General features: G+C 45.2%; 2 protein-coding genes across 2 annotated transcripts; both read left to right on the top strand.

Annotated features, from left to right (window-relative positions):
• The first annotated feature begins 41,644 nt into the window (after positions 1–41,644).
• Positions 41,645–56,539, top strand: LOC141191666 (uncharacterized). Its single transcript, XM_073661612.1, has 6 exons — positions 41,645–41,790; positions 41,920–42,099; positions 42,184–42,307; positions 42,391–42,488; positions 42,686–42,776; positions 54,024–56,539. The coding sequence occupies exons 1-6, from the start codon at positions 41,698–41,700 to the stop codon at positions 55,211–55,213; spliced, it is 1,776 nt and encodes a 591-aa protein (XP_073517713.1). The 5' UTR covers positions 41,645–41,697; the 3' UTR covers positions 55,214–56,539.
• A 17,236-nt stretch (positions 56,540–73,775) lies between these two features.
• Positions 73,776–122,277, top strand: LOC141191681 (gastrula zinc finger protein XlCGF53.1-like). The gene is made up of 7 exons (XM_073661624.1): positions 73,776–73,857; positions 108,655–108,800; positions 108,930–109,109; positions 109,191–109,314; positions 109,398–109,495; positions 109,694–109,784; positions 121,976–122,277. Exons 2-7 carry the CDS (start codon positions 108,723–108,725, stop codon positions 122,275–122,277), a joined length of 873 nt encoding a protein of 290 aa, XP_073517725.1. The 5' UTR covers positions 73,776–73,857; positions 108,655–108,722.
• Positions 122,278–144,179: the final 21,902 nt, after the last annotated feature.

Raw genomic sequence — 144,179 nt, 5'->3', positions numbered from 1 at the left:
AATTGCTTGTCTTTCTGGAACCATCATATTATCTTTCTTTTTTACGTGGGGAAAAACATGGATATCTTTCAATATAATCTGTTGAAAAGTTTCTAGATGTGTCCCTTTATGGTGGGTTGGATAAAAATTAGACTTCTCTTTGACCTTGACATGTTGATAGCTATAGGGGCTTCATTTAAGGTCTCATTTATGAGGCTGCTCCCAATTGCCTTCTTGCGATTCCCATCTCCCTGGATACTGAAGATGGGGAATGTTTTGGTCTGGGCTTGGAGGGCGAGACGGGGCCTAGGACTCGAAGACGCCACAAGTAAGATGGCTGCCGCTTACCTCATGCAGTCTGGATGTTCCTTGCGGTTACTACGGAGGGAATTGTGGAGGCAAGTGCTGCAGGTGTCAACTCATTGATGGTGAAGCCCACAATTGGGAACATACTAACTGCTGTAAAAGGCAGGTAACTCCACTCTGACCATGTTAAGCACACAAATGGGGACTTGAAAACGGGCATATCCTGTATTAAGCAAGATCTGCATGAAGTTAATGAGAGAGTGGGGGAACTGGAGGAAAGAGTAAGCCATACAGAGGATAAACTGCCATTGACTCGAGATCTTGGAAAGGCGGTGCATAATATTTCTCTGCTGATAAATAAAGTTGATGACCTAGAAAATAGGTCATATGGAAACAACCTTCGCTTGGTGGGGATCCATGAGAAGTCAGAGGGAAAAAATCCTGTGACTTATTTTGAAACATGGCTGCCAAAGATCCTGGGAAAAGATGTGCTCTCCTGGTTCTTGACAATTGAAAGGGCACATAGGGTCCCTACTCGACCCCCCCAACTGGAGCACCCCCATTCCCTATGATTATCCGTTTGCTGCATTTTAAAGATAGAGACTTTATCCTGCAAGGGCTAGAGACCTTAAGGACATCACTATAGATGGTAATAGGATCTCCATCTTTCCAGACTTCTCTATAAAAGTACAGAAAAAAGAGCACAATTTCAAGATATTTAAAAACGCCTGAGGAATCTACAAATACCATGCTATATGATGCTTTCCGCTAAATTACGAGTGGTTGCTAACGGAAATGTACATCTATTTGACTCTCCTACCTCTGCATTATCCTGGTTGGATGTCCCAAAAGTGGACATGAAGCGGAATATATTTCTAAGCACCTTTGTTATACAAAATATGAGACAGGTTGGTCTCTGCCTCATGTGGGTTGTGGCCATTAGCTAGCTATTAGCATAGCTAGACTGCTATGTTGGTTGTTAAATGTTCTTTCGATTGTTCCTTCTCTTCTTTTTTCCTGACTACTCCACTGCCTAAACTCACAGTCAGAGATGGAAATATATTTGCACATATCTGTGTACTGAGGATACGACCTTATACCGTATATGCAAGTATACTAATACGGCACAAATGCTAGATGTGGTGGCATGGAATGCTCGAGGGATGGGATACGCCACTACGAGATGTGCGGTTTTTATATATTTAAAAAGGTTTCCCCCAGCTATACTTTGTATTTCTGAAACTCACATGGTAAGGGACAGAATTCATTTAATGCACATAAATGCACATTGCTTATGAATATAATTTGGTGTACTGGTGTACTCAACCCATTCTAGAGGAGTGTTCTGGTCCACAGAATGGTCCCTTTTTCATGCATTAAGTCCATTATAGATCCAGATGGTAAATATGTTTGCATACTTTGAAATATTTATATCATATGGTTGCAATATATATTCCACCATCCTACTCAGGTGCATCGCTTAAGAAAATATTTTCTTTTATTAGCTCTGTCCCTGAAGTCCCAACTTTCATAATAGGAGATTTTAATAATTGCTTACACCCCTATTGGGATAAATTTCACTCCGGCGCAAGTCCCGAGAATGCCCTACCCACATCCCTTGCTTGACTGATGGAAGAGATGAGTTATGTAGTGGTGTGGAGTATAAAAACCCCGGAGTAAGTCAATTTTCATGTTACTCTAGCTTTCATCAGTCCTTATCTAGGATTGATTTAGCTATTGGGAATTCATTAATGTTACAATATATACATTCGACTAGCTATTTATGACGCAATGTGTCGGACCATTCACCTCTCCTTTCGTTGGGCAGTTTGGATCATCTTGCTAGAACTTCCTGGCGTCTGAACCCCTTCTGGATCCAGCTGATATGAGGCTCCCTGCATGCGAATATTCTTGAATATTTTAATATAAATGATGATACATCTCCTAACCATGTAGTCTGGGATGCCATGAAGGCGTTTGTTTGCGGATTATATATTAGAGAAATCTGTACTAGGAAAATGAAAACCAGGGAGCTTACTGACACTTTGGTGCAGAGTCTTGCGGACACAGAGAGTAAATTGTTGATATCTTACTGAAGAAGCAAAGGTCGACCTCGAGGGGGCACAAACAGTACTAAAAGAGTATCTGATGTCCATAGCCTCTAATAAACGGTTCTTTATTAAACAGAGATTCGTTGTGGAGGGGGAAAGTGCGGGGCACATTTTAGCTACAATCATTACGGCTCAGGGGGGCACCTCACAAATCGCCAGTCTGATTTTGGACAGTGGGGAGATGGTTAAGCAAAATAATGGGGCTCAATGTAATTACTATACTAAACTATACACTCCGAAATCTAACCACAGGATAGAGGAGATAGCAGAGTTTCTTGTGAGTATACCTCTCTCTAGACTGAATGATGAAGATTGAAAGATCTTAGATGGTGATATATTATTAGAGGAACTGGAGGAGGCGTTAAGTCAAATGCAAAATGAAAATGCCCCTGGAGTGGATGGATTGCCAGGAGAGTTTTTTAAGATGTATGCCTCACTTCTGATACCCCATTTGTTAAGTGCAATTGAAGATGCAGAGAGACAAGGATTACTGCCTATGTCCATGAGAGAAGCCATAATTGTATTAATTCTAAAACCGGGGAAAGACCCTTCTCTCCTGGAGTCCTATGGCCCTGTTTCTCTCCTCCCATTTGATGTCAAATTGTTTGCAAAAGTATTGGCAAATAGGCTCTCTCGGGTGATAACATCTGTAGTGCATGAAGATCAAACGGGATTTATCCCGCATAAATCAACTTCCATAAATATTAGACGTCTGTTTTTGGGTCTTCAGTGTAGCTTGAAGGATTTGGGGGGGAGCAATCCTGTCACTGGATGCCACTAAAGCCTTTGACGTGGAATGACACTTTCTGTGGGCTGTTCTGACCAAAATGGGACTTGGAGCTAGATTTATAGGTTGGGTTAAGCTGCTGTACGCTCTCCCAAGGGCAAGAATTAGAGTTAACAGCTGCATTTCTGAACCTTTCAATCTGAGAAGACGCACTCAGCAGGGGTGTCCTCTCTCCCTGTTACTATTTGCAATAGCCATAGAGCCACTGGCGGCCTTACTTAGATCTTCCGGGGAAATCTCTGGCTTTTAATGTGGTCACATAGAGCAGAGAGTATCCCTATATGCAGACAACCTACGGTACTTCTATATATAGGAAAACTTCAGGTCTCTATAACACTGGCCATAAATATAATGGAGGAGTACGGGAAATGGTCTTGGCTTTTAATAAATTGGTCAAAGTCCGCTCTGATGCCAGTTGACCCTCTTCCACTGGAGTTCATAACCCTACAATTGCAGATTCCCGTGGCTCCGGGGGAGACCAATGGAATACCAATCTCTTAACCTAGGCCCTTTATTAACCCAGTTTAGAACTAAGGTTAATACTTGGTGCCGCCTTCTACTGTCCATCATTGGTAGTGCCAATCTGATTAACCCCTTTCTGACGTGGTTAGTAATAGTACGTCGCACTGGCCCAGGCCTATTGGACCAGGTACGTAATGTTATGCGTGCTGCGATCGCGCCTGCACACAAGCGCCAACTTTCAACTGATAGCACTGGGTGTCAGCTGTGACAATGTGCCGACAGCGGTGCTTGACAGCTTCTGGCACATAGCACTGGGTGTCAGCTGTGACAATGTGCCAGGAGCGGTCAAGCACTGCTGTCAGCACATTATCCTCCGAAATGCTGTGATCGAAGTCCATCGGAGCATTCTGGGAGCAAGGGGAGATAAGCCTGGCTTACTTACCTCCTCTCCGGCGTCCTGCACTGTCTGTTTCGGGTCCCAGTAGTTGCCATGGTGACCCGATGTCGTCATGACGACATCTGGGTCACCAGGCAGCAGGAAGTTACTTTGATCAAAGTAACTTTTGCCTGTGCAGCGCTGACACCCTGCATCTCTATGCTATGCAAGTGATTAGCCTGCAAAAAGTGAAAGTCACATAGTGGGACAAAGTGTAAAAGTAAAAAAAAAAGTACCAGAAAGTGAAAAAAAAAACGAAACAAAAATTGAAAAAATATAAAAAAAAATAATCCCAAAAAATAAAAATATACTGTACCCATAAATAAATATCATTATGAAAAAAAACAATAAAAGTACACATATTTGGTATCGCCGCGTCCGGAACGACCTGACCTATAAAACTGTCCCACTAGTTAACCCCTTTAGTGAACACGGTAAAAAAAATAAAATAAAAAACTAAGCAAAAAACGGTGCTTTATCATCATACTGCCAAACAAAAAATGGGATAAAGCGTGATCAAAAAGACAAATGTAAATAAAAATGGTACCGCTGAAAACGTCATCTTGTCCCACAAAAAACAAGCCGCCATACAGTTCCATCAGCTGAAAAATAAAAAAGTTATAGCTCTCAGAATAAAGCGATGCAAAACAATTTTTTTTCTGTAAAATACCTATTGTTTAAGCGCCAAAACATAAAAAAAAAGATATAAATGTGGTACCGCTGTAAACATACTGACCCGAAGAATAAAGCTACCTTATCAATTTTACCACAGGCAGAACGGCATAACAAAAAACAATTCCTGATTTGTTGGTTATTGTTTATTCTGCCTCCCAAAAATCGGAATAGAAAGCGATTAAAAAATATCAGGTGCCTGAAAATGGTACCAATAAAAACGTCAACTTGTCCCGCAAAGAACAAGCCATCACATGACTGTTGGCCGAAATCTGGAAAAATTATAGCTCTCAAAATATGGTGATGCAAAAACTAGTCTTTGCAAAAAAAGGGTTTTTTAGTGTGTGACAGCTGTCAATCATAAAAACCTGATATGAATCTGGTATCCCGGTAATCGCACCGACCCGAAGAATAAGGTAGTCTAATCACTTATACTGCATGAGGAAATGCGGAAAAAATAAACTCTGTGCAAGGGTTAGGGTTGTGCTAGGGTTACGGTTGCACTAGGGTTAGGGTTGTGCTAGGGTTGGGTTTGTGCTTGGAGTTAGGGTTGTGTTGGGGTTGTCATTTTTTCAAAAGTAAAGAAAAAAAATGACGATATGGCGACTAGTGTTGAGCGCAAGTGCTCGCTACTTGAGTTTGAATTGGGTGCTCGGGTATGCACTGAGTATCATGGGTGCTCGAGTGACATGCTCGAGTCTCTGCCACATATGTTTTGAGGCTGTTATACAGCCAAAAAAACCTTGCGGGGATTGCCTGCCATGCACGAGCGATCCCCGCATTTCTTTTTTTGGGTGTCTAATAATTGTGAAACATGCGGGGCGGGGACTCGAGTGTGAGGACCTGGCCACTTTCTAAATACTTTTCCAGCACTGAGCACCCCTTTTCGTCAATCTTAATTTTGTGTTTTGTTAGAAATTTGCTTGCTGTGTTTTGTTAGTGATTTGTTTGCTCTACAGTTCAACCTCAGGTATCTATTCCATTCACTGACCATATCTCCGAGACCTTGGGCCATTGTTCTCTCCGTCACCACAGGTAGTCTCACATGCAAACCCAGGGTATGGGTTCCACCTGAGAAAATATCTCCACTAAGGCACAATTAGCTGGGGGAGGGAGGGGTGAGCTCTTCTGCCGATTCAGGGGGCTGAACCCTGTGGAGGAGAAAGAGAAGATTCATTGCTAGTCGGACTGAGAGCTGGGTGGAATCACGGGCTGCGGTCGTGATATCCGTCATCCAAAGGAGCATATGCTATGACTGCCAATATACCGGCGGGAGATACAAAAAGCTGTGGGCCAACCAAAAGTTGGGGGACAGTGGGCATCACCTGGTACGGGGCAGTGGAACTACTGATCCCAGGTTGGAAAATCGAGGACTAAGAGAATTGCCTGTTGGACATTTACCTGGAATTGCTGTTCACCGATGTCGGAAGGAATAAAACTAATTGCATCGATAACCTGCCTAGGTGATTATTAAAATCCACAACCACACATCTTTACATCGAGCATCCACAATACATGGTGCATACCCGAGTACCTGATGCAAGCTCAAGTAGAGAACACTGGCGCTCAAGACTAATGACAATTTATTCAATATGATGACTTAAAGTTATTAAATTCTGTGTCGTACCTCTGGATTCAAAATGTTCACTATACCCCTTGATAACAGCCTTGAGGAGTCTAGTTTCCAAAATTGGGTCACTTGTGGGGGTTTCCACTGTTTAGGCGCATCAGGGGCTCTTCAAACACGACATGGCGTCCGCTCTCGATTCCAGCGTTCAAAAAGGTCAGATAGTGCTCCTTTCCTTCTGAACCTTCTGTGCATTTTCCCCACATATGGATTATCGGCGTACTCAGGAGAAACTTCACAACAGTTTCTGGGGTCCATTTTCTCCTCTTACCCTTGAGAAAATAAAAAATTTGGGGCTAAAAGATCATTTTTGTAGAAAAAGTTTGATTTTTTTATTTTCACGGCTCTACGTTATAAACTTCTGGGAAGCATCTGGGGGTTCAAGGTGTTCACCACACATCTAAATAAGGTCCCTGAGGGGTCTAGTTTCCAAAATGGAGTCACTTGTGGGGGGTTTCCACTGCTTAGGCACATCAGGGGCTCCCCAAACGCAACATGGCGTCCGCTAATTATTCAAACAAATTTTCCATTCAAAAAGTCAAATGGCGCTCCTTCTCTTCCGAACCCTTCCGTGTGCCCAAACAGTGTTTTTTCCCCCTCATATAGGGTATCGGCATGCTCAGGAGAAATTGCACAACAAATTTTTCCATTTTTTCCTGTTGCCGTTATGAAAATAAAAACATTAGGGTCTAAAGTAACATTTTTGTGAAAAAAAATAAATGTTAATTTTTTTCTTCCACATTCCAAAAATTCCTGTGAAAAGTTAATAAACTTCTTGCATGTGGTTTTGAGCACCTTGAGGGGTGCAGTTTTTAGAATGGTGTCACTTTTGGGTATTTTCTGTTATAAAGACCCCTCAAAGTCACTTCAAATGTGATTCCTAAAAAAATGGTTTTGTGAATTTTGTTGAAAAAAATGAGAAATCGCTGGTCAACTTTTAAAACTTAAAAAAATTGTGCTGATGTAAAGTAGACATGTGAGAAATGTTATTTATTAACTATTTTGTGTGACATATCTCTCTGATTTAAGGGCATGAAAATTCAAGTTTTGAAAATTGCTAAATTTTCACCAAATTTCAGATTTTTTCACAAATAAACGCAAGTGATATCGAAGAAATTTTGCCACTATCATGAAGTACAATATGTCACAAAAAAATAATCTTAGAATCAGGGGGATCCGTTGAAGCATTCCAGAGTCATTGCCTCATAAAGTGACAGTGGTCAGAATTGTAAAAATTGGCCCGGTCATTAACGTGCAAACCACCTTCGGGGGTAAAGGAGTTAAAATGGTGTTGATGCCACAACTTCTGTACCTTTTTAAATAATGCTCCGGTCTGGATACATAAACCATTTTTTAATAAACCATTTTTTCCAGCACAAGCTGGAAAAACCCTGTAGGATTTCTGGAGATAGGAGATCTGCAAATCAATAAAGTAAGACACACTATGCTTGCTTCAATATTCAAGGTATGGGACCGGGGTAAAAAACTACTGGGTATATCAGGATATACGGAATATTACCCTTTTTGGCATAATCCAGGATTGGCGGAGATTCAGAATCTTAAGGGCTTCAAATCATGGGTTGTATAAGGGAATAACTCTACTGAAACGTTGCTCAGAAAATTCAAGAAAAGATAGCACTCACCACAAGGTCATGAAGTTCTTTAATCTGGATTACAAATTCATGTGAGCGGTTGGCACGAGGGATGCGGAGGTGAGTGAAGGTGGACGACGGACGTTTTGCGCTGAGGATTGTGCTTCTCCGTGTCCAACTAAGTAAACTTACACACAGACATATTCAAATGAATGGGTCTGCGCACATGTCAGTGTGTTTCCACGGACCGTGTGCCGGTGGCCAAAACACGCAGACATGTTTTTTTTGCACGCAACACAGGCCACAAAACTTACCACACATGCACACTGATGACATGGATGTCACTGCTGTGACACGCACCGGCACCTGGAAGACAGCAGTACAGTTTGCACTGTTCCCTGACTTTGAGTGCTGGAGGCAAGTCTCATCATTGTCCCCTACAGGCGCTGAGATCAGCACAAGCAAGGGACAATGTTGAGAGTAGTATTCTGCCCCCACTGTGTCCAACAACTGTAAAAATAAGAATAAAATAAAAAATACTTATACTCACCTTCACACCTAATTCCCTGAAGCCATTGCCCCTATAAACAAACCAAAAATTAAAAAACACAATATTCCTCACCTGTCCGGAGTTAAAAGTATCCAGTGTCCCTCACCGTAATCCATCTGGGCGACATTTCTGCATCAGCCTGAACGGTGGCTTGAGGCAACCGCATATGCTGAGGAGCAGAGGAGAATGACTCGATGCTGCGAGCCTGTCCCTGACATGTGCTGAACTCACTGAGCGCCGTCTTGTCACTCGGTGAGCTCAGCACAGTTCACCGTGAGAAATTTCAGGAGCCCGTACACACACGACTCCGCTCCATACACGTCGTACTAGCAAAAGGTTCTGCTACGTACACCTCACCTCGTACACGCATGGCTCCGCTCCGTACACATCGTACTTTAAAAAATGTTCCGCTACGTACACCTTGTACACACACGGCTCCGCTCCATACACATTGTACACACATGGCTCCGCTCCGTAAACATTGTACACACACTGCTACGCTCCGTGCACATCGTACACACCCGGCTCCGCTCCGTACACCTCGTACATACACGGCTCCGCTCCGTACACGTTGTACTAACATAAGGTTCCGCTAAGTACACCTCGTACACACAAGGCTCTGCTCCGAACACGTTGTACACATGCGGCTCTGCTCCGTACACCTCGTACACACGCGGCTCTGCTCTGTACACCTCGTACACGCGCGACTCTGCTCCATATACTTCGTACATGCGCGGCTCCGCTCCGTACACCTCGTACACACGCGGCTCCGCTCCGTACACCTAGTAATCGTGCAGCTCCGCTCCGTACACCTCGTACACACGCAGCTCCGCTCCGTACACCTCGTACACACGCGGCTCTGCTCTGTACACCTCGTACACACGCGGCTCTGCTCCGTACACCTCGTACACACGCGGCTCCGCTCCGTACACTTCGTACACACGCGGCTCCGCTCCGTACACCTCGTACACACACGGCTCTGCTCCGTACACCTCGTACACACGGCTCTGCTCCGTACACCTCGTACACACGCGGCTCTGCTACATCCACACTGTAAACCCCTCCTGACCCCACACATAAACTTCAGCTCATCCAGCACCATGACAACCAGCACAGCAGAGTCCTGCATCCACTGAGGCCCCTGATCATGTGACCCCTGACTCCTCCCCTCCTGTGACCTCATCACAGCTCCTGTGCGCACAGAGCAGCCATATATGTGGTGGCGGCTCTGCAGGTGGAGGTATGTGGAGACCCCCCATTACCGGGCGCAGGGGGCATTAACCCTTCAGTACCGAGACTCTTTTGGGGTCTTGTGTTGCCCCTTTATAAGAATCATAAGGTTTTGTTCTGTTTCATGTAAAAGATAAATACGATTAGTGATGGGGAGTCCGGCTCTTTTTGGTGATTCGGCTCCGCTCCGTACACCTCGTACACGCGCGGTTCCGTTCCGTACGCCTCGTACACACGTGGCTCCGCTCCGTACGCCTCGTACACACGCGGCTCCGCTCCGTACGCCTCGTACACACGCGGCTCCGCTCCGTACGCCTCGTACACACGCGGCTCCGCTCCGTACGCCTCGTACACGCGCGGCTCCGCTCCGTACGCCTCGTACACACGCGGCTCCGCTCCGTACGCCTCGTACACACGCGGCTCCGCTCCGTACGCCTCGTACACGTGCAGCTCCGCTCCGTACACCTCGTACACACGCGGCTCTGCTCCGTACACCTCGTACACACGCGGCTCTGCTCCGTACACCTCGTACACACGCGGCTCCGCTCCGTACTCCTCGTACACACACGGCTCTGCTCCGTACACCTCGTACACACACGGCTCTGCTACATCCACACTGTAAACCCCTCCTGACCCCACACATAAACTTCAGCTCATCCAGCACCATGACAACCAGCACAGCAGAGTCCTGCAACCACCGAGGCCCCTGATCATGTGACCCCTGACTCCTCCCCTCCTGTGACCTCATCACAGCTCCTGTGCGCACAGAGCAGCCATATATGTGGTGACGGCTCTGCAGGTGGAGGTATGTGGAGATTCCCCATTACGTATTGTTCTCATTAGTGATGAGCGAGCGTGTATTGTTAACCCTTCGGTGAGCACGCTTGGGTGCTCGGCATTTATGTGTGTGCCGCTGAGGCTGCATATGTCAGGGTTGTTAGACAGCTGTGACACATGCTGGGATTGCCTAACAAACAGGCATTCATGGTTCCATTAATAAACACCTTGGCCGAGGGTATTGAATAAAGGGCCCTAATGGAGTGAATAATTGGACCCACAAACCCAAACCTATTTAATAGCAAGAAGACGAACGAACAATTGATTTGGTCAAACACCTTCTCAGCGTCAATTAAATGACATTTTATTGCATGAAATAAGTAATTGATCACCTACCAACCCGCAAGAATTCTGCCTCTCACAGACCTGTTAGTTTTTCTTTAAGAAGCCCTGCTACTCTGCACTCATTACCTGTATTAATTGCATCTTGTTACATATATAAAAGACATCTGTCCACACACTCAATCAATCACACACCAACCTCTCCATCATGGCTAAGTCCAAAGAGCTGTGTAAGAACACCAGGGACAAAATTGTAGACCTGCACAAGGTTGGGATGGTGTAACGGGTGTGTCAGATGTGACCCTGCACCCTGTAATTGGTTACAGGACATCTCTTCATTTAGCATTACAGACACCTTCTTAGATCTGTCTCACTCTAGGACCCAGCGGCTACCTCCCTCTTGCTAATTAACACCCGGGCCTGGGTGTTTAAATACTTTCAGTCTGCAATAGGGAGGCGCCGGTGATATTCACATGTTTCCTTGTGAAAGCTTGGAGCAGGTGCAGTCTGCTTACTTCCTCTCTCAGTCCTTGGAGGCTGCCATATCGTTGGCCATACGTCTTGATAGACATGTGAGACCACCTTCTCCGGGGCCTTCTTGTCGGGGTTATGTACCTCTGCCGGGGAATCGGTCTGGGGGTGAACCAGTACTGGGGGAGGTAGCGGAAACCATGCAGTTAGTGGGCGCCTTTACATCATACATTTCCCCAGAGATTCGCAAGAAAAAAGGCGTATGTTTTTTTTTCTGGGATGAAGGGACGTTTTTTGGGACCTGTCCTTCAATTCCTAAACAAAAGGACAACTCACAGCAGAGAGGAATCTCTTATAGCATAACCTTTACTTATACTTATAAAACTTTATATCCTATATATCCATTACTGACTCAACATAACCCCTATTAACCTCAGGACACAAAAAGACTCGTTACAGATATTTACAGGATACGGTCTCCTGATGAATATATCCAGTCCTAACTGTTAAATAACATTAATCATATTCTAAAGTGCTATTGTGCAATATAGAAAGAAAATGTGTGGATCTCACCCATTTTGCATGTAGACACCATCCGGGATTTACTGTCTGTTTCAGTTGATCTTTTTCTGAGGACTGATGCTACCCTGTCGTGCCCGTGGTGTTAGCTCCCGCCCTAACAAGGGCAGTACCCAAGTGTACCTTCTAACATATCCCACAAAAACCCTCCTGACGCGTTTCTTTCTCCTTACGGCGAATTCATCAGGGGAGTATGTTTAGCATTTTGGGGAAGGCACAAATAATGCAAAGAGAGAAAGTGACTCCGTGCCAATAAAGTGTCAAAGTGAGTAAAACAAAACATTAAATAAGGCTCACAATGGTGAGTGTTCATTACAGTCATGCAGAGTGCTGCCACCACTAATGTTCCAAAAACATATGGGGAGATAATCCCACACACTATCTTCCTGTATGTAAATAGGTTTAATTTAGGTTTATTTTCCCTCTTTTCCAGGGAGTCCTATGTCACTTCCCGGGCGGGCTTATATCTCTTTTATATTTTGGTTGCTATAATTCCAGGGTTTCTCTATATAAAACCCATTGCTTTTTCAAATACATTATCCCATAATAGTGCTGTCATCAGACTCATTCCATTTTGTCCACCTTATATGTATTCCCACTCTTTCAAAACATGTCATTTCCTGCAGTGTGGAGTCTCACAATTACATGACATAGCTGGGTCTCACCCGATCGCATCATTTCCGCCGCCCAGCAAGCCGCGACCACTTGACACCACCGACCGCATCCATTTCCAGTCGCCTTGCAGGTCACAGTCACGTACCATACCCGATCGCATCATTTACGGCCGCCGGGACGCCACGGCCACGTGACATCACTGGCCGCATCACTTCCGGCCGCCCGGCAGATCACAGTCACCTGACATAGCTTATTACATAATTTCCGGCCGCCCGGCAGGTCACAGTCACCTGACATAGCCGATCACATAATTTCCGGCTGCCCGACATGCCGTGATCACGCAATGCAGCCCCATTTTTACAGCCGCCTACACTCAGCCATATGTTACAACATGTCTCTGTGGACTCCGCATCGCTTCCGGTCACGTGGCACCCGAAACGCCTCCGTCACATGGCCGACCACATATGGTCACATGTCTCCATATATACCGTATTATTTCTAAATGATTACCACTGCCATAGTGACAATCAAGCCAAATCACACATGATGCTCCTTCCTATTTGGGGTAGGCTGGCAGTTTTAAATACACACTTCATCAGGCGACATAATTTAAATATACATATTTCATTCTGAAGGCACTCTTTAAGCAACCTGTTGCCCACAATGTAATATATTATATAGCTATACATAAATTTCCCTTCTTCCTAAGGGTGTATAATCCTTAAGGATATAAATATCACCTTCTTTTGAAGGCACTCAAGGTTTTAAATGCTCAAAAATCGGATTTTGACAGGCTCATGTAATGGGACCCTCCACGTAAGCATGATCAAATGGGGGGGAAGGGAGGGGGAGGATTTTGTTCGGCGGAGGTGGGGATAATGAGATACTCCTTTCAGATAAAACAACTATAGCTAAGTTGCTCATTGAGCCACAGTGTTTAACCGGAAAATCCATCTTGCCTCTTTTTGCTGTAGGATTCTGTCCATGTCCCCCTCCATACTATTCATTTTCATGCAATCAATTCCCGTAAATGATATTAGTTTTGGATCCCCCCGTGCATTAAATTTACATGTTTAGCAATGGGTGTGTCATTATTGTTTGCAATATCATTTAGATGCTCTCCTATTCTTCTTCTCATTTCTTGTATGGTCTTCCTTATATACTCCTTTTTGCAAATACATGTTGCTTTATATATCACAAATTTTATTCTGCAATTAATAAAACTTCTAATATCAAAGGACAATCCAGTAACGTTACTCATAAAGGTTTTTGTAGTCTTAACATTCGGACAGGCCACACATCTGCTGCAATTGTAGCAGCCATTCGGTCTCACTGGTAACCAAGACTTGTCCGTTTTAGATTGCACAAAATGACTTTTCACAACCCTCTCTCCAATCGTTTTGTTTCTGCGAAACGTGATTTGTGGTTTTGTACCCACAACTTTTTTCAAATCCTCGTCCATGGCTAGAATTTCCCAATATTTTTCTATAATGGCCCTTGCTTGTGGGGCACCATTATCGTATGTCGCAATCAACCTAATAAGTTCTTTTCCTTTTTCATTATTGTCTTTTGTTCTTGGATAGAGCAGATTTTCTCTATTTTGTTTTAAAGCTCTTCTCAAAACCCAATCAGGGTATCCCCTTCGTTTAAACCTCTTTCTCATTTCCTTAGCCTGCTGTATAAATTCACCATCAGTCGAACAATTCCTTCTCAGCCTGATGTATTGATCTTTTGATGTATTGGCCGTAACGAAACCTTTTAGCGGCAGACAAAGAGGGTGAGGTAGAGGTAGATATAGAGGTGACAGAAATAGTAGACCATCACCGAACTCAGTTTTTTTAGAAAGAAATTACCCCCTCAGGAGTCAGAACACCTATATGGATAAATCATTAATTTATCTGATAGGTCCCTCAGTCGAATGGAAATTAATGTATTGAGTAAAGGATTATCATATGTGCCACCAAACGTCTTCAGTCTCTTTGACTGGGTTAAAGATTTTAATTTATTTGCCCGTAGGTTAAGGTCGCGCAAGCATTTTTTGCAGCAGAAAAAACGATTGTGCTGTAATCTGAACATCCCGCTTGATCTATTGTCTGATGTGCAAGAACTGGCTGGGTTGAATGAATACCCCTGTGGGACAGATGGAATGGAACCCCACTCATCATTGAGAAGTAAAAGCACAAAAATGCCTCCACCCTCAGGGGATCTATCTGCAATAGATGTCTTTATAACTATGGTCACTAAAGACTTAAGAGATCTTGACACCAAAATGTATAAACCAAATCTTTCAAGAGAAGAAATTATGGCCTTTAAGGCTTTGGAAAATGATGATGTGATAGTAATTAAAAAATCAGACAAGGACTAAACATAGTGATTATGGGGTCAGAGGCCTATAAAGAGATGTGTATGAAAATGTTAGCGGATAAAGAGAACTAGGCAGTATTGTCAAATAATCCCACTACAGATATGACAACGAAACTAGGGGTAGTCCTCAAAAAAGCAAGAGAGGACAATCTAATAAGTAAAAATGAATTGGAATTTCTTTTACCCCAGCATCCCAAATTGGCAACATTTTATTCATTGCGTAAGATACATAAGGAACTAGAGCGATTAACAGGGAGGCATATAGTATCTGGTATTGGAAGTCTGGGACAAAATGTGGGTATGTACTTGGATTGTGTATTGAGATCGTTTGTTCAGGCACTTCCCTCTTACACAAGGGATACTATGGATCTCTTGCTTAAACTTGAACTACATCTGGAGAAAGACACATGGATAGCAAGTATTGATGTAGAGACCTTGTATTCCTCAATACCGCATGAAAAAGGTATTAACACAGTCAGTTTCTTCCTTGGGTTCAGAGGCAACCAATTTCAGGCACACAATAACTTCATACTTACCCTCCTAGAATTTGTTTTCAGGGCTGTGGAGTCGGTAAGCCAAACTTCCGACTCCGACTCCTCAGTTTCCATGACACCGACTCCACGACTCTGACTCCCTCGTACATGGCTCATGTTTAAGTGATAAATTTACTGTAGCACAGATTCATCTCAGCTAAAAGTCTAGACCCTTAGATCAGGAATAGGACAGACATTTATAGGACATTTCATAACTTTCCCAAATTCTTAAGAAAAAATATTCCCCACAAACTGCATTGAACTACTGTACCCAATTTATTATATATTTTAGGAGTCGGAGTCATTCCATTTTATACCGACTCTGACTCCACCAAAATGGGCTCCGACTCCACAGCCCTTTTTGTTTTGACGAATAACATCTTTCTATTCAACTTTAAAACCTTCCACCAGTTCAGGGGTACTGCTATGGGAAATTTCTGTGCATAAACTTATGCCAACTTGTTACTGGGCTGGTGGGAGGAAACCGACGTCTTTATGGAGAAAAGACAGCATTATACGAGAAACATCAAATTATGGACAAGGTATATCGATGATGTACTGATATTCTGGAGGTGACCCAATGAAGAATTTGTAAGATTTGTGGAGGATCTGAATATAAATTCATTGGGCCTTAGATTTACATATGAGATTCATCAAACAAGTCTACCTTTTTGGACATAATGATTGCAATACAGACATAGAAGATCTGTAAAATTTAAGAATTGGTAGGAAAGAATGTACATATACATTCATGTCCATATTTGAACTGTTGTACAAAGCTCTCATCAAAAATGGAAAATTACAACACATGAGAACCACTTTTGTACAAAAATTCAAATTCTTAAATCCAGTATCTCGAGTTATTGCATCACAAAATATTCTCTAGTTAAATGTGCACAGTTGCTTGATTTTGTTAGAAAACATGAAAATCGTGAAAAGAAAATAAATCAAGTTAAATTTGTAAAACCAGAAAAGGAAAAATATCAAAAGCCAATGAGTCATCCTCGAAATGAAATCTATGAAATACGTAGAAGATTTCATATATGTTATAAGCCATATCAGATGATTCAAAAGTCAATTTCTTCTCAGAAAGAGTTAAAACTCAGTCAGAACTGTGACTCTCTAAAAAGGTAAATGGCCGAAATTGACGGACAGAGACAGGTGAGACGACCAGCTCACAGTGACATCATGGAATGTAGACTGAAGAACAGGCAATTATCTGAGCTTTTGAAGGATAGAAAGATGTCTTTTCTAAACAGAGCTTTTCTGGAGACTTTTGACAGAGACATAAGATTTGGTTTAGGGAGTGGCTAGGAAAAAACTGCAATTATACGTTGTAGTGTTATACAATGTATCATTAGTTATTATTTTATGCAGTAAAATTGTTAAATTATATAGTTTCTGCTAGTTCATATACATAATCTTCTAGTTTATATATACATATATATATATATATATACAATATATATATATACACACTTGTATACAGTAGAGATTGTGTATAATTGCAATTATACGTTGTAGTGTTATACAATGTATCATTAGTTATTATTTTATGCAGTAAAATTGTTAAATTATATAGTTTCTGCTAGTTCATATACATAATCTTCTAGTTTATATATACATATATATATATATATATACAATATATATATATACACACTTGTATACAGTAGAGATTGTGTATAATTGTATTTATATTTTATAGTAATAATTAAAATATGAATTAATAAATTAGAATCTCATATATAAATTAAAGTAGTAATATTTTGAATCACATTAGAACCAATATATGTATAAGATATTGAAATAATTCTGTTTCTTTATTAATTTGATACTTAATTTTATTTTTTATGTTTCCTTAGAGTTTTCATTCCAAAGCAGGATTTGATCAAACAACTCTAAAATGTATTTATTTCTTTATTCACACAGGAAGTTGAAAAAAATGCATGATTTTATGTGTATAACATTTTAAAATAATAACAATATAACTAGTTGAACTATATTATGTGTAACACTTATTAATTATTTCTGTTGTGCTTTATAACTAAAGTAACTTTACAGCATGACGTGTGACAGCTGCGGCCTTTGAACTTTGAGCACATAATATAGAATCCCATTCATTCTATTTTCAGCTGATGTAACTTAAAACCTGGTAAAAAAAGAATCTATGACATTTCTATTTGTGCAAGTCAAGAGTACTTTTTTTCAAGCGTCCTAAATTTTAGTGAAGAAAAATCCTATATTATTTTATATGTACTTGGGGAAATATTCAAAGAAATATTAATTATATTTATTTAATAGTTTACAATACATTGATAATTAGGATACAAAAATTTTGGGTTAAATATATATATCTATAACTTCATATGTGGAATGTTTGAGTCGAACGAATCTGTGACAGTCAGAGTGAAATGTGCTGAATATATCAGCAGCTGCTAAGTGTGATTTGTGGGACAGAGGCCTCATCTCATGTATGTTAGGAAAAAAAAGGTTTCTTTATGTGAAGGTACAAAAATATATTTAATTCTGAGAAAATTCTGATACATAATTAGGTATTATCTACATAATATATATGTTTCTATAGTTCTTTAGTAATTATTATTTCTTGATTTAGCTAATAGTGGATAAGGGCAACCACACATCAAAATGGTTTATAAAGCAAATTTACATTTAGAATAATTTTTCTAAATTATAATTTTATAGTATTCAAGGTTACTATTTTTTTAATGGTTACGTAAATAGGTACACACCTCTTCAGACAAATATATGCTACACATTGATATGAAATTTATGCAAAATATTTATAGAAGAATAATTATTTTTAATTTGGTTCTGATATATATATAAATAATTTTATAAAATAATATTTTTTGGTATTAAGGGGGAAAATGTGTTTTTTGATCCTGATTACATAATCACTTTTGATCAATACTTATTTTTCACATTTTAATAAAGGTAAAATATTAATAAGGTACAATGGTATAAGAAGGGTATTACATGCAGAGTTGCATAATTTAATCATTTTTGGTAATACAAGGTCATGACAAATATGAAATCACCAGATAATGGAAATATAAGGGTATTTTTATAGAGAATTTAATTACTCTGCATTTGTCATTAATATATAAAGGCCTTATTTCTATTTTTTTATTCTTATTTTTAGTCTTAATTTTATTTTTCATTTTTAAATTTTATTCTTCTTATTTTTCCATTTTTTAATTCTCATTTTTTTTAATTTTATTTCAGTTCAATATGTCAATTGAGAAAACACATTAATATTTAATAAAGTAATGTCTAGTACAAGAATATTGCTTCATTAAATACAATGATATGGTCCCAATATAAGAAGAAAAATGTTTCAATTTTCTGAGTAAACACAACAAGTCATTCTTGCATTCATTCATTTATTCATTCATTCATTCATTCATTCATATATGTATTCATTTTGGTTCATGACTCAGTATACATTCTTTGGTATTATTGGTTTAATAAAGAAATAAACACTTGTTGTTTCAAAACACACTGACACCTATGGATTGGAAAAGGTAATTACATCTATGACATAAAAATGTTTTATCACATGAAGAACCTGATTAATAATGAATTATCATCTACACTGCTCAAAAAAATAAAGGGAACACTCAAATAACACATCCTAGATCTGAATTAATGAAATATTCTCATTGAATACTTTGTTCTGTACAAAGTTGAATGTGCTGACAACAAAATCACATAAAAATCATCAATGGAAATCAAATTTATTAACCAATGGAGGCCTGGATTTGGAGTCACCCCCAAAATGAAAGTGGAAAAACACACTACAGGCTGATCCAACTTTGATGTAATGTCCTTAAAACAAGTCAAAATGAGTCTCAGTATTGTGTGTGGCCTCCACGTGCCTGTATGACCTCCCTGCAATGCCTGGGCATGCCCCTGATGAGCTTGCGGATGGTCCCCTGTGGAATCTCCTCCCAGACCTGGACTAAAGCATTCGCCAACTCCTGGACAGTCTGTGGTGCAATGTGACGTTGGTGGATGGAGTGAGACATGATGTCCCAGATGTGCTCAATCGGATTCAGGTCTGGGGAACGAGCGAGCCAGTCCATAGCTTCAATGCCTTCATCTTGCAGGAAATGCTGACACACTCCAGCCACATGAGGTCTGGCATTGTCCTGCATTAGGAGGAACCCAGGGCCAACTGCACCAGCATATGGTGTCACAAGGGGTCTGAGGAACGCATCTCGGTATCTAATGGCTGTCAGGCTACCTCTGGCAAGCACATGGAGAGCTGTGCTGCCCTCCAAAGAAATGCCACCCCACACCATTACTGACCCACTGCCAAACCGGTCATGCTGAAGAAGGTTGCAGGCAGCAGATCGCTCTCCACGGCGTCTCCAGACTCTGTCATGTCTGTCACATGTGCTCAGTGTGAACCTGCTTTCATCTGTGAAGAGCACAGGGCGCCAGTGGCGACTTTGCCAATCCTGGTGTTCTGTGGCAAATGCCAAGCTTCCTGCATGGTGTTGGGCTGTGAGCACAACCTCCATCTGTAGACGTCGGACCCTCATACCACCCTCATGGAGTCGGTTTCTAACCGTTTGTGCAGACACATGCACATTTGTGGTCTGCTGGAGGTCATTTTGCAGGGCTCTGGCAGTGCTCCTCCTGTTCCTCCTTGCACAAAGGCGGAGGTAGCGGACCTGCTGCTGGGTTGTTGCCCTCCTATGGCCCCCTCCACATCTCCTGGTGTACTGGCCTGTCTCCTGGTAGCGCCTCCAGCCTCTGGACACTACGCTGACAGACACAGCAAACCTTCTTGCCACAGCTCGCATTGATGTGCCATCCTGGATGAGCTGCACTACCTGAGCAACTTCTGTGCGTTGTAGAATCCGTCTCATGCTACCACAAGTGTGAAAGCACAACCAACATTCAAAAGTGACCAAAACATCAGCCAGAAAGCATTGGTACTGAGATGTGGTCTGTGGTCCCCACCTGCAGAACCACTTCTTTATTGAGGGTGTCTTGATAATTGCCAATAATTTCCATCTATTGTCTATTCCATTTGCACAACAGCATGTGAAATTGATTGTCAATCAGTGTTGCTTCCTAAGTGGACAGTTTGATTTCACAGAAGTTTGATTCACTTGGAGTTATATTCTGTTGCTTAAGTGTTCCCTTTATTTTTTTGAGCAGTGTATTATTGTTTTATTATTCCAAACATAATTTATATTAATATTTTGATAATAATTAGATGGATATTATTATTTCCTATGGTACTCTGTGATATTATAGGTTAGGAAAATTGCCAGATTTGGTATCAGATTAGGGAATGAAGACTTCAATCAAGACATCGCAATTCTGAATTCTATCTTAATAAAGACGTTTCATATTTATAAATCAAAGAGACTCTAAAAAGTTAGAAGAAGCAACCGATATCCGGAAATCTCAGAAGGTAAAGATGTTGTGAATGCTGAGTGTTATAATAGACTGTGTCAAATACATTCACACCACTGATAACCACGACTACAGAGGACGATGATCCTATATGTACTGTGTTGTGTTCAAGTTTCATCACGTTCCAGTGGTTTCCTATCACCTGAAAGCTGGTGAATAATAAAGGAGTATCAGAAAGCTGTCAGCCTGGCATATGTGTCCTGTACACTAAGAACTGAGTACTGGTTATGGTGCTATATAAAGCAGGGAAGTGTCAAGTTAACCCTTGCTTTGCTGACCAAAGACATCACATCTGTTCCAAAAGTGACACGAGACCAGTGCGGATGACACGGAGGATTCCAGAATTATCCAAAGACAATCCAACGTAAGTCCAGGTGACACAGCACAGATATTAAAGCTACATTTCATCCATGGACTTTGTTTTCTTATCAATTGACACACATGATCTTTCTAATAAAGAGTACAGTTTATGGATTGAACAATAATGAATACAATTATGGACTGCACATTATCTACACGCTATCATTTATTTCAAAGGAATTTTCATCTAAAGACTGTGTTTCAAAAGAACCAAGAAGAAGACGAGACGAAGATCCGATGACATCAGATGATGACGATTGGACCCATGATTGCTTCGATTTAAATTTAGGGAAGGATAATTATACATGTTAAATGAATATTAGTCATGGCTTACCATAACATGAATTCACATCATTATGCTATTGAATACATATAACAATAAACTGATATTGATATTAATATTATTATTATGGACATTAAATGATATTGCCAAGGTAGAAGAAAAGAAAAATGATCCTGTTATCCTAATGATGAACCTATCTACTTTGAGGATTTCAGTTGATGTCTGTCATCCTCAAAAAGAGGGAATTGTTAAATATTAATTACGGATATTCATTTTATTCTGAATTCTGTACCATATACTGCATAAGAATGCATCAGCCATCGTGCTAGGGTTTCTAAATGATGTGCTATTTGTGTATTTTTAGTTCAGTGCCATATGCAGAAGAACAGGTGTTACATGACCAGCTATAAAAGCCTATGTTAGAGACAAGGGGGGCTCTTGCCATTTCACAGGACGAGAATCTATGTGTGAAGAAAACAGCTGCTGATGTAGGCCCAAGGAGACACGTTCTTTACCCGGACACATGATGTCATCCGGACACACATGCTGGACACAGGCAGACGCAATCTACCATCCAGGATCCCAGGGAAAGATGGGTGACTCTCAACAAGCTAATTATGGACAAATGGACAATCACTTTGTAACAAACTATTTTATGTAACTATTTCAATCATTCTTTTTAATGGACAATCGGAGAATAAATCAATACATTTTTTTCATAAGAATATCATGATATAGTTTTTGATCAATTGCATCTAATAAGAAGTCCTCGATAGAAAATTATACGGAAATAAGTATTTTTTTTTACAGATTACCATCAGAACTGTGGTGATTATATAATTTAAATGATTAAAGAATGTGAAGAATGTGTCTGTTGTATTTCAAAAAAAGTGTTTACTCTGTGTGTGTTTATTTATCTCTTTACTTTAATTAGGTTTGGTCATGAAAGGGTCTGTTTGACACCTTGTCATCACCAAACAAGAGCTAGGTGCCAGCTAATTCCATTCCAATCTTCATTAGCATTTCTATTCATGTAGTTTCTGGGGCAGCTTCGAGCTGCTATTTTTAGCCTGGGAAGGTGCTATTTGCAAACATGGTCCCTGGCTATTATTAACAGCTCACAGCTGTTACGTTAGCCGCTACGTCACCACGAACAGCAAGAAGCAGCGCTGTGGATGCAGCATATTCTTGCTGCGTCCAAAACGAGGTGTTCTAATGCCGCATTTTTGTTGTCGGTACATGTGAATCCACCACATACAATAACACTTCAATCGGTCAAAATCTGCAGCGTAGACCAGTGTCAAATCAAAAATGGCATCAGTGTAAACAAAGCAAAAAAGTGGGCACCCACCTGAACTATTACAGATGATTGTCCACATGCATGCTGAGAATAGCATAAACAAAGGAGGAGAAAGAACTCAGCAAATATTGCAAGAAATATTTATTTAGTTATACACAATAAAAGGGTACAAATAGAAATTAAGACAATGAGGTAGTGTCAGATGATAAAGTGCTTTCAAGTAGGGTAGATGTAATATATTTAAAATAAATCCATGAGACTGCAAAATTGCACATTGCCCAAAGAAATAATTTAATTATAGGTAATAGTAAATTGAAATAAATAAACTGGGACAAAAATCACAGGATTTTCATGATTCACATAATCTCACTGAGATATAAATGGAACAAGATGAAGATGTTAAATGTTCTTAGTATATAGCTATATGCCCATCTCCATAACCAAAAATAAATCAAACCAGCGAGATAATTACCTGACAGGAAAGCACAGCAGAGGGGGAGGTAGGAAGATGATGAGGGTGATGGCCCAACGTACGTTTCGCGGCGTTCCAAGCCGCTTTCTCAAGGGCAAAAAGTCATCATAGTGACCCAGAAAGTATATATACGTCTATCCCCATGGAGCCTGGAATGCAGACAGCTGGTCGGCGGGGCACGCACCCGGAAGTGGCCAGCTAAGCCGGGGGCGTGCTCCACGGACCACGTGACATGGGGTCAAAGACACCAGGTACGGTGCATGCATGTGGCTGAGGGAGCACGCCGTGCGCGCACCCTGGCTATCACACCGCCAATCTGCGCATGCACCGGAATTAATTCTGACACAGGCGCAGGGCGGCCCTCAGATGACCAGGCGCGTGCGCGCCACGATCCCCACCGCGGGCACGCGCTCAGCCATGTCAGAAAGCAGTGTAACAGAGCTCATTCTGGAGAAGTTGGGATCACATAACGGAGCAACAGTGAGACAAAACGGGGGAGGGGGAACTTAATAGTCAAAAATGGGGAGAAGGCCATAGAAAGTCACACATGTATAATAGCAGCAATCATAGATCTTGATAATCATATCTCCCGTCTGGACATGAGGTCAAATGTATATATCCGAATCTCGCTGGTCTCCAAACGTGAGCAGGGTCACAAGGACTTCATAAATATGGACTGGGAAGAGGAAGGAAAGAAAAATAAATAAAATGAAAACATTGGACTTAAAACCACATAAAAAAATAATTCCTCTTATAATCACCCAACCCACATGTGTTAATACAAACATGTGGGGATAAAGGTATACAAGTTAAGCTTACTGTTACAAAAATGAGGAAAAGATTAGCGACTCATTCAGGCCATTAGGTGTTACTGTGTTCAGGCGCATGATCCATTGTGACTCTTTCTGGGAAAGTCTCTTCCTGACATTGCACCCCCGAATCCCCATATGTATTACGTCAATACCCCGCACCATGAAGGAACAGGGATTGCAATTGTGGCACCCCTGAGGGTTCGGTTGCCACAGACGTACTGCACCTCACCCAGAGGTGTGGTGTCTCCTTCTCTCAGGTAAGGAGGGAGTGCTGCCCGGAACCCCAACACCCGCATTCAACACTACACTACTCCAGGCCGGCTGGAAGGGCAAGATGCAATATGTTTCCTGCTGAGCCCTGTCCCTGGCTGGGGTGGTGGGAACCAAAAGGTAGGGGGAACCAGTAGTGGGTGTGGGTGGAGGATGTAGAGTAGGGGAGCATCATTGTAGGAGGTCTATATATAGGGAAGCCATCTTAGGGTGGCAGGTCAGTAAGAGGAGGGAGTGAGAACAGTCAGGGAGCCGAGTCTCTTCAGGAGCTCTGCTCCACAAGTGGGGCCTAGTGATAGAGGCCCAGGAGGGGAGCAGAGGAGTAAGGCTCCATTCTATAGAAGGGATCCCAGGGGGTACGGCGAGTGCAGGACGGCACCCGTTTGCCCCGAATCTGCCCAGAGTCAGAGGGATCAGGCCGCAAGAAGGGGACCGGCGCCTGGACCAGCCGTGTTGCTCCAGGTCTCGGCTGGAAAAACCGGAGGCTTCTGACTTTTATAGTGCAGTTGCCACAGCCCCATCCTAGTCACCGTGAGGGTCAAGTAGGTCCGGGAACTCCAGTTGCCCAGAGGGACTTCAGAGCACCCGAGCGGGACTGTGAGTGGGGAAGCGCAGGGCAGGAGGGAGAGGACCCAGTGTGAAGTTGGTCAAGTAAAGGAACATAGGAAAGCGGGGTTTTGTTAAGCACTCCTGACGCATCTGAGGAAGAGCTGAATCCCCGGTCTGGTGAGCGCAGCGTGACGTGGGAGGCTGACACCCGTACAGTGTACCAGTGGAACTAACATAAGAACTGTGAGTAAAGACTCGGATGACTGCACTGCACTGCCTCCGTCAATTATTTCAGCTGCGCCATCTCTTCCTCTGCACTACAAGCCCCAGCATCACCACCCACCATCAAACTCCACACTGCCCCGGGGGCCCGCTCCACCTGTGGGGAGCAGAAACACCTCATCTGCCATTCCAACACCCCCGGAGGTCTGAAGCAGCGCTGGTAATCATTACCAGGTACCACAGGTGGCGTCACAAACTATTTACTTTGTTTATTTATTTTATCCAAGTTCCAATCCCCTTTTTCAAGAGTGACCCCAGGGTAAGGGGCCGGGAGCCAACCACCGCGACACCCCCCCAAACCAGGCGTCCCCATCCCCTGGGCGCTACACAATCATGTTTAGCCTTAAAATGGCGTGGTATCATCTTGAGTTGAGTTGGATCATTTGCTGACCTGGCAGCCATAATGTCCCTCACATGCTCCCGTATGCGTACCCGCAGCTCTCTCGAAGTCAAACCGACATAAATCAATGAGCAGCTGCAGGTAGCATAATAAATGACATTAGATGTACCACAGGTGATATGATGTCTTATATCAAATATCTTTGTGCCATCTGTCGAGCAAAAGCTGGTACAGCGTAGGACATTGGGGCATGCCACACAGTGTCCACATTTGAAATTACCTACCATCGGACCACTTGAGCCAAATAGACGTGGACCAGTGTGTCCGGTACAGAAATTGACATGCTGCGGGTGAGTTTGGGTACATGGCTACAATCAGGAGCCGCTTGTTTATACAGCGTCAAACCCGCAGCATCCAGATGTTACACATAGTGGATGGGATCTCTAGAAATCCCATGTTCACTATGCGTGCATCAGAGGCTGCGGATCATCCGTGGACACTGACATGCGGCGCGTCTTTCAGGAGTGCAGCATGTCAAATTCTCTTGCGGAGTCGCTAGTCTCCGCAATATAAATTGACCACTAGAAAGTATTGAATGCGGTAAATCCGCATGGTTCAGTGAACACATGTGGATTTACCTAAAAAAAACAACAAAACAATATATGCCTCAGAAAAAAATTGGGGTCCCCCTATAAAAATCTAGCCAGAAAAGGCTAAACAGATAGCTGCGGGCTGACAGTAATAGCCAGGGAAGGGGCCATGAATGCTAGCCCCCTAAGCGGCTTTTAATATCACCCCTCAGCAGTCCCAGAAATGGCGCATCCATAAGATGCGCCAAATCTGATGCTTAGCCTCCGCTCTTCCCACTGCCCTGTAGCAGTGGCGAGTGGGGTAATGGGGTTGGGGTTCATGTCAGCCTTGTATTGCGGCTGACGTGAAGCCCAGGTTAGTAATGGAGGGTGTCTATAAGACGCCCCCATTACTAACCGCGTAGTAGAGTGTTCACCGCTTTTTCAATAAATACACGGCCAGAATAAAGTATTTTAATGAAATAGAAAACACACGGTTCTAAAAGAATTTTTATTACACTCTCAGTCCCCGAATCCCTCGTCTCCTGAAAAAAATAAAATAACAAACAACCATATCCCTCACCTGTCCGCCGCCATTACATAGTCCACGATTACCGTCAATGATTGTCACTCGGTGATCCATGTTACTTCTATAGCAGCGACATCAGTAATCACTGAAGTCACTACTGTAGAAGACAGCAATGTATACTGACAGGGGTGTAAAATCACTTCTGTCAGTGTACATTGCTGCTGCAGGAGGTCACTGAGGTTCATCAGCTGAAGATCAGCTGATCAGCCCTGGTGAGCTCACCACCATGGGAACATTCTTGAGAATGTACCTACGGTGAAGTCACGTGAGCGATCAGCTGATCGCTCACGAGACCGCAGGTCCAGACAGCGCAGTACACTGCTGGGAGCGAGCATGCTCCCTGCAGTGTACCGCCAGCCAGTGGGAGGAGAACATCGCTGGGGGACATCGGGGGCGTCGGACAGGTGAGTATAGTGTTTTTTTTTTCTTTTTTTAACTGCTGGTGGTTCCCTGCTTGGCTGAGGAGAACTACTGCTCTCCTCAGCTGCACCGCTGACACTGTTATGAGCGGGAACGGCGGTCGGATGAGAGTAGTAGTCCTCCCCAGCCGACCTGGGTACCACTCGCAGCGGGTTTCCGGAGCGTTTCCCGTCCATTAGTTTTAATTGAAACGCAGCAAATCCGCAAGTATAAATATTATACCTGTGGATTTTCTGCGTTTCAATTAAAGTCAATGGGCGGGAAACACTCCGGAAACTCTGGGCATAATGGTCATGCTGCGTTTGTTTCCGCAATGGTTATTTCCGCATCATGTGCACAGCATATCAGGATTACCATTGCAATAGCTGGCAGAGTGTTTATGATGCGTTTTCGCACTGAAAAACCGCCGCAAAAACGCATTAAACATACTACGTGTGCACTTAACCTTGGTGTGTCAGCATCACATGGCACTTCCGTCCCTCATATAGGGATTGATGTACAACTAGTCCCTTTTGTTAAGAGAGTGGCAGTAGCCCTGGATGTCCTTTTATCCAGTGAATGTGCTCAGCTTTGCAACATTATTAAACTCCTTCATTTTGAAACATGTTGCCTTTCATTTCAATGCAATTTTTTCCAGCACTAATGAAATAACTGTGGTATGCTCTGTGAGTATAGTCGTATTTACTGGCAAATGTGATGCTGGGGACATTGTACCCCATATATATGAATTTATGACCCCCAGCTCTTTCAGCTGCTCGTAAAACCTGGCCCTTTAATCCGGGCCCATTAACTCCCTCTCAGCACTATGTGTGCTGGAGCCTGCTTCTACGGGTCCTACATCACTGAAGCTTGGTACTTCGGGGACACATACCTCCCATCCATGACCTGTCCGGAAGCCACCTTACAGAGCAGATACATACACCTCGTACACGCTCAGTACACCTCGTACACGCACGGCTCCACTCCATATACCTCGTTCACACGCTGTTCCTCTCCGCACACCTCGTACATAGGCGGTTCCAGTCCGTACGCCTCGCAAACACGCGGATCCGCTCCGTACGCCTCGCACAGGCGCGGCTCCGCTCCGTACGCCTCATACACGCGCGGCTCCGCACCGTACGCCTCGTACACGCGGCTCCGCTCCGTACGCCTCGTACACACGCGCGGCTCCGCTCCGTACGCCTCGTACACGTGCGGCTCCGCTCCGTACACCTCGTACACGTGCGGCTCCGCTCCGTACACGTGCGGCTCCGCTCCGTACACCTCGTACACACGCGGCTCCGCTCCGTACACCTCGTACACACGGCTCAGCTCTGCACACCTCGTACACACGCGGCTCCGCTCCGCACACCTCGTACACACGCGGCTCCGCTCCGTACACCTCGTACACAGGCGGCTCCGCTCCGTACACCTCGTTCACACGCGGCTCCGCTCCGTACACCTCGTACACACGCGGCTCCGCTCTGTACACCTCGTAGACACGCGGCTCCGCTCCGCACACCTCGTACACACACGCGGCTCCGCTCCGTACACATCGTACACTCGCGGCTCCGCTCCGTACACCTCCTTCACACGCGGCTCCGCTCCGTACACATCGTACATACGCGGCTCCGCTCCGTACACCTCGTACACACGCGGCTCCGCTCCGTACACACGCGGCTCCGCACCGTACACCTCGTACACGCGCGGCTCCGCTTCGTACACCTCGTACACACGCGAGGCTCCGCACACCTCGTACACACACGCGGCTCCGCTCCGTACACCTCGTACACTCGCGGCTCCGCTCCGTACAGCTCCTTCACACGCGGCTCCGCTCCGTACACATCGTACATACGCGGCTCCGCTCCGTACACCTCGTACACACGCGGCTCCGCTCCGTACACACGCGGCTCCGCACCGTACACCTCGTACACGCGCGGCTCCGCTCCGTACGCCTCGTACACGCGCGGCTCCGCTCCGTACGCCTCGTACACGCGCGGCTCCGCTCCGTACGCCTCGTACACGCGCGGCTCCGCTCCGTACGCCTCGCACACGCGCGGCTCCGCTCCGTACGCCTCGCACACGCGCGGCTCCGCTCCGTACGCCTCGTACACGCGCGGCTCCGCTCCGTACGCCTCGTACACGCGCGGCTCCGCTCCGTACGCCTCGCACACGCGCGGCTCCGCTCCGTACGCCTCGCACACGCCCGGCTCCGCTCCGTACGCCTCGCACACGCCCGGCTCCGCTCCGTACGCCTCGTACACGCCCGGCTCCGCTCCGTACGCCTCGTACACGCCCGGCTCCGCTCCGTACGCCTCGTACACGCCCGGCTCCGCTCCGTACGCCTCATACACGCGCGGCTCCGCTCCGTACGCCTCGTGCACGCGCGGCTCCGCTCCGTACGCCTCGTGCACGCGCGGCTCCGCTCCGTACGCCTCGTACACGCGCGGCTCCGCTCCGTACGCCTCGTACACGCGCGGCTCCGCTCCGTACGCCTCGTACACGCGCGGCTCCGCTCCGTACGCCTCGTACACGCCCGGCTCCGCTCCGTACGCCTCGTACACGCCCGGCTCCGCTCCGTACGCCTCGTACACGCCCGGCTCCGCTCCGTACGCCTCGTACACATGGCTCCGCTCCGTCCGCCTCGTACACGCGCGGCTCCGCTCCGTCCGCCTCGTACACGCGCGGCTCCGCTCCGTACGCCTCGTACACGCGCGGCTCCGCTCCGTACGCCTCGTACACGCGCGGCTCCGCTCCGTACGCCTCGTACACGCGCGGCTCCGCTCCGTACGCCTCGTACACGCGCGGCTCCGCTCCGTACGCCTCGTACACGCGCGGCTCCGCTCCGTACCCCTCGTACACGCGCGGCTCCGCTCCGTACACCTCGTACACGCGCGGCTCCGCTCCGTACACCTCGTACACGCGCGGCTCCGCTCCGTACACCTCGTACACGCGCGGCTCCGCTCCGTACACCTCGTACACGCGCGGCTCCGCTCAGTACACCTCGTACACACGCGGCTCCGCTCCGTTCACCTCGTACACACGCGGCTCCGCTTCGTACACCTCGTACACGCGCGGCTCCGCTCCGTACACCTCGTACACACGCGGCTCCGCTCCGTACACCTCGTACACACGCGGCTCCGCTCCGTACGCCTCGTACACGCGCGGCTCCGCTCCGTACACCTCGTACACACACGGCTCTGCTCCGTACACCTCGTACACACGCGGCTCTGCTCCGTACACCTCGTACACACACGGCTCTGCTCCGTACACCTCGTACACACGCGGCTCTGCTCCGTACACCTCGTACACACACGGCTCTGCTCCGTACACCTCGTACACACGCGGCTCTGCTCCGTACACCTCGTACACACGCGGCTCTGCTACATCCACACTGTAAACCCCTCCTGACTCCACACATAAACTTCAGCTCATCCAGCACCATGACAACCAGCACAGCAGAGTCCTGCATCCACTGAGGCCCCTGATCATGTGACCCCTGACTCCTCCCCTCCTGTGACCTCATCACAGCTCCTGTGCGCACAGAGCAGCCATATATGTGGTGGCGGCTCTGCAGGTGGAGGTATGTGGAGACCCCATTACTGGGCGCGGGGGGTATTAACCCCTTCAGCACGGAGACTCTTTTGGGGTCTTGTGTTGCCCCTTTATAAGAATCATAAGGTTTTTGTTCTGTTTCCTGTAATAGATACATACGACCCAACTATGGAGACAGGAAGGGAGGAAACGTATTGTTCTCATAGTACAGGACCCCTTTACTGGCCCCACAGTGTAATGCCCCCATTATACCCCTTATGCAGGATGTATGATGCCCCCATTATGCCCCTTATGCAGGATGTATGATGCCCCCACACAGTGTAATGCCCCCATTATGCCCCTTATGCAGTATGTATGATGCCCCCACACAGTGTAATGCCCCCATTATGCCCCTTATGCAGGATGTATGATGCCCCCACACAGTGTAATGCCCCCATTATGCCCCTTATACAGTATGTATGATGCCCCCACACAGTGTAATGCCCCTTATGCAGTATGTATGATGCCCCCACACAGTGTAATGCCCCCATTATGCCCCTTATGCAGTATGTATGATGCCCCCACACAGTGTAATGCCCCCATTATGCCCCTTATGCAGGATGTATGATGCCCCCACACAGTGTAATGCCCCCATTATGCCCCTTATACAGTATGTATGATGCCCCCACACAGTGTAATGCCCCTTATGCAGTATGTATGATGCCCCCACACAGTATAATGCCCCCATTATGCCCCTTATGCAGTATGTATGATGCCCCCATTATGCACCTTATGCAGGATGTATGATGCCCCCCACAGTGTAATGCCCCCATTATGCCCCTTATGCAGTATGTATGATGCCCCCCACAGTGTAATGCCCCCATTATGCCCCTTATGCTGGATTTATGATGCCCCCACACAGTGTAATGCCCCCATTATGCCCCTTATGCCGTATGTATGATGCCCCCACACAGTGTAATGCCCTCATTATGCCCCTTATGCAGGATGCATGATGCCCCCACACAGTGTAATGCCCTCATTATGCCCCTTATGCAGGATTCATGATGCCCCCACACAGTGTAATGCCCCCATTATGCCCCTTATGCAAGATGTATGATGCCCCCACACAGTGTAATGCCCTCATTATGCCCCTTATGCAGGATGCATGATGCCCCCACACAGTGTAATGCCCCCATTATGCCCCTTGTGCAGTATGTATGGTGCCCCCACACAGTGTAATGCCCCTATTATGCTCCTTATGCAGGATGTATGATGCCCCCACACAGTGTAATGCCCCCATTATGCCCCTTATGCAGGATGTATGATGCCCCCACACAGTGTAATGCCTCCATTATGCCCCTTATGTAGTATGTATGATGCCCCCACAGTGTAATGCCCCCATTATGCCCATTATGCAGTATGTGTAATGCCCCCATTATGCCCCTTATGTAGTATGTTTGATGCCCCCACAGTGTAATGCCCCTATTATGCTCCTTATGCAGTATGTGTGATGCCCCCACACAGTGTAATGCCCCCATTATGCCCCTTATGTAGTATGTGTAATGCCCCCACACAGTGTAATGCCCCCATTATGCCCCTTATGTAGTATGTGTAATGCCCCCCCCCACAGTACCGCCTGAGGTCCTGCAGTTGGAATAAGTCCTGAGGTTTTACAGTTGGAATAATCCCTCCGGACAGTGGTTTTCCCTTAGCCTGCTCCCCTACATGTAGACCCTCGAGCATGTATACAGGCATGTAGGGGAGCAGGCCTTCCTAGATATTGAGGCTTTGTACAGTAATATACCGCATGATGATGGTATCAGAGTAAGACGTTTATTGAAATCGAGATCTATAGCGTGTAGCAGAAATAATGACTTCATGGTGGATCTTCTAAAATTCACTCTTACTTATAACATCTTTCTTTTTGACAGGAAGTACTTCCACCAGCTCAGGGGTACTGCGATGGGGAGCCTCTGTACCCCCTCATCTGCTAACCTATTCTTGGACTGGTGGAAGGAAACCACAATATTCAGGGATGATAATAAGTGGTGGCGTCCATATATTGGGGCATGGGATAGATATATTGACAACATTTTTATCATCTGGTCAAGGACGAGTGAACAATTTCTTGAATTTGTCAGGGAACTCAATATCCATAGAGTCGATCTTAGATTTACATCAGAGTTTAATTATTACCAGTTGCCTTTCCTGGATATACTAATCAAGAAAGTATGGGATGGGAGCCAGCGTTGTGGAGTCGGTAAGCCAAACCTTCGACTCCTACACCTCAATTTCCATGACACCGACTCCCTCATACATGGCTCATTTTAAGTGATAAATTTACGGAGGACACATTTTTCTTAGCTAAAAGTCTAGACCCTTAGATCAGGAATAGGAAAGTCATTTATAGGACATTTCATAACTTTCCCAAATTCTTATGAAAAAATATTCCTCACAAACTACATTGAACTACTGTACCCAATTTATTTTAGGAGTCGGAGTCGGTCCATTTTATACCGACTCCATCAAAATGGGCACCGACTCCGAATCCACAGCCCTGGATGGGACCCTAGGGACACTCATCTACCATAAACTATTAAAGTGGGATAGCAACCACCCCATCCTCCTAAAAAAAAAAACAAAGCAATATCCAAGGGCCAATTTTTACAGTTGAGAAGAAACTGCTCTAATGTCACAGATCTTAATAAAGAGGCGATAGACATAAACACCAGATTCAAGAAAAAAGGTACCCACAGTACATTTTGAATTCCGCACGACTGTTTGCAGAAAAAAAGGAGAGACCGACACCCCTCCATACCTAACCAAGACACCAAGAAAAATATGGGATGACATAAGTAATAGGAACTTGTGACAATAAGTGTGACCTTAGCTTTAATATCTTCAGAAAACACTAGGATGTACTTGTGGCTGAGCCGGACCTGAGGGTGCTGTGGGATTTACTCCCACAATAACTTTCAGAAAGGGTTGGTCAATTAGGGACCGTATGGTGCATAGTTTCTATAAAAACCTGCACTCAAGGGGACTTGGCTAGATAGAAGAATCTGTGGTTTATTTAGATGTGGAGAAAGTTCTACATGTAATTGGATGAGACCATGTAAATCTTTCTCGAGTTCCTCTACAGGTGAAACCTTTTTCCAGAGAGATTAATCCAACTGTAAAACCTCAGGACTTGTATATGTGGCCACATGCACCTGCCTCCTAGATTATGTATGCATGACCAAGAGGCAGTCTAGGAGGAGTGTGGGGTGGCATTTGGGCGAAATACGCCATGGTCGGGACACCCCATTAGTGAGACACATGAACAGTGCACATTGAGGTGAAACAAGCGACATCTCCTTTTGCATCATTGAGGTGGTTAAACCCAATGTGAGAGGAGGTGATCTCAATAGATGTATCCTCAAAAAGGAAAGCAAGTGTATTTCCAGACTGGATTCACGAGCCCCTACGGGACTGAATAAGCAAATTTCCTATGCTTGTTTTGTATGAATACTGCCGCATTCTGGATTACATTTTTGGATTTTATACTCTACCCATTGCTACTCAGTTCCCTGCGAATGAGGTTCACATATTGTGTTACTTCATCAAGAGATCTGAGCTTCTATATCAGAATTATTTCTTATCAGTTATATCCCACTTATACTATTTATTAACTAACAAGTGTGGTGTTCCTTGTGTATCTCTAATTATGCAATAGGGCTCAAATATGACCATTTAGGAATATACTTTGGGCCACCATCCCAGTGACAAAGTAGATCTACATGCCTATTGCATGATGGGAGGATGTGCAATACTTGTGTCATCACTGCATTCTTGGTCTTCTATCCTTTGGATTACGATATTGGAGAGAATGAAGACACTGGACAGGATGTTTGTGTCTAAACATACTCTAAACTTTATTACAAAACACAGGGCTAATATACACCCTGAAGGCAGGAAACGGATTTTCCATATATGGTTCGATTTTACAGTTTAGCTGAACAAGCTAAAAAAGCTAGTTTCTGTATGCTTTAAAATATTTAATTAGACGTATCTGGTTAGCAAGGCCATTTTATCTTCTTGCAAGAACACATTATTGCTACAAGAAGAAACATCTGGCCAAGGAGGACACTTTATCTTCTTAGCAAGGACACGCTATTGATACAAGAAGGAACATTTCAGCTTGCTGTTGTTTTGACCTAAAATAACTGTCAGACTTATATAGCATAGATGGGGCCTTTAAACTTGAGGGACTCCATCTTCTGCTATAACACTTGTTTTTAGTCTTCCATGATACTGATCTCAGAAAGAGGATTTTTCTGTTGGTGGAATGCACTCCAATATCATATGCGCTCCGGTGTGGAACGCAGACATCTGGGCATGCGCATTTGTGGACAATGATCCTGGATGTGCTCCGTCGTGGAATGATAACTACGGGCACGCGCAGTCACAGGTACGAGTGGCGCGGAGGCAATCAGTTTATCTGGCGTTTCAGCGTAAAGCACGTCACTTCCCAACATGCACACTAGGGGATGGACATTATCGAACCTCTTGCTCATGAGAAGTAGCGTAGGCGTGGTACAGTATATCCTGTGACAATTCACCTCTAGGAATTGGAATGGGCCTACTATTCTGGGGTTTTGGATGAAGTGGGATATTTAAACATGGACACCTGGCTATTAGGCACACTATGCTAAACATCATGAATTATCATCCCTGTATCAAGCCTCCTAATGAACCTGTTGGGAAAACGCTTTGTGGCGGATTATTGAAACATTCTTTGAGTACCATACCCTTTCTTTATACATATTGTAGGGGTTTTACTCACTTGGGCACAACGGGAGGAAAACAGGAGGCATGTTCCTTTAAAAGTTCGTGTGGGTTTATTGCTTCATAAACCCAGAAGCCAAACAGAAAAGCAAATAGCCTTTAGATCAGGCAAACAAAGTAAATGTCCTTAGCATGTGTCTGCTCAGCCAGGCTTGTGTGGCACACAAGCTGGGGTAGCGTCCAGTGTCCTGGCTTGGTCTGAAGACAAACATACTCAGGAGGCCTTCTCCCTCCAAACACATAGACCATGTGCCAAACAACAGCCTTCATTTTAACCACACCCAGAGGTGAGGTAAGTGGGTAGCTGGACCCGCCCATTCTCTCCTAGCTACCCATAACCCGGCTCCCAGGTGCACCAAACAATCCTCTTAGTGCTTATGTGCCCTAGAGAAACACTCCAGGTTACATCACATAGACTAGCCATCTCTGTGACACATACCTCCCATCGACTACGCGACCAATAGCCACCTTACATATCTCTCTCCTCTGCCTAAAGCCGTGGGACTTGGCACCTTCTACTACCAGACAGGGGATTCTCGAGAGAGCATGGACATTACCATGTAGCTTCCATGCTCTATGTTCTACATGGAAGTAGAAGTCCTGTAGGGCTAAAAACAAGAGGGTGACCCCTCATCCATCCGAGTGGGGCATAGTCTGATAGTAATCTAAATTTTCAACCTAACAGATAGTACCGTAAAGTGTCCACCGCCCACTTTATAGCCCAGCATTCCTTCTCTATGACTGAATAATTTTTCTCGCAGGAGTACAGCTTTCTACTCAGGTAGATGACAGGGTGCTTCTCCCCGTGTATCTCCTGGGAAAGGACTGCTCCTAAACCGACACCTGAGGCATCTTTCTGGAATATAAACTCTTTATTGAAGTCCGGGGCAACCAGGACCGGTTGATTACACAGAGCCAGAATCTCTTGAAAGGCCGTATCCGCCTTTGCAGTCCACTTGGCCATGGCTGATTTTGTCCCTTTAAAGAGGTCAGTCAGGGGTGCGGCCATCATGGTGAAGTTTGGGATGAATTTCCTGTAGTATCCCACGATTCCCAGGAAGGCTCTGACTTGCTTTTTCGACAGCGGTCTATGCTAATTTTGGATTGCTTCTACTTTAGTAATTTGGGGTTTAATCTCGCCTCTACCCACTACATATCTGAGGTACTTGGCTTCTTCTTTCCCCATGTTACATTTCTTCTGGTTTATTGAAAACCCCACCTTCCTCAGAGCATCAAACACAGCCTGGATTTTTTCCAGATGACTCTACCAGTCTGGACTGAAGATAATAATATCGTCCAGGTATGTTGCGCCATATTTGTTATGGGATGCAAGGATGCGATCCATGACTCTGGAAGGTTGCAAGGGCCCCCTGCAGTCCAAATAGCATCCGGACATACTGGAAGCATCCGTCAAGTGTAGAAAACGCAATCTTCTTTGTCTACCTGTGCCATTGGGGGATCTGCCAATATCCCTTCATCAGATCCAAGGTGGTTATGTGCCTTGCTGGCCCAAGCCTCTTGATCAGCTGATCGACGCGTGGCATGGGATATGTGTCAAATTTGAAGACCTCATTCAACTTCCGATAGTCGTTTCAGAATTTCCACTCACCATCGGGATTTGGGACCAAGACGATCGGGCTCGACCAACTGCTCTTGGATTCTTCAATGACACCGAGCTTCAGCATACAAGCTACCTCTTTGGAGATCAACTCTCGTTGGGCCTCAGGTATTTGATAGAGCTTCAAGTTTACCCGCACATGAGGCTCCGTCAGAACCTCGTGTTCTATGATACTTGTGCATCCCGGTAATTCCGAGAACAGATCCCGGTTCTTCTGCATCAACTCCCAACACTGCTGTTTCTGGGCCTTCGTTAGCGTTTCCGCTATTGCGACTCTTCCAACATCACCTTCTGGCTTGCCCAGCAAGCATGGAGCTTCCACAGCCTCTCTGTCTTGCCACGGCTTGATGAGGTTGACGTGGTATATCTGGTGCACCTTACATCGTCCCGGTTGATGAACCTTGTAGTTCACTTCACCCACTTTTTCCACCACCTCATACAGCCCTTGCCACTTGGCCAAGAACTTACTTTCCATTGTAGGAATTAGCACGAGGACTCTGTCTCCCGGATTGCCTCACTCTGGCTAACTGGTTGTAGACTCTGGCATGAGCTTCTTGTGCCTGGAGGAGATGTTCTTTTACAATGGGCATCACCTTCGCAATCCTCTCCTGCATCAGAGCAACATTCTCGATGACGCTCTTGTGGGGCGTGACCTCGGCTTCCAAGGTTTCCTTTGTGACATCCAGGAGACCCCACGAATGTCCGCCATACAGGAGTTCAAATGGCGAAAACCCCGTAGATGCCTGTGAAACCTCTCGGTTAGAGAACAACAGATATCCTACAGTCCCAGTCTCTACCATCCCTTTCTATTGCCTTCCTCAGCATACTCTTCAGATTCTTGTTAAACCTTTCGACTAAGCCATCTGTCTGAGGATGGTATACTGAAGTCCTCAGTTGGGAGATTTGAAGGGCTTTGCATAACTCCCTCATCACCTTACTCATAGAGGGAGTTCCCTGGTCGGTGAGTATCTCCCTTTGGTAAGCCTGTTCGGGGAAAAAATGTGGACCAACTCACAGGTTTTACTTTTTGCGGAGGAGTTTCTCAGTGGAATCGATTCAGGGTAGCGTGTGGCATAGTCCAGGATAACCAATATATATTGATGCCCATGAGCAGATTCAACCAGGAGACCGACAAAGTCCATAGCAATTCTTTCGAATGGCACTTCAATAATGGGCAATGGCACAAGGGGACTTCGAAAGCGAGAGGTGTGGGTGGTTAACTAGCACGTAGGGCAAGACCTGCAATACTTAAATATTTCCCGGTGACATCCAGGCCAATAGAACCTTTGCATGATCCGTTCCTGTGTTTTTTCCACTCCCTGATGTCCCCCCAAAACATGTGAATGGGCCATGTCCAACACCTTCCTTGTAAAGGGGCCTGGCACTATTAACTGCTCCACACACTCCTCCCTCACTTTCTTAACCCACTACAACAACTCCCCACTCATAATAAAATGGGGAAACCTGTTAGCCTCGGCTCCTGTGCAACCCCATTTATAACAGTGACATTAGTAAAGGCTTCCTTCCGAGTTAGGTCCCTATGTTGGGCAGACCCAAAATTCTCGCTGGTCGGTCACCCCTAACTCCGGAATGGCAGACACAGGGGGCACTACCTCCTCATCCCCCACAAGGACACAAAAGGGAAACCTGTCTGACTCTGGGTGTGGTGATACCTCATTAGGGTTAACGTTTTTTTTATCTTAGCCTGCGAACCCAGAACCCTACCCCCCACAGATCCCAAAACAAACAAAAGTCCCAGCCTATAATAATAGGGTGCAACAAGTCCAGAATGGTGCCGACTTTGTGGGACTCAGTACCGTAGGCCGTTTCAATGTCCACTCTGGCCATGGGTTGTCCTTAGCATCACCATGACTGCACTGAACTCCGACTTTTTTCCCACGGATCATTTGTAGAGGAACGGTGGCCCTCATAAGGGTCACCAGACTCCCCGAGTCTAGTAGTGCCGTTACCTCCTGTTCGTTCACCTTCACGGGACATGCTTGTGGCCCCTCACTGGGTAGACAGTTCACACTGCAGGCTGGATAAGCATAATATGAACAACGATGTCCTATACTGCAGTCCATCGGCTCAAGGTTCAGGGGACAACAGGCGGCTATATGCCCTTGGCGGTGGCACCTCCAGCAAACAACATCACCCATATGGACCTTGGGCACCACCTCCCTCGTCCCTTTGGGCCTTGGAAGTCTCACCGCCTTTTGGGCCTCCACCCCCTGTTGGGACCCCCAGTATGGAGAGGGAAGCCTTCCCAAGGAGCCTTCAACCCCCTGGTATCTCTCGACCAGTCCGACCAGTTCATCCGCATTCTGGGGATCACCCTGGGCAACCCAAGGCTGTATGGGCCTCGGCATGGAGTGCACAAACCGGTCCATCACCATCCACTCTACCATCTGTGCAGGCATTGACGACTCCGGCTGCAGCCACTTCTGGACCAGGTGCAACAGGTCAAACATTTGGGAGCGAGGTGGTCTGTTCCGGTGGTACGAACCTGCTGTGCCCTGATAGTCATTGTTACCCCCAAGCGCGCGACAATCTCAGTTTTTAGCTTGCCATACTCTTTGGCGTCCTGCAAAGCTAGATAGGGCGTACTATGCAAAGCTAGATAGGGCGTACTATGCGAAGCTAAATAGGGCGTCCTGCAAAGCTAAATCATAGTATGCCTACTAGGTGTACTTCTGGGGCTCTCCCGTCAAGTATGGCACCAGTACCTCTGCCCACTGCTCTTGTTGAAATTTCTCCCTCTCGGCGACCTTTTTAAACACCATCACGAAGGCCTCAACGCCATCTCCCGGGGTCATTTTCTGCAAAGCCCATCATACCGCCTTCCGGACATGGGAGTCATCAGTCGCACCTGGGGTTGGAGCGCTCATCCTGTCCTGGATGGCGGTTGCCAGAAGCTGCATCTGCTGACGTTGTTTCTGCTAGTGCTGCTGGATCTGCTGTAACAACAGTCTGTTAGTCTCCTGTTGATGCTGCTGCGACTGAACCAGGTGTTTCAGCAGGTCCTCCATTTTGTCTAGTGATGCTTGCTGGCTTGCAACAGACTTCACCCAGGGCATGCAGTCCATGCTGTAGCAGTCACACGTCTCTGCTTGTAATGCTGCCCACAAGGCTAACACCAATTGTAGAGGTTTTACTCACTTGGGTGTGACTGGAGGAAAACCGGAGGCATGTTTTAGATCAGGCAAACAAAGTAAATGTCCTTAGCAGGTCTCTGCTCAGCCAGGCTTGTGTGGCATGCAATCTGGGGTAGCGTCTAGTGTCCTGGCTTGGTCTGAAGACAAACACACAGGAGGCCTTCTCCCTCCAAACACACAGACCATGTGCCAAACAACAGCCTCCATTTTATAGGCTGTTAACCACACCCAGATGTGAGGTATGTGGGTAGCTGGACCCGCCCATTCTCTCCTAGCTACCCGTAACCCGACTCCCAGGTGCACCAAACGATCCTCTTAGTGCTTATGTGCCCTAGAGAAACACTCCGGGTTACATCACAGAGACCTGCCATCTCTGTGACACATACCTCCCATCGACTACGCAACCATTAGCCACCTTACAATACTTTGATACATATCTGATTTTATCATTACCCCACGGTTGATTAAAGGAAATCTATCACCCCCCTGGGACTTATCTGACCTCTAATATTGGCATACAGGTGATAGAAATGTGACTCTATACATACCTGAATGCCTCATATTAGAGGTCTGTTTGCTGTGAAATGGCTTTTTATTCAGTGAAGATTCTGATGCTTGCTGGCCGTGGGGTAGTCGTTGGAGTGGATTCCCTTTAATAAATACTCACTTAGCCCCATTCTTCATGCAGATACTAATAAATACAGGACCTATGAGATTTTTACCATATGATAGTTGGATATTTAGGGGTGTATCATCCATAGCAGCAGCCCACAGGACCACCATGGTGCCCGTGAAAAAAACACAGAATTTGAGCTTGGTTTAAGTTGGTATCTATGCAGCACATAAATGCATGTTTACTATGGCCATAAATCAGAAAAAAACTATAAGAAGAAAAAGCCTCAAACTTCTGTTTGTGAATCAGACATGAGATCTAACGTGATAGAAGATTACAGTCCGGAAAGACGGGAAACATTCATATAGACGGCCGGTGGAGATGTAGTCAGTGAAGAAATCTGGCTAAATATGTTTCTAGAGCCGTAGTAGAAGATGAAGATGTCGTCCTCATCAGGAAGTAGTTATTTCTCATGTCACGTGTAATGAATATCTCCTGCAGTATTGCTAATGCTGATTCTAGTGTCAGTAAATGAGACGAGAATTAGCTTTATGGAAGATGAGTCTATGAGAAACGTGTTCAGCTGCAGACTCCAAGGAAGAAACTGCTTGTTGGCTGTGGCCTAAAATATATAGGTTTTATTACTAGATGTAGAGAAGAAAACTAAATACTGTAAAATAATATATCTCCTCATAGATTTCCCCTTATTATCTCCAGTAATTGTATTATTACACAGGATTTTTATGATGTTACATAGGCTCATCATCTTCTCATTCAGGTCCCTACAATATCAAATCCTCTCAGTGAAGATTTTCTATTTAAGATAATTTTCCTTATGGACCCATCAAAGATGGATATGGACAGAGATAAGATAGCAGAGAGGATATTACACCTCACCCTAGAGATCCTCTTCCGTCTTACTGGAGAGGTGAGAGATTCTGATGACGTCACATTACATCATTCTTATCTATGGGAATAACAGATGGACAGAACTAGAGAGGTGAGGACTCTGGAAATGTCTGGAGGGAGATTTATTAATGTGTCTTTCCATAACCAGGATTACACAGTAGTGAAGAAGACCTCTAGTGAGCGCTGTCAGGACCCTGTGTCTGAGGGATGGGAAAGACCCCTGCGCCCAATCACAGGGCCTACATCTCACCCCTTCATACATGAGGACATCAATGACCAGAAGATCGTAGAACTCGCCTACGAAATGATTGAGCTGCTGACTGGAGAGGTGACACTGCTGGGAATGCTGGGACATTATACAGTAACGCTATGAAGGGATTCGGGGGGATGACTGTATCATTGTATGTGTCAGGTTCCTATAAGGTGTCAGGATGTCGCTGTCTACTTCTCCATGGAGGAGTGGGAGTATTTAGAAGGACACAAAGATTTGTACAAAGACGTCATGATGGAGGTTCCCCAGCCCCTCACATCACCAGGTAATAGACAGGACTAAATACACACGGCCTATAATTATCTGTATGTAAAGAATGAATTCAGTCCCTGTATGTGTTTCCTCCAGATCTATCCAGTAAGAGGACGACACCAGACAGATGTCCCTATCCTCTTCTTCCACAGGACTGTAAACAAGAAGACCCCAATGTTCCTCAGGACCATCAGGTAGATGGAGAGAAGGTGTCATGAGATCTCCCCTATGATGTGTAGATGGCTGTGAAGGTCTTGTGCTCAGTCTTGTTTTATCCACCAGTATTATATGTTTTATGCTTGTGTAATGAGAACGGTGGAGATGGCAGGATTAGAGCTGATCATAGATGGGACTTCTCATCTGTTTGTGACTTTTACAATACTTGTTTCAGGGTGAAGATCTGACCCATATTAATACTATAGAGGCATATGTAAGGGGTGATGAGCGGTGTAAAGAGGAGATTCCTACATGTGACTACCCAGGTGAGTAGTAACCACTAAATGCAGAGAAGTCACAGATTCTTCTCAGTCACCGGCTGTGGCTGCTTTATCAGTGGTGTAGTTTGGCCGTATCACAATCGTGTGATCACCATTTTGCCTCTAGACCACAACATTCTCTTCCACCCAAAACTGTTCAAATGATTTTGGCCATTGAACCCTTTTCCATAGAAGTTACAACCTGGATTTTCCACCTCCTCCCTGTGATTAGGAGACTTTGACCGTTACCTGCCCAGATCTGTAAACCACAAAGCCAGAAAATCACTTGAAGAAAATTATTATGATGGGCCGTAAGAGAAAGTGGAGGGTAATGATGCTGTTGGCTTCCTAGATCCCTGATATCTTATTGGATGAATCTACCTTCTCTCCCTTCTGTGCTGCTGAATGTGCTCATATGGTCCCTACAAGACCAGGTCCAGTCTTTCTGGCCAAACTTCACATTTATGATCTACAACATTAAATGTTGAGGGCCAAGTGTAAATTTCTTTTAAAACCAACTAACTTCAAACAGGATTGTGATAAACTAAACAAAAAAAACATTGCACCTGTGCCATGATATATCTCTAAGCTAAATTTAAGACAAATAAACAAAAAAGGCAGCCTCACCGTGTCCTATTAGTGTAACTCAGTCCGTTTTGCAATGCTGTGGGTCTCCAACCAATAGCCGTGACTTAAGGCTTCACATAAGAAAATTAGTTATGGTGAGTCCCAAGAATAATTAAAATCCTCAATTTATTGAAAAAAGATCATACAGGTTGGGGATACATCTAAACGTGTTTCTGGCAAAATTTAAGACACCTCTTTCTATGTGTAATATTTCTTCTTGAAACTCATCTGACAGAAAATATTGGCCCTTATGATAGTTTAGATTGCCAAGAGTAGTGTTGAGCGAATTTGTTCGGCAAATGTTTGAAAGTTTCAAATACGGCACGAATATGGCACATTCGGATTCAAGATCGCAAAGGCGAGCAAATTGTCTTAAAATCGAAAAAGTTAGATGAATGAGGGGCAACCACGGCATTTTGTTAGCATAGTGCAAGTGTATGATGGGTGGTGACATGTGCCAGGTGAGTGTGGGGGCTTTGGAGAACTTAGAACAGGTCAGATCAGTGGCGCACTGTTTTTTTGTTTTTTTTCCTGTGGACGGTAACTTTAACTGAGGAAAGCGCGGCCAGCCAATCATATCGCAGGAATCATCTTCACTGTCCAGACATAAGGGCTTCTACAATTGGCTGCAGAAATCACATGTCCTCTCAATATAAAAAGCGGCCATGTTCCCTTAGCGCCATTATGTCCATGTCACTGCTGGAGACAGACGCAGCTCAGTGTTCTCCTGTGTAATGAGAGATATTAGCTAGATAGATGGGCGCTTGTGTGGTAGTCAGATAGTGTAGATAATTCCTGGCCTGTGTACCTCTGCAACCGCTGGGGCAGCACATTTTTGGTGTTCTTGTGCATGTACTGAGATTCTGACAGAAACGGAGGGCCCATGCCATACAATAGTGCTGTGCACCGCTGGTATAGAGCTCCATGTCTCAGTATACCTTGAATGTTTTTTTGCACTTGCTAATGTGATCAAGCAAGCGCAGCGCACCTTTTCATTTAGTGGGGTTGAAATTGTGCTCTGCACAGTCTGGAGAGCTTCTTATTGCAGAGCACAAAATCTGTTTTTTTCTGTTGCTATTGTGATATTGAAAGCTGTGTGCACTAAAGTTTTTTTTAGTGTCAGATACTATTTTAGTGGAGTTGAACTACAGTTGGTTTCAGAGTAAAAAAATAAATTTTTCCTCTTGCTACGCCCAGTCCAAAAAATAATATTTTTTCCTGTGCCAAAAGTCATACCGTGCTATAAGCCAGCTACTACGTCAGTGGCGGTCAAAGTCAGCTGGATGCAGAGCTTATGCAGAGTAACCCAAAAATATTTTTTGCTCTGAGTAAAGTGATACAGCTGTCTAGATCTGAGTTTTAAATATTTAGGAGCATATATTCTATGTCATACTGGCCTCATCCTCATTCAAAAAAATAATTCTTCTGTTCCTAAAGTAATACAGCAGGGGACATCTCAGTTTGAAATTGTTTGGAGAATATCTTGTAGGTTTTATCGGCCTCATGCACACTAACAAATTTCTTTTGTCTGTTAGTAACCTTATACGGCAGGCCATATCTTAACTTGTCATTTAGTGTCGTTGAAATTCAGGTGTGTGCTGTGTTATTGCACAGGAAAAAACGTATTTTTCTTTAGTTAATTGCGTGCTCCTACCACTGTATCTGACCAACATGAATGGGAAAAAGAGAGGGCGTGGTGGAATGGGGAATAGGCTTGGTGTTCAAGGTGTACTTGGGGTACGTGGTAATGTTAGTGAAAGCACCACGTCACAACTGCCCAACTGACTAGCGAACGACAGATGGATGAGTCTGTAGATACTTTTCACCCATTCTACACCATTGGCATCAGAAGTGTACTCCAAACAGTCACAGAGTAAAGAGGAGGAAAGCATCTGCATCGATGCCCAAATTTTTTTTAGCTTGGATTCGGGTCAGGATGAAGTAAGGTCCGAGCAGGTTCCTGGCCCTCGTCACCAGACGTTAACCGCAGGGGAGGGAGGTGATCCCTTTGAGACTCAGATACCTGAGGCTCATGTGGACTGTACTGTGCTGTCAGGGCAACAAGAGGAGAGGGGTCACTCTGAGGGCGAGGAATGGGATAACACATTGGATGATGACGAGGTTGAAGATCCTACTTGGTGTGAACCCGGAGTCACGCAGCCGAGTAGCTCATCAGAGGAGGTGGAGGAGGAAGACGAGGAGGTTACATTTCGCCCTACGGCACAGACATGGAGTGATGCAAGCACGAGGAGCACTGCATCCTTAGCCACAACCGTGGCTGTGGCCAGCAGCGGTCATGGCTCTGCAGCTCGCAGGGGCAGCAAGGGTTGCTTTATATGGGCCTTTTTTGTCAGTGCAAAAGGATGAGCCAACTCACGTTTTCTGCAAACTCTGCTATAAAACAACTCAGTAGAGGGAAAAACTGCAAAAATTTGACTACTACATGCATGAACATTCACATGCTCAAACAACATTCTTTACACTGGGAATCTTACTGCGCTGAAATGCGAACCAGCACACCTCAACAACCATCATCTGCCCCATCAAACGCATCCGCTGCTTCTTCCTCCTCCTCTGTTACCGTGAAAAGTATTGTCACGCAGGTCTCCCATCGCAGAAACTCTGGTTCTTTACCTGCTCCAGTCATGCTGAGTGACAGCCCTTCAGCTGTAATGGAAGGAGACACACCTGCTGTGTTCGTTTCAACGAACACACCGCATGTTTCTCAATCCACCGTAACATCTGTACCTCACTCACACTCCACCAGTTTTTCTGGTTCACCATACTCCGCTCTCTGTCAGCACCTTAGCCAGCCCTCGGTCCCTCGGTCACGTAAAAGATTGTTTCATCCTACGCATGACAAAGCTAAGAGGTTGAACACCACCATCTCCAATCTGTTGGCCACGGAAATGCTGCCTTTGCGCCTGGTAGATACAGACGGTTTCCGAAAAATGATGTCCGTCGCAGTCCCCCAGTACCAGTTGCCCAGTCACCATTACTTCTCTAAGAAAGCGGTGCCTGCGCTATACCAACATGTCGCAGACAACATCACCCGTTCCTTGTCTAAATCTATGTGTGCCAGGGTGCATTTCACCACAGACACCTGGATGAGTAAGCAAGGCCAAGGGCGTTACATCTCGCTGACTGGGCACTGGGTGACTCTGGTGGCTGTGGGGGCAAGCGGGGAAGGAGCTGCTCCACAAATCTTGCAATCCCCAAAGCTTGCAGAAGAAACCTCTGTATTTCCCACTTACTCCGCTGCTTCTGCGTCCTCCACCTCCTCTAGGGCCTCCACCTGCGCACTCAACCTCTGCCTTAACAAGACACGCGTTCCAAGGTGCGGAGCGAATACACACCACCTCCGTACTGCGCAGTCTTCAAATTAATATGCTTTGGAGATCGCAGTCATACAGGTGTAGAGTTGTGGGCTGCTCTCCAGGCTCAGTTTGAGCAATGGCTGTCTCCGCTGAACCTAGAACCAGGGAAGGCTGTGTGCAATAACGGTGCGAACCTGTTAGAGGCCCTAGGCCTAGGCAAGCTCGCACACGTGTCTTGCATGGCTCACGTCCTCAACCTGGTGGTACAGCGATTTCTCCGCCACTATTCTGACCTGGATGAGCTGCTTCACAAAGTACGGAAGCTGTGTGCTCACTTCCGCCGTTCGCACCCCTCATTTCATCGACTTGCATCGATACAGAGGTCTTTGTCTGTGCCAGTTAACAGGTTGATCTTCGATGTGCCGACGCGGTGGAATTCCACTCTGCACATGTTGCAGCAACTGTGCCAGCAGCAACGAGCTCTGGCGCAGTATGTCATGACGTATAGCTTGGGGCAACGCAGTACGGACTTGGAGCATATCACGTTTGCGGAGTGGGAACAGATTAAGGACCTCTGCACCCTTCTGCACGGTTTTGAAATGGGTACTAAACTGGTTAGCACTGACGATGCCATCATCAACATCACTATTCCGGTCATATACACCAAAAGTTTGGACACACCTTCTCATTTAAAGATTTTTCTGTATTTTCATGACTATGAAAATTGTACATTCACACTGAAGGCATCAAAACTATGAATTAACACATGTGGAATTATATACTTAAAAAAGTGTGAAACAACTGAAAATATGTCTTATATTCTATGTTCTTCAAAGTAGCCACCTTTTGCTTTGATGACTGCTTTGCACACTCTTGGCATTCTCTTGATGAGCTTCAAGAGGTAGTCACCGGAAATGGTCTTCCAACAATCTTGAAGGAGTTCCCAGAGATGCTTAGCACTTGTTGGCCCTTTTGCCTTCACTCTGCGGTCCAGCTCACCCCAAACCATCTTGATTGGCTTCAGATCTGGTGACTGTGGAGGCCAGGTCATCTGGCGAAGCACCCCATCACACTCCTTCTTGGTCAAAAAGTCCTGACACAGCCTGGAGGTGTGTTTGGGGTCATTGTCATTAAAAATAAATGATGGTCCGACTAAACGCAAACTGGATGGAATAGCATGCCTCTGCAAGATGCTGCGGTAGCCATGCTGGTTCAGTATGCCTTCAGTTTTGAATGAATCCCCAACAGTGTCACCAGCAAAGCACCCCCACACCATCACACCTCCTCCTCCATGTTTCACGGTGGGAACCAGGCATATAGAGTCCATCCGTTCACCTTTTCTGCATCGCACAAAAACACGGTGGTTGGAACCAAAGATCTCAAATTTGGACTCATCAGACCAAAGCACAGATTTCCACTGGTCTAATGTCCATTCCTTGTGTTCTTTAGCCCAAACAAGTCTCTTCTGCTTGTTGCCTGTCCTTAGCAGTGGTTTCCTAGCAGCTATTTTACCATGAAGGCCTGCTGCACAAAGTCTCCTCTTAACAGTTGTTGAAGAGATGTCTGCTGCTAGAACTCTGTGTGGCATTGACCTGGTCTCTAATCTGAGCTGCTGTTAACCTGCGATTTCTGAGGCTGGTGACTCAGATAAACTTATCCTCAGAAGCAGAGGTGACTCTTGGCCTTCCTTTCCTGGGGCGGTCCTCATGTGAGCCAGTTTCTTTGTAGCGCTTGATGGTTTTTGCAACTGCACTTGGGGACACTTTCAAAGTTTTCTCAATTTTTCGGACTGACTGACCTTCATTTCTTAAAGTAATGATGGCCACTCGTTTTTCTTTACTTATCTGCTTTTTTCTTGCCATAATACAAGTTCTAACAGTCTATTCAGTAGGACTATCAGCTGTGTATCCACTAGACTTCTGCACAACACAACTGATGGTCCCATCCCCATTTATAAGGCAAGAAATCCCACTTATTAAACCTGACAGGGCACACCTGTGAAGTGAAAACCATGTCCGGTGACTACCTCTTGAAGCTCATCAAGAGAATGCCAAGAGTGTGCAAAGCAGTCATCAAAGCAAAAGGTGGCTACTTTGAAGAACCTAGAATATAAGACATCTTTTCAGTTGTTTCACACTTTTTTGTTAAGTATATAATTCCACATGTGTTAATTCATAGTTTTGATGCCTTCAGTGTGAATGTACAATTTTCATAGTCATGAAAATACAGAAACATCTTTAAATGAGAAGGTGTGTCCAAACTTTTGGTCTGTACTGTACATGCTGGAGCAAACTTTGAATAACCTGCGGCAGGAGGTGCTGACCCCAGAAGAAGAGGAGGATGCGGAAGGGATACCAATGTCTCAAATTTCCAGACTGTCCTCACATAGGCGGATGCCAAGTGATGCTGGATTACAGCTATCAAGAGGGTTTGGTGATACCAGGCAAACTGTTAGTGAAGGTGCAAGAGCCGAAGAACTAATGGAGGAGGAAGAGGTGATGGGCGAGCAGCTGTCAGAGGATGAAGAGGATAATCATCCCCTCTTGTTTGAACGTGGTTTTCTGGAGGGTACGTAGGAAACAAGCATCAGTGCTACGCAGCCCGCAATACAGCCTGGCTTTGGACCTCCTGGAAGAGCTCGACATATAAATACCTTCTTGATGCACTATGTGAAACATGATCCCTGTATAGCTAGGATTCGAAATAATGCTGACTACTTGGTTGTCACTCTGTTAGATCCACGTTATAAGAGTCAATTTTGCCAGATGCTTCCCGCCCTGGAAAGGGACCCGCTTATGTTGGAGTATCGAAACAAGCTTTTAAGCAACCTTAATAGAGGTTTTCCCCAAGGTAACAGTGAGGCACACAGTTTGCATCGCAGCTGTAGTCTTTCAACCTCCGGCACGTCAGCTTGTCAACGCCAAAATATTAGAAACAGCAGCAGAGTAAGTGGCAGAAGCAATTTCTGGGAGTCCTTTCACACATTTTTTGCACCAGCTCGTGATGACATTGATGCCACTTCGGTGATGTGAGGCCCTCATTTAGGGCAATGTGAACACTCCTGGTTAGGTCTCCATCTCCTGGGTTGGCTGTACTGGAAGAGGTGTGGGTCTTATTTACACTATTTCTACTCTAGTGAAATTGATTAGACATTGCTAGTGTCTGCCACTAATCTTTTGAAATATGGAGAATCATGATTGGGTCTCCATCTATTGTTTTGGCCTCCTTTGCAATACTTATACTCTAGTGAAATTGATGCCACTTCTGTGGTGTCAGGCCCTCATTTAGGGCAATGTGAACACTCCTGGTTAAGTCTCCATCTCTTGGGTCGTTTGTACTGGATGAGATGTGGGCCGCTAATTTTTGGAAATGTGGGGAATCCTGAATGAGTCTCCATCCATTGGGTTGACTGTAGTGGAAGCGGTTTTGGTCTCCATGCATTTCTATAGTTATGGAGTGAATGTAGTGAAATTGAGCATTTGGTGCAGATATTGTTCTCCCCAAATGGGTACGCAAACATAATAAACTCTAAACTGATTTTCAAAAAGCAACCATCAGCCGCCCCATCAAACACCTCTACTGCTTCTTCCTCCTCCTCTGTTACCGTGTCAAGTTGTGTCACGCAGGTGTCCGACAGAACCAGCTGTATAGCCGCTGCAGTTAGGCTGAGTGACAGCCTGTCAGCTGTAAGTGAAGCGGACATGCCTGCTGTGTTTGTTTCTCTGAGCACACCACACTTTTCTCAATCCACCGTAACAGCTCCGCATGCACCTCACTCACGGTCTATCGGTTTGTCCGTTTCACCGTACTCTGCCCTTTCTCAGCACTGCAGCCAGCCCTCAATCCCGCTGTTGTGGTCACGTAAAAGACTGTTTCATCCCACACACGACAAAGCTAAGAGGTTGAACTCCACATTCTCCAATCTGTTGGCCACGGAAATGGTGATCTTAGGCCCTATTTTTTTAAATGTAAACCCTTCCGATTGAATCTGCATTTCCTGGGTTGGCTGTAGTGGGACAGGTATGGGTCTGCATTAAACTACTTGTAGTCTGATGACATTTATGCCACTTCGGTGGTGTTAGGCCCTCATTTAGGGCAATGTGAACACTCCTGGTTAGGTCTCCATCTCTTGGGTTGGCTGTACTGGAAGAGGTGTGGGTCTTATTTACACTATTTCAACAGTAGTGAAATTGATGCCACTTTTCTGACGTCTGCCACTAATTTTTTTAAATGTGGGGAATCCTAATTGGGTCTCCGTCTATTGGGTTGGCTGTAGTGGAACCTTCCTGTTCTGCAGTCTAAGTTGTGTAAGGTTGTGTACCAGTCCTTGCTGCACTCCTGATACAGACTCTGCCTGCTGCACTCCTGATACAGACTCTGCCTGCTGCACTCCTGATACAGACTCTGCCTGCTGCACTCCTGATACAGACTCTGCCTGCTGCACTCCTGATACAGACTCTGCCTGCAGCGCCATCTAGTCTGTTCTACTGGGTCCAGAAGCTGTGTGTACGTTGGTCTGTCCTGGAGTGGCACCTGGCGTTCATCGGGAGCCAAGTCTAACCTCACCATCAGAGGCTCTAGTGAACAGTCCGGTGCTCGCTTAGTCACGCCCCTCCAGGCTCTCCGGGGTCCATGGCACAGTGGATCCACAAACCACGTCCGTGACTGTGCGCCCTCGCAGGCATAGTCCTCTCTCCTGTTGTTCCAGTCGGTGACCCCTTTTGACATGTAAAGCGCAACTGAATAAATTTCGCTGCCACAGTAATAATTACAGTACTTGTACTCAAGTAATTGATGGCACTTCCCTGGTGTCTACACCTAATTTGATGTGTTTTGGCAGCTTTTGGTCCCGTTTCTAGGTGTTCCCTATGCATTTTTTTGGTCCCCCCATTGACTCCTATGGGATTCGGAAATGTTTGACGAATATTCGACGAATAAATTCTGCGAATATCAATTTGTTCTGCGAACTTTTCAGAACCGAACACTGAAATGTTCGCTCATGCCTAGCCAAGAGACACCGAGCACCATACTCCAATTACCCCAGAGAGGTTTCACCACTAGTTACTCACTTCTTACTGATGGAGACTGTTGAGTTTGATCATTTCAGTAGATGTGTTATTGTCTATACTCATAGTTTTGACTATAGTAGTTAGTGCCCAAAATACTCAGATTTAACCCCTTCCTGCAGCCAGTTTTGTGTTCCTATCTGGGCCCATTTTTCAAATCTGACGCGTGTCACTTTATATCGTGATAACTTTGAGATTCTTCACAAAGGATAATAGGAAACAAAAGGACCTTGCAAATAATATTCCAACTTCTCTTGAATCCGACAATACCCTGTATGCAGTTGTACACTACTGTCTGGGTACATGGCAGGTTAAGAAGGGAAGAAGCGCCATTTAGCTATTTGAATGCAGATTTTGCTGGGATAGTGTGCAGACACAATGTATTGGGGACACTGTTCACTGTCACCTGGAAGCTCAAAAGATGGCTACCACAAACAGGCTTGGCGCTTTCTACTCCATTTTCCAGATCCCAGAGTTTGCCTTGCTCATCATCCTTTAACCCCTCTACATGGATTTGGACCTAGACAGAGACCCCCTAAGCTTGGGCTACAGTGTTACCTAATGTTCTGTGGTGTGAGATGGCAAGAAGAAGTCAGATAGCCCCGTCAGAACATGGAGGTCAGAGAAAATACAAAATCACACAAAAGTAGTCAGTAAATGGGCCGAGGTCACAACAGGACACAAATACATAAGCCGGGAGCTGAGCACAGAGGACTGAACCAGAGGAGAACAAGGCTGTATCTGGCAGCTTCCGGCAATATGCTTCCAGCTTTAGTAGGGTGTGGTGCTTTCCAGTTGGCTGAAGCAGGGAGCAGATTACTCCAGCTGGACAGCACACACAACCATACTGCCAGACTGGATGGTACTACAGGTCCCAGGCATCCTAATCTTAGTGGCTGGACAGAGCCTGCACCGCCCAGAGCTTCTGGTTCTGATGTCTCCTCCATCACCAGCGCCGCCTGCAGGATGAATAAGGCGGCTCCTGGTGAGAGAAGCAGACGTCGCAGGAGCAGATCACAGAGGAGATGGGACCCACCATTTGCAGAAGCCCTAATGTGGCCAAATTGCAGAAATCCAGAGCAGTAGAAATCCCCATAAAGTGACTCCATTTTGGAAATTATAACCCTCAGTGAAATAATCTATAGGAATAGTGACTATTTTGACTCCACAGACACTTTCCGGAAATTAGCACGCAGTGGATGTTGGAGAGTGAAATTACAAATATATAATTTCATTACCCAACACATAGTGCCCAGATTGTGCTCCAGGAGACACACACCGTAAATTAAGTGGGTTCTTCTCACTATAGTAATGTCAAGTACATGGATGCTAAATGTGGTTTGGGCGCACTGCAAGGCTCAGAAGTGAGGGGGAGATCTGACTTTGCGGGAGCGGATATTGCTGGATTGGTTTATGGCAGCTATGTTGCTTTTCAAAAGCCTTTGAGCCACTAATAATGTGGAAGCCTCTGGTTTTCCATTGACCGATGGTGGACCTGAGTGGGAACTTGTTTTTTGTGAGATGAGTAGAAGTTTTTATTGATATTATTTTCACCTACATAACATTGTTTGGTGGCTTTTTGTTCCATATTTCGGAGGCAGAATGAACAAACAGTTGAACACTACGATCCACTGGTTCATCCTATGAGGTTTTCTATTAGACTGTGAACTGTTATTGTCTTGGTGAATAATGACGGCTAACATAGGGCACAATTTAAAAAAAAATCACAGAAAAAGATACAGCCTTACTAACACCAAATCATATAACAAATGCACTAGCAGGATGCCGCAGACCCCATGATAAAGGTGCGGGCTGCGCAGGTGCAAAATACTGATGGAGCAGCCACTCACAAACCTACCAATTCATGGAGGGGGTGGTTGCCTAGTATTAAAGATGCACACAGATGATGTTTACATAAGACGCCAGTCACACAGGTAGGTGTGATGCACAGTGTCTGGCTTAGGATAGTGATGATGCCCATACTATTAGGTCAGGAAGGCTGCCCAGCACTATACAAGTGCACTCCACATGGACAGACACCCCAGTACACCCAACCAACACTAATGCATTTGTTATCTGATTTGGTGTTGGTAAGGCTGATTTTTTTCTGTGATGTTTTCTTGGTAAATAATGATACTTTTACATAAAGTACATTTTTACGTAGAGTTTAAGCAGAAATATTCAACAATATAAATTTTAAGGATATGTTATTCATAAATAATAATTGGTTTTATTCCTGGCAGATGACTGTACCAGGAGATCACAGGGACAGCTGACATCTTCAATTTTTAAATCAGATGATCTTGAGATCCCACAGGATACAATTGAAGTGAAAGTCATTAACCCAGATATACCATCATCCTTTCACAGCAAAGATCTATCATCTGATCCTTTGAAACAGGTCCTGTCTTCTGATTCATTACCAACTACTAAGGAAAATCAAAGTCACAAAATAAGCATTAAAAAACAAATTGCTCCTAAAGCAAAGAAGCCATTTTCATGTTCAGAATATGGAAATAGTTTTTCCCTCGAAAAGTCTTTTCTTAAACATCAAAGCATTAACACATCAGAGAATAGATTTTTTTGTTTCAAGTGTGGGAATTTTTTTAACCAGAAATCAAAACTTGTTAATCACCAGAGAAGTCACACAGAGGAAAAGCCATTTTCTTGTTCAGAAAGTGGAAAATGTTTTACAGAGAAATCAAGTTTAATCAAATATCAGAGAACTCACACAGGGGAGAAGCCTTTTTGCTGTTCAGAATGTCGGAAATGTTTTAACCAGAAATCAGATTTGGTTAATCACCAGAGAAATCACACAGGGGAGAAGCCTTTTTCTTGTTCGGAATGTGGGAAATGTTTTAACCAGAAATCAGATTTGGTTAATCACCAGAGAAATCACACAGGAGAGAAGCCTTTTTCTTGTTCGGAATGTGGGAAATGTTTTAGCCGGAAATCAGTTTTGGTTAAGCACAACAGAACTCACACAGGGGAGAAGCCTTTTTGCTGTTCAGAATGTGGGAAATGTTTTAGCCAGAAATCAGATTTGGTTATGCACCAGAGAACTCACACGGGGGAGAAGCCTTTTTCCTGTTCAGAATGTGGCAAATGTTTTATCCAGAAATCAGATTTGGTTAAGCACAAGAGAATTCACACAGGGAAGAAGCCTTTTTCCTGTTCAGAATGTGGGAAATGTTTTAGGCAGAAATCAGGTTTGGCTGTACACCAGAGAAAACACACAGTGGAGAAGCCTTTTTCCTGTTCAAAATGTGGGAAATGTTTTAAAGATAAATCAGATTTGGTTAAGCACCAGAGAACTCACACAGGGGAGAAACCTTTTTCCTGTTCAGAATGTGGGAAATGTTTTGTGAAGAAATCATCACTTTTTAGTCACCAGAGAACTCACACAGACGAGAAGCCATTTTCATGTTCTTAATGTGGGAAATGTTTTACACGGAAATCAACTCTTAACAAACTTCAGAGAAGTCACACAGGGGAGAAGCCTTTTTCATTTTTAACCGAAAATTGTATCTTCATAAAGGGGGTGACCACTACTAGGACAACTCCTTCTCATTCCTCATGTTTGGCCTTGTTAAAATAAAAACACTCATACGCACTTCCTGTTCTGGCGCCGTTCCATTGGTGTCACAACTCGCTTTTCTGTAAGAATGTTACATCACACAATCCTGCTCCCAATCATCGCCACCTTCAGACGTATTGTACATCAACAGGAAGGACATGGCCTGGACATAGCACCAAGAGAATGCACACACTGAAAGCACTCTCTTCAGACCGTGTTCTTGGGGGAATTATAAGCAATTTACAGCCTCAAACATAACTTTCGATATGGGAAAGAAAGAAGAGATCAGAGGTTAATCTGAGGTCCTCCACCTCTGTCAGCATGTCTGGTATGCAGTGTTTCTTATGGAAGGTCTTATCTTCCTGCTCCAGAGCTATTACTGCCTCATCTCAGCTTGGAAAAAGAAGCAGCCTTAACCCTCATGATGCCAGACAGCTCCAGGCTGTAAGTCCTGCACCAACTTCTCTCTTAATGTAGACCTCACAAAAAAACAGCTCCACAAATCTCCCTGTACTCTCACCAAAGCCCCCATACTGAGCAGTGCTTGCTTCACAGGGACATTTACCCCCCAGCCACAGGTTATTCTGATATGGGGAACAACATAACTTATTTATATATCAGATTGCGTCTATCCCTACTAAAGAAGATATGGAGCAATATATTCAGAGGCTGGAGACCACATACAATACTGAAATACGTCCCCTCACTTCTATCCTGTCACAGCTTACTGACAAGGTACAGAGATTAGAGGATAATGTCGTCCAAGTTAGAGGCCATCATAATGCTCAGATAACACTGGATCTTCACAGCCAGTAAATAAACCATCTGTTTAATATGGTTGATGATCAAGAAAATCGCAATAATATCTGGATAAGGGGTATACCTGAAAGCATCAATGCATAAGTGATTATGCCAACACTGCGATCATTATTCAATAATATCCTTGGTGATCCTATTGATAAGAAGTTGGAGATTTATAAGGCGCACCGTACAATAGGCAATCATGGCCCAGATCCTGAGCATCCAAGGGACATTATCTGTCACATACATTTTTTTCATTGTAAAAGAGGCCATTGTGAGGAAAGCAAAGGAGTTGGATCCTGGTGATTTAAATGGAAAACGCATATAATTGCTCACATGCAGTACAGACAAAAAGACACACCTTCTCATTTAAAGATTTTTCTGTATTTTCATGACTATGAAAATTGTACATTCACACTGAAGGCTTCAAAACTATGAATTAACACATGTGGAATTATATAGTTCGCAAAAAAGTGGGTGTGGGGGTGCTTTGCTGGTGACACTGTTGGAGATTTATTCAAAATTGAAGGCATACTGAACCAGCATGTCTACCACAGCATCTTGCAGCGGCATGCTATTACATCCGGTTTGCGTTTAGTTGGACGATCATTTATTTTTCAACAGGATAATGACCCCAAACACACCTCCAGGCTGTGTAAGGGCTATTTGACCAAGGAGAGTGATGGGGTGCTAAGCAGTCATAAAAGCAAAAGGTGGCTACTTTGAAGAACCTAGAATATAAGACATATTTTCAGTTGTTTCACACTTTTTTGTTAAGTATATAATTCCACATGTGTTAATTCATAGTTTTGATGCCTTCAGTGTGAATGTACAATTTTCATAGTCCTGAAAATACAGAAAAATCTTTAAATGAGAAGGTGTGTCCAAACTTTTGGTCTGTACTCTATATATCCTGAAAGACACTTGCTAAAAGAAGGGTATTGAAGCCACTACTTGATGCTATCTGGGAAAATGGCCTGATGTACTCCTGGGGGTTCCCATTCCGGCTGTATATTTTCTAAGATCCAAGCAACATGAGACCTATTTGTGATGCCCTGGACATTCCCAGAATCCATATATCTGACTGGCCACCTGCTCCACCATTGCCACAGAGAGTTCCAGCACGTCACAGAAGGCGTTCAATGGATCAGGAACTTGATGGTGATGCAGCCAGATGGGAAAGGAACCTGCCAATCATATGAGCTCCTGAAATGAATCTTGTCTTCCCTGATGAGAGACAGTTTGCCGATGCTTACTTATTTCTTTAAGCATATAATTAGATATATCTATATAGAGCATTAGGTGCCACTCTTCCACTATATAGAATGTCTAAGTTCATATAAGATCTTAGACCGGCATATAAGTTGAGTTCACATGATACTACTGTAATATCAGGCTGTATTACATTACTTGCTTTATATTCCATGGTTCCACCTGATAGGAACCCTAGGACTGAAAGTTTGACTTGCACCTGTAAAGACAACCCCCAGTTAGGGACTTGCATTGGGATCTGCTTGTTTCGCAATTTCCTACTGTTTTGATGTATTCATAATCTATACTTCTTAGACACTGAGAGGTAGACGTTACTATCTACCGTCTATACTTCCTCTTTTCTCTTTACCTTTCTCTCTTCCATTCCCTCTTTTTTTCATATAATATGGCACAACTCAAAACTTGCTCATTGAATGTCAGAGGACTTAATGTTCCAGAGAAAGGAGCTCAAGTGTTTTATCACAGGTATAAACAGCACGTACATTTTCTCTTTCTTCAGGAGTCACACTTTAGAGGCGATCATATACTGTACCTCAGATTACTAATGGATATTATTCATCTTGGCGTCCCAGAAAAATGCAGTTTTGAAGTCTAAGGTGCTGAGTATCGGCCGCCACAGATCACTGCTGCATACTATTGTAGAAACACTGTCTGACACGGAGAGGAGGTACGTGTTTGTTAAGATCTCCATCTACTCCAAAATTTTGACTTTGGCAAACTTCTATCTCCCTAATTGTGACCAAATGAATACATGCCGTCATTATTTAAACAAACTAAAATATTTTGCGGAGGACCTTATCATCATTGGAGGTGACTTTAATTTTGTCTTGGATCCTTCTTTAGACGCGTCCCGGGGCTGGAGTCACCAATCTAAAACACACACAAAAGCTTTGCTAATTGTGCTTTGGTCTCAACCGGGCGATGTATGGAGGATACTACATCCAGACTACATCCAGACATAAAGGATTATACCTATTATTCTCCTTTACACAATATGCATAGCCATATAGTCCTTTTCTTAATTAGCCGTCACTTGCCTACATGGCAACCTACATCTCAGATAGGAACTGCTGTATGGTCAGATCATGCTCCTGTATATTGTAACTAGCTATTGAACCCGTTCTATGCCCAGGTGGCAAGCATTTTTATTGGTATATGGTCTCCCATGCTGGTATGTGCTGCCCCCCTCCTGGTATTTCTGCTGCCCCCATCCTGTCCCCACCATCCCATCCTGGTATGCATGGCATCCCTCATCCCCATCCTGATACGCATGGCACCCCTCATCCCCAATCCTGGTATGCATGGCACCCCTCATCCCCCAATCTTGGTATGCATGGCACCCCTCATCCCCAATCCTGGTATGCATGGCACCCCACATCCCCAATCTTGGTATACATGGCACCTCTCATTCCAAATCTGGTATACATTGCACCCCTCATCCCAATCCTGGTATGTATGGTACCCAATCCCTCATCCTGGTATGCATGGCACCCCTCATCCCTATCCTGGTATGTATGGCATCCCACATCCCCAATCTTGGTATGCATGGCACCCCTGATTCCAAATCTGGTATACATTGCACCCCTCATCCCAATCCTGGTATGTATGTTATCCAATCCCTCATCCTGGTATTCATGGCACCACTCATCCCCCAATCCTGGTATGCATGGCACCCCATCCCTCATCTTGGTGTGCATGGTGCCCCTCATTCCTATCCTGCTATGCATGGTACCCCTCATCCCTATTCTGGTATGTATGGTACCTCTCATCCTGGTATGCATGGCACCCCATCCCTCATCCTGGTATACATGGCACCCCTCATACCAATTCTGGTATGTATGGCCTCATCCCAGAAACCTGGTATGCATGGCACCCAATCCCTTATCCTGGTATGCAATGCACGCTTCATCCCCAATCCTGGTATATATGGCTCCCTCATCCCTATCCTGGTATGCATGGCACCCCATCCCCTATCCTGGTACGTATGGCACCCCTCATCCCTATATTGGTATGCATGGTACCCCTCATCCCTATTCTTGTATGCATGGTACCCCTCATCCTGGTATGCATGGTACCCCTCATCCCTATCCTGGTATGCATAACACCTCATCCCTCATCCTGGTATACATGGCACCCCTCATCCCAATTCTGGTATGTATGACTTCCTCATCCCAGAAACCTGGTATGCATGGCACCCAATCCCTCATCCTGGTATGCATGGCACGCCTCATCCCCAATCATGGTATATGTGGCTTCCTCATCCCTATCCTGGTATGCATGGCACCCCATCCCCTATACTGGTATGCATGGCACCCCTCATCCCTATACTGGTATGCATGGCACCCCTCGTCCCTATACTGGTATGCATTTTACCCCTCATCCTTATTCTGGTATGCATGGTACCCTTCATCCTGGTATGCATGGTACCCCCTGCATTCCTATCCTGGTATGTATGGTACCCCTCATCCCTATCATGGTATGCATGGTACCCCATCCCTATCCGGTATGTATGGTACCCCTCATCCCTATTCTGGTATGCATGGTACCCCGCATTCCTATCCTGGTATGTAGGGTACCCCTCGTCCCTATCCTGGTATGCATGGTACCCCATCCCTCTCCGGTATGTATGGTACCCCTCATCCCTATTCTGGAATGCATGGTACCCCATCCCTATCCTGGTATGCATGGTACCCCGCATTCCTATCCTGGTATGCATGGCACCCCATCCCTCATCCTGGTATGCATGGTACCCCGCATTCCTATCCTGGTATGTAGGGTACCCCTCGTCCCTATCCTGGTATGCATGGTACCCCATCCCTATCCGGTATGTATGGTACCCCTCATCCCTATTCTGGTATGCATGGCACCCTTCACCCCCCAATCCTGGTATGTATGGTCCCCTCACCCACCAATCCTTGTATGCCCTTGTATGCATGGCACTCCTCATCCCTATACTAGTATGTATGGCACCCCTCACCCCCCCAATCCTGGTATGTGTGGTACCCCTCATCCTGGTATGCATGGCACCCCATTCCTCATCCTGGTATGCATGGTACCCCTCATCCCCCAATCCTGGTATGTATGGCACCCCTCATCCCTTTCACGCTGCACACATACAAAAAAATAAACACTTAATGAAGACACACTGCAAATAGCGCTATGTGCATGTGCTGATTCCGACACCTTCACTCCTGCCTCGGTCTCCGGCGAAGAGAGGCGCCGCGGCAACGCTCCTCCCGGTCAGGTAAGTATGTAAGTATGGCACCGGAGATCGCGGTATGCGTTCAGTGTCTACGCATACCGTGATCTCCGACTCCATACACACTCCTCTTACCTGCAACGGCTCCATGCCTGCTTCTGTCTGGAGCCGGTCTGCGCAGGCGTGTCGCACTTGCGCAGTCTATAAAGGTCTATAAAGACAGAGACACGCATCTCCTGTTGTATTATAGATCTGACTATGCCGGACTCCACCAAGGCTTCAGATGTTGGAACCTAAATGATAATCTGCTGAAAGACTCACTCTGTGCTCAGACCTTCTTGAGACTATAGACTCCTTCAAATATATGAGCATGATGAAACTGCCTTATCATTTAAATGGGAAGCACTCACATGTGTCCTCAGATGTATAATAATAAAACATAGATAAAAGCTAAAAAAAAAGGAGAGAACAGCTAAAGTCTCATTTGCTTGAGCGGCTGGATCTCCTTGACAAACAACATAAACGATCTGCTTCCCTCCAGGTATACGCAGACCTGCTTAACGCTAGAAGGGAGCTAAAGTAGTTTCATGGATGGGGTACTCGCAAATATTGTGTAATTTCAGGGCATTTACTTATGGAAGGAACCAAGTGGAAGCTTCCATTCTCGGTACTAGATATGGGGCCTTGTTCAGAAAATTAGTTAAAATGTCCTACACTAAAGTTAATATATAAGGTGTGGGATAGGGGTAAAAATATTCTGGGGATTGGAAAGTACACAAATTATACTCCTTTATGGCACAACTATAACTTACCAGAGCAACAGAAACTAAATAATATCAGTGAGTGGGAGGATAGGGGTACTAGAATAAACGTCCTACTGATTGATAGACATCACCCAATAGATACCATTGCTAAAGCAATGGATTCAAAATGTCTAATAACCCTTAAGCCCCCGTCTCACATAGCGAGATCGCTGCTGTGTCACGGTTTTGGTGACGCAACAGCGACCTCACCAGCGATGTCGCTATGTGTGACACTTTGCAGCGATCAGGCCCCTGCTGTGAGGTCGCTGATCGCTGCAAAGTGTCCTGGACCATTTTTTGGTCGTTGCTCTCCCGCTGGTCAGCACACATCGCTGTGTGTGACCAGCGGGAGCAGAGATCAGGCTGGTAACTATGGTAAACATCGGGTTACTAGGGGCACACGCGCTCCTAGTAACCCGTTGTTTATCATGGTTACGAGCCTGCTAAAGTGAGCGGTAACCTCCCGCTCACTGTAGCAGAGTGGTAACCATGATAAACAACGGGTTACTAGGAGCGCGTGTGCCCCTAGTTACCCGATGTTTACCATAGTTACCAGCCTGCTCCTGCTCCAGCAGGCTCGTAACCAGGAGCAGGACATCGTGGAAAGATTCTTTCCACCATGTCGCTGCTCCCCTGATCGTTGGTGAGCCTGCCTGTTTGACAGCTCACCTGCGACCACATAGCGACGCAGCAACGATCCCTGACAGGTCGTATCGTTGTCGGGATCGTTGCAGCGTCTCTAAGTGTGACGGGGCCTTTTTTTATAGGCAGTTACTGGCCCTACATTTGTATAATATTGATAGTTAAGACAAAATGGGAGGAGGATGTGGGTCCGTTATCTGAGGAGCAATGGGGGAAATACTGGATTTGACACCGAATCTTTCATTGTCAGAGTCACAAAGATTGTCCCGAATTCTTCTCATTCATAGAGTATATAGATCCCCAAGTATTTTATTTAAAATTGAAATAGAAACGGATGACACATGTCCTAGATGTGGTCAAAATGACGCCCACCTGATGCATATGATGTGGGAATATTGGCGACTACTGGAAGGGGGTGATTGCTCTTGTACTATCTGTATTTGGGAATCAACTTCAGTTGCAACCTAAAATCTGTATCCTAGGACTCCTGGGAGAAGACGTAGATCCAGACTCCATATGGCAGTAGCTAGCTCAAGAATATTATTCCAAGCCAGAAAATTGTTGGAAATGCATTGGAAAGACAATTCTCCTCCAATGATAACAGAACTAAAATCCAGGATAAATAACACTCTATGGTTGGAAAGTGGATCTTATATTAAAGGAACGCTCTCAAGAAATTCATACAAATATGGGAGCAATGGTTAATTACCCCATGTATTGCTTCAAAGAACCTTCACAGAAATACTATACTGGATCGTTTGTCCATTTCCTTACAGTAAACCAGGAATGTATATCCTTATACCCAAGGTGTCAGCAAATAATAATTGTCTCAGTCCACACAATTGCCCCTTCTTAGATATATTCATTTTCTATTAATGTCTCAATAGGGAAAAAAATAAGCAGTCAGGAAGTATTCAGATATTTATGTACAAATGTAAAATTACTATTCCAAAACATTGTACTATAGAGCGATATTGGGATTTATATCATTGTAAACCGGTTCTTGTATTGTTACTGGTTTTATTTTTATTTTTTTTGTCAAAGTTTATTTAAAAAAAAGAAAATGTTGGTAATTCTTTGTTTTGTAAAATAAAAATGATCTGATTGAAAAAAAGAAAGGAGCGAAGGTCTTTACTAAATCAAACGTATACAAAATGCCAAGATCACATGTGAAGGTTCTCGTACGAATTTGCAAATAAATGTGGTTGCTCATTGGCAAGGAGGTTACATCCACACGTGTAAAGGACATACGTATCCAAAATAAAAGGGGCACCCAGGCCAGAAACTCATAACCCCATTGACATAGCGGAAGAATTTAGTTTCTTTTATAGTTCGCTATATAATATTCATGGACAATACCACGACATGCCACCTAATATTCTTGAAACTAAAAATGACAAATATATTATGGACACTGCCGTTCCTTCCTTACAGACCCCTGAGCAGGAGATACTAGACAAAGCTTTCACTGAACAAGAGATAGGACAGGCCAATAAATCATTCCCTGTCGGGAAGACCCCTGGGCCAGATGGATTCAATAATAGATTTTATAAGATGTTTTCCCCCCAGTTATTACCATTTTTAGCCAAAGTGTTTGATAATATCTCAGAAGACTCCCCCTTTTGACCCCCAATCACTTAAGGCTCATATAACGGTTTTATCAAAGCCTGGAAAAGGACCAAATACCTGCCCTAATATTCATCCAATATCATTAAATAATGTAGACGTCAAAATATTCTCTAAAGTGATTACAACACGGCTCTCCCACTATCTACCCTCAATTGTCAGCAACGATCAGGTTGGCTTCAAGGGCAGAGAAGCTCATCATAATAAAAATAAAACGTTAATTTCACATGCAAAAAACAGGGGATCCCAATGTACCTGGTTTCTGTCTACGCTAAAAAAGTGTTCGACACAGTGCATTGGACTTTCTTGAAGAGCACCCTACCACAAATTAGGTTGGACTCTTTCTTGTTATCTAAAATTCTATCCTTCTACACTGACCCTAAAGCGATAGGGTAAACGGCCTTCTATCTGACACATTTTCTATTAAAAAGGGGACGAGACAAGGGTGTCCCTTTATCACCTCTCCTATACACATTGGTGATGGAACATTTCGTGGTAGCATTACACAAAAATCCAGATATTAGTGGAGTTACTATAGACTCACATCACTATAAACTAGCTCTATACGCAGACGACTTGTTGCTCTATGTTTCAAACCCAATGATCTCATTTCCCTCTATAATAAAGGAATTCGAATATCTCGGCCATGTAAGCAATTTTAAAGTCAACTACTCTAAAACAGAAGCCATGAACATAACTTTTAACCCTGAACTGACCCAATAACTAATTTCTAACTTCCCCTTTAAGTGGCAAAAAGACACAATTAAGTACCTGGGTATACAAATTCTGGGGAACTTGGATGATCTGTATTGTTTAAATGATATCCCCCATCCTTGAACAAATGGTTAAAAATCGAATGAACTATAACTTGAAACTCTTGTCCTGGTTTGGTCGTATTAGTGTGATCAAAATGGACATTTTACCAGATCTTCTTTATATATTTCAGACCGTTCCGGTCTGCGTTCCTCAGACCTTTTTCTCCCGTCTCAACAATTCTAAGAGCAAGTTTGTATGGGGAACAGCGAGGCCTAGGATACGTGTTAAAATATTGTGAAGAAACAGGAGGGAGGGTTAGGCAGTTGCAACGCTGAATCCAAACAGGGTGAAGATGCCGGTCCGGCACCCTTCAGTGCCGGAGCGGCACTGAAGGGTGCCGGTCCGGCTGGTGAGCACAGACATATGAAGAAAACGAAAAGGAGAAAATCGGCACTCCAACAGGTAAAATATGAAAAAAATGTATCATTTTAAAAAAAAAAAAAAGTAAAATTCTTACGTGTTTCTGGCGCTAGGGTTGCGCCCTTAGTTATAGCAGATGAGAAAAGGACAATGAAGTCATATAGATAAAAGCACAATGGAGTCACATGACATGAAATGAGAAATCAATTAGACATGCAAAAGGTGACAAGAAAATCCAAGCCACAGTTCACATTGAAGGCAACGAGATCAAATACAGACAAGATGATCATTACAAGCGTCACACAACAAGCCAGAAATGCAAAACACCATGATGGTGAAAAATAAGATAGAATTAGACCTCATACTCTTGTTCATGCATATCCGTATCCCCCTCTGTATATAAACTGTCTATTGCAGGACATTTGTGTGAAGACCACCGGTGTTAGCTGCCAGGGGATTATCCCATATAGGAACACAACACCGGGATTAAGTGTACAGGTGTGAGATCACAGGGTTAAAACATCGCAAATGCCATCAACTATAGCAACGGAAGGTGGGAGGATATACTGATTATAGAGGGACAGGAACATGTATGCATGAGATGGATGATAGATTCAGTATAGAGCATCGCAATAACAATGTCCAATAAACAGATAAAACGCATATCAATGTCTAAATTGTGAATAGAAATATTGTTCTTATCGATCTGACACACATAAAAATATAATATAAAATAATATGCACAATAACCAATATGGAGAAACTATAAATCTATAACAATGAACATATAAAGGGGAAAAAAATATGCAAATCAAAATTGATTACATAGTAGAAAATTTACAAGGAAATCCACCCGCATCTGATCTGGTGCAAAGTATAATATCCTGGCAAAGGATCATAGAGCCGCAGATATACCGAGCATTATCTGTCATATCACCGGGAGGCAAATAGATGCATCATTGTAAAACAGACGAGAACAAGTACAGAACACTGGTGAGATTACTGTGGAGCATTGTAATGGCGAATCAGATTACTGTGGAGCATTGTAATGGCGAATCAGATTACTGTGGAGCATTGTAATGGCGAATCAGATTAGATGGAGCATTGTAATGGCGAATCAGATTAGATGGAGCATTGTAATGGCGAATCAGATTAGATGGAGTGTACAAATCCATGATATCCAGGAGCTGGATGTATAACAGATCAATGGGAATGGGAGACGTCTGCATAGAGTCTGATAGAAAACCTGATCGTGAGGCTATAGATGGAGCAAGCATTTCTATCTGTATCAACGAAAAACAGGTAATTACATTATAATAAAACTGACAAAAACAAATATCTGATGCAGAACTGAATCGCGAAGCTGTGGATGTAGCGGGAATTTCTATCTATCAACGAAAAACAAATAATTGAATTATATTGCGAAAAAACGGACAAAAATAAATATATGAGAAATGGAAGATAAATAAGCTGCAGAACATTGCAAAGGAAATACTCCGTCATTGCTGAAAAATCTTTAAGATATTTGCATCATTTCTGTGCGTTCTGCGAAGATGAATCAGCGATGATAGCGCAATATACAGAAAGGCAAATAAGTACACCGGCAAATAATAACTGGAAAAACACAAAATAAATTCAGAAAACCTGGAATGTCACCGTATAGATGTCTGCTGGGAATAAACCAGTATGAATTTCATCAATAGATGTAAAACAGGTCATTGCGGAAATTCATTACCCGAAGGGTATTTAGTATTTACACGTCAGATCCAGAAGACTTCACGCATATTAAGGTGTTTCTGTCTGTTTCCACCCCTTACTGGATAATTAACTTATACAAGACCAAAGAAAGAAAAATGTGTGAGATCATTATTCTGTATGGACACAAAATGTTTTGATGCCCCGGAGTATGTGCTATTAGAACTGTTGATATATGAAATCTGCTCCGGTGCTCTCTATGAATCCTACCAATTTGTATAAAACAATGTTGTCCACTATTCTGGAGGAAGGCATTTATTTGTCGGTGTTTAATAACAAAGCTCTGGCTGTTACCTGATTATCCCATTTTTCATGGGCTCCCAAAAACACACAAGGGTATCTCCCCTCCCCCACCATTCACCCTATTATCTCGGGTATGGGTTCATTGAATGAGAATTTAAGCCAATGGCTGGTGAACATTACAAGACCGAGATAATTGTCTTCCCCCCCAACCGTTCTCCCCAGCGCAACAACTTATCCATCATAATCAACGATTGCACCCTCTCACCCGTCTACCACGCCAAGTGCCTCGGGGTAATCCTCGACTCCTCCCTCTCCTTCAAGCCCCACATCAAAGCCCTCGCCACCGCCTGCCGACTCCAACTGAGGAACATTGCCCGAATCCGCTCGTTCCTTCACCAGGACTCGTCAAAAATGCTTATCCACGCCCTCATCATCTCCCGTCTCGACTACTGCAACCCCCTGCTCACTGGCCTCCCCGCTTCCTCCCTCGCACCTCTCCGCACCATCCTCAATTCACTGCCCGACTCATCCACCTATCTCCCCGTTTCACCCCCGCCTCCCCCCTCTGCCAAGCCCTTCACTGGCTCCCCATTGCCCTGAGATCACGGTTCAAAACCCTAACATACAAGGCCATACATAACCTGTCCCCTCTCTACATCTCCGGCCTGGTTTCCAGATATGTCCCCCCGCGCGATCTTCGCTCCTCTCAAGAACTTCTCTTCTCCCCTCTCATTTCCTCCTCCCACAACCACCTACAAGACTTCTCTCGTGCATCCGCCATACTCTGGAACTCTCTCCCCCATCACATCCGACACTCCCCTACCCTGGGAACCTTCAAGAAAAACCTAAAGACCCACCTCTTCCTTCAGGCCTACAGCCCACACTGAGACCCATCCGCTACACCATCTCACCCTGTCCTCTCCCCTTCCTCCTGTCTCCCCACCACCCCCTATAGACTGTGAGCCCTCGTGGACAGGACCCCCTGCCCTACTGTACCAGTGCGCCTCGTTTGATGTTTCATGTTCGTGTCCCTGTCTGCCTGTACACTTGTAAAGCGCCATGGAACCTAATGGCGCTATATAAATATTTAATAATAATAATAATCCTCTGGTTATTCAAATACCAGGCCATGTGAAAGATACTACGTCTGTCCTGAGGGTTTTTGACAGGTTTGTGTGGCAGGAAGAATATAGGTTTGTCACCAGCAATGTTGTCATCCTTTATTCCTCCATCCCTCACGCATTGGCCATCATTGCCGTTCAACACCATTTAAATAAATATAGTGGATATTCTGTGAATTTAAAAAGGTTCATTATAACATAAAATATTTGTTGTCCCACAACAATTTTATGTTTGATTCTAAATATTATTTACAAGTACTTGGAGCCCCCATGGACTCCAAATTGTCACCATCTTTGGCTATTCTGTACATGTGGTGGGAAGAAATTTACATTTTTTCTGATGATAATCCATTTTTTGAGCACATTTTTTGGTTTGGTAGATATGTTGATGATGTACTTTTGGTATGGAGAGGTGACCCCCAGTTAGTGTCACAATTTGTTTTGTATTTGAATTCCTATTCCTTAAATTTAAAATTCACTGTCAGTGAACCTTTGATTTCCACTCCATTTCTGGATATTTTCCTGACAGGGATAGTAACATCTCATAAAGTGGACACCACACTCTATAGAAAACCTTTGTCAGGCAACACATTACTGTTGTCTTCCAATTCTCAACTTACTCTATACAGTTCGCAGGGACGACTCAGTATAGGTGGAGGGAAGCACTCCGATGCTGTTCAGCGAATGTGACCCGTACTACAAAAATTTGTAACTTCCAACATAAGTGCTGATCCATCCTCCATGGATTCTTTTATGCCTAAGGGGAGACCTGCCCACATACCCCCTGTGATGACATCACGGGGGCTGGTCTCCAGCCTTCATATTTTTATCAGATATCTGGTTTTTGCAATAACTTATCGTGGGTTGATCGTAGAGGCCCGAAAGTGATACCATATTTTCCGTTATGATTTTACCTTTCTCCAGAGACCACACACGGTATAGCTGCCATCTGCTATTTTGCTACTTTTGCGCCACAGCTCCCCAGAGGGGCTTACAGCGACGGAAAAATATCCATATTGTTCCTTAGCTGACCCTGCCACCCAAAATATAGGCTCCATTATTATCGGATGTATGGAACTTTAGTTATTCCCTATTCTGTATCGGCTTCGGGCTGTCTGAAGGCCATTGTTACATTCCCTTTGAAGCACTGGAAATACAACCTTCGCAGTTAGCTGTAAATCTATCACAAGCCTGTGTTAATTGGGTTTGGTAGCACCTTTTGGGCCAGCATTAGCTTACAAGGCCCTTCTCATGTGTGTATTAACTTGCATAGAGGCCACTGGCCAAAGTGTCAGCTCTTCTCCTGTGGACAATTACTATAGGGGAGGAGGGAAGAGGGGTCTGGGAGAGAGACTTCTTAATATCTATGACAGGGGAGAAGAAAAGATTTTCAATACTTCCATGACAATCTGTTTTTCATTGATACAGATAGAAATGCTTGCTATACCTATAGCCTCACGATCAAGTTTTGCATCAGACACTTTGCAGACGTATCCCATTGCAATTGATCTGTTATACATTCAACTCCTGGATATCATGGATTTGTACGTTCCATCTAATCTGATTCACCATTGCAATGTTCTACAGTAATCTCACCAGTGTTTTGTGCATACTTGTTTTCGTCTGTTTTACAATGATGCATCTATTTGCCTCCCATTGATATGATTGATAATGCTCGGTATATCTGCGGCTCTATGATCCTTTGCCAGGATATTATGCTTTGCACCAGATCAGATGCGGGTGTTTTTCCTAACATCGGTGGTTTTCACACAAATTTCCTGCAATAAACAGTTTATATACAAGGTGGGATACAAATATGCATGAACAAGAGTATGCGGTTTAATTCTATGTGCCTTGTATGTAGTATTATTTGGTCACTATTCTGGTGGTAATATGTGGTCTGGTCATGGTGTGGTGGTATTTGTTCCTTGTATGTAGTATTATTCGGTCACTATGTGGTGATAATATGTGGTCTAGTTATGATGTGTCGGTATTCTTTGTATGTGGTATTATTTGGTCACTATGTGGTGGTAATATATAGTCCGGCCATGGTGTGACGGTTTTTGTCCCTTTGTATGTGATATTATTTGAAAAAATGTATGTGACACATTCCCTTATAGAAAAATAAATAAAAATATACCTAGATAGAGTACTGGATATTTTAAGAAATGTTTAATAGGTTAGAGTAGAGTAGGGCCCGGCCAGAAGAGTCTACCTTGTCGTGGCGGTGGCTTACAAAATCTTTTGGCCAAAACAAAAGCTGCTGCTATGTATGTGATATGGTGTTCTATGGGAACTGTTAGGGTATGTACACATGGTCAGAGCAGCTGCAGGTTGGGCAAGGTGTTACAGCATAGTGGATAGGATTTCTCCGCTCCGAACACCTCGTACACACGCGGCTCCGCTCCATACACCTCGTACACGCGCGGCTACGCTCCGTACACCTCGTACACACGCGGCTCCGCTCCGTACACCTCGTTCACACGTGGCTCCGCTCCGTACACCTCGTACACACGCGGCTCCGCACACCTTGTACACACGCTTCTCCGCTCCGTACACCTCGTACACGCGTGGCCCTGCTCCGTACACCTCGTACACGCGCGGCTCCGCTCCGTACTCCTCGTACACGCACGGCTCCGCTCCGTACACCTCGTACACATGCGGCTCCGCTCAGTACACCTCGTACACGCGCGGCTCCGCACACCTCGTACACATGCAGCTCCGCTCTGTACACCCCATACACACGGCTCCGCCCCGTACACCTCGTACACACACGGCTCAGCTCTGTACACCTCGTACACACGCGGCTGCGCTCCGTACACCTCGCACACATGCGGCTCCGCTCTGTACACCTCATACACACGGCTCCGCTCCGTACACCTCGTACACACACGGCTCTGCTCCGTACACCTCGTACACACGCGGTTCTGCTCCGTACACCTCGTACACACGCGGTTCTGCTCCGTTCACCTCGTACACACGCGGCTCTGCTCCGTACATCTCGTACACACGTGGCTCTGCTCCGTACACCTCGCACACATGCGGCTCCGCTCCGTACACCTCATACACACGGCTCCGCTCCGTATACCTCGTACACACGCGGCTCTGCTCCGTACACATCGTACACACGCGGCTCTGCTCCGTACACCTCGTACACACGCGGCTCTGCTCCGTACACCTCGTACACACGCGGCTCTGCTCCGTACACCTCGTACACATGCGGCTCTGCTCCGTACACTTCGTACACAAGCGGCTCTGTACACCCCATACACACGGCTCCGCCCCGTACACCTCGTACACATGCGGCTCCGCTCCGTACACCTCGTATACACACGGCTCCGCTCCGTACACCTCGTACATATACGGCTGCGCTCCGTACACCTCGTACACACGCGGCTCCGCTCCGTACACCTTGTACACACGCGGCTCCGCTCCGTACACCTCATACACACACGGCTCCGCTCCGTACACCCGGCTCTGCTACGTACACCTCGTACACACGCGGCTTAGCTCCGTACGCCTCGTACACACGGCTCCGCTCCGTACACCTCGTACACACGCGGCTCCGCTCCGTACAGCTCGTACACGCGTGCCTCCGCTCCATGCGCCTCCGCTCCGTGCGCCTCGTACACGCGCGCCTCCGCTCCGTACGCCTCGTACACGCGCGCCTCCGCTCCGTACGCCTCGTACACGCGCGCCTCCGCTCCGTACGCCTCGTACACGCGCGCCTCCGCTCCGTACGCCTCGTACACGCGCGGCTCCGCTCCGTACGCCTCGTACACGCGCGGCTCCGCTCCGTACGCCTCGTACACGCGCGGCTCTGCTCCGTACACCTCGTACACACGGCTCCGTACACCTCGTACACACGGCTCCGTACACCTCGTACACACGGCTCCGTACACCTCGTACACACGCGGCTCCGCTCCGTACACCTCGTACACACGCGGCTCCGCTCCGTATACCTCGTACACACGCGGCTCCGCTCCGTACACCTCGTACACACGCGGCTCCGCTCCGTACACCTCGTACACACGCGGCTCCGCTCCGTACACCTCGTACACACGCGGCTCCGCTCCGGACACTTCGTACACACGCGGCTCTGCTCCGTACACCTCGTACACACACGGCTCTGCTCCGTACACCTCGTACACACGCGGCTCAGCTCCGTACACCTCGTATACACGCGGCTCCGCTCCGTACACCTCGTACACACGGCTCTGCTCCGTATACCTCGTACACACGCGGCTCTGCTCCGTACACCTCGTACACACGCGGCTCCGCTCCGTACACATCGTACACACGCGGCTCTGCTCCGTACACCTCGTACACACGCGGCTCTGCTCCGTACACCTCGTACACACGCGGCTCTGCTCCGTACACCTCGTACACATGCGGCTCTGCTCCGTACACTTCGTACACAAGCGGCTCTGTACACCCCATACACACGGCTCCGCCCCGTACACCTCGTACACATGCGGCTCCGCTCCGTACACCTCGTATACACACGGCTCCGCTCCGTACACCTCGTACATATACGGCTGCGCTCCGTACACCTCGTACACACGCGGCTCCGCTCCGTACACCTTGTACACACGCGGCTCCGCTCCGTACACCTCATACACACACGGCTCTGCTCCGTACACCCGGCTCTGCTACGTACACCTCGTACACACGCGGCTTAGCTCCGTACGCCTCGTACACACGGCTCCGCTCCGTACACCTCGTACACACGCGGCTCCGCTCCGTACAGCTCGTACACGCGTGCCTCCGCTCCATGCGCCTCCGCTCCGTGCGCCTCGTACACGCGCGCCTCCGCTCCGTACGCCTCGTACACGCGCGCCTCCGCTCCGTACGCCTCGTACACGCGCGCCTCCGCTCCGTACGCCTCGTACACGCGCGCCTCCGCTCCGTACGCCTCGTACACGCGCGGCTCCGCTCCGTACGCCTCGTACACGCGCGGCTCCGCTCCGTACGCCTCGTACACGCGCGGCTCTGCTCCGTACACCTCGTACACACGGCTCCGTACACCTCGTACACACGGCTCCGTACACCTCGTACACACGGCTCCGTACACCTCGTACACACGCGGCTCCGCTCCGTACACCTCGTACACACGCGGCTCCGCTCCGTACACCTCGTACACACGCGGCTCCGCTCCGTACACCTCGTACACACGCGGCTCCGCTCCGTACACCTCGTACACACGCGGCTCCGCTCCGTACACCTCGTACACACGCGGCTCCGCTCCGGACACTTCGTACACACGCGGCTCTGCTCCGTACACCTCGTACACACACGGCTCTGCTCCGTACACCTCGTACACACGCGGCTCTGCTCCGTACACCTCGTACACACGCGGCTCCGCTCCGTACACCTCGTACACACGCGGCTCCGCTCCGTACACCTCGTACACACACGGCTCTGCTCCGTACACCTCGTACACACGCGGCTCTGCTCCGTACACCTCGTACACACGCGGCTCCGCTCCGTACACCTCGTACACACGCGGCTCAGCTCCGTACACCTCGTATACACGCGGCTCCGCTCCGTACACCTCGTACACACGGCTCTGCTCCGTATACCTCGTACACACGCGGCTCTGCTCCGTACACCTCGTACACACGCGGCTCTGCTCCGTACACCTCGTACACACACGGCTCTGCTACATCCACACTGTAAACCCCTCCTGACCCCACACATAAACTTCAGCTCATCCAGCACCATGACAACCAGCACAGCAGAGTCCTGCATCCACTGAGGCCCCTGATCATGTGACCCCTGACTCCTCCCCTCCTGTGACCTCATCACAGCTCCTGTGCGCACAGAGCAGCCATATATGTGGTGGCGGCTCTGCAGGTGGAGGTATGTGGAGACCCCCCATTACTGGGCGAAGGGGGCATTAACCCCTTCAGCGCGGAGACTCTTTTGGGGTCTTGTGTTGCCCCTTTATAAGAATCATAAGGTTTTTGTTCTATTTCCTGTAATAGATACATACGACTAGTGTTGAGCGATACATTCCGATATCAGGAAATATCGTATCGGATTGGATCGGGCCGATACCCAAAAAGTATCGGATATCGCCGATTCCGATACCGGAAACCAATGCAAGTCAATGGGACATAAATATCGGAATGAAAATAAACCCTTTCTTTCCTTGTAGGTTAATTCTACATGAAGTAAAACAACTAAGAATAATGTAGAATGTATTACGCGAAAAGCCGGCAATTCATCAGCGGCATACACCGGTACCCGACAATTTAGAATAGAAAGAATAGACCTTCACGCATAGATTAGATAGATAGAAACATGTCAGTCACATATATATGAAGTACAGTGACAGTGTTGCTTACTGTACTTGTCATTTAGTGTTAAAATAAAGGATTTATTTAAAAAAAAATTGGCGTGAGGTTCCCCTTAATTTTAATCTCTAGCGGAGGTTAAGCAGACAGCTGGGGCAGATGTTTGAAGCCTGGGAAGGGGATAATACCCACGGAGCTTCCCAGGCTACTAATATCAGCCCCCAGCTGAATACCTAGCCTTTACTAGCTATTAAAATGGGGGACCCCCCCAAAAAAATGACGTGGGGTCCCCCCTAATTTAATAGCTAGCAAAGGCTAGGCAGACAGCTGGGGGCTGATATTAATAGCCCAGGAAGGGAGCCATGAATATTGGCCCCCTCCCAGGCTAGAAACACCAGCCGTCAGCCGCCCCAGAAATGGCGCGTCCATAGGATGCGCCAATTCTGGCACTTTGCCTCGCTCTTCCCACTGCCCTGTAGCGGTGGCAGTGGGGTAATAGGGCTGGGGTTGATGTCAGCTTATAATGCCAGCTGACATCAAGCCCAGGTTAGTAATGGAGAGGCGTCTATAAGACACTCCCATTACTAACCCCATAGTCAAAGTTAAAAAAAACCCACGAACACCCAGAATAAAGTCCTTTAATTGAAATAAAGACACAATTCTTTATTGTTCTAAATTAAACCATACTTACCGTCACGCCCATTCCAGCTGAAGCCAACGATCTCCTGCAATAAAAGTAAAATAATAAAGCAACCTCATCCTTACCTTTCCATGGTTCCCACGATGGCTCCAGCTCTGCTACATCAAGATGACAGGCTGGACCGCAGCAAAACGCTGCCATCCAGCCTGTCATCCCGCGGACACTGAGAAGCGCAGGCTTGCTTGCGCTCCTCAGTGTCTCTCTGACGGCATCCAGATGAGCCGACAATGAACTCGGCTCACCTCATGCACGTCACTGACAGCGTGGGAAAATTCTCACGCTGAAGCGCTGAGTGCAGGAGAATTCTCCCACGCTGTCAGTGACGTGCATGAGGTGAGGTCATGTCTAATGAACTCAGCTCACCTCATGCACGTCACTGACAGCGTGGGAGAATTCTCACGCTGAAGCGCTGAGTGCAGGAGAATTTTCCCACGCTGTCAGTGACGTGCATGAGGTGAGCTGAGTTCATTGGACATGACCTCGGCTCATCTTTATGCCGTCACAGAGAGACACTGAGGAGCGCAAACATGCCTGCGCTTCTCAGTGTCTGCGGGATGACAGGCTGGATGGCAGCGTTCTGCTGCGGTCCAGCCTGTCATCTCGATGTAGCAGAGCTGAAGCTGTCGTGGGATCCATGGGAAGGTAAGGATGAGGTTGGTTTATTATTTTTCTTTTATTGCAGGAGATCGTTGGCTTCAGCTGGAATGGGTGTGATGGTAAGTATAGTTTAATTTAGAACAATAAAGAATTGTGTCTTTATTTCAATTAAAGGACTTTTTTCTTGGTGTTGTGTTTTTTTTAAATACTTTACTAGAAATTCATGGTGGTCATGTCTAATATTGGCGTGACCCTATGAATTTCGGGCTTAGGGCCAGCTGATGATGCCAAGCTGGCCTTAACCCCTTTATTACCCAGTGAGTCACCGCACCAGGGCCCTGGATGAGTTGGGTACAGCGCCAGAAGATGGCGCTTCTATGAACGCGCCATTTTCCGGGGCGGCTGCGGACTGCAATTTGCAGCGGGTGGGGCCCAGAAAGCTTGGGCCTCCCTGCGCTGCTGATTCCAGCCCCCAGCTGCCTAGTTGTACCTGGCTGGACACAAATATAGGGCGAAGCCCCACATCAATTTTTTTTTAATTATTTCATGAATTTCCTGAAATAATTTAAAAAAAATTGACGTGGGGCTTCGCACTATATTTGTGTCCAGCCAGGTACAGAAGGCAGGAACGGGCTCCCCCCAACCACCAGCTGCCTATTTGTACCTGGCCGGACACAACAATATAGGGAATCCCTTTTTTTCTTTATTATTTCATGAATTTCATGAAATAATTTAAAAAAAAAATACGTGGGGCTTCTCCCTATTTTTGTGTCCAGCCAGGTACAACTAGGCAGCTGGGGGATGGAATCTGCAGCGCAGGGAGACCCAAGCTTTCTGGGCCCCCCCCGCTGCAAATTGCAGTCCGCAGCCACCCCGGAAAATGGCGCGTTCATAGAAGCTGGATGCTGTACCTGGTTGGCAAACAAAAATATGGCAAAGCCCACGTCAAAATTTTTGGGAAAAATTAATTAAAAAATAAATAATAATTTAGGGACTGCATCTTTATTAACTCCTCAAATGTCATTTAGTGTTAAAATAAAGGATTTATTTAAAAAAAAAATTGGCGTGGGATCCCCCATAATTTTAGTCTCTAGCGGAGGTTAAGCAGACGGCTGGGGCAGATGTTTGAAGCCTGGGAAGGGGGTAATACCCACGGAGCTTCCACGACTACTAATATCAGCCCCCAGCTGAATACCTAGCCTTTACTAGCTATTAAAATGGGGGACCCCCCCAAAAAAATGACGTGGGGTCCCCCCTATTTTAATAGCTAGCAAAGGCTAGGCAGACAGCTGGGGGCTGATATTAATAGCCCAGGAAGGGTGCCATAAATATTGGCCACCTCCCAGGCTAGAAACACCAGCCGTCAGCCGCCCCAGAAATGGCGCATCCATAGGATGCGCCAACTCTGGCACTTAGCCTCGCTCTTCCACGCTGCCCTGGTGCGGTGGCAGGGGGTAATAGGGTTGGGGTTCATGTCAGCGCCAGCTGCCATGAAGCCCAGGTTAGTAATGATGGGCGTCTATAAGACACCCCCATTACTAACCTACAAAGTGTTAAAAAGAAAAAACACACTACACCCAGAAAAAAATAATTTATTTGAAATAAAACACACAATTTTATTTAATTCTTAGTTTACTAAAAAAAAATAGTTACCTGTCCACGTTCCTGCGCTGATCTCCCATGCACAGCTGTCACATCTGGAGATGGTGACAGCTGTGCATGGCTGCTGTAAGCTCACGCTCCCGGGAACACGTCCGCTCCCGGCAGCGGGAGCCCCTGACTGAGGTCACCGGAGTGCATTCAGGCAGCGCAGCTCCGGAGACCTCCCTTACGGCACTGCTGTACCGTGGGAATTTCTCACGATACAGCAGGGCCGTAAAGGAGCTAACCGGAGCAGCGCTGCCTGAACTCCGGCGAACCCGCTTATGCAATGACGGGGCTGCTTTACGGCCCCGTCATTCTAGCGGCGGCAGCGGTTCAGAGCGGTCACATTCTATGTGGCTGCTCTGAACTGGAGATCTTCGTGGGACACTCGTGGACTACTACGGAGGGGTAAGGATAAGGTTGTGGTTTATTATTTTATATTTTATTACAGGAGATCGATGGCTTCGGGGAATTAGGTGTCTAGGTGAGTATAGGTGTAGTTTTTTATTTTTTACTTTATTTTAGGTGGCGATCGGCGGGCACAGGTAATGTATGAACTAATTTATTGTAGGTAACCACTGGCCACCAATGACATGTATTTAAAATGTATTGGGGAAACAGTAGGGCAATTTAAATAGCAGGATCAGGCTGATGGGAACTACTGCTCCCATCGAGCTGATCCTGCTGGCACGAGTGGACGGGGGACAGACATAGGCCGATGGGAGTAGTAGTGTCACATCGGCCTATGTCTGCCTGCACGCACACACCCGCACACATCGCAGACACCGCGCACACCCGCACACACTCGCAGACATCGCACAGACACCGCGCACACCAATCATGACGGGGCTGATGGTCTGGGAGGTGAGGCTGACCTGTGTGGCCGTGGGAAAGTTCATGTGAGTTCATGCAATGCAGTCAAGCATGAACTCACATGAACCCTCCGAGGGCACCGCGGGGACTTCAAATGAACAGCTGATCGGCATCACCTGATACCTCAGCTGTTCATTTGAAATAACCGGCGGGAAAGCGCAGCACAGAACGGGAAAGCCGGCGGTGAAGTCTTTTCACTGCCGGCTTCCCCGCCCGGGTCCTTAGCTCCCCGCTCCTTGGTGCTGCGCTCCCCGCCCGGTCCTAACTTACGATCAGGATGGGAGGTGGCGAGGGGAGCGGAGGATCGGGGTGGGAGGCTGCGGGGAAGCAGTATGGGGCTGTGTGATTGTTTAAAAGCCGGCGGCTTTTTACCGCGCGCCGGCTTTTAAACAATCAGGAGAATTCTCCCACGCTGGGATGGCATTCTGATGACAGGCTGGATCTCAGCTGAGCGCTGCCATCCAGCTTGTCATCGTTCAGAGACACTGCAGAGCGCAGGCATTATGGGAACTTCCGATTCCAGTATTCGATATTGTAAAAGTATCGGAATTAAGTATCGGAATTCCGATACCGCGAATATCGGCCGATACCCGATATTTCAGTATCGGAATGCTCAATACTACATACGACCCAACTATGGAGACAGGAAGGGAGGAAACGTATTGTTCTCATAGTACAGGACCCCTTTACTGGCCCCACAGTGTAATGCCCCCATTATGCTCCTTATACAGTATGTATGATGCCCCCACACAGTGTAATGCCCCCATTATGCCCCTTATGCAGGATGTATGATGCCCCCACACAGTGTAATGCCCCCATTATGCCTCTTATGCAGTATGTATGATGCCCCCACACAGTGTAATGCCCCCATTATGCCCCTTATGCAGGATGTATGATGCCCCACACAGTGTAATGCCCCCATTATGCCCCTTATGCAGGATGTATGATGCCCCCACACAGTGTAATGCCCCCATTATGCCCCTTATGCAGGATGTATGATGCCCCCCACAATGTAATGCCCCCATTATGCCCCTTATGCAGGATGTATGATGCCCCACACAGTGTAATGCCCCCATTATGCCCCTTATGCAGTATGTATGATGCACCCCACACAGTGTAATGCCCCCATTATGCCCCTTATGCAGGATGTATGATGCCCCCACACAGTGTAATGCCCCCATTATGCCCCTTATGTAGTATGTATGATGACCCCACAGTGTAATACCCCCATTATGCCCCTTATGCAGGATGTATGATGCCCCACACAGTGTAATGCCCCCATTATGCCCCTTATGCAGTATGTATGATGCACCCCACACAGTGTAATGCCCCCATTATGCCCCTTATGTAGTATGTATGATGCCCCCCACAGTGTAATGCCCCCATTATGCCCCTTATGCAGTATGATGCCCCCACACAGTGTAATGCCCCTTATGCAGGATGTATGGTGCCCCAACACAGTGTAATGCCCCCATTATGCCCCTTATGCAGTATGTAAGATGCCCCCCACACAGTGTAATGCCCCCATTATGCCCCTTATGCGAGATGTATGATGCCCCCACACAGTGTAATGCCCCCATTATGCCCCTTATGCGAGATGTATGATGCCCCCATTATGCTCCTTATGCAGGATGTATGATGCCCCCACACAGTGTAATGCCCCCATTATGCCCCTTATGCGAGATGTATGATGCCCCCATTATGCTCCTTATGCAGGATGTATGATGCCCCCACACAGTGTAATGCCCCCATTATGCCCCTTATGCAGTATGTATGATGCCCCCACACAGTGTAATGCCCCTTATGCAGGATGTATGATGACCCCACACAGTGTAATGCCCCCATTATGCCCCCCACAGTGTAATGCCCCTTATGCAGGATGTATGATGCCCCCACACAGTGTAATGCCCCCATTATGCCCCTTATGCAGTATGAATGATGCCCCCACACAGTGTAATGCCCCCATTGTGCCCCTTATTATTATTATTTATTATTATAGCACCATTTATTCCATGGCGCTTTTACATGTGATAGGGATATACATAGCAAAAACATTTACATAATCTTAACAAAACGAGTCAGCGACTGGTACAGGAGGAGAGAGGACCCTGCCCGTGAGGGCTCACAGTCTACTAGGGATGGGCGGGGGTAGAGGAGGTCATGCAGTAATGTGGTGGGGCGGTGGTTACTGCAGGTTGTAGGCTTGTCGGAAGAGGTAGGTCTTCAGGTTTCTTTTGAAGGCTTCCATGGTAGGTGAGAGTCTGATGTGTTGGGGTAGAGAGTTCCAGAGTAGGGGGGATGCACGGGAGAAATCTTGTATGCGATTGTGGGAAGAGGAGATAAGAGTAGAGAAGGAGATCTTGTGAGGATTGGAGGTTGCATGCAGGTAAGTACCGGGAAACTAAATCACAGATGTATGGAGGAGACAGGTTGTGGATGGCTTTGTATGCCATGGTTAGGGTTTTGAACTTGAGTCTCTGGGCAATGGGGAGCCAGTGAAGGGATTGACAGAGGGGAGAGGCCGAGGAATAGCGGGGGGACAGGTGGATTAATCGAGCAGTAGATTTTAGAATAGATTGGAGGGGTGCAAGAGTGTTGGAAGGGAGGCCACAGAGCAGGAGGTTGCAGTAGTCCAGGCGGGAGATGATGAGGGCATGCAGTAGTGTTTTTGCAGAGTCTTTGCTGAAGAATGCACGGATCCGGGAGATATTTTTGAGTTGGAGTCGGCAGGAAGTGGAAAGGGCTTGGATATGTGGTTTGAAGGAGAGATCAGGGTCCAGGGTTACCCCAAGGCTGCGAGCTTGTGGGACTGGGGAGAGTGAACAGCCATTGACGTTGAGGGATAGGTCAGACGGGGGATATGAATGAGAGGGTGGAAAGATGATGAACACTGTCGTATCCATGTTAAGTTTTAGAAATCTGGCAGAGAAGAAGGATGAGATGGCGGACAGACATTGTGGGATTTTGGTTAGTAGGGAGGAGATATCGGGTCCAGAGAGGTATATCTGTGTGTCATTTTCATAGAGGTGATACTGAAAGCCGTGAGACTCTATGAGCTGTCCCAGGCCGAGGGTGTAGATGGAGAAGAGCAGAGGTCCTAGAACTGAACCTTGGGGGACACCGACAGATAGGGAGCGAGATGAGGAGGTGGTGCGTGAGTGGGAGACGCTGAATCTCCTGTCTGTTAGGTATGAGGAGATCCAAGATAGGGCCAAGTCCGTGATGCCAAGAGATGAGAGAATCTGTAGTAAGAGGGAATGGTTGACTGTGTCGAAGGCAGATGACAGGTCCAGAAGGAGGAGGATGGAGTAGTGTCGCTTGGATTTGGCGGTTAGTAGGTCTTTGGTGACTTTGGTCAGGGCAGTTTCAGTCCAGTGATGCGGTCGGAAGCCAGATTGTAGGCGGTCGAAGAGGGAGCAGGAAGAGAGGTGGGAGGACAGTTCAAGGTGGACATGTTGTTCTAGTAGTTTTGAGGCATAGGGGAGAAGTGATATGGGGCGGTAGCTATTCAGAGAGGATGGGTCAAGGGAGGACTTTTTGAGGATGGGTGTGATTAAGGCGTGTTTGAGACATGAGGAGAAGACACCGGTTGTTAGTGACAGGTTGAAGAGGTGGATTAGGGTTGGGATGAAGACTGTGGTAAGGTTAGAGATGGGATGGGATTGGGTTAAGTTCGCAGGTGGTGAGGTGTGATTTGGAGAGTAAAGAGGAGACTTGACCTTTTGTAATGGTGGAGAAGTGGGGTTTGGAGGAGGAAGGTTGAATAGATATGAGGAGGGGTTGTGCGGACTTAGGCAAAAGCTTTGTCTGATGGTGTCAATCTTCTGCTTGAAGAATGAGGCAAAGTCTTCGGCTGAGATGAGAGAAGAGGGAGGAGGCGTTGGGGGACGAAGGAGAGAATTGAAAGTGTTAAATAGCTGTTTAGGGTTGTGGAACGGGGAAGATATGAGAGATGAGAAGTATGTTTGTTTTGCTGCAGTGAGTGTGGACTTGAAAATGGTTAGGGATTGTTTGAATGCGATGAAGTGCTTGATGGAGTGAGACCTTTTCCATCTCCGCTCCGCAACCCTGGAGGCCCGTCGCAGTTCTTTAGTAAGTTTGGTGTGCCAGGGTTGCCTGTTGATTCTGCGAGCTTTGGTATGTGTGAGAGGGGCGATCGAGTCGAGAGCTGCAGCTATTGTGGTGTTATATAAAGCGGCAGCAACATCTGCATTGTGTAAGGAATTTATGTCTGTAAGAGGGAGGAGGGATTCAGAGAGTGAGTGTAGGTCAAGGTGTTTGAGGTTTCTGCGAGGGTGTGTAAGTTCGTGGAGTGGGGATTGTGCACTTGGAGAGGAGAGGGTAAAGAATGTGAGGAGGTTATGGTCAGAGAGAGGGAGAGGTGAGTTAGAGAGGTTAGATAGGGAACAGAGGCGGGTGAAGATGAGGTCCAGTGTGTGGCCATCTTTATGAGTAGCTGCAGAAGACCATTGAGCATGGCCGAAGGAGTAAGTGAGGGATAGGAACTTAGAGACAGACGAGTGGGAAGTGTCAATGGGGATGTTGAAGTCACCCATTATGATAGTGGGGATGTCAGCGGAAAGGAAGTGAAGCAGCCAGGTGGTGAAGTGGTCTAAGAAAGTGGTGCCTAGCCCTGGAGGTTGGTAAATGACGGCCAGTTGGAGGTCAGAGGGGGAATAGATGCGCACACAGTGCACCTCAAAAGAGGGGAGTGAAAGCGCAGGTATCTGACAGGAGAAAACCTACGCCTCCACCATGTTTGCCGTTGGGGCGGGGAGTGTGGGAAAGGTGGAATCCGCCATATGAAAGTATGGAGGATGTATGATGCCCCCATTATGCCCGTTATGCAGTATGAATGTCCCCACACAGCTTAATGCCCCTTATGCAGTATGTATGATGCCCCCACACACAGTATAATGTTCTCACAGTACCGCCTGCTGTTCTGCAGTTAGAATAAGTCCTGAGGTTTTATAGTTGGAATAATCCCTCTGGAAAATGCTTTTGCCTTTGCCTGCTCCCCTCCATGTATACTCCTATTTACTAATGGCATGTGACCCAGCTTTTTCGTCTTGACTCCCATGCAGATTTCTCTATACTTCTCTACTCCTATTTACTAATGGTATGTCCTCCAAGTTACACCAGCTACCTCCTATTTTCATTTATGACCTTGTTTACTTAGTCTTTGACTATCCAGCATATGTTTCAACCCTAATCAGCTGATCGAGATGAGCACAGACCACTCCCCTCTGGTTCACAGCTGAATGCATTCTGTTACAAATATATTGTGGGCCAGGAGTCTGTGTCAGACTGTCGGGGTAAAAGAGAATATATATTTTTGTAACTTTTATACTTTTGTAACTTTTATACGCTTTTTTGCTTATGTACTAACCACCATTTTGTGTCATATAACAATAAGCTTTCCTTGCTACATATTACTCAAATCGAAACTTAAACTAAGACAGTTCCAGTGTTGCCAAGACTTATTTCAGAGAAACGAAACAAGATTATAAGCTGACGGCTGCAATATCTGCCCAGAGACTGAGATAAGGAGATGTGGACCAATCAGGAGTGGCCAGACACTGGACTTTCATGGCTTACCCCGCCCCGGACAACCCCTTTCCCCTCCCCATTATGTAGTGTATTTAGTTTTGTGTATGTAGGAATAAACACAGAACATTGCTGAGAACGTTGTCTGTAGTAGTCTTTTGAGCGTGCTCTGAGTTTGAACCAGCTTGTTGTCTGACTCATTCTTTGAATGGTTGACCCATGCTCATAGCCTTAATTTGGAGTGACTGGAGGACGAGTGGAATGTCATCACGACCCCCACAAATGGCGCTCAACGTGCGGCGTGGCTAGCGGTACGCCGCCCTCCCGGACCCATATCGCTGATTTCCCTGGTGGTGACCGCGGTGGCTGAATTTGAGGCCTGATCAACCTCCATCGAACACGGTAAGTTGAGATGTATTTTATATGTCTCACTTGCCTGTGTGTCAGCCGCAGCGGTTCCTGTTGGGTTGTCAGGTTGGGTCTGGGTGGGTGACCGGTCGAGTGGTGAGACCTTAGGCGTCCCGCACCACGTCCTGAACCAGCAAGTGTTAAAACGAGTGACGTCGCATGCCTGCGCGTGCTCGTGTGAACACCACCTCCTCCTCCCCCGGTCACTGTACTTTTCTTAGATAGCTGCCTCCCGTAACTAATAGTCGAAGTTTCAAAGCATTCCTGAATTGTAGTGTAAGGAAGTGTTGTGCTGTAAGAATCTGTAACGAATTGAGGAGTGCTCTTCGTCTAACACAGAGACTGCTCTAAATTCAAGGTTAGGAAAGGAGATAGATTGAGAGGTACTCTCTATCTCATCAGTGTATTGAGGTGTACTCTACACTGACGGGTGGTGCCGTAGTAGGAAAGGAGATAGATTGAGAGGTACTCTCTATCTCATCAGTGTATTGAGGTGTACTCTACACTGACGGGTGGTGCCGTAGTAGGAAAGAAGACGGATTGAGGGGTACTCTTCGTCTTATACAGAGAAACCTCATAAGGAGGGGTTCTGCTGTCAGTCAGGGTGCCGTGGTGAGTCGTACTGTAAAGTCGCCATTCAAGGTTAGGGAAGGGATAGATTGAGAGGTACTCTCTATCTTATCAGTGTATTGAGGAGTACTCTACACCAGAGGTCCCCAACCGCCGGTCCGAGGACCAGGACCGGGCCGTTGGGGTTTTTCAGCCGGTCCGCGGCGCCGCTGACAGCTAGCTCCGCGGCCCTGCGCCTGGTCAGAGCTCGCTCTGTGTGGATTTATAATGTTTTCTGCCATAGCCGTGACAGCTCGCAGCTCCTGGCAGAGAACATTATGCAGGACGGGGTGGGGTGTCGGGCGGGTCTTAGTGACGCGGCCCTCCACAGCACAGCATGGTGTGTTCCTGACGGGGTGGGGCGGCAGGCTCTCCTCACTGACACGCCCCCGGCAGAACATGTTATGTGGGGCGTGCTGGGGCAGCAGACTGGCTTCAGTGACGCGGCTCCCGGTACCGGTGTTCAGTGTGTAGCGCTGCTAAGCAGCAGCGCTGTATACACTGACGCTCAATGTACAATGCTGCTACTTAGCAGCGCTGTACACCGAGGTCCCGCCAGCATCCTCCCCATACAGCTCCACCCCTCCATAACCCCACCCCCATATGACCAAAGCCCCGCCCCCACCCCCACCGGGCCATGGAAAACTGGTCTTCCTTATAGCCGGTCCCTGGTGCAAAAAAGGTTGGGGACCTCTGCTCTACACTGACGGGTGGCGACCTGTCGGCTGCACCAGTGATCTGAGTCGCGACAGATCATTGCATTCTATAAGAAAATGTTGCATATATTTAAATTTGAAAGATCTCGTAAGTTGTGGAATGCTGCTGTAGGAGTTAAGCCAATTAGTGGAGTTACGGGAAGGCAAGAAGGCAAGAAGAATGTTAGGAATTTGTATAACATGATAAGCTTATCCAGTACAGACAGGCTTTAGTTTTCAGTGTAGAAAGAATGTGTTACACAGAGAAAGGGAAAGTTGAGTGATTTAGGACTCCTGCACCAGGCTCAGATATATTTTAGAGTAGATGGTGCAGGGGGGAACAGAGAATGCTGAGCCTTTGTTCGGATACATGAAAGCTGCAGAATGTGATTTGTTATGTGACCCTAAATTGGCCGTAACCCCGTTGATGCCTGTTACTACACCTTTTTCCTGCCTCCAAGAACAATCCCACTTCCACTCTAACTCCTCCCTCCCACGGCCATCTTGCTACACCTCTTACTTGTTGTGGGAGGCCCGGAAAGCCCCAATCCGGCCTATATCCACTACTACATCCGTCCGGTGCATATTACCAGCCACCAGCACAGGTGGAAAAGCCCGCAGTCCCAGAGCACCCATCTGAAACTAATGTGACACCCTCTGCTCCAGTCCACGATGCTGAGACGCTTCCCCTGTTTCCTATGGGAGTCACTCACAACCCTGGGGATATCCTCCTCAACTCCCCAGAATTTCAGGCCAGACTGCTCTCCCTCCGCCAACATACTGTTACTCAAGACGATACGGAGCCAGATGAGGGATGGGCTCAAGATACTCCAGCCCCCCCTCCTTTACCCCATACGTCTCCTATGGCATCCTCCACCCCACATCCATTACCCGTACTCCGGCCCTTGCTTTAAGCAACTGCTGAAAGAACACCACCCCCCAGCCTCTCAGAAGTTTGGGACCCCTGCCGCTCCCGTAATCTAGTAGACCCATCAGGACGCCCTGTCACTCTGTCAATAGGCTATGGTGACATCCTTACACATCGGGTGGGGGCCATAGTCAACCCTGCAAACACCTGTATGAGCCATGTTGGAGGATTGGCTCGCAAAATTTCCCTTGCTGCTGGTTCTACTCTGGCTGCAGAATGCCAGGCTCACTTAGCCGAAAACGGAGAGCTTTCAAAAGGCCATGGATTCCACAAAAGCAGGATCCCTTAGTACGTATGAATCCGGCCTAGAATACATGAAACAGTTAAAAGTCTGGGCTCAGGATCGCTTGTCAGATCAAGCTGGGTCTGTACAAGATGTTCAACAAGACCCTGATGAATCTGTGGAAAGATATGCTGCAAGACTCAGCATGCATTTTGAGGATCTCGGATACAGTCCTCACGTCAAGACGCAGGCCGCCCTGTTGGTTCAGGCCCTAGTAGATGGCCTACAAGACGCTCTCAGAGATGAAGTCCTGAGAGTACGGCCCGAGATTCGTTCTTCTTCCTTCAACGACGCGGTGGACATAGTTAAAGCTTTCCAAAAATCAATGCTAAAAATGAAAAAGGATACTAAGCCAAAGAAGAAAGCCGCTTCTGCCATGGTATATCAAGCTCAAGAAAGCTACCCACCCCCTGGCAACCAACATGGAATCAAGTGGGTAATGGTTAAAGGCACAGGTGATGATACTCCTCCCACATATAGAAGACAAGACAGAAGAGATGACAAGGGACCATCTAGAAACAGAAGACAACCTCGTGATTCTGAAGGACGAATGTTGTGTTGGGAGTGTGGTAACCCTAATCACATTCTCAGAGACTGTCCAACCCGCAGACAGTACCATGACCGCTCATTTCATGACGGTCCACACAACCATGGACCTTCCCGTGAACCATCTCATCCACGCCAATGACGGCTCGGTCAACCAGTGTCCACTTTCCCGGCTACGCATCTCACGGCCGCCTGTGGGACTGTCACTTTACAGGTGGACCATCAACCACTGGAGTTCCTGGTGGACACTGGGGCGGCCACATCTGTCATTTCCTCTGCACAGCTCCCTCCTTCTGTATCCCTATCATCGGATACCCTCACCTGTGTTGGGGTGGAAGGCCAACATATTTCTTCTCCACTCACAGTCCCTGTGTCTGCAGGACTGTTCACCGGAGTACTCACAAGATTCTTGGTCTCTGAAATTTGCCCTGTCAATCTGTTGGGAGCCGATCTCTTAGAGCGGATGAAGGCAACAATTACCTTCGGAAACCATGGTATGGAGCTTCTTTTGCGGGACTCTCATTCAGAACAAGGGACTGAAGACCGCTGTGTTCTTAAAGCCTTCCCTTTTATGATGATGACCATACAACCTCACACTCTTCTTGATACCTCACAGTTCCCTCACTCTTTGTGGTCCAGTGGGCCAGAGGACGTCGGCCTCCTGCAGGTTCCCCCGGTCCGAGTACACCTCAAGCCTGGACATAGGTACCCACGGTTGCCACAATACCCCCTCAAGGCTGCACAAGAACAAAGCTTGGGTACCCAAATCACTTCCCTCCTGGAATCAGGAGTCCTTGTCAGATGTGTATCTCCATGCAATACACCCCTCTTTCCTGTAAAAAAAGAAAACCGCTCCGGGAGAGCCTCCAAGATACCGGTTGGTTCAGGATCTCAGAGCCGTCAATGCAGCTATTATTTTAGAAACTCCAGTGGTACCCAACCCAAACACCCTTTTGTCTCAGGTGCCTCCAACGGCCACCTTGTTTACGGTGTTAGATCTGGCCAACGCCTTTTTCAGTATACCCTTACATGAAGATTCGTGGTTTCTTTTTGCCTTCACCTTTTAAGGAGCACAGTTTACATGGACCAGGACTCCACAAGGAGCCCAGAACTCTCCTAACCAATTCATTCATTTTATGAAGTCTATTCTGGAGCCATGGGTTCAAGAGAACCCTCAGGTCACCCTTCTACAGTATGTGGATGATCTTTTACTCTGTGGCACTGAAGAAAATTTGCCAGAGATGTCAGCATCCCTTCTCTGGTTTCTTCACTCAGCTAACTGTAAAGTCTCGAAAGGCAAAGTCCAATGGTGTCTGCCCAAGGTCATTTTCCTCGGACATTGCATTTCACAAGGTGCTAGACATCTGACTGAAGAAAGAAAGCAAGCCATCATGGATATCACTTTCCCAACCACCTATTCCGCTATGCAGACTTTCCTTGGTCTCATCACTTACTGCAGGCAATGAATCCCTGATGCCTCAAAGCTCATGCAACCTCTGTACGACTGTCTCAAGAATGAAGGCTCAGTTTGGCTTCATGCTGAAGATCCACGTGTTTCTCATCAACACAGACTATGTTTTGACCGCCTTAAACAGGCTGTTGTCTCTGCCCCGGCCTTGGGCTTACCAGACTATACTCAGCCATTTCACCTTTTTGTCTCGGAATCGGAAGGTCATGCCTCTGGAGTTCTAGCACAACGCTATGATCATAAGTATCGGACTTTGGGCTACTACTCAGCCCGCCTGGACCCTGTCGCCCGAACTGCCCCCACGTGCCTTAAGGCGGTCCACGCTGCTCACATCCTCCTTGACAAGTCAGCTGATATCGTCCTTGGACATGATCTAGTTATACAGGCCGGCCATGATCTCTCAGCTGTTCTGCAACAAACATCTCCGAAACATCTCACCAACCAAAGACACCTGCGGCTGCAGTGTTCCCTATTGTTGCCCTCCAATATAACATTTATCAGATGTCTGACTATCAATCCTGCCACTTTGTTTCCACCTTCTAGGGGGAAGGTGAAGAGGGTGAAGGTCCATTGGTGGAACCTCATGATTGTATAAAAATTTTGCAGGAAGAGACTTCTGCTCCAGAGAATATGGTGGCACATCCGCTCGCAGACCCTGCCTTGCACCTATGGACTGATGGATCCCGTTTCGCAGACTCTCAAGGGAAGTTCCACACGGGATATGCTGTCACAACGGACCTAACAGTCCTCAAGGCTGAAGCTCTACCACCATACATGTCTGCACAAGAAGCTGAACTTGTGGCTCTCACAGAGGCCTGCCACCTGACAGCAGGAACAAAGGCGAATATATATATACCGATTCCAGGTATGGACATGGAATTTGCAATGATTCTGGATTCTTGTGGAAGTCTAGAGGATTCATCACAGCTGCAGGTACACCAGTGAAACATGTCTCATGGATTAAGGCCCTAATGAAGGCCCTGGAACTACTCATTCAGGTTGCTGTTATCAAGGTCAAGGCTCATGGAAGACTAGAATCCAGAGAAGCCAGGGGCAACCACCTAGCTGACCAAGCAGCCAAGACTGCAGCAGTGGAGAATGTGTCATCAAAGTGGCAGGAAAAGGAAGAAGAGATGGGGGAGACCCTGCAAACCGTAGCTGTGGCGCTCACTAGAGCAAGAGCCAAAGAACAGTCGGCGGAAGACCATACAAGTCCAGCGGAGACACGAGTGGAACCCAGGGGGGTCAGGATGCCTGAAGAAAAATTGTGTGAGGAACAAAGGAAGACCCCCACTGAAGAAGTCAAGCAATGGAAAGCGGCAGGAGCCATGCTGGCAGGTCGCAAAGATTCAAAGGTCAACTCGACTCTTTACCAAGTGGATGGGAAGCCTTGCTTGCCTAGACGCATGTACTCAGCTGTGGCAGCATGGGCTCACGGGCCTACACACAGAGGAAAGAATCAAGCCTTAGCATGTATCAAGAAACTGTACTTTGCACCCGGAATCTCTTCCACTGTGACTGCGTACTCAAAATCCTGCTCTGTCTGCGCTACCTGCAACCCAACGTGTACAGCCCGGGTCCCTCTTCAACACCTGGCTAAACCAGACTACCCTTGGCAGAGAATACAAGTCGACCATATCCAAATGCCTAAAGCAGGAAAATACGAGTATGTTTTGGTAGCCGTGGATATGTTCTCAGCCTGGCCCGAGGCCTACCCGGTTGTCAACATGACTGCTAAAGTCACAGCCAAGAAACTGATCACCGAAGTTGCCTGCAGATTTGGAGTTCCCCAAGTCATAGAATCGGACCAAGGACCAGCTTTCACAGCAAATATCTACAAAGAACTCTGGAACATGTTGGGAACAGATTTGGGCCTCCACACTCCATACCATCCTGCCAGTATAGGCAAAGTGGAGAGAATGAATTCCACACTCAAGACCCAGCTCTTGAAAATGACCCAAGATCATCCCCTCCCCTGGCCCGACCTACTCCCTATAGTATTGTATCATATCACACACACTCCTCAGGCCAAACATGGGCTGACTCCCTATAAAAATTTTGTTTGGGACCCCACCCAAGATAGGAGAGATTAGGCCCCAAGAGTTGTCTGAAACACATGATAGAGTAGTAAAATTTGTGATTGCCTTATCTAGAGAATTGACTAACACCCGCTCTCCAGTATCTGCTTCTCTCCCAGAATCTACAGGTGATGCAGTACATGATTTCATCCCAGGCGATCTAGTGTATGTGAAGAAGTTTGTCCGGAAAGACTGCCTCCAGCCGCGGTTCGAGGGACCGTACACTGTGCTTCTCACCACCCCGACGGCTCTGAAGCTTAAGGGCAAGAGCACCTGGATTCACGCCTCCCACTGCAAGAGAGACAGAACGAGTCTATAAAAGATGACTACCTTCTTCTATATCCTTTCCATATGTTTACTGTCTGTCCCAGGGTGGACAGCTACCACACAGGGGTAGATATCTCCTTCTTCTCAGGTTGGTTGGGAGGGCTCAAGGGATTCCTCCAACAAGTTTGTCTAGTAATGGGAGGTCTACTAGTATTGGGCCTGGTGGTCCTGTGCTGCATAATCCCCTTATACAGGAAAAATATAACCAATGCTGTCCCAATCTCCGGGACCTTTCTGAATCAAGAGAAGATATGGAGAAATACATTTTTTTGAACAAGTCTGACCAGCCCCCCCATGACAAAGTTCAATTGAGAGATTTAGTTTAGGGACTGTTGGGAGAACTCCATGTGTCATCCAGGATAGGGCTCGATTGTCTGGGGGCGTCCCATAAGGGGGCAGCTTCTAAGATGATTGGGTGAAGAAATCCACCTCCCTTCTCCCCACACATGGACAGTCTCAAAGGACCCGAAGCAAAGGAAAGCTTAGTGTTTAGGGGGGAATGTCGGGGTAAAAGAGAATATATATTTTTGTAACTTTTATACTTTTGTAACTTTTATACGCTTTTTTGCTTATGTACTAACCACCATTTTGTGTCATATAACAATAAGCTTTCCTTGCTACATATTACTCAAATCGAAACTTAAACTAAGACAGTTCCAGTGTTGCCAAGACTTATTTCAGAGAAACGAAACAAGATTATAAGCTGACGGCTGCAATATCTGCCCAGAGACTGAGATAAGGAGATGTGGACCAATCAGGAGTGGCCAGACACTGGACTTTCATGGCTTACCCCGTCCCGGACAACCCCTTTCCCCTCCCCATTATGTAGTGTATTTAGTTTTGTGTATGTAGGAATAAACACAGAACATTGCTGAGAACGTTGTCTGTAGTAGTCTTTTGAGCGTGCTCTGAGTTTGAACCAGCTTGTTGTCTGACTCATTCTTTGAATGGTTGACCCATGCTCATAGCCTTAATTTGGAGTGACTGGAGGACGAGTGGAATGTCATCACGACCCCCACAAGACTTTAGTCTGTGGCCATTACCTTAAGTATGGCCATTAGCTGAAGTATGAGAAATAAGAATGAATCCTGAAGGGAACTGAAGGTAACTGGATACTAAGTCCCAGTAAACAATGTTTGTCTTTGTTTTCACTCTCACCCCCTTAATCCTTCACTTCTTACAACCACCCCTAATCCCTACACCTAGTAAGGAACTCTTCATCTCTCCCTCCATTCTCCCCATCCATCTCACCTCCTCCTCAGAGCTATTCCTCAACATACAGTACAGACCAAAAGTTTGGACACACCTTTTCATTTAAAGATTTTTCTTTATTTTCTTGACTATGAAAATTGTACATTCACGCTGAATGCATCAAAACTATGAATTAACACATGTGGAATTATATACTTAACAAACAAGTGTGAAACAACTGAAAATATGTCTTATATTCTAGGTTCTTCAAAGTAGCCACCTATTGCTTTGATGACTGCTTTGCACACTCTTGGCATTCTCTTGATGAGCTTCAAGAGGTAGTCACCGGAAATGGTCTTCCAACAATCTTGAAGGAGTTCCCAGAGATGCTTAGCACTTGTTGGCCCTTTTGCCTTCACTCTGCGGTCCAGCTCACCCCAAACCATCTCGATTGGGTTCAGGTCTGGTGACTGTGGAGGCCAGGTCATCTGGCGTAGCACCCCATCACTCTCCTTCTTGGTCAAATAGCCCTTACACAGCCTGAAGGTGTGTTTGGGGTCATTGTCCTGTTGAAAAATAAATGATGGTACAACTAAACGCAAACCGGATGGAATAGCATGCCGCTGCAAGATTCTATGGTAGCCATGCTGGTTCAGTATGCCTTCAATTTTGAATAAATCCCCAACAGTGTCACCAGCAAAGCACCCCCACACCATCACACCTTCTCCTCCATGCTTCACGGTGGGAACCAGTCATGGAGAGTTCATCCGTTCACCTTTTCTGCATCGCACAAAGACACGGTGGTTGGAACCAAAGATCTCAAATTTGGACTCATCAGACCAATGCACAGATTTCCACTGGTCTAATGTCCATTCCTTGTGTTCTTTAGCCCAAACAAGTCTCTTCTGCTTGTTGCCTGTCCTTAGCAGTGGTTTCCTAGCAGCTATTTTACCATGAAGGCCTGCTGCACAAAGTCTCCTCTTAACAGTTGTTGAAGAGATGTGTCTGCTGCTAGAACTCTGTGTGGCATTGACCTGGTCTCTAATCTGAGCTGCTGTTAACCTGCGATTTCTCAGGCTGGTGACTCGGATAAACTTATCAGAGGTGACTCTTGGTCTTCCTTTCCTGGGGCGGTCCTCATGTGAGCCAGTTTCTTTGTAGCGCTTGATGGTTTTTGCAACTGCACTGGGGGACACTTTCAAAGTTTTCCCAATTTTTCGCACTGACTGACCTTCATTTCTTAAAGTAATGATGGCCACTCGTTTTTCTTTACTTAGCTGCTTTTTTCTTGCCATAATACAAATTCTAACAGTCTATTCAGTAGGACTATCAGCTGTGTATCCACCAGACTTCTGCACAACACAACTGATGGTCCCAACCCCATTTATAAGGCAAGAAATCACACTTATTAAACCTGACAGGGCACACCTGTGAAGTGAACACCATTTCCGGTGAATACCTCTTGAAGCTCATCAAGAGAATGCTAAGAGTGTGCAAAGCAGTCATCAAGGCAAAAGGTGGCTACTTTGAAGAACCTAGAATATAAGACATATTTTCAGTTGTTTCACACTTTTTTGTTAAGTATATAATTCCAAATGTGTTAATTCATAGTTTTGATGCCTTCAGTGTGAATGTACAATTTTCATAGTCAAGAAAATACAGAAAAATCTTTAAATGATAAGGTGTGTCCAAACGTTTGGTCTGTACTGTACAATCCATTGTCTCCAAACACAGACAGCCACCTCATGCCCTCTCCTGCTCCCACCTACTAATGCTTTCTCTGCTCCTCCTCACTGCTGGCTACATCTCTCCACATCCCGGCCCTCCTCACCACATCCCTACTATCACTTCCACTTCCTTCCCCCAATCTATCCCAAACTCTCGTAACTCTTCTAACCTTATGCCCATCCGCCCTGCCCCTGCTTCCCCAGTCCCCCTAACAGGAGCTCTATGGAACGCTCGCTCCGTCTGCAACAAACTTTCCTACATTCACGACCTCTTCATCACTAACAAGCTTTCCTTCTTCGGCATCACTGAAACCTGGCTCAACCCCTCTGACACGGCCTCGTACGGCGGATTCCACCTCTCCCATAGCCCCCGCCCCACCGGCAAGCACGGTGGAGGAATAGGTTTCCTCCTCTCAGATAACTGCTTCTTCACCCATATCCCACTGCCGCCCTCAATTACTCTCCCCTCTTTTAAAGTGCACTGTGTGCGCATCTACTCCCCCTCCAGCCTCCAAATGGCTGTCATCTACCACCCCCCAGGATCAACCACCACTTGGCTACTTAATTTCCTCTCCGTTGACATCCCCACTATCCTCATGGGTGACTTTAACATCCCCATTGACACTTCCCTCTCAGCGGCCTCTAAGCTTCTATCCCTCACTTCCTCCTTCGGTCTAACTCAGTGGTCTTCCACACCCACCCACAAAGACACCCACACGCTGGACCTCATCTTCACCCGCCTCTGTTCCCTATCTAACCTCTCTAACTCACATCTCCCTCTCTCTGACCACAACCTACCAACCTACTTACATTCTCTACCCTCTCCTCTCCAAGTCAACAATCCCCACTCCACAAACTTGCACACCCTCGCAGAAATCTCAGAAACCTTGACCTACACTCACTCTCTGAATCCCTCCTCCCTCTTACAGACATTAGTTCCTTACATAATGCAGATGTTGCTGCCACTTTATACAATGCCACAACCGCTGGCGCTCTCGATTCTGTCGCCCCCCTCACACATACCAAAGCTTGCACAATCAATAGACAACCCTGGCACACCAGCCTAACTAAAGAACTGCTACGGGCCTCCAGGGTTGCCGAGGGCCGATGGAAAAAGTCCCACTCCAATGAGCACTTCATTGCATTCAAACAATCCCTCACTATCTTCAAGTCCACACTCACTGCAGCAAAATAAACATACTTTGCATCCCTCATATCCTCCCTGTCTCACAACCCCAAACAACTATTCAACACCTTCAATTCTCTCCTCCGTCCCCCAGTGCCTCCTCCCTCTCCTCTTATTTCAGCCGAAGACTTTGCCTCATTCTTCAAGCAGAAAATTGACACCATCAGACAAAGCTTTTGCCTAAAGCCCACACAGCCCCTCCCCACACCTACTCAACCCTCCTCCTCCAAAACCACCTTCTCCGCCATTACGGAAGATCAACTATCCTCTTTACTTGCCAAATCACACCTCACCACCTGTGAACTTGACCCAATCCCGTCCCACCTCATCCCAAACCTTACCACTATCTTCATCCCAACCCTAGCCCACCTCTTTAACCTGTCACTAACAACTGGTGTCTTCCCCTCATGCTTCAAACATGCCTCAATCACACCCATCCTCAAAAAGCCCTCCCTTGACCCATCCTCTCTGACTAGCTATCGCCCCATATCACTTCTCCCCTATGCCTCAAAACTACTGGAACAACACATCCATTCTGAACTGTCCTCCCACCTCTCCTCCTGCTCTCTCTTCGACTGCCTACAATCTGGTTTCCGACCGCACCATTCTACTGAAACTGCACTGACTAAAGTCACCAACGACCTACTAACCGCCAAATCTAAGCGACACTACTCCATCCTCCTCCTCCTAAACCTGTCATCTGCCTTCGACACAGTGGACCATTCCCTCTTACTACAAACTTTCATCTCTCGGCATCACAGACTTAGCCCTATCCTGGATCTCCTCATACCTAACAGACAGGACATTCAGTGTTTACCTCTCTGGACCCGATATCTCCTCCCTACTAACCAAAATCCCACAATGTCTGTCCGCTATTTCATCCTTCTTCTCTGCTAGATTTCTAAAACTTAACATGGACAAAACAGAATTCATCATCTTTCCGCCATCCCATTCACCCCCCCCCAACTGACCTATCTATCAATGTCAATGGCTGTCCACTCTCCCCAGTCCCTCAAGCTCGCTGCCTTGGAGTAACCCTGGACTCTGAACTCTCCTTCAAACCACATATCCAAGCCCTTTCCACTTCCTGCCGACTCCAACTCAAAAATATCTCCCGGATTCGCACATTCCTCAACCATGAATCTGCAAAAACACTAGTGCACGCCCTCATCATCTCCCGCCTTGACTACTGCAACCTCCTGCTCTGTGGCCTTCCTTCTTGCACCCCTCCAATCTTTCCTAAACTCTGCTGCCCGACTAATCCACCTGTCCCCCCGCTTTTCCCCGGCCTCTCCTCTCTGTCACTCTCTTCACTGGCTCCCCATTGCTCAGAGAATCCAGTTCAAAACCCTAACCATGGCATACAAAGCCATTCACAACCTGTCTCCTCCATATATCTCTGACCTAGTCTCCCGTTACATACCCACACGCAACCTCCGATCCTCACAAGATCTCCTTCTCTACTCCCCTCTTATCTCCTCCTCCCACAATCGCATACAAGATTTCTCCCGTGCTTCCCCCCTATTCTGGAACTCTCTACCCCAACACATCAGTCTCTCGTTGACCGTGGAAACCTTCAAAAGGAGCCTGAAGACCCACCTCTTCCGACAAGTCTACAACCTGCAGTAACCACCGCTGCATGACCAACTCTACCCTCACCTAATGTATCCTCACCCATCCCTTGTAGATTGTGAGCCCTCGCGGGCCGGGTCCTTGCTCCTCCTGTACCAGTTTCTGTCACATTGTGTTCAAGATTATTGTACTTGTTTTTGCTATGTATACCCCTTTTCACATGTAAAGCGCCATGGAATAAATGGCGCTATAATAATAAATAATAATAATAATGTATACATGCATGTAGGGGAGCAGGCCTTACTAGATGTCTAGTCTTTGTACAGTATTATACCGCATGAGGATGGTATCAGAGGAGTAAGGCGTTTCTTGAAATCGAGATCAGTAGAGTGTAGCAGACATAATGACTTCATGGAGGATCTTCTAAAATTCACTCTTACTCATAATAACTTCTTTCTTTTTGACAGGAAGTACTTCCACCAGCTCAGGGGTACTGCGATGGGGAGCCACTGTGCCCCCTCGTATGCTAACCTATTTCTGGGCTGGTGGGAGGAAAACACAATATTCATAGATGATCATAAGTGGTGGCAACCATATCTTGGGGCTTAGTATAGATATATTGACGACATTTTTATCATCTGGTCAGGAACGAGTGAAAAGTTTCTTGAATTTGTCAGGGAACTCAATATCCGTAGAGTGGGCCTGAGATTTATATCAGAGTTTAACCACTTTACCCCCGAAGGTGGTTTGCACGTTAATGACCGGGCCAATTTTTACAATTCTGACCACTGTCACTTTATGAGGTAATTACTCTACAACGCTTCAACGGATCCCCCTGATTCTGAGATTGTTTTTTGTGACATATTGTACTTCATGATAGTGGTAAAATTTCTTCGATATCACTTGCATTTATTTGTGAAAAAAAGACGGAAATTTGGCGAAAATTTAGAAAATTTTGCAATTTTCAAAATTTAAATTTTTATGCCCTTAAATCAGAGATATATGTCACAGAAAATAGTTAATAAATAACATTTCCCACATGTCTTCTTTACATCAGCACAGTTTTGGAACCAATTTTTTTTTCATTAGGGAGCTATAAGGGTTAAAAGATGACCATTGATTTCTCATTTTTCCAACAAAATTTACAAAATAATTTTTTTAGGGACCACATCACATTTGAAGTCATTTTGAGGGGTCTTTATGACAGAAAATAGCCAAAAGTGACACCATTCTAAAAACTACACCCCTCAAGGTGCTCAAAACCACATTCAAGAACTTTATTAACCCTTCAGGTGCTTCACAGGAATTTTTGGAATGTGGAAGAAAAAAATGAGCATTTAACTTTTTTCACAAAAATGTTACTTTAGACCCATTTTTTTTATTTTCGCAGAGGTAACAGGAAAAAATGGACCCCAAAATTTGTTGTGCAATTTGCCCTGAGCACGCAGATACCCCATATGTGGGGAAAAAACACTGTTTGGGCGCAGCAGCAGAGCTCGGAAGAGAAGGAGCGCCATTTGACTTTTTGAATGTAAAATTTGCTTGAATAATTAGCAGACGCCATGTTTCATTTGGAGAGCCCCTGATGTGCTTAAACAGTGGAAATCCCCCACAAGTGACACCATTTTGGAAACTAGACCCCTCAGGGAACTTATCTAGATGTGTGGTGAGCACCTTGAACACCCAGGTGCTTCACAAAAGTTTAGAACATTGAGCTGTAAAAATAAAATTTTCATATTTTTCCCACAAAAATGTTTTTCAGCCTCCAATTTTGCATTTTCATGAGGGTAAGAGGAGAAATTGCACCATGCAATTTGTTGTACAATTCCTCCTGAGCACGCAGATAACCCATTTGTCGGGGAAAACCACTGTTTGAGCGCACTGCAGGGTTCCGAAGGGAAGGAGCGCCATCTGACTTTTTGAATGTAAAATTTACTTGAATACTTAGCGGATGTGCCCCTGATGTGCCTAAACAGTGGAAAAAACCCACAAGTTACACCATTTTGGAAACTAGACCCCTCAGGGAACTTATCTAGATGTGTGGTGAGCACCCTGAACCCCCAAGTGCTTTGGAGACGTTTATAACATGAAGCTGTGAAAATAAAAAAAATCTAACTTTTTCCACAAAAATGTTTTAGCCCCAATTTTTTTATTTTCACAAGGGTAAGAGGAGAAAATGGACCCCAAAAACTGTTGTGCAATTTCTCCTGAGTATGCCAATACTCCATAGGTGGGGAAAATACAGTGTTTGGGCGCACGGCAGAGTTCAGAAGGGAAGGAGCATTGTGTGACTTTTTGAGCGCAAAATTGTCTGGAATTGAGAGCGGACGCCATGTCACATTTGGAGAGCCCCTGATGTGCCTAAACAGTGGAAACCCCCCACACACGTGGCCCCATTTTGGAAACTACACCCCTCAAGGATTTTATCAAGGGGTATAGTGAACATTTTGAACCCAGAGGTACGACACAAAATTTGATAACATTAGGTCATCATATTGAATAAGTTGTCATTAGTCTTGAGCGCAAGTGCTCGCTACTTGAGTCTACATCAGGTACACGGGTATGCACCATGTATCGTGCGTGTTCGAGTGACATGCTCGAGTCCCCGCTCGCATGTTTCATGGTTATTAGACACCCCAAAAAAAACATGCGGGGATCGCTCGTGCATAGCAGGCAATCCCCGCAAGGTTTTTTGGCCACGAAGCATATGGGGCAGAGACTCGAGCATGTCACTTGAGCACTCGCGATACTCAGTGCATACCCGAGCACCCGATGCAAACTCAAGTAGCGAGCACTTGTGCTCAACACTAGTCGCCATATCGTCATCTTTTTTTTTAACTTTGAAAAAAATCGCTAGCCCAACCCTAACCCTTACCCTAGAGTTTATTTTTTACTCCGTTCCTCGTGCAGTATAAGTGATTAGACGACTTTATTCTTCGGGTCGGTGCGATTACAGAGATACCGGAATCATATCGGGTTTTTATGATTGACAAATGTCACACACTAAAAGACTCATTTTTTTGTAAAAATCTAGTTTTTGCATCGCCATATTTTGAGAGCTATAATTTTTCCATATTTTTCCGACAGAGTCATATGATGGCTTGTTTTTTGCGGGATGACTTGACGTTTTTATTGGTACCATTTTCAGGCACTCGACAATTTTTGATCGCTTTCTATTCCGATTTTTGGGAGGCAGAATAAACAAAACACAGCAATTCCAGAATTTTTTTATGTTTTTTTTTTTCTGCTGTTCTGCGTGTGGTAAAATTGATAAGGCAGCTTTATTCTTTGGGTCAGTACGTTTACAGAGGTACCACATTTATATTGTTTTTCTATGTTTACACAATAAAAGCTATTTTATAGAAAAAAATATTTTTTTGCATCGCTTTATTCTGAGAGCTATAATATGTGTTTTTTGCGGGAAAAGATGACTTTTTCAGCGGTATCATTTTTATTTATATTCGTCTTTTTGATCGCGTGTTATTTCATGTTTTGTTTGGCGGTATGATGATAAAGCATTGTTTTTTGCTTCTTTTTTTTTATTTCTATTTTTTACCGTGCACACTGAAGGGGTTAACCAGTGGGACAGTTTTATACGTCAGGTCGTTCCGGACACGGCGATACCAAATATGTGTACTTTTATTGTTTTTTTTCGTTTTTTTTTTCCATAAATTTTATTGATGGGTACATTATATTTTTATTTTTGGTGGATTATTTTTTTTATAATAATTTTACAATTTTTTTTTTTTTTCATTTTTTAACACTTTGTGAACTTTTATTCTGTGTCCCACTCTGGGACTTTCACTTTTTTTATTCTGATTGCCTGTATAGCTCAGGAATGCAGCACCATTCCTGTGTTATACAGGCTGTCAGTGCTGCACAGGTAGAAGATTCTTTTGTCATGCACTGCGCATGACCAAAGAATCTTCCTGCTGTCTGGTGACCCGGATGTTGTCATGACGACATCGGGTCGTCATGGCAACATCCGGGAAGCCGCGGCAGACAGCGCTGGAGGCAGGAAGAGGAGGTGAGTATCCCGATCACCTCCCCTTGCCATCGCAATGCTGCGATCGACTTCGATTGCAGCATTGAGGGGGTTAATGTGCCGGGAACGGTGCAGGACCGCTCCCTGCACATAGTACCGGGTGTCAGCTGTGACAATCAGCTGACACCCGGCGGCGATCGCCCCGCACCGCTTGTGTGCGGGCGCGATTGCCGTATGACCTAATAGTACGTCATTGGTCTAATAGGCCCAGGTCACCAAGACGTACTATTAGGTCATACGTCAGAAAGGGGTTAAATATTACCAGTTGCCTTTCCTGAATGTACTAATCAAGAATGAAGGGGATGGGACCCTAGGGACACTCATCTACCATAAACCTAGAAGCACTAATAAACTATTGAAGTGGGATAGTCACCACCCCATCCTCCTTAAAAAAAAGCAATATCCAAGGGCCAATTTTTACGGTTGAGAAGAGACTGCTCTAATGTCACAGATTTTTATATACAGGCAATAGACATGATCACCAAATTCATGGAAAAAGGGTACCTACAGTACATTTTGGATTTCACACGATTATTTGCAGAAAATCGGGAGAGACAGACACTCCTCCATACCTAACCAAGAGAGCAAGAAAAAGATGGGATAACACGAGTAATAGGAACTTACGAGAATCAGAGTGACCATATCTTTAATATCCTGAGAAAACCCTGGACCTGAGGGTGCTGTGTGATCTACTCCCACAATAACTTTCAGAAAGGGTTGGTCAATTAGGGACCGTTTAGTGCATAGTTTCTATAAAAACCTGCACCCAAGTGGACTTGGCTGGATAGAAGAGTCTGCGGTTTCTTTAGATGTGGATAAAGTTGTACATGTAATTGGATGAGACCATGTAAATCTTTCTCGAGTTCCTCTACAGTTAAAATCTTTTTTCAGAGGGATTATTCCAACTGTAAGACCACAGGACTTTTATATATGGCCACATGCACCTGTCCCCTAGATTATGTATGCACGACCAAGAGGCAGTCTAGGAGGAGGGTGGGGGAAGGGGCTTTTGGGTAATTTATGCCATGGTCAGGACACCCCAATTAGTGAGACACATGAACAGTGCACATTGAGGTGAAACATCTCCTTTTGTTTCGTTGCGGTGGTTAAACACAGTGTCAGAGGAGGTGATCACAATAGATGTATCAAAAAGGAAAGAGAGTGGATTTCCAGACTGGATTCACGAGCCCCTAAGGGACTCGATGAGCAAATTTCCTATGCCTGTTTGTGTGAATACATCCATATTCTGAATTACATTTTAGTATTTTATACTCTACCCATTGCTACTCAGTTCCCTGTGAATGAGGTTCACATATTGTTTTACTTCATCAAGAGATCTGAGCTCCTATATCAGAATTATTTCTTATCAGTTATATCATACACATATACTATTTAGTAACTAACAAGTGTGGTGATCATTGTATATCTCCAATTATGTAATGGGGGTCAAATTTGGCCATTTAGGAATATACTGTGGGCTCTCATCCCATATTTTATGTAGTGATAAAGTAGATCTACATGCCTATTGCATGATGGGAGGGTGTGCAATACTTGTTTTTAGTCTCCCATGACGCTGATCTCAGAGACAGGACTTTTCTATATGGGAGGAATGCAATCCAGATTCAATATGCACTCCGGCAAGTCCGGACATGCACAATCGCCAAAAATTACCCTAGATGCTCTCCGGCGTGGAATGCATAACTACGGTCATGCGCAGTGAAGGATACGAGTAGCGTGGCAGCAATCAGTTTATCTGCTGTTAAACTTTATAGCTAGTCACTTCCGGGCATGCACACTAGGAGATGGACATTATCGGACCTCTCGCGCATGAGAAGAAGCTCAAGCGCAGTACATTATTGTAGACAGACTCCATTCTGTATATCCTATGACAATTCACTTCTAGGAAAGGGAATGGTTCTCCTAGTCTGGGGAGGGGTTTTGGGATATTTAAACATGGACACCTGGCTATTAGGCACACTATGCTGAACATCATGAATTAACATCCCTGAATCAAGTTTCCTGATGAACCTGTTGGGGAAACGAGTTGAGGCGGATTATTGAAACATTCTCTGATGAGTACCATACCCTTTCCTTTACATATACCTTGAGACATACGTGGTCCTATTTAATGTATCAGTGTATTTTTTGAGATATATATATATATGTATCGGGGTTATGTATCAGGGTTATCTAGGGCTTCTGAGGGACAGCCACCGGTGAGTGGGGATGCCATTGTCGTCTCTTAGGGTGCCAAACTCCGCACTTAGGCTGTAACAGCTTTGTTTAGGTACAGGATAGGGTAAGCCATTCAGCTTGTAGTTTTAAGTATATATATGTTAGTCCAGTTTTTAGTGCATATATTTTAATTTGGGGGGCGGAGGGTTTCCCACAGTACTACCCATTAGACACACAATTTTGTACCACCCTTCTCACCGACTACCCCATGGCAATTAATAAAAACTCAGCACCATTCTTGGTGCAGATACTAATGAACCCAGAACCTATAAGATATTTACCACACAATAGTTGGATAGGCAGGGGCATATCATCCATAGTGGCAGCCCATGTGGCCACTATAATGCCTGTGAATTGAGAGGGCTCGGTGCGGGTCAGCAATGGGCACCCTCTCCTTCCCAATCATCAAAATTTCAGCTACATCCACATTCCTGTGACGGTAATACCATTGAATACGATAATGAATCAGGAAGTCGAAAGCTCACTTATCCATCATTCAGCCTTCGCCTGTGAATCTGAGTCTCTGTGCACTGCAGGCAGAATGATGTCACTACATTACACCTGTAGTATGGAGCCTCGGTACTCACACTGCACAGACCGGAGCAGTGCACCCAGGAACGGGGTTGGTTGAATAGTGTGTGTGTGTTTTTTTTTCTTAAGGAATTATGGTGGCATCATATTAAGTGAAGGGCTGTTGGGGCTCTCATAGAGAGTGGGCGGCTGCTGGGGGCCGTTAAACTGTGTTGGGTGCTTTGATGGACTTTAATGGCCTCCATATTGAGTGCGTGTCCTCATTTTGTTTAGCAGGCTATTGTGGCCATAATACTCTATGAGGGGCTGTGGGGGCCATCATACTGTGTGGGGGCCATTATACTTTGTAGGAGCCTCATTCTGAGCTACATGGGCATACAGGAGAACAATTTCCTGGTGATGAGTCAGATAGGGAAAATTAAGTGAGAAATACCAATTTTTGGTCTACCTGGTGACTTGAATTGATATGGTGTTGTGTGCCCAAAGGTAGACATCAGATGGTACGTTCTGAAGGAAAACAAAGATATAATAGCAGTGGGAATCTGGATTCCAAGGCGAGAGCAAAACAGAGACAAAGAGCATAGAGTGGAGTAGAGAAGGAGATCTTGTGAGGATTGAAGGTTGTGTGTAGGTAAGTACCGGGAGACTAGGTCACAGATGTATGGAGGAGACAGGTTGTGGATGGCTTTGTATGTCATGGGTAGGGCTTTGTACTGGAGTCTCTGGGTAATGGGGAACCAGTGAAGGGATTGACAGAGGGGAGAGGCTTGCGAATAGCGAGGTAACAGGTGGATTAGTCAGGCAGCAGAGTTTAGTATAAATTGGAGAGGTGCGAGAGTGTTAGAACAGAGGCCACACAGAGCAGGAGGTTGCAGTAGTCGAGGCGGGAGATGATGAGGGCATGGACTATAGTTTTTGCAGATTATTAAGTAAGGAATGTACTGATCCGGAAAATATTTTTGAGTTGGAGTCGGCAGGAAGTGTAAAGGGTTTGGATATGTGGTTTGAAGGAGAGATCAGAGTCCAAGGTTACCCCGGGGCAGCAAGCTTGTGGGACTAGGGAGAATGAGCAGTCATTGTGGTGAGATGTGATCTTGAGAGTAGAGCGGAAAGTTGATCTTCCGTGATGGTGGAAAAGCTGGTTTTGGAGGAGGAGGACTGAGTAGATATGAGCAGGGGCTGTGGGGGTTGTCGGCCAAAGCTTTCTCTGATGTTATCAATCTTCTGCTTGAAGAATGAGGCAAAGTCTTCAGCTGAGATGATTGGAGAGGAAGGATGTGCTGGGGGATGGAGGAGAGAATTGAAAGTGTTGAATAGCTTTTTAGGGTTGTGAGACAGGGAAGCTATGAGAGTTGAGCAGTATGTTTGCTTTGCTGCAGTGAGTGTGGACTTGAAAGTAGTGCAATGAAGTGCTCTTTGGAGTGGAATCTTTTCCATCTCTGCTCAGCAACTCTGGAAGCCCGCCTCAGTTCTTTAGTCAGGCTGCTGTGCCAGGGTTGCCTGTTAATTTTGTGAGCTTTGGTATGTCTGAGAGGGGAAGCCGATTTGGGAGATGCAGATATAGTGGTGTTATATAAAGCGGCAGCATCTGCATTGTGTAAGGAGCTTATGTTTGCAAGAGGGAAAAGAGACTCTGAAAGTGAATGTAGATCAAGGTGTTTAAGATTTCTGCGAGGGTGTGCAGGTTTGTGGAGTGGGGATTGAGCACCTCGAGAGGAGAGGGAAGAGAATGTAAGTAGGTTGTGGTCAGAAAGAAGGAGAGGTGAGTTAGAGAGGTTAGATAGGGAACAGAGGCGGGTGAAGATGAGGTCCAGAGTGTGGACATCTTTGTGTGTGTCTGTGGAGGACCATTGAGCGAGGCCGAAAGAGGAAGTGAGAGATAGAAGCTTAGAGGCAGATGAGAGGGAAGTGTCAATGGTGATGTTGAAGTGACCCATGATGATAGTGGGGATGTCAGCGGAAGGGAAATGATATGGACGATTCCTTATCTTAGACTAACAGAATTTAAGCAAACAATTGTCTGGAGAGGAAACTACAGTGTCGCCAAACTGGGACATGAGTTCTCCTACGAAGAACTGAAGATGAAATGCCACAGCAATATTCATTCTCTTTAATAGTGAGCACACGTGACCGCCGAGCCGCAGCAGTAGCCGTGCTGCGGCAACATTGTGAGAGCTATTAAGGAGAATGAATATTCACTGCTCCCCACATCCATGGGCGTGGGAAGCAGCGAATATTCATTTTCTTTAGCAGCGAGCACAGTGTAGTCTACAGTAGGTGGCTCCTGCCTCCTGTGCCCCGCTACGCTGCCTCTCCCCCACCAGCCACAGTGTATGTGTGTGTGTATATATATATATATATATATATATATATTATAATATAATATAATATAATATAATATATACATACATACATACAGTACAGACCAAAAGTTTGCTGCGGAATATGTTGGCGCTATATAAATAAAAATTATTATTATTATATAACATATAAATGTGCATATGTAGCAGAGCTGAGTGTGCGTGCACTGTCCTTGCAGCCGTGTTGTATATGCAGTACAGACCAAAAGTTTGGACACACCATCAAGAGAATGCCAAGAGTGTGCAAAGCAGTCATCAAAGTAAAAGGTGGCTACTTTGAAGAACCTAGAATATAAGACATATTTTCAGTTGTTTCACACTTTTTTGTTAAGTATATAATTCCACACGTGTTAATTCATAGTTTTGATGCCTTCAGTGTGAATGTACAATGTTCATAGTCAAGAAAATACAGAAAAATATTTAAGTGAGGTGTGTCCAAACTTTTGGTCTGTACTGTACTGTGTGTGTGTGTGTGTGTGTGTGTGTGTGTGTGTGTGTGTGTAAATATATATATATATATATATATATATATTTATATTTATATTTATCGCTTATGAACGGTACTCACAAATCAGCTGGGAGCTGAGGTTACCCGTATGGTCCCCACAGGGAATGATGGACCTACTTATAATGATTTGCTGGACTGTTGTAGCTTGTAACAAAAGTTAAGTACCGACACGTGTAACCGGTTCTTGACTCTGCATAATACAGAAGAAGCATCCAGGAAGTGTTGTGCCTGCTATCTGATGTATATCAAGTTCTTGTAAAGTAAAGTTTATTTTTGGACTTTGGTCTCCCTCATTCATCTCCATACTATCTGGTCTCAGTTATGTATATATGGTTATATTTATGTTTTATATTTGGAGCTGTGATTTCAGTCTACTCCACTGTGTATAGGATGTCTATAGGATAATAGAATATAGTAAAGTTGTTATGGACGTGACTCAACCAATATTGTGCAGTGAGTCTGTATAGTGACCGATTTTTCTTGTTGCTAAAACTGATCTATTTTTTTTCATGTTAAACTTTTTTTTAAAACTTTTTTTAAACAACTCTCCTTAGTGCGATCATACAACATACAAGCCTCTGATTGCTCAGATAATGCACTGTACTACTGTAGTGCCGTGTATCATCACTGCCTGTCACTGTAATACTAACGGCCCCATACACATGAGATAAGTGTTGACTGAACGGTCATTTGGCAGACGGCTATCTCTCCTGACTCCCCCATACACACAAATATTCCAGCTTTCCTGTGGTCTGTATGAGAGAGTCACCTCCAGACTCCTCTAGCGGAGGATTATCTACAGGAAAAACAAACGGATTAGCCTCTGAAATTCAGGATCACAGATCCTTCTCTGCCCTGACATCATCTGTCGGGAGGCCCCCAAATACATTATATAGTCGACCAAACCCCCGAAATCAGTGCTTTCATGCAACTTTTGTCTAATGTGTATGGGGGCGTTAAAAGTGTAAAGGACATATTGATACTCATGCTAGAGCAACTCCATTTTGTCGGCTTGCTTTAAAATCATGTTATTATCACTCCTTGCATAACATAAGTTCTATGGGAAGAGAAAGAAAGAATGTATCTCACACTAACTTTTTCTCAAGAGAACATTTTGTCAGACACTCTGTTATCTAACTTGTTTAGGCCAGGTTTGACCTTGTAAAAGGCCCGACCTAATAGACTTTTGTACATTGCAGGCCCAGACACCATTATTAGGCATTTAAGTATCATAGTAACTAAGTAGCCCCAAACAATCGAGTACTTGGGGAAGGAGGGGCATTTAGCCCAACTCTGTCAAACCTTATTAGATGCCATGTTTGCTTTTGACAGTAGCAAGTGGTTAAACTACCATGGTATCGTTGTAACTAGACTGCCCCATATTATCAAGACCTTGGGGGAGAAGGGGCTTTCAGCAAAACTCTACCAAACCTTCTTAGATGCCATGTTTGTTTTTGTCAGCAGCAAGTGGTTAAACTGCCAGGGTTTGTGTTTCCGCCGCACCTGTGCCATCCCTGCGGTGAACATCTATGTTCTGGTGCCCAAAAGAGGTTTTTTGTTTTTCTTAAATGTTTAACGTATTAAAAAATAAGAAAATTTATTTTTGCATGTTTTTTTTCTTTTTACAAGAATTGTTGGTACCAATTTTCTTTTGAAACATTTTAATATCTGTTTTTTTTCTGGTGTTTTTCTTGTAATATAGGAAAGCCTAAGGCCAGAAATAAACTCCATAAAACACTGTACATGGAGACTTTGGTATCAAATAATTTCTGTCCGAGGTGTTTGTGAAAATAAAAAAGGTTTTCTAAATGCCTCAAACTTCTATGTGTGAATGAGACATAAGATCTAACGAGATAGAAGATTACAGTCCGGGAAAGACGGGAAACATTCATATAGACGGCCGGTGGAGATGTAGTCAGTGATGGACTCTGGCCAAATATATTTACAGAGCCGTAGAAGAAGATGAAGATGTCGTCTTCATCATGAAGTATTTATTTCTCATGTTACGTGTAATGAATATCTCCTGCAGTATTGCTAATGCCGATTCTAGTGTCGGTAAATGAGATGAGAATTAGCAATAAGGAAGATGAGTCTTTGAGAAACGTGTTCAGCTACAGACTCCAAGGAAGAAACTGCTTGTTGTCTGTGGCCTAAAATATATAGGTTTTATTACTAGATGTAAAGAAGAAAACTAGATACTGTAAAATAAAAAATCTCATATATTTCCCTTATTGTCTCCAGTAATTGTATTATTACACAGAATATTTATGATGTTACATCGGCTCATCATCTTCTCATTCAGGTCTCTACAATTTTGGATCCTCTCAGTTCTTTTATAGAAGAGCATTTTCCTGATTTTACCCATCAAGGATGGATATGGACAGACACAAGATGGCGGAGAGGATATTACACCTCACCCTAGAGATCCTCTTCCGGCTTACTGGAGAGGTGAGAGATTCTGATGACGTCACATTACATCATTCTTATCTATGGGAATAACAGATGGGCAGAACTGGAGAGGTGAGGACTCTGGAAATGTCTGTACTGAGATTTATTAAGGCGTTTCTCCATTATCAGGATTACACAGTAGTGAAGAAGACCTCTAGTGAGCGCTGTCAGGACCCTATGTCTGAGGAAAGGAGAAGACCCCTGAGCCCAATCATGGGGCCTCCACCTCATCCCTTCATACATGAGGACATCAATGACCAGAAGATCCTAGAACTCACCTACAAGATGATTGAGCTGCTGACTGGAGAGGTGACACTGCTGGGAATGCTTGGACATTATACAGTACGCTATTAAGGGATTGGGGAATGATGATATCATTGTATGTGTCAGGTTCCTATAAGGTGTCAGGATGTCGCTGTCTATTTCTCCATGGAGGAGTGGGAGTATTTAAAAGGACACAAAGATCTGTACAAGGACATCATGATGGAGGTTCCCCAGCCCCTCACATCACCAGGTAATAGACAGGACTGAATACACACGGCCTAAAATTATCTGTATGTAAAGAATGAATTCAGACCCTGTATGTGTTTCTTCCAGATCTATCCAGTAAGAGGACAACACCAGAGAGATGTCCCCATCCTCTTCTTCCACAGGACTGTAAACAAGAAGATCCCAATGTTCCTCAGGATCATCAGGTAGATGGAGAGAAGGTGTCATGAGATCTCCCCTATGATGTGTAGATGGCTGTGAAGGTCTTGTGCTCAGTCTTGTTTTATCCACCAGTTTTATATGTTTTCTACTTGTGTAATGAGAACGGTGGAGATGGCAGGATTAGAGCTGATCATAGATGTGACTTCTCCATCTGTCTGTGACTTTTACAATATTTGTTTCAGGGTGAAGATCTGACCCATATTAATACTACAGAGACATATGTGAGGGGTGATGAGTGGTGTAAAGAGGAGATTCCTACATATGACTACCCAGGTGAGTAGTAAACACTAAATGCAGAGAGGTCATATAGTCTTCTCAGACACCGGCTGTGGCTGCTTTATTGGTAGTGTAGTCCGGCCGTATCACAATCGTGTGATCACCATTTTGCCTCTAGATCACAACATTCTCCTCCATCTGAAAATGTTCAAATGACTTTGTGAATTGTGAAAGCCCTTTTCTGTAGAACTTACAACCTGGAGGATCCACCTACCCCCTGGGATTAGTAGACGCTGACCTTTACCTGCCCAGATCTGTAAACTACAAAGCCAAATGACAGCGTACGTAGAATGTGCTGACTAGTGAGAAAATCACTTAAAGAAAAATATTATGATGGGTCTGTAAGAGAAAGCGAAGGGTAATGATGCAATAACAACAGAGTTTCCTTTTATCTAAACTTTAAAATTTATTTTAAATCTAACTTCAAACAGGATTGTGATAAACTATACAGAAAACATTACACCTGTGCCATGATATATCTCTAAGCTGTGCGTGGCTGATGGCTGTAATATTCATTTATTCACGTCTGCAGGAGATGTGTTGGCTCGAGCCCTGGTATGTTGGATTCACTCCACGTCATAAATTCCATTATGTTTTCAATCCTAAGGAATTCAGATTACTGCACAATCTCTCCTGAAATGGGGGCACTAATACTTTCTCTAAACTCCAGTTTATTGTTGGAGGTCTCTCCCCAAATATACATTGTTGTTGGGGATCTAACATAGAATAAAAAAAATTCTTTTTTTTTACAGGTTGTGGTGGGATCGGCCGGCCTCACTTATGTGAGACTCATTACACCCTGCTAGTCTTTGAAAAAAGATCTCCATTGCTTTTTCCAAATGTCCGAGATCTAAATTTAAGACGCCTCATCTCTGCACTATTATAAAAAGTTCTCTTTGAACGTCTAATATTTCTTCTTGAAACTCATCTGACAGAAAATATTGTCCCTTACGATAGTTTAGATTCCCAAGAGCCACCGAGCCCCAGACTCTAATTACCCCAGAGAGGTTTCACCACTAGTTACTCACTATTTACTAATGGAGACTGTTGAGTTTGATAATTTCAGTAGATGTTATTGTCTATACTTACAGTTTTTGACTATAGTAGTTGGTGCCCAAAATACTCTGATTTAACCCCTTCCCGCAGCCAGTTTTGCTTTTTAATCAGGTCCCATTTTTCTAATCTAACGTGTCACTTTATGTGGTGATAACTTTGAGATTCTTCACAAAGGATAATAGGAAACAAATGGACCTTACAAATTATTTTCTAACTTCTCTTGAATCTGACAATCCCCTATATATGGTTGTACACTACTGTCTGGGCACATGGCAGGTTAAGAAGAGAAGAAGCGCCATTTAGCTATTTGAATGCAGATTTTGCTGGAATAGTTTGCAGACACAATGTATTGGGGACACTGTTCATGGTCACCTGGCAGCTCAAAAGATGACTACCACAAACAGGCTTGGCGCTATCTACTTCATTTTCTAGATCCCAGGGATCGTCTTGCTCATCACTTATTTAACTCCACTACATGGATCTGTTCTTACACAGAAATCCTTAGGCTTGGGCCACGGTGTTACCTGCTGTTCTGTGGAGTGAGATGGCAGGAAGAATATTCAGGTAGTTGGGTCAGAACCATGAGGGAAGAGAAAATACAAAATCAGAAGACACAAGAGTAGTCAGTAAACGGGCCGGGATCACAACAGTAAACAACTACACAAGCCGGGAGCTGATCACAGAGGTCTGAACCAGAGGAGAACAAGGCTGTATCTGGCAGCTTCCAGCAATATGCTTCCAGCTTTAGTAGGGTGCGGTGCTTTCCAAATGGCTGAAGCAGGGAGCAGATTACTCCAGCTGGACAGCACACACCATACTGCCAGACTGGATAGTACTACAGGTCCCAGCAACCCTAATCTTAGTGGCTGGACAGAGTCTGCGCCGTCCAGAGCTTCTGGTTCTGACGTCTCCTCCATCACCAGCGCCGTCTGCAGAATGAGTGTGCGGTAAAAATTTCTCTACTGGTGACAGAAGCAGACGTCGCAGGAGCAGATCCCAGAGGAGATGGGACCCACCATTTGCAGAAGCCCTAATATGACAAAATGTCAGAAAACCCGGAAAGTAAAAATCCCCATAAAGTGAATTCATTTTGGAAATTATAACCCTCAGTGAATTAATCTATAAAAGTTTTGATTATTTTGACTACATAGGCACTTTCTGAAAATTAGCACGCAGTGGATGTTGGAGAGTAATAATTGCACATTGGCCATTTTTTTTTACCAAACACATAGTGCCCAGATTGAGCTCCAGGAGACACACACCGTAAATTAAGTGAGTTATTCTCACTATAGTAATGCCAAATACATGGATGCTAAATGTTGTTTGAGCACACTGCAAGGCTCAGAAGCGAGGGGGGATTTGACTTAGAAAGAGCGGATTTTGCTGGATTGGTTTATGGAAGCCATGTTGATTCTAAAGAGCCTTTGAGAATCTAATAATGTGGAATCCTCTGTTTGACTTGAGTGGGGACTTGTTTTTGTGAGATGAGTAGAAGTTTTTATTGATATTATTTTTGCCTACATAACATTGTTTGGTGGCTTCTTATTCCATATTTAGAAGGTAGAATGAACAAACAGTTGAACACCACGATCCACTGGTTCATCCTATGAGGTTTTCTATTAGACTGTGAACTGTCATTCGGTCAATAACTTCCCATTTCTACAGACATTTTAAGTACAATTAACACAAGAATCCCACTGAAAAAGAAATAAAGATTGCATACCACTTCTAAATCAATCTAAACAAACACATCCTTGGGCTAAATGCTAATCCAGGGAAATGAAGGGATATATGCTCAAGTTTAAAAATCAATTTTATTAGACACAAATCTAAAAAATAGAGGAATATTTAAAATCCTCTATTTTTTAGATTTGTGTCTAATAAAATAGATTTTTAAGCTTGAGCATATATTTTTTCATTTTCCTGGACTAGCATGTAGCCCAGGGATCTGTTTGTTTAGACATTTTAAGTAGAAATGTTAAAAAATATAAATTTCAAGGATATTTTATTAAAAATTATTAATTTTTTTTTTTCTTGGCAGATGACTGTACCAGGAGATCAGAGGGACAGGAGATTTTTAAATTGGATGATGTTGAGATCCCACAGGATACAATTGAAGTGAATGCCATTACTCCAGATATACCATCATCCCTTCACAGCAAAGATCTATCATCTAATTCTATGAAACATGTCCTGTCTGCTGATTCATTACCGACTACTAAGGAAAATCAAAATAAAATAAGCATTACAATACAAACTGCTCCTAATGCAAAGAAATCATTTTCACATTCAGAAAATGGAAACAGTTTTACCCTCAAAAAGCATATTCTTAAACATCAAAAAATACACACAATGGAGAATAGATTTTTTTATTCCAAATGTGGAAAATGTTTTAACCAGAAATCAGTTTTTGTTAATCACCAGAGAATCCACGCAGTGGAGAATTCATTTTCATGTTCAGAATGTGGGAAATGTTGTAACCAGAAATCAGCTCTTGTTCGTCACCAGAGAACTCACACAGGGGAGAAGCCTTTTTCATGTTCAGAATGTGGGAAATGTTTTAACCAGAAAGTGCATCTTGATAGACACCAGATAACTCACACAGGAGAGAAGCCCTTTTCCTGTTCAGAATGTGGGAAATGTTTTAACCAGAAATCAGATCTTGTTACTCACCAAAGAACTCACACAGGAGAGAAGCCTTTTTCATGTTCAGAATGTGGGAAATGTTTTAATCGTAAAATGGTTCTTGATTGCCACAAGAGAACCCACACAGGGGAGAAGCCTTTTTCTTGTTCAGAATGTGGGAAATGTTTTAACCAAAAATCAGTTTTGATTAGGCACCAGAGAACCCACACAGGGGAGAAGCCTTTTTCATGTCCAGAATGTGGGAAATGTTTTAACCTTAAATCAGCTTTGGTTAAACACCAGAGAACTCACACAGGGGAGAAGCCTTTTTCATGTTCAGAATGTGGGAAATGTTTTAATCGTAAAATGATTCTTGATAGTCACAAGAGAACCCACACAGTGGAGAACCTTTTTTCGTGATCTTTTTTTTTTTAATCCAATACACTTTTGAGATTTTTTTCACTATTTTTTTTTTTTGGATAAAACAAGAAATCAGTACATACAATAGTGAAATAAAATAACATATCATAGGGATGACATACATGCATCTCTCCTATATATCCTTTCAGCTTGCCCATTACCATCTGATAACTTGCAGTTACTATATCTTACAATTAACATTCCACATTCTTGAAATCTCTTATATAACCATAATATTGTAATAAACATTATAATCCTATACACATATAGGTGTGCTATATTACCCATACCACATGTTAGGGAATTCCAATACACATTACAATGAAACATTAGACCTCGCCAGTCCCCCCCCCCCCATCCCATCAGTTAAATTGTCTCTCCAGCAATAACCCCCTTGATGGCATTCCTGGTGTATCCAACCATAAGCCCTATATTTTCTCTAATTTATTCATTGAGTTTTGTTTTTTATATACCCCTTTTTCTAATCTGATAATATTATTTATCCTATTTTTGAGTTCACTCATTTCTGGAGGTGAGGGGTTAATCCATTTGGATGCAATATGTTTCCTAGCTTGAAATAAAATATGTGAAATCCCTATTGAAATTGGGTCAAATTCCATATCATCCTCTAATATACCTAATAGGCATTTTTTGGGGTCTGGTTGAATATCTATTTTATATACCCTCTTTATAATAGACAGAACTCCTTTCCAGTATTTACCTAACTCCCGGCATTCCCATAGCGGATGTAATAGGCCCGCAGCATCCATGTTACATCTTGGACATTCAGCAGCAGTCCGGTATCCTATGTTACATAGGAATCTAGGCGTCTTATATTTCCTATGTATTAATATGATCTGGGGAAATCTCAGCCTCATTTACAGATAATTGGGGAACCAGTTCTAATACCGCTCTCCATTGATCCTCAGAAATTGGACCTATATCTCCATCCATTTTTGTCTAGCTGGAGAAGGAAATATTTTTAAATAATTATCAAGAAGGACTCAGTAAATATCAGAAATACGACCCTTAGGATTTCCCTTCTCTAATACCAGCTTAACAAAAGTATTATTTTCTACCCAAAAGGGAGTCCATCTTGATTGTGCATTAAATGAATGCCGAAACTGTAGATATTTCTAGAATTGTTTATTTGTCACCCCAAATCCCCCCTTTAATTCATTAAAGGACTTAAGTATCCCTTCAGACAATATGTTTTATATCGTATATATGTTTTATCCACCCAACTCCGGAATCCCTCTAATTTATAGACCTCTGCATATTCATTATTAAACCATATAGGTGTAGATTCATTGCAGTCTCCTATTTCCATTATATCTTTACCCCTATCCCGGACCTTGTAGAGTAGAGCAAGTGTAGGGTATATTGATTTCTTGTGTGCGAGGTCATTCAGTTACATAGTTAGTAAAGCCGAATAAAGACTTGCGTCCATCAAGTTCGACCTGTTAGTTCTGTAATTGCTAAAGTTGATCCAGAGGAGGGCAAAAACCCCAAATGATTTAGCCAATCTTCACCTGAGGAAAAATTCCCTCCCGACTCTGAAACCAGCAGTCAGAATAAATCCCTGTATCAACCTACTATTTTATTCTATTTTTAAGTATATGCAGAAATCTGCCTGGTATCTAGAAAAGCATCCAGTCCCCGCTTGAACTGGTTTAGTGAATCCGACATTACCGTCTCCTCACTCAGTGAATTCCATATTCTCACTGCTCTTACCGTAAAGAACCCCTTCCTATGCTGGTGCTGAAACCTTTTCTCTTCCAGTCTTAGTGAATGCCCTCTTGTTACCGTAATATCCCTCCTTTTGAACAAATCCCAGGCAAGGTCTCTATACTGTCCCCTAACATATTTGTACACATTTATTATGTCCCCCCTCAACCTTCTCTTTTCCAGGCTGAATAGTCCTAGTTTTGCCAACCTCTCTGGGTATTGCAGTCCCTCCATTCCCCTTATTAATTTTGTTGCCCTCCTTTGTACCTTTTCAAGCTCATTTATATCCTTTCTATATATTGGGGCCCATAACTGAGCACAGTATTCCAAGTGTGGTCTGTGTGCTTTGTACAGTGGAAGAACAATGTTCTCATCCTTTGCAGCTATACCTCTTCTGATACATCCCATTACCCTGTTTGCCCTTACAGCAGCGGCCTGACTTTGGGCACTCCAATTTAGTTTGCTATCAATCAAGATGCCCAAGTCCTTCTCCATCTCTGAATTCCCCAATGATTTCCCATTCAGTGAGTACTGGTGACTTCCATTTTTCCTTCCCATATGTATGACCTTACATTTCTCCTCGTTAAACCTCATTTGCCATTTAATGCTCCACCTACCCAGCTTATCCAAATCCCTCTGTAGGTCTTCACTATCCTCTTTTGTATTAATTGTTTTACATAACTTTGTGTCATCTGCAAATATTGATATTTTACTATTTATCCCGTTGACTATGTCGTTAATAAAGATATTAAATAACATTGGGCCTAGTACAGACCCCTGTGGTACCCCACTAGTGACGCTTACCCAATCTGAGTATATTCCATTTATAACCACCCTCTGCCTTCTATCCTTTAGCCAGTTAGCTACCCACTTGCAGACATTTTCCCCCAGCCCCATCATTCTCATTTTGTATACCAACCTATTATGTGGCACGCTATCGAACGCTTTTGAGAAGTCGAGATACACGACATCCACTGGTTCCCCCTGATCTACTCGAGAGCTAACCTCCTCGTAGAAGTCAATCAGGTTTGTTTGGCAGGAACGATTCCTCATGAATCCATGTTGGTTCGGGGTTAATAGATTATTAGCATCAAGATGCTCCATGATTGCCTCATTAATAAAGCCTTCAAAAATTTTGCCCACAACGGACGTCAGACTCACCGGCCGATTAGTTTCCGGTGTTACTTTTTGCTCCCTTTTTGAATATTGGCACTACATTCGCCTGTCGCCAATCAAGTGGTACAGACCCAGTCTCAACAGAGTCCTTAAATATAAGATATAACGGTCTGTCTATCACATTACTTAGTTCCCTTAGTACCCGTGGGTGTATGCCATCAGGTCCTGGTGATTTGTTTATTTTAATGTTACTGAGGCGTTTCTGTACCCCAGCTTGGGTTAGATTTGTCATACTTAGTGGAGGATTAAGCTTGTCACTTCTCATTTCTCCTGTTAGTTCTTTTTCCTTTGTGAAAGTTGACGAAAAAAATTTATTTAATAGATTAGCTTTATCCTCATCTTTCTCTATGATTTTGCCTTCATCACTTTTTATCGGTCCAATATTATCCGATTTAATCCTTTTACTATTTATATACGTAAAGAACAGTTTGGGATTTGATCTACTTTCCCTAGCAATACGTCTCTCTGTTTCCTCCTTTGCTATTTTTATTTGTTTTTTGCAGGTTCTCGTTTTTTCCTTGTAACACATTAGTGCCTCCTTGCTGTTTTCCTGTTTTAATCTCTTGAATGCCTCTTTTTTGCTATTTAATGCCCCTTTTACGTTCTTATTCAACCATATTGGTTTCCTCTTATTTCTGGCCCTTTTATTCCCATACGGTATATACCTCTCGCACTGAGTATTCAGAATTCTTTTGAAGGTTTCCCATTTACTATTCGTATTTCCTTGATTAAGAACTTTGTCCCAGTCTATAAGTTGAAGGTTTTCTTTCAGCTGATCAAACTTCGCCCTCCTAAAGTTTAATGTTTTAGTTGTTCCCTTATTGATAACCCTACTGAAGGGCATTTTGAAATTGATAATATTATGATCGCTATTACCTAGGTGCCCCCCTATCTGTACCTCAGTTATTCTATCAGGCCTATTAGTCAATATTAAGTCCAACACGGCCTTCCCTCTCGTTGGTTCCTGCACTAGTTGGGAGAGATAATTATCCTTGATATTTGTCAAGAACCTTTTTCCTTTCTGAGATCTACAGGTTTCTGTTTCCCAGTCAATATCCGGGTAGTTGAAGTCCCCCATTACAATCACCTCATTATGTTTTGCTACTTTGTCTATTTGTCCTAATAGCAGTTTCTCATTCTCCTCTGTTATATTGGGTGGCTTATAGCAGACCCCCAGTAATATTTTATTATTATTTTTTGCCCCCTCTATCTCTACCCACATGGACTCGACCCCCTCTTCTCCCTCTCCTATATCTTCCCTTAGTCTGGGCTTTAGACGTGACTTTACATATAAGCAGACTCCTCCGCCCTTCCCCTGTTTCCGGTCCCTTCTAAATAAACTATAATCTGTTAAATTTACCGCCCAGTCGTAGCTATCGTCTAGCCAAGTCTCTGTTATACCTACGATGTCATACCTCTCTTCCGATATAAGCGCCCGCAGCTCATCCGCCTTATTGGTCAGGCTTCTTGCGTTGGTCAGCATGCAAGATAAAATTTTGGGGTTATTTAGCATCCTATTCTTCTCTAACGATCTAACTGTACTATCCCCACCCCCCTCTCCACCCTCATTATATTCACTTCTCCCCTTCCCCCTTGCTTGCCTCACATCCCACCTATTTCCTTGGTTTCCCCCCCCCGTCTCTAGTTTAAAAACTCCTCCAACCTATTAGCCATCTTCTTCCCCAGCACCGCTGCACCCTCCCCATTGAGGTGCAGCCCGTCCCTACGGTAGAGCCTGTAGCCGACAGCGAAGTCGGCCCAGTTCTCCATGAACCCAAACCCTTCTGCCTTGCACCAACTCTTTAGCCACTTATTCACCTCCCTAACCTCCCGTTGGCGCTCCTGTGTGGCTCGCGGGATTGGTAGTATTTCTGAGAAAACTACCTTGGAGGTCCTTGCCCTAAGCTTCCTACCTAGATCCCTGAAATCATTTTTAAGGACCCTCCATCTACCACTCACTTTGTCATTGGTGCCAATGTGGACCATGACCGCTGGGTCTTCGCCAGCCCCACCCAGTAACCTGTCAACCCGATCCGCGATGTGCCGGACTCGAGCGCCAGGGAGGCAGCACACCGTTCGGCGATCCCGGTCTTTGTGACAGATTGCCCTGTCTGTCCCCCTAATAATAGAGTCACCCACTACCAGGACCTGTCTAGCCTGCCCTACACTTCCCCCCTCCCCCTCATTACTGGAGCATACACTCCCCCGGCGGTCAGAGGATCTGTCGTGCTCCAATAATGCCGGTTCTGAACCAGCCTTCCTATACTTCTTCCCTCTATCCCTTCTAACTGTTACCCAGCTCCCTGCCTGTTCAGCCTGCGCTTCCCCACTAAGCTCCACCCCCAGTGTTGACCCATTGAGTGTCTGCTCGGTGAGCAGCAAACTCCGTTCCATGTTGTCGATGCTCCTCAGTACCGCTATCTGAGCACTTAGATCCAGGATTTGGGCTTCCAAGTGCACGATATGCTCACATCTCTCGCAGCAGTATGGATCCCTGAGCGGTAGCTCAGGGAATGCATACATTGCGCAAGATGTACACTGCACGGCTCCGGCCAACATGGACGTCATTCTAAATATGGGGATACAGTCAGTATATATGTACAAGTACAAAACACAATTATTTATTTATAGGTGTATGGACGGGGATCAATTAGGGATGTGCAAGTGTATCGATTAGATATCGGCGCGGGATCAGTTAAGTATGGACGGGGGATCAATTAAGTATCAATTAAGTATGGACGGGGGATCAGCTGAGTGGGTCAGGTGGATTAATTAAGTATGGACGGTGTGTCAATTAACTATGGACTGGGATCAATAAGTATGAACTGGGGAAATAATTAATTGTGGACTAGGGAATCAATCAATTAATTATGGACAGGGGGTTTAATTAGGATGGGGGGTAAAGCAAATAAATAGGTATGGACGGTGGGTCAATTAACTAAGGACTGGGGATCAATAAGTATCAATAATATCAATAAATATGGACTGGGGAAATAATTAATTGTGGTCTGGGGAATCAATCAATTAATTATGGACAGGGGTTAATAAAATATGGTGGGGGATAAGGCAAATAGATAGGGACTGGGGATGAGTAAAAGTGGACAAGGGGAATCTATTAAATAGGACAAGGGGGATCAATCATTTAAATATGGTCAGGGGGATCACTTTAATATGGATGGGGGGTGGTCGGGGATCAATTAAATGAGGACGGGGGGTCAATTTAATGTGGTCAGAGGGATCAGTTAAATATGGACGGGGGTGTTCAGGGGAATCAATTTAAATATGGACGGGGGTGATCAATTAAATATGGACTAGGGAATACAATACAATTACAATACAGATACAAATACAATACAGTACAGTACACACTTGGGTTCAGTAGGGCCGCTTATCGCGGCCTCCTGCCCCTCACTCACCTCCTCTAGGGACGCTGCACGCTATCACAGCGCGCTTGTCCCTCCGGTCGCCTCTTACCGGTCCTCCTGATCACCTCCTGGTCACCACCACCTGGCACCCTCCGCTGGCCGGCACTGCACGCTGCCACAGTGCTCTCTTGCGCTCGTCCCTCCGGTCGCCTCCTACTGGTCCTCCCGGTCCGCTCGGTCACCTCCGCCTGGCTCTCCTCCCTTCCCAGGAGCTCTCTCCACACACAGCACAACTCTTGCAGCACACGGCAGGCTCCGCATCCACCACTTCCTGTCAGGCCTCCTCCCACTTCCTCCACTATATGAATAGGAATATTCCACCGTGTTCTTGAGGTAATTAACCCCTTAATACTATTTGGGTTTGCAGCGCTATGCTTCCCACCCAAATGTTGCAATATAATATATTAGTGCATTAGGAATCGCCAATCCACCAGATTCCTTGTCACTTTGTAGATATTCACATTTTATCCTAGCCGATTTCTTTTTCCATATAAGAGAATGAAACTTGCTATGAATTTTCTGAAAATGGGAATTATGGATCCAAATAGGGGCATTATGCAGAATGTATAAGAGTTGGGGCATCAATGTCATTTGTAATAAGTTCCCTCTTCCTACAGCTGATAATGGTAATTTCCACCACGCATCGATTTTCTTTTAATACTTTTCCAGAAGAAGATATAGATTCATTACAATGTAATCCGGAGATCTTATCGTTATACTTATACTCGGTATTAGAATTTCTCAACCGTTTGTATTCGTGTATGTTCTAATATGCTCGAATCAGGGATATCATCAAATGGTAGAATAACCGACTTATCCCGATTAATGGACAGGCCTGACCATTCACCAAACTCTCCAGTAATGTTCAGAATAGGATCAATAGACTTCTGGATATCACCTACAGTAGAAACCAGAACTTTACATACAATACATAAAAAGACACATCTGCATGTTTTTTTCAATATCTGACATGAAATCAGAATAAACCTTTCCCGTTTTAGGTCAATTAGGATTACCATCATTTATAATATTTGCCAAATGCCAGAATAATGAGAGAGAGAATATTTTAAGGAATTTTTATAACTTACTGCAAAGTCAAAAGTTTACATACATTTCAATAGCATTTGGTACCATTGCCCTTAAACTGAAAGACTTGGATCAAACGTTTGGGATATCCTTCCACAAGCTTCTCACAATAGTTGGTCGGAATTTGGGCCCATTCCTCCTGACAAAACTGGTGTGACTGATCCAGGTTTGTAGGTCGCCTTACTCGTCTCTGCCTTTTCAGCTTTGCCCATAAATTTTCAATAAGATTGAGATCAGGGCTTTATGATGGTCACTCTAAAACATTGACTTTGTTATCCTTAAGCCACTTTGTTACCATTTTGGCAGTATACTTCATGTCATTGTCCATTTGGAAGACCCATTTCCGCCCAAGCTTTAACTTCCTGGCTGATGTCTTGAGATGTTGCTTTAGTATTGCCACATGATCTTCTTTTACCAGTACGTCCATCATAATTGCACGACAGGAGTTAAGTCCTCTGTTCCTCTAGGGACAGGAAACACATGAGAGGTTAAAAGCCCCACCCCCCCATCACACCCTCAGTGTTTTTCTTGTCCCTAGCAGGACAGGACGCTATGGGAGGTTTCCGAAGATAAAGCGTTACCTGAGAGCTAGGGGGATTGGGGGGTCTCAGAACTCTCCCCTTCCTTCAGTCCAGAGGCTCCATGCTGATGCCCCTTTGTGGGGTCCCTCAGCCAGAAGACCGCCACTTACCGCTGTATCCCCCGGGGGCTCTGAGCGTTGCGCTGTGCCGGCGTGCGCTCCACAGAGGAGCGCGGTGTATGGCTTCCGGCGGGAGGCGGAGTCATCCAGGAACATCCGCTTTGGGGCCGGCGTGCGCTCCAGGGTGGAACGCACGCCGCACGCTGTGCGAGACTTCCGGTGGGCGGAGTCAGAAGAGCGGACGTCCGCTTTGGCCTTCTTGCGTTCCAGGGTGGAACGCACGCCGCTTCTCCTATATGAGAGGGGCTTCAACGCAGGTGCCCGGAGGCAGTGATGAACCTCCAGGGCATTGAGAAAGCCACGCCCCAGCGATAAGCCATCACCTGGATCAGGTAAGACCCTATTAAAGGGTGCACCTCTGCCACACACACACTGACACCATGGAAGCTAATCCTTCACGGTCAGAAGCCCCCTCAGAGTCCCTGGGCAGTGTGAGTACAGGCTTAAAACCCTTCTCTGGATAGATCAGAGTATTCTAGGACAGGGTTTTATAGTAAATCTCCGGTGTCCTTTTATATGTTTTTATGGATTAGGAGAGGGGAACCCAGAGGTCTGGATCTTCTTCCAAAAAGTCAAGACGATGTGTAGACTGCAACACAAAGCTTCAGGACTCGTATAAAAAGCGGCTGTGTAAATAATGTATAGCCGAGGTCCTAAAGGAAGAAAAAACTTCTTTTTTGACTGATATAAAATCTATGATACGTGAGGAGGTCCAGAGTACAGTCTCGACCCTCATGTCTTCCCATACACAACCGTCACCCCAGATAGTACAGCCTTCTCCTCATCAGAAAAGACCTAGGTGGGAGATGGAAGAGGTGTCTGAGGAAGGAGAATATTCAGACTCAGCATCAGAGCACAGTTTAGAAGAGGATGAGGATTGCTTCTCTCAGTTACCCTCACAAGAGAGAAAGAAATATATCTTCTCTACAGAACATACGGACGAACTGTTAAAGTCCGTCAGGCATACTATGAACTTGGAGGACACTCGGGTCTCCCATTCCAGACAAGATGAAATGTTCGCAGGTCTGAGAACTCGGAGAAATAGAGTGTTCCCTGTAAATGAGCATTTAAAATCAATGATTATGGAGGAATGGGAAGAAGTGGAGAAAAGACTCATTGTGCCAAGAGACTTTAAATCCCGTCTTCCTTTCAATCCGGAGGATATCAAACTCTGGGAGGAGATCCCTAAAGTAGATGTTCCAATAGCGAAAGTGGCTAAAAAAACATCCATCCCCTTTGAAGACTCGTCTTGCCTCAAGGACTCAATGGATAGGAAGGCTGAGAGTATGCTCAAGAGGAGCTGGGAAGCTTCAGCAGCCATAATTAAATCAAATATCGCAGCCACTTCAGTAGCAAGATCCATGTGCCTTTGGTTGGACGAGCTGTCAGATCAAATTAGGTCAGACTCCCCTGTAGAGATGCCATCAGACTCTCTTCCCATGTTAAAGCTGGCAACGCAATTCATGGCTGATGCCTCGGCCGAATCGGTCAGATTCGCAGCTAGATCTAGCGTATTATCTAATACAGCTAGACGGGCATGATGGCTAAAGACGTGGTCGGGGGATAGCCACTCAAAGAATAAATTGTGCTCAATTCCCTTTTCGGGTGCTCGGGTCTTTGGTCCAGCGTTGGACGAGATCCTAGAAAGAGCATCCGACAAGAAAAAAGGATTTCCCGAAGATAGGGTTAAAAGATACCGGCCCTTTCGTGGACCCCGTCGATCCCCTAAACGTGATTACAAGGGTAAGGGTAAGATGGGGAGATGGTCTTACAGGAAAGGAGGAAAGGACAGAGCAGATCAGGAGTAGGGGGCAGGCTTCTTTTCTTTCAGGACAAGTGGGCATCCGTTACAAAAAATCAATGGATCCTACATTCCTTAGGGGAAGGTTTCAAAATAGACTTCTCCCATACTCCCCCTCGTCGTTTCCAAATCACTCGTCCTCGCTCCCCCGTAGATCTCAAGAGTCTATGGCAGGATATATTAGTCCTTCAATCCCTACACGTGGTGAGACAGGTTCCCCCTTCAGAGCAAGGTTTAGGCCATTACTCCTCCCTCTTCTCGGTGTTAAAACCCTCGGGCAAACGCCGTACGGTTATAAACCTCAAGCCCTTAAACCAGTGGGTGGAATACAAAAGATTCAAAATGGAAACTATAAAAACCAGCATTCCATTGATAGAGAAGGGATCGGTAATGTGCACCCTAGACCTCAAGGATGCATATTACCATGTTCCAATTCACCCAAGTCACCAGCAATACCTAAGGTTCGCTCTAGAACAGGAGGGCACAGTACACCACTTTCAATTCACTTGCCTACCCTTCGGTCTATCCTCGGCCCCTCGAATATTCACAAAGGTTATGACAGAAGTAGCGGCCTTCTTAAGAACACAGGGGATTATAATCATCCCTTACCTGGACGATATATTGTTGGTGGCAGAGTCAGAGTCTCCTCTTCTTATTCAACAAGAGCATACGATCGAAACCCTGGAATACTTGGGATGGAAAATCAATTGGGAAAAATCAAACCTCCATCCAAGTACTACAAAAGTATTTCTAGGGGTACTCTTAGACTCCAGTCTTCAGAAGTCCTCCTTGCACCAGGAGAAAAGACAAAAAATAAAACTGGAAATTTACAGCTTCAAGAAACGGAAGACCACCTCAATCAGATTCGCCATGCGGGTCTGAGAACTGATGACCTCATGCATTCCAAGCGTGAAATGGGCACAGGCCCGTTCAAGGCCATTACAGAAGTCGATCCTGTCAGTTTGGAACAGACGACCATCGGGGTTAGACAAGAAAATGAGGCTGTCAAGAGAGCTAAAAAACTCCCTTTCCTGGTGGACAGACCTTTCAAACTTGGAAAACGCGGTAGACTGGATCCTTCTTCCTTCAATCCAGATCCATATGGATGCCAGCCAAAGAGGCTGGGGAGCAAGCATAGGAAACAGATATCTACAAGGGACGTGGCCCAAAGAGATGCAACACAGGTCGTCAAATTTCAGAGAGCTAAAGGCGGTCTGGGAGACTCTTCAAAGATGTCAGCATTTGCTCAGAGGAAATCATCTAAGAATTTTCTCAGACAACAGCACCACCATCGCTTTTCTTCGTCGACAAGGAGGTCCAAAAGGAAAATGGTTACAATCCTTGGCGGCAAGAATTTTCTACTGGGCGGAGAGAAATGTCCTTTCAATATCGGCTATTCATCTAAGGGGGTCCGAAAATGTGGTAGCAGACTTTCTCAGCAGGGCAAGAGTTGGTCCCTCAGATTGGGAGCTGAATCCGGAGGTGTTTCATCAAATCATTCAACGATGGGGCACCCCGTTTATAGACCTGTTCGCAACAAGGAAAAACAGAAAGCTGCAGCGCTTTTTTTCCTTGGACCCAGCCGACAGTCCAGAAGGAATAGATGCCCTTTCTCAGTCGTGGGGGACAAAACTGGTGTACACCTTTCCTCCAGTCCCTCTCATCTCAAGAGTACTAAGGAAAATCCAACAGGAGAGGGGAGCTCTTATTCTGATAGCGCCCTACTGGCCCAAAAAGAGCTGGTTCCCTCTGCTATACCGGATGGCGGTGGATCTCCCATTCAGACTCCCAGCCAGGAGAGATCTTCTATTGCAGGGTCCCTTGTTACATCCGAACATCCAATTCCTCCAATTGACAGCATGGAACCTGACAGGCGGATCCTAGCCTCTAAGGGCCTTTCCCATCGGGTAATTACGACTCTACAGGCCTGTAGGAAACCAGTAACGTCAGCCATCTATGCTAGGATTTGGAAACAGTTCTGTAACTTTGCAGGTCAGTCTGTGGGAAATTCGACTCACCCGAATATCCCAGCGATATTGGATTTCCTCCAAGAGGGATTTGATAAGGGTCTGAGGCCAAATACGTTAAAAGTTCATATCTCGGCCCTGAGTGCTTTTTTGGACTACTCCTTAATAGACCACCCATGGATATCAAGGTTCATAATAGCAACCGCTCGTTTAAAACCCACGATAAGGAGTCTATTACCGCCGTGGGATCTGAACCTTGTGTTGAGGGCTTTATGTAAGTCTCCCTTTGAACCACTAGAAGAAACATCAATAGACCTGCTTTTTATGAAATCAGCCTTTCTTGTTGCAGTTACTACAGTGAAACGGGTAGGCAAGATCCAGGCTCTCTCAGTTCTGGACCCATACCTTAAGATTCTGGAAGACAGATTGGTTCTTAAACTGGACCCCTCCTTTCTCCCTAAGGTGGTGTCCAGCTCAAACCTGAATCAGGAGATAATACTGCCGTCTTTCTGCCAGTCCCCCAAAAATGAAAAGGAAAAATCCTTCCATACCTTGGACGTCAGGAGGGCAATTGTTCGTTATATAGAAGTCACAGCCCCCTGGAGGAGAGACTCAAACCTTTTTTTGCAATTTTCGGGTGTGAATAAGGGCAAGAAAGCTTCTAAGCCGACTCTAGCAAGGTGGTTGACAAAGACTATCGCCCTCACATATGAATCTGAGGGGAAGGATCCACCAATTTCGCTTAAAGCTCATTCTACTCGGGCAATCTCCGCTTCTTGGGCAGAGAGAGCTGGAGCGTCAGTGGGCCAAATTTGCCAGGCAGCAACCTGGGCCAATATATCCACATTTAGTAAACATTATAAATTGGATGTGTTGTCCGGTCAACATTTAGCCTATGGCCTTAAAGTCCTTCAGGCAGTGGTCCCGCCCTAAATGTTCTGTCGGGGTCGTAGCGACATTCCACTCGTCCTCCAGTCACTCCAAATTAAGGCTATGAGCATGGGTCAACCATTCAAAGAATGAGTCAGACAACAAGCTGGTTCAAACTCAGAGCATGCTCAGAAGGCTACTAGCAAGCCACGATCTCAGCAATGTTCCTCTTTATTTCCGCATGCACAAACTTAAATACACTACATAATGGGGAGGGGAAAGGGGTTGTTCGGGGCAGGGTAAGCCATAAATGGATTGTTCGGGGCGGGGTAAGCCATAAATGTCTAGTATCCGGCCACTCCTGATTGGTCCACGTCTCCTTAACTCAGTCTCTGGGCAGACAACAGTCAGTTGATGTTTTGGTTTCGTTTCTCTGAAACAGGTGCTTGGCTGATACTGGCACCATCTTAGCATAAATTTCAATCTAAGTAACACGTAGCAAGGAAAGCTTATTGTTATAAGACACAAAATGGTGGTTAGTACATAAGCAAAGCGTATAAAAGTATAAAAGTAGAGAAATATATATTCTTTTTTACCCTGACATTCCCCCCTAAACACTAAGCTTTCCCTTGCTTCGGGGCCTTTGAGACTGTCCATGTGTGGGGAGAGGGGAGGTGGATTTCTTCACCCAATTATCTTAGAAGCTGCCCCCTTATGGGACGCCCCCAAACAATTGAGCCCTACCCTAAGTGACACATGGAGTTCTCCCAACTGACCCTAAACTAGATCTCTCAATTGGACTCTGTCATGGGGGGTTGGAACAGCATTGTTTATAGCTTTCCTGTATAAGGGGACTATGCAGCATACCATGTCATTCCTGCGCAATTCCCTATGTCACAGTAATCAAATCGATACGTCTGGATTTTTGCGTATCTACCCAAAATGTGGTAGCTGTCCACCCTGGGACAGACAGTAAGCATATGGAAAGGATATAGAAGAAGGTAGTCATCTTTTATAGGCTCGTTTTGTCTGTCTTGCAGTGGGAGGCGTGAATCCAGGTGCTCTTGCCCTCAAGCTTCAGAGCTGTAGGAGTAGTCAGGATCACAGTGTAGGGGCCCTCAAATCTGGGTTGGAGACAGTCTTTCTGGACAAACTTCTTTACGTACACCAGGTCGCCTGGGGTGAAATCATGTACCGCATCACCTGTGGATTCTGGGAGAGAAGCAGATACTGTAGAGCGGGTGTTAGTCAATTCTTTAGACAGAGCAATCACAAATTTTACTACTCTATCATGTGTTTCAGACAACTCTTGGGGCCTAATTTTTCCTATTTTAGGTGGGGTCCCGAACAAAATTTCATAGGAAGTTAGCCCATGTTTAGCTTGTGGGGTGTGTCTGATATGATACAATACTATAGGGAGTAGGTCGGGCCAGGGGAGGGGATGATCTTGGGTCATTTTCAAGAGCTGGGTCTTGAGTGTGGAATTCATCCTTTCCACTTTGCCTGAACTGGCAGGATGGTATGGAGTGTGGAGGCTCAAATCTGTTCCCAACATGTTCCAAAGTTCTTTGTAGATATTTGCTGTGAAAGCTGGTCCTTGATCCGATTCTATGACTTGGGGAACTCCAAATCTGCAGGCAACTTCAGTGATCAGTTTCTTGGCTGTGACTTTAGCAGTCATGTTGACAAGCGGGTAGGCCTCGGGCCAGGCTGAGAACATATCCACGGCTACCAAAACGTACTCATATTTTCCTGCTTTAAGCATTTGGATATGGTCGACTTGTATTCTTTGCCAAGTATAGTCTGGTTTAGCCAGGTGTTGGAGAGGGACCCGTGCCGCACACGTTGGGTTGCAGGTAGCGCAGACAGAGCAAGATTTTGAGTATGCAGTCACAGTGGAAGAGATTCCGGGTGCAAAGTACAGTTTCTTGATACATGCCAAGGCTTGATTCTTTCCTCTGTGTGTAGGCCCGTGAGCCCATGCTGCCACGGCTGAGTACATGCGCCTAGGCAAGCAAGGTTTCCGTCCACTTGGTAAAGAGCTGAGTCGACCTTTAAATCTTTACGACCTGCCAGCACGGCTCCCGCCCCTTTCCATTGCTTGACTTCTTCAGTGGGGGTCTTCCTTTGCTCTTCACACAATTTTTCTTCAGGCATCCTGACCCCCCTGGATTCCACTCGTGTCTCCGCTGGACTTGTATGGTCTTCCGCCGGCTGTTCTTTGGCCCTTGCTCTAGTGAGCGCCACAGCTACGGTTTGGAGGGTCTCCCCCATCTCTTCTTACTTTTCCTGCCACTTTGATGACACATTCTCCACTGCTGCAGTCTTGGCTGCTTGGTCAGCTAGGTGGTTGCCCCTGGCTTCCCTGGAATCTAGTCTTCCATGAGCCTTGACCTTGATAACAGCAACCTGAATGGGTAGTTCCAGGGCCTACATTAGGGCCTTAATCCATGAGGCATGTTTCACTGGTGTACCTGCAGCTGTGATGAATCCTCTAGACTTCCACAAGAGTCCAAAATCATTGCAAATTCCATGTCCATACCTAGAATCGGTATATATGTTTGCCGTTGTTCCAGGTGGCAGGCTTCTGTGAGAGCTACAAGTTCAGCTTCTTGTGCAGACATGTATGGTGGTAGAGCTTCAGCCTTGAGGACTGTTAGGTCTGTTGTGACAGCATATCCCGTGTGGAACTTCCCTTGAGGGTCTGCGAAACGGGATCTATCAGTCCATAGGTGAAAGGCAGGGTGTGCGAGCGGATGTGCCACCATATTCTCTGGAGCAGAAGTCTCTTCCTGCAAAAATTTTTATACAATCATGAGGTTCCACCAATGGACCTTCACCCTGTTCGTCTTCCCCCCTAGAAGGTGGAAGCAAAGTGGCAGGGTTGGACAGTCTCTGAGAAGGTGATTAGGGCTACCACATTCCCAACACAGTATGCGTCCTTCAGAATCACGAGATTGTCTCTTGTCTCTAGGTGGCCCCTTGTCATTTCTTCTGTCTTGTTTTCTATATGTGGGAGGAGTATCATCACCTGTGCCTTTAACCATTACCCACTTGATTCCATGTTGGTTGCCGGGGGGTGGGTAGCTTTCTTGAGCTTGATATACCATGGTAGGAGCGGCTTTCTTCTTTGGCTTAGTATCCTTTTCCATTTTTAGCATGGCTTTTTAGAAAGCTTTGACAATGTCCACCGCGTCGTTAAAAGAAGAAGAACGAATCTCGGGGCGTACCCTCAGAACGTCATCTCTGAGAGCGTCTTGTAGGCCATCTACTAGGGCCTGAACCAACAGGGCGGCCTGCGTCTTGACGTGAGGACTGTATCCGAGATCCTCAAAATGCATGCTGAGTCTTGCAGCATATCTTTCCACAGATTCATCAGGGTCTTGTTGAACATCTTGTACAGACCCAGCTTGATCTGACAAGCGATTCTGAGCCCAGGCTTTTAACTGTTTCATGTATTCTAGGCCGGATTCATACGTACTAAGGGATCCTGCTTTTGTGGAATCCATGGCCTTTTGAAAGCTCTCCGTTTTCGGCTAAGTGAGCCTGGCATTCTGCAGCCAGAGTGGAACCAGCAGCAAGGGCAATTTTACGAGCCAATCCTCCAGCATGGCTCATACGGGTGTTTGCAGGGTTGACTATGGCCCCCACCCGATGTGTAAGGATGTCACCATAGCCTATTGACAGAGTGACAGGGCGTCCTGATGGGTCTACTAGGTTCCGGGAGCGGCAGGGGTCCCAGACTTCTGAGGGGCTGGGGGGTGGTGCTCTTTCAGCAGTTGCTTGGAGCAAGGGCTGGAGTATGGGTAATGGATGTGGGGTGGAAGATGCCATAGGAGACGTATGGGGTAAAGGGGGGGGGCGCTGGAGTATCTTGAGCCCATCCCTCATCTGGCTCCGTATCGTCTTGAGTAACAGTATGTTGGCGGAGGGAGAGCAGTCTGGCCTGAAATTCTGGGGAGTTGAGGAGGATATCCCCAGGGTTATGGGCGACCCCCATGGGGAACAGAGGGAGCGCCTCAGCATCGTGGACTGGAGCAGAGGGTATCACATTAGTTTCAGATGGGTGCTCTGGGACTGCGGGCTTTTCCACCCGTGCTGGCGGCTGGTAATAAGCACCGGACGGATCTAATAGTGGATATAGGCCGGATTGGGGCTTTCCGGGCCTCCCACAACAAGTAAAAGGTGTAGTAAGATGGCCGTTGGAGGGAGGAGTAGGAGTGGGAGTGGGATTGTTCTTGGAGGCAGGCTGGGCATCGTGCCATGGGCGGCCCGCCCGACAGACACAGCAGAACTTCGCCCAGGGCGGGTTCTGCTCTTCGCACATACGACACGTCCATCCTTCCGATGATTTAGCGTCGGCGCCATTATAGGGTGGTGGCTGAGGGCTCGGTGTAGTGACAGGCATCAACGGGGTTACGGCCAATTTAGGGTCACATAACAAATCACATTCTGCAGCTTTCATGTATCCGAACAAAGGCTCGGCATTCTCTGTTCCCCCCTGCACCATCTACTCTAAGATGTGTCTGAGCCTGGTGCAGGTGTCCTTCATCACTCAACTTCCCTTATTTTGTATAACGCATTCCTTCTACACTGAAGGCTGAAGTCTGCCCGTACTGGGTAGTCTTATCATTTAATACAGATTCCTAACATTCTTAACAGCCTCCTTGCTTTCCCGTGACTCTAGTAGCTGGATAACTCCCACAGCACCATCCGGCAACTTGCCAGGTCTTTCAGATTTGAACATACGCAACATTTTCTTATAGAATGCAATGATCTGTCGCGACTCAGATCACTGATGCAGTCCACAGGTCGCCACCGGTCAGTGTAGAGCACTCCTCAATACACTGGTGAGATAGAGAGACACCTCAATCTATCAACTTCCCTAACCTTGAATGGCGACTTTACAGTGCGACTCACCACGGCACCCTGATTACAGGTCACCACCCGTCAGTGTAGAGCACTCCTCAATACACTGGTGAAATAGAGAGACACCTCAATCTATCTCCTTTCCTAACCTTGACTTTACAGCAGTCTCTGTGGTAGACGAAGAGCACTCCTCAATTCGTCACAGATTCTTTCTTCCTTACACTACAATCTAGGGATGGCTTGGAATCGACTATCAGTCACGGGAGGCAGCTATCTAAGAAAAGTACAGTGACCGGGGGAGGAGGAGGTGGTGTTCACACGAACACGCGCAGGCATGCGACGTCACTCGGTCTCACAGTTGCTGGTACGGGACGTGGCGCGGGACGCCTGAGGTCTCACCACTCGACCGGTCACCCACCCAGATCCAAACTGACAATCCCACAGGAACCGCTGCGGCTGACACACAGGCAAGTGAGACATATAAAATACATCTCGACTTACCGTGTTCGATGGAGGTTGATCAGGCCTCAAATTCAGCCGCCGCAGTCACCACCAGGGAAGTCAGCAATATGGGTCCGAGAGGGAGGCGTACCGCTAGCCACGCCCCACGTTGGGCGCCATTTTTCGGGGTCGTAGCGACATTCCACTCGTCCTCCAGTCACTCCAAATTAAGGCTATGAGCATGGGTCAACCATTCAAAGAATGAGTCAGACAACAAGCTGGTTCAAACTCAGAGCATGCTCAGAAGGCTACTGGCAAGCCACGATCTCAGCAATGTTCCTCTTTATTTCCGCATGCACAAACTTAAATACACTACATAATGAGGAGGGGAAAGGGGTTGTTCGGGGCGGGGTAAGCCATAAATGGATTGTTCGGGGCGGGGTAAGCCATAAATGTCTAGTATCCGGCCACTCCTGATTGGTCCACGTCTCCTTAACTCAGTCTCTGGGCAGACAACAGTCAGTTGATGTTTTGGTTTCGTTTCTCTGAAACAGGTGCTTGGCTGATACTGGCACCATCTTAGCATAAATTTCAATCTATGTAACACGTAGCAAGGAAAGCTTATTGTTATAAGACACAAAATGGTGGTTAGTACATAAGCAAAGCGTATAAAAGTAGAGAAATATATATTCTTTTTTACCCTGACAGTTCCATTTCTTTGATTTGGTATGTCTCCTGTCGTGCCGTTATGATGGACGTACTGGTAAAATAGGAATTATTCCTACCGTTAATTACGTTTCCAGGAGTCCATCATAACGGCACCATATTTCCCGCCCCGCTCTTGACACTAATGTGAATGTAACATTGGTATATGTATATAATAAAATAGAGTTGCATCCATCCTGGTTTGGTGATTAGTACTAACACTGAGGGTGTGATGGGGAGTGGGGCTTTTAACCTCTCATGTGTTTCCTGTCCCTAGAGGAACAGAGGACTTAACTCCTGTCGTGCCGTTATGATGGACTCCTGGAAACGTAATTAACGGTAGGAATAATTCCTATTTTCTCATGATGCCATCTATTTTGTGAAGTGCACCAGTCCCTCCTGCAGCAAAACAACACCACAACATGATGCTCCCACCCCGTGTTTCACAGTTGGGATGGTGTTCTTAGGCTTTCAAGCTTCTTCCTTTTTCTTCCAAGCATAATGATGGTCATTGTCAGAGACGTCAGTGACGACACCAGGGAGATCACTGTCACTTTGTCAGGATTGAGCAGGGATTCGCTCACACACGATCCCGATTACTCACTATGTAGCTATCGGCAATCGAGCAGAAAGCGTATGGCGTACACACCTCTGGATTCCAACGCATGGAATATGTGTATACACCCCCGTACGGTTACTGACAGCTTCACGATAGCCCAATTATTTTTATTCGCTGCCACGCCGACCCAATTTGAAATATAATACAGGCCGGGTCGGACGCCTGCATTCTGGTAGCGCATGGCTTCGGGGGAGGGAACGATTGATTACAGGGCAAAAGAAACGGAACTATTAAATTTTATATTTTTAATCCAAAAGGGAGGCAGTGTTTATGAAAACTATACAAAGATTTTACAAATGGACATTTACAGTACAGAATATACAGTTACAATGAATAAACAGGATTAAAGAAGACTTGCGTACTAGACAGATCACAGAGACGATTCAGTATAGCTGGAGGGGGGATGCTCCACTTGATTTGACCGTTATAGAATCTATACCCCTGGCAATGAACACTGACCCCCCCTTCGGCTGTGTATTTTATGCGGAAGGGGGAGTCATGCCCACTCACCCCCTGTGATGACCTCACGTGGGCTGGGCTCCAGCCTTCATTTTTTTTATCATCATCTCTATCTTCTGGGCTAGCTTATCGTTGGTTGATCACAGAAGCTTGTAAGTGACGCCATATTTTCCATTATGAATTTACTTTTCTGTAGAGACCACACATGGTGTAGCTGCAGTCCTTTATTCTGGTACTTTTGCACTACAGCTCCCCGGAGGGGCATACAGCTATGGAAAAGATGTGTATTGGTCCTTGGCCGACCCTGCCACTAAAACTATGGGCCCCATTATTATCGGACATATGGAACTGCAGATATTCCATATTTCATGTCGGTGCTGAAAATCCTGGAGATTGCAGCTGGGAATTGTCCTGGTTATTGTGAGTAGTGTTTGAACTTAACAAGCTGTGTCTTCCTCTTCCAGGTGTGAATTTATCTCAGGTCTGTATCACTGGAAAACACACTCTCATGTTAATTGGGTTTGCCACCTCTCTTTTTACTGTCATCTGCCTCTTAGCCACTTCTCATGTGTGTGCTAATTTGCATAGAAGCTACTGGCCAAAGTGTCATCTCTTCTCCTTTGACAAATACTATAGGGGAGGGGAGGATGAAGAGGGGTCTGGGAGTGCGAAATTATTAATATTTTCTTAATATTTTTATGACAGTCATTATGACCCAAAAGTTAAATTTTAGTTTTATCAGACTACAGGACATGTCTCCAAAAATAAAGGTCTTTGTTCCTGTGTGCATTTGCAAACATTAATCTTACTTTTTATGTTTCTTTTGGAGTAATAGCTTCTTCCTGGCAGAGTGGCCTTTCAGCCCATGTTGATACAGTACTCGTTTCACTGTGGATATTGACACAATCTTACCAGCTTCCGCCATCATCTTCACAAGGTCTTTTGCGTTTGTCCTTGGGTTGATATGCACATGTTGGACCAAAGCACGTTCATCTCTAGGACACAGAACCCGTCTCCTTCCTGAGATACCGCTGGACATTCCCATCTTGTTTGTACTTGTGTATAAGTGTTTGTACAGATGAACGAGGTACCTTCAGGTATCTTGTAATTGTACCCAAGGATAAGCCACACTTGTGCAAGTCCACAATTCTCTTCCTGATATCTTGGCTGATTTCTTTAGACTTTCCCATGATGCTACACAAAGAATCAGTGTGTTTCAGGTGTACATGAAAATACATTTATAGGTGTGTCTCTAATTAACTGAAATGTTGTCAGACAATCAGAAACTTCCAAACACATGACATCATATGGGCAGTACAGAATTGTTTAAAGGCATAGTAATCGTAGTGTATGTAAACTTTTGACTTTGCAGTAAGTAATAAAAATGCCTTAAAACATTCTCTATCTCTCATTATTCTGGCATTTGGTAAATATTAAAAATTATGATAATCCTAATTGACTTAAAGCGGGAAAAGTTTATTTTGATTTCATGTCAGATACTGATGAGCGAGCTAACAAACAGGCAATCCCTGCATGTGTCACAGCTGTGTAACAGCCACGACACATGCAGCCGTGGTGGCTGCAACGGAAACGCCGAGCACGCCAAAACTACTCAGCAAGTACCCAAGCGTGCTCATTTAAAGGGTTAAACGAGCCCCCTCGCTCATCATTAATGTCAGATATTGAGAAAAACATGCATATGTGTCTTTTTATATAGTGTACGTAAACTTTTTTTAACTGTATATATATCAGTAAATCGTCAGCATAGAGTGAAACTCGTTCATCTAAGATACCATATTTAAAGCCTACACTATCCGGACTAGCACTCAACATACAGGCCAAAGGTTCAATGGCCATCGCGGAAAGGAGGGGAGACGGGGCATCCCTGCCGTGTGCCTCTCCCCAACGTGATTGAAGCAGATAAGAGACTGTTCTTATTTTAGCCTGAGGTCCCGAGTACAAAACCTGTATGTATAATAGGAATTTGGGACCCACCCCAAACCTTGTAAGAACCTCCCACAGGTATTTCCATTCTACGCCATCGAATGCTTTAGCCGCATAGAGAGAGAAAGAAAGAATAGCTTTATGTCCTATTATTACATCTGATTTCTGAATATTCAAAAAAAGTCTTATAATAAATTCATTGCTGTGGACCAGTTTGGAATAAAGCCTGATTGATCCTGATGAATAATCTCTGTAATAATGTAAAATAATCTATTTGCCAGGGCCTTTGCAATAATTTTAGTGTCTACCGATAGAAGAAAAATGGGACGATATGACAGCATAGATTTTGGTGTGTGACCTGATTCTAATGCTTCATTAAAAGTATCTAATAGTTTAGGGATTAGGAGATCCTTATATTTTTAAAAAACTTCACATAGCAGTCGATCAGAGCCGGGTGCCTTTTCATTAGTAGTGGACTGTAATTCATCCTCAAGTTCAGACATTGTCAGTGGGTTTCCTAGGAGCTACTTTCCTCTTTAAACTTTAGGTAATTTTATATCATCAAGAAACAATCCAAGTTCGTCCTCATTACCTCTAAATCTTGATTCATAAATATTAGAATAGTAAGTATGAAAGGCATTTAGCACATTATTGTTTTCCGTTATGGTGTCTCCATTTTCTGTAATCAGCTGAGTGACATCAGATGGACCCTCTTTTATTTATTTTTATTTATTATTTATTTCTTGTGATTTATCTACGGTAGAAAGAAGATGCCCCACATTTCCCCCTGTTCAAACTATTTTTGCTTTGTAAAGAACTGCTTGTTTTCCGCCTTAGAGATAAGATGATCATGAAATAATCTCTGAGCGGTCTCTAACTCCCGGCCATTACCAGCTGACGGGTTTAGGATGTATTGCACCTCAGCCTGTTGCACCCCATTTTGGAGATCTTGTGTGAATTCTTTAGTTTTAGCTTTGTATCTAATAATATCTCTTATAAGTGTTCCTCTACCATAGGCCTTCATGGCCTCCCATAGTTTTATTATTATTATGTTTTTTTTAACATTTTATTGGTTTTATTGTAAAGATAGTACAAAACACATCCAAACATAAACACAAGAAATAATCAATCCAAATGGGTCTAGCTGTTGATTCTTGAGCTTTCAGCCATACGTTGTGACATAGACCAATCCTTCCTTTCTAATTTGTTCTTATTCTCCTCCTCCTTCCTTTCCCTGATCTACATGCTATTGATTATTAATCTTTGTCTAACCATTTCACACCTTTATGCAAGTTGGTTTCTCATTATGTGTTCTAATTAGGGTTGAGCGAGTATGTTCTGTCCGAGTATGCTCGGGCCGAGATCCGAGTATTTATAGCTGCTCGGTGATATGGTTGAATCGCTCCCGTGTGCATGATTTACAACTGTTTGACAGTTTTATTACATGTGAGGAATGTGTAAGAAATAGACATTCCTCACATGTAATAAAACTGTCAAACAGTCACAAATCATACACACGGGAGCGATTCAACCATATCACCAAGCAGCTATAAATACTCGGAGCTCGGCCCGAGCGTACTCGGCGAAAGGGTTAATAGAACATACTCACTCAACACTAGTTCTAATATCTATTACTTTTCCCAATAGATTCTTATGTATCAAACAATATTTGCAGAATCATCTGTTGGGTCTTGTAGGAGTTTTCTTAGGGACCCTCTCAATCTCTCAGCATGACACCAAACAGAGTTAACACACGACGTTACAATATGTGATTTCTCCTTGATTACAGTGTTTTCCAATAAAAGTTTTCCATTTAACAAAGTATTTGCTTGTGAGTTTCTTATTTTTTTCTGCTTCTATTCTTTCTAGATATAATAGATTTTTTAATTGTGAGATGAAATCCTGTAAAGTCGGGATTGAAGTTTCCAACCAGCAGCCTAGTAACATACGCTTTGCCAATAGAACCAAAACATAGAATAATGGAGGGATCTTAAACGAGGAACTTCCTTCTTTCGTTTTATCTCTAGGCCAGTAGTGAAACAACATCATCATAAGAGGGAGTTGTGTTTTAAAGTTCCACATTTCTTTAATGCAATCTAGAATAGCCCCCAGAAGATGCGTAGTTTTGGACACAGCCAAAAGTCCATGTAACAAGTCCGTAGAAGGGGTTTTACATTTAGGACAATAACTAATTCTATCAGGTTTAAGGGGCGTTTTGGGGAGATCAAAGGCGTATCTTGCTTTATGAATGATCTTAAATTGGGTTTCCCTCCACATCTCATTAGTTATTGCTTTACTGTTTTTCCCCAACCTTCTCTTATCTTAACTCCAATGTCTTGATCATTAAATTGTTTCTCCCAGTGTTTGAAAAAAAAATTCAGTATTTACTCCCAACATCACATCCCTCATTGCAGAAAGATAGATGATGACGTCCTCGTGGCCCTCACTAAGCAATCAAAGTCATTAGTAGTAATTTCTAGGGAGGTGTCTTTCAGGTGACTCATTATATAGTGTCTAATTTGTTACAATTGCAATGTCTGATTAGGGCTTAGAGGAAATTTCTCAATCAACTCATCATCTTGATTTTTGATGTTGATCCCTCGTTTATTTAAAAAAGTTCTATCAGATCCTATTTTAAAGAATTACCCACCAACATTAGCCAATATGGATTCAATCGTCACGGGTATTTCATTGCCCCCTCTATTCCTCTGTTCTCAATTACACACATATCGGAGAATGGTCTGAGATTCCCCTGGGTAAATATTTCACTTCATGAATTAACGGGTTCAGAGACTCTGTTCGAATTGCCAAGTCAGTCCTTGACAAGGAATGGTGTGACATTGAGTAGCATGAATATTGTGTAATTGATTTCCCTGTCTCCAAATATCCACATACCCAATTTCTCAAAATAATCTAGCCATCCCCGTAGAGAAGGCCGAGTCACGTATGTTACCGGTGTACAGCCTATTCCAATGTGGGTGGAAATAATTATTGAAATCTCCCATCAACAAAACTGGAGTCGTAGGAGATTCCAATGTAAAGTATAATACGTTTTTAATAATTTATCCTTATATGGAGGAGGTTTATATAAAGCTTCTAAAATGATTTTAATTCCGTATATATAGCCTATTATACCAATATACCGTCCTTCAGTATCCATGACAGTTTTAAGGCATTTAAATGGGATTGATTTATGAATCAAAACAGATACCCCTCCGGCATGAGAAGAAAATACTGAATGAAAAGCATGGCCTATCCACGACCTATTAATGATTTGTTTTGTTTCATGGGTCAAGTGTGTTTCCAACAAACAGACAACAGCTGGTTGGTATTGATGTAACCAGTATATACAGCCACCTCTTGGTTGGGTCTCTCATGCCCCGCACCTTCCACACTATAATATTTACATGCTTAGCCTTATGTGCGCAAGGAAACAGAATAACCAGTAGACCGTTTTGAGCGGTTCCTCCACCCTCCCTTCTTTTTTGCATGTACCCCTTTTTAACACATAACATAAATAACTTCTAACATTGCTATACAACCAATCAAATATTACTGACATTTCTTACCGGAGAGGAGATTGGGAGCCTTTATAAGTCCAAAACCTGACATAAAAAGAAAAGCTCTTCTTCAAAACCTTTTCAGAGATTCCCGCTGTCCATATCAAATGGCATTAAGGCCAAAGCGAAAGTGTTGATGTTTATGGAGGTCCGGATTTTTCCGCTTTCAATTTGGCGTCGTTGATGTCCAGCCATTGTGTAGTTTCCCGGGGAGATTCATGGATGAGCACCTTTCCTGAGACAACGATCCTCAGGTGTGCCGGATACATCACAGAATATGGGAGTAGTAAGTCTCGCAGTCTTTTCTTTACAGGTGTAAATTGTGCTCTGCGTTTCTGCACTTCAGCAGAGAAGTCAGGAAAGATGGCCACCTTGGTCTTTTCAATGGATAAGTTAGGACAGTCACGTGCTTTGCGAAGGATTGTGTCTCTATAGTGCAGTAACTTCAATACAAAGGGCCTTGGCGGAGCTCCTGGTGGAGGGGGTCTGAAAGGCACCCTATGAGCACGCTCTATTGCCAACATGGGAGACAGAACCTCTCTTCCAAACACATCCCTGAGCCAGGTCGCCATATATTCAACTGGGTTTTTGCCTTCAGCTCTTTCTGGGATTCCTTATAGGAGTAGATTTTTTCTACAGGGTCTCTTCTCCAATCATCTATTTTATTAAGCAGGGTAATCAGATTTTGCTTGTATGTTTTCATATCCTTTGCATAGGAGACAATTGATCCTCAATATTACTAATATTGCCCTCTGTTTCTTTAATTCTTTCAAACGCCCTTTGCAGGGACTTGTTGGACATATTGACCACAGTTAGCACATCTCTCATGGTGGGTTCCTGGTCTGTGGTATGCTCTATGTTTACTGCCGGCACCAAGTAAATTCCTTCACTTTATGCCCTGGACAGTTGCTGCTGAATATTTTTGCTGCATCATTTGCTCTTTATCAGGAGCACACGGTTCTCCCTGCTCCTTCTGTTCCTCCCCCGGCTGACCTTAGGCTATGTGTCCACGATGCAGAAATGAAGCAGAAAATTTCTGCATCTCCCTGGCAGAAAAAACGCATGCAGATTGTGCATGTGTTTTTCCTGCAGAATACATGCGGATTCACATGCGTACCCACATGCGTTAACGCATGTGTTTCCGCATGCGGACTGACAAGCACTTTCCAGGCGATAGCATCACTGGGAAAGTGCTTGACAACTAGGTCACACTGTATAAATCCATGCAAACGCCATGGATTTATACAGTGTGACCGTAAAAATAAAAAAAATAAAGATATACTTACCTCCAATGCCCCGCCGCGTGAGCTGTCGCGCTTCTTCCTGGTTCCTTCCTGGCTTGCCGGCATCTCGCGAGACAGCCTGCGGTCACATGACCGCGACGTCATCTCAGGTCCTGGAAGGAGAAGCGCTGCAGGGGCCGCCGGACAGGTGAATATAAACTTTATTTATTATTTTGTTCTTTTTTTTACAGGTACAATGGTACCCAGGTCTGGATGAGAGTCTTCTCTCCTCCAGAACTGGGTACCATCCGCACATTGAAACGCATATTATCCGCTTGTACAAATGTACAGACACGGATTCTATGCGTCTCAATGCAAGTCAATGGCGGCGCTTCCGCAAAATTAATGAACATGCTGCGGATTTATGAGCGCTGCAGAAACGCTGCGGAAAAATCCGCAGCATGTGCATTAACATTGCGGAATGCCATTGGGGACCATGGGGTGCGGATTACCATGCGTTTTTGATGCGTTTCCGCTGCGGAAATTCCGCAGCGGAAACGCATGAAAAACGCATCGTGTGCACGCAGCCTAAAAGAGAATCCTCTACGGCTGCCTTTGTCACACAGGCAAAGCATCTCAGATGAGATGCGGCCTCCGACATCTTATCTCCCCTGTTGTGCTTCTTCGGCCGGCGCCATGTTGGACTGGCTGTCCTCCTTGCCAGTGCGGCTCTTTTGACGGGTCAGTCTCCTTGGGGACCCCCGATATCAACTCCTCACAGGTAGCGGAGTGTGTTAGGAGGTAGGATTAGCGGTATAAATCTTTTAGTCGGTACAGGCTGGGATTACAGGATTATGAGCGGGAGCTCACATAAAGCCTCAGGCCACAGCCAGTACCTTGTTTTTTTAGTATTTTTTTTACGATGTTCACTGAAGGTGTTAACTAGTGGGACAGTTTTATAGGTCGGGTCGTTCTGGACGCGACGATACCAAATGTGTGTACTTTTTCTATATTTTTTTCTCATAAAAAATATTTATTTATGGGTACAATATACAGTACAGACCAAAAGTTTGGACATACCTTCTCATTTTAAGATTTTTCTGTATTTTCATGACTATGAAAATAGTACATTCACACTGAAGGCATCAAAACTATGAATTAACACATGTGGAATTATATACTTAACAAAAAAGTGTGAAACAACTGAAAATATGTCTTATATTCTAGGTTCTTCAAAGTAGCCACCTTTTGCTTTGATGACTGCTTTGCACACTCTTGGCATTCTCCGTGCTTTACTGTAGGAATGGTGTTCCTATTCATCATAGGCCTTGTTGACCTCTCTCCAAATGTAACGTTTATGGTTGTGGCCAAAAAGTTCAATTTTGGTCTCATCACTCCAAATTACCTTGCCCCAGAAGTTTTGAGGCTTGTCTCTGTGCAGTTTGGCGTATTGTAGACAAGATACTTTGTGGCATTTGTGCAGTAATGGCTTTCTTCTGGCGACTCGACCATGCAGCCCATTTTTCTTCAAGTGCTTCCTTATTGTGCATCTTGAAACAGCCACACTGCTAGTTTTCAGCGACTCCTGAATTTCAGCTGATGTTATTTGTGGGTTTTTCTTCGCATCTCGAACAGTTTTCCTGGCAATTGTGGCCGAAATTTTTGTTGGTTTACCAGACCGTGGTTTGGTTTTTACAGAGCCCCTGATTTTCCATTTGTTAATCACAGTTTGAACGCTGCTGACTGGCATTATTAATTCCTTGGATATTTTTTTGTATCCCTTTCCTGTGTTATACAGTTCAACTACCTTTTCCCATAGGGCGTGATCGCGCCCCCACAGCCTCTATGCGATCGTGATCGCCATGTCGTAATAATACGTAGGCGCCATTTAACGACTGACTTCATGGCGCCTGCGCACAAGATCCCTGCAGTACAGTGAACATAGATGGCAGGAAGAAGTGCACCTTGGGTGAAAGAAGAAGTGCGCAGGCGCTGGATTTGGTCGCGGCAACTGCACGTCAGAGGGCACGGACGTGCAGGGGGGGACATTGTAATTCACGCAGGAGAAAGGATTTCTTGCGGGCCCCGGGACGGGAACGCATCAGAAACTTGCTGTGAAATGTTTTTTTATTACTACAACAAGACCTCTAATATGAGGCATACAGGTAGGTATAGATTTACATTTCTATCACCTTTACACCATTTTAGAGGTCAGATAAGTCCCAGCGGGTGACAGATTCCCTGTAACTTATCTACTACAGCCTTAACTGATGACTAACACAGACTCTCGTCATATGGTATGAACTGTGTACCCACTTACAATTTCGACCTTTTTTCCACAATTTGTGATGTCAACAAATTCATCAGGAATATCCCTGTTAGAAAGCATTCTGACAATGATCGAATTAATGTACATTGTGGTGAATTGAATCCAGAAAACGCCTTCAGGTCTTTACGCTTTACGGAGCAACTTTCACTGTTCTGCTTGGAAAAAAGAAAATACTCATAACAGTACTGCTGATAATCTCAACAAGATGTCACCAGTGTACCAAATCCAAATTTATATCCAGTACAAAAACGCAAAACCAGCTGTGGATCAATTACAAAATAAGAGAATCAGAGCTGAAGACGCTTTCTGTGAAATTCCAAGATGGATGAATTTATACCAGCAATATCCAACCCAGTTTACAGTGCGCCCTACAACAACTCCGAACCAATAACAACTTATCAAAACCTCAGACATAGGAGGATCAGTGGTTGTCACGGATAAAAGGATTATGTGAACTGGGTTGAAGATATGCTGTTTGACAATAATGTGTAAAGGCGTTTATCAGGTAATCCAACTCAGTCTGTTAAAACTAAACTTTTTACTTTGTTGGAACAAGGTTTCAGTTTAGGGTTTTTTTCAAAGAAAGAAAATGGAGTATCTCAAAATAGAAACTCCTGTCATGCCAATATTGTATGCTCTGCCCAAAGCCCACAAAGAAATATATCCACCCCCCATGAGACCAATCGTGTCTGGCATTGTCTCTCTGGGTGAGAGGTTTGAGGAGTGGGTTGACTGGCTCCTCCAGTCCCTCGTCCAGAGGGCACCTGGTTTCCTTCAGGATAGTACTGACATGTTGCAGGACATGAGTGACATCATATGGCAACCATAATAATTTATATTTTTATAGCGCCAACATATTCCGCAGCACTTTACAATTTTAGGGGGGGCTTGAACAGACAAAAAGACATTACCAAATAAGCATAACTCAGATATTAAAAGGAGTGAGGGCCCTGCTCGCAAGCTTACAGTCTATGAGGAAATAGGGGAGACACAAAAGGTAAAATGTACATACTTCGTATAATACAGCCATTAGATGCTAAGTAGGGTAAATACATAACACTACATGAACTGGTCGCCAGCCAGTATGTGTACAGTACAGACAGAGGCTAATCAGTGCATGGATGGTATGAACATGATTTTGAAGAAAATTTTGATATGGGCCAAACTGGGACAGTTAGACAAGTGTGATAATACGATAGACCAGTCTAAAGAAATGGGTTTTTAGGGCACGCATAAAACTGTGGGTATTGGGAATTAATTGAATTGTCCTGGGTAGTGCATTCCAAAGAATTGGCGCAGCACGTGAGAAATTTTTGAGACGGGAGTGGGAGGTTCGGTTTAAGGAGGATTTTAGCTTTAAGTCATTGGCAGAATGGAGGGCATGGGAAG

The sequence above is a fragment of the Phyllobates terribilis genome, unplaced genomic scaffold, assembly GCF_046119375.1.
Source record: "Phyllobates terribilis strain yellow unplaced genomic scaffold, ASM4611937v1 Scaffold_49__1_contigs__length_9717188, whole genome shotgun sequence".
Lineage (NCBI taxonomy): Eukaryota > Metazoa > Chordata > Amphibia > Anura > Dendrobatidae > Phyllobates > Phyllobates terribilis.
This window is presented reverse-complemented; position numbering and strand designations above follow the sequence as displayed.

Excerpts from the sequence above, each read along its gene's own strand:
- LOC141191666 (XM_073661612.1), top strand. The coding sequence starts at position 41,698 with ATGGACCCATCAAAGATGGATATGGACAGAGATAAGATAGCAGAGAGG. Across the intron at positions 42,308-42,390 it reads CCAGCCCCTCACATCACCAG|ATCTATCCAGTAAGAGGACG; the intron begins GTAATAGACAGG and ends TGTTTCCTCCAG. Across the intron at positions 42,777-54,023 it reads TCCTACATGTGACTACCCAG|ATGACTGTACCAGGAGATCA; the intron begins GTGAGTAGTAAC and ends TATTCCTGGCAG.
- LOC141191681 (XM_073661624.1), top strand. The coding sequence starts at position 108,723 with ATGGATATGGACAGACACAAGATGGCGGAGAGGATATTACACCTCACC. Across the intron at positions 108,801-108,929 it reads TCTTCCGGCTTACTGGAGAG|GATTACACAGTAGTGAAGAA; the intron begins GTGAGAGATTCT and ends CTCCATTATCAG. Across the intron at positions 109,785-121,975 it reads TCCTACATATGACTACCCAG|CCAGAAGACCGCCACTTACC; the intron begins GTGAGTAGTAAA and ends GGGGTCCCTCAG.